At 44.9% G+C, this 144,179-nt stretch overlaps 3 protein-coding genes across 32 annotated transcripts in view; 1 reads left to right on the top strand and 2 right to left on the bottom strand.

Annotated features, from left to right (window-relative positions):
* The window catches only part of Ak5 (adenylate kinase 5), a 201,232-nt gene extending 195,114 nt beyond the window's left edge, over nucleotides 1-6,118 (bottom strand). For both annotated transcript variants that reach the window (XM_052178928.1, XM_052178929.1), the window contains exon 1: nucleotides 5,794-6,118. In XM_052178928.1, the coding sequence (XP_052034888.1) occupies nucleotides 5,794-5,853 (60 nt within the window). In that variant the 5' untranslated portion in view covers nucleotides 5,854-6,118. The remainder of the gene's footprint in view (nucleotides 1-5,793) is intronic.
* Nucleotides 6,119-55,898: 49,780 nt separating this feature from the next.
* Nucleotides 55,899-138,315, top strand: Pigk (phosphatidylinositol glycan anchor biosynthesis class K). Of its 3 annotated transcripts, XR_007977382.1 has the most exons (12): nucleotides 55,899-56,003; nucleotides 59,977-60,030; nucleotides 64,885-64,976; nucleotides 80,632-80,767; nucleotides 82,606-82,717; nucleotides 84,565-84,661; nucleotides 86,495-86,612; nucleotides 86,715-86,825; nucleotides 89,634-89,806; nucleotides 93,094-93,148; nucleotides 93,565-93,671; nucleotides 111,376-111,460. XR_007977382.1 is itself a non-coding variant. In XM_052178872.1 (11 exons), exons 1-11 carry the CDS (start codon nucleotides 55,926-55,928, stop codon nucleotides 137,980-137,982), a joined length of 1,173 nt encoding a protein of 390 aa, XP_052034832.1. In that variant the 5' UTR covers nucleotides 55,899-55,925; the 3' UTR covers nucleotides 137,983-138,315. The 3 variants fall into 3 exon arrangements, 2 of the variants coding, with proteins under 2 accessions (XP_052034832.1, XP_052034833.1); XM_052178872.1 differs by lacking the exons at nucleotides 93,094-93,148; nucleotides 93,565-93,671 and adding an exon at nucleotides 137,866-138,315; XM_052178873.1 differs by lacking the exons at nucleotides 93,094-93,148; nucleotides 93,565-93,671 and adding an exon at nucleotides 137,866-137,950 and having other exon boundaries at nucleotides 111,376-111,511.
* LOC127682543 (shematrin-like protein 1) lies at nucleotides 99,112-101,525 on the bottom strand. 27 transcript variants are annotated; one of them, XM_052178877.1, is made up of 6 exons: nucleotides 101,238-101,525; nucleotides 101,148-101,201; nucleotides 100,968-101,003; nucleotides 100,698-100,751; nucleotides 100,590-100,661; nucleotides 99,112-100,517 (listed from the first exon to the last, which is right to left on the bottom strand). In XM_052178877.1, exons 1-6 carry the CDS (start codon nucleotides 101,396-101,398, stop codon nucleotides 100,325-100,327), a joined length of 570 nt encoding a protein of 189 aa, XP_052034837.1. In that variant the 5' UTR covers nucleotides 101,399-101,525; the 3' UTR covers nucleotides 99,112-100,324. The 27 variants fall into 27 exon arrangements, 22 of the variants coding, with proteins under 22 accessions (XP_052034837.1, XP_052034835.1, XP_052034834.1 ...); XM_052178875.1 differs by lacking the exon at nucleotides 100,968-101,003 and adding an exon at nucleotides 100,896-100,931; XM_052178874.1 differs by lacking the exon at nucleotides 100,968-101,003 and adding an exon at nucleotides 100,824-100,877.
* Nucleotides 138,316-144,179: the final 5,864 nt, after the last annotated feature.

The following is a 144,179-nucleotide window of genomic DNA, read 5'->3' as shown; positions in this document are numbered from 1 at the left end:
AATGCCTGGGGAGGAAAGGGTTTCTTTGGCTTATAGTCCCACATCGCGTGGGGACGTGGGGCAGGATCTCAAGCAGGACCCCGGAGGCAGGCACCGGAGCAGGCGCCCGAGGCAGGCGCTGGAGCAGGCGCCCGGAGGCAGGCGCCGGAGCAGGCGCTGGAGCAAGGAGCCGGAAGCAGGCACTCGAGAAGCCATGAAAGAATGCCGTGCCGGCTTGCCCTCATGGCTACTTCATCTGGCTTTCTAATATAATCTGGGATCAACTGCTCAGAGGTAGCGCCAGCCACGGTGAGCTGAGCCCTCCCACATCGATTATTAATGAAGACAATGCCTTGTAGATTTCTCTTCCCAGATGGCCCTAGCTTGCACCAAGCTGACATGCCCGCCCACCAGCACCCAAGATCTTTGTTACAATGCTGTTATATCTTTTCTCTAAGTTCACCCCATTCAGTTGTTTTCTTCTTTTTATACAGAATAGACCTCATAATGGTGTTTGCATAGCTGCATGCTATTGTACTCTGTTCATGTTCACGCCCCGTGACCCGGTCTTGTTCGCCCTGCTACTGGTCCCTCCTACCCCCGAAATGGTCCCTACTCCACTTTCAGGCCATATATATTCTTTTGTATAGTTAGGTCTAGATTCCATCCACAAGACAAGATAAGCAATACTGGTCGCTTTCCCCACACCCTCTCTCCTGTAGCCACCTCCCTCCCCACAACTGGCACCCTTCTGTTTGATGTCATTTATTTTTCTAAATCTCAGTTTTCACATGAGAGAAAGCCTGTGATATTTGTCTTTTTTGGTCTGGCTCATTTCGCCTAACACGACTTCCAGTTCCAATTGCATCTTCTAATGTCCCTGAAAGTGGCAGAATTTTGTTCTTCTGAAATACTGGCTAAAGCTGCATTGTGTGTAAGCATCACATTTTTCAAATCCATCCATCTGTTGATTAATGTCAGTCCTAGATGCCGTTAGCTGTCAGTTTGACACAGTCCAGAGTCATCTGAGTGAGTCCCAGTTGGAGGATTAACTAGATCACATTGTCCTGAAGCTGCGTGAGCGGAATTGTTAGTGGGATTTCTTAAGAGATGATTGATATCGGAGACCATACCACTGTGGGCAGAACCATTCCTAGGCAGATAACTCTGGGATGGATAAGAAAGCTAGGTGAGTAGAAATCAGAGAGAGTGAGGCAGGAAGTGGCATTCACCTGTGGCGTTTGCTTTGTTCACCATCCAGGCTGAGGGTATCTTGGCATAGTGAATAGCGCCACAAAAATGTGGATCTGTGGGCATTTGTGTGATAGGCTTAGATTCCTCTGAGTGCCCAGGAGTGGCTTGGAGTAATATGGTAGCTAGATTTTAAATATTTTAAAGTATTAAAATATTTGAGACAGGATCCCACACAATCTAATGTGGATTTGAACTTGCTGCACAGTCGAGGATGATTTTGAACATCTAGTTTTCATGACTCAACCTCCTTTGTGATGGATTCCATGTGTGCATCACTACATCTGGTTTCTGCAGTGCCTGGGCTTTAACCTAGGGTCTCCTGCATTGGGGCAGGAGCTAGATCTTCAACCCACTTGGAGCCAACTCCACACTGATTTCATTAGTGTTTCTATCACCACAACAAGCACATAAGGAACTTCCCCCAGTCTCCCGGCATCTCCTCTAGCAGTTGCTCCATTTCTTACAACAGCTTTTCTGACCAGGGGAAGTGGAATCTCCGTGGTTAAGGTTTGCTCTGCCCTGGTGACTAACTGTGTTGATCATTTTTTTCTTTATGTTTTTTCCAAATGGATTTATTTTGTGAACTGTATACTCGATTTCTTCTGTCCATGTACTGATGGAATGATTTGCTTTGATGGTGCCTAATTTTAGGATCCTTCATATGTCATACATGTTATCCCTTTATCAGGTAGATAGCTGGTAAGTCTTTCTCACTTCTGCATGATGTGTTTTCCGTCTGTTATTTCCTTTGTCTTACAGACATTTCTGAAGTTCAGCTCTTGCCCATAGTGCTGGAACTACTGGAGTTTGTTTGTTTGGTTGGTTGGTTGGTTTTGGTTGCTGCTAGCTTTCTCAGAAAGTCTTTGCTTATGCCTAGATCCTGATGGATCTCACCTGCTCTCCTCTAGTTGTTCCAGAGTTTCAGGTCTCTATTATATAAGGGACTTTGATCCACTTTGAATCAATTTTTTATATTACAAGGTGAGAGATATAGATTTGGTTTCATTCGGTAAATACCCAGTGCCACTTTTAAAATTTTGATGTCAGATTTTAAAATGCTGATTGATATGCAATAAATGTCTATAGTATCTATAAGATTATAGAGGGGAAAGTATGGTCTGACATGGTTTTAATTCATGATGCCCCGTAGAGGTCAAGAATTTTACGTGTTCACAGATAATAAGCACTAGAGAAATTGGAACCACACAGGCTTTGCTCTTCAGGGGAAGAAACCGACAGCTGTTCACCAGAAGGTTGGAGCGGATGCTGTTGGGTAATCAGGTGATCTTGTCCTAGTCTTTGGTGCTAAACTGCACCAGAATCTCCTAGAATCCTGGGTATTGCTTCTCATTCAATAGAACCTATCCTTATGTGTGTCATAAGCCCTTCCTCCCTAGGTTCTGAGCACTGTTTATCAGTCACTAGAACGCATTCTATATGTAAAGGTTGCTGGCACTTCGCTAAGGAGATGTACTTTGTAAAGGAGTTTGGGTGTGGCCATGCCCAAAGGTTTGCTGTGATAGCTGTCATGAGGAAACTTTTCTCCAAGCTTTACCGTGTTTTAATGTGTACAAAATAAACCTCTTGGCATCGGGCGCCAGAAGTTTGAATCAGCACTGGCTAAGTCACACTGAGGAGTTTCCCTAATCGTATTTCTGTCTGCCCATGTCCCTGCCAGTCACTATTTGCAGGGACCCCTCAAGCCTGTGTGTGTGACTAATGCAACAAACACATGCTAGCTCCCACAAATAATACATCTTTGAAAATGTTCACTCCTGGAACCTGGTCTGAAGTGCAAAAATATTTTCCTTGAGAATGTTTCATGGAAAAAGCATCATTATTTTCACCTATCCACTACTAACCTATAAAGCACACACCCTTCAGAAGGTTGACAAACTCTAACACAGCTTTTAATTTTTAAATCAATATTGTTCCATTTTTCCCCTCAATGGTAGGCAGCTCCTGCCAGGTGCCTTTATTTTCTGAAATCCTGAGTAGAGTGGGTTTGGGAGTACAGCTCCACAGAGGAGTTCAGCTGCTGAGGGGGCAGAGAAAGTGTCACCGACTTCTGAAGGCAGGTTAGCTTCCCACACTCCTGCCATTCTGTGGGCCAGACCAACTGCATCGACACACGAGGTCTTGTGTCTCACATGAACTCTTTTGTGTGTGCTCATATGTACACTCAACCCTGTGGGCATCACTACCTCTTTGGTGTCAGTCAGCAAATCATGTTTCAGAGATGTCAGTGGATTTCTCAAGCGTACTTACTCAGATGATCTAAGGTTCAAGATTCTAAGCCAGATTCTCATATAATCTTCCTTGTACATTTTATAAAAACATGGAATGGGGTAAACGAAAATACCAGATTCTCTGAACCCCATATATAATCCAACCACACCATTAATACTTAAAATCCAGGTCTGTTAATTTTGTCCTTTCCTAAAGCTTAAGTGGGGTGGGTCTATGCAATTCAAGTTTTCTGACTGAGAGACAGACATTTCAAGTTTCCCTAAAAGAAACAAGTTCCTCAAAGGACATCGATCTTTAAATCAAAGATAATGAGCTTCACTCTTTCATTGATATTTTAAGTCCTTTTCCCTAAAAGCCAGCAGCACCCCAGGACTGAATATAAGTAGTAGATGTTATTTCTTAGTCTCTGAGTTAATCCTCTTAAAAGGATTATAACCTTTTAAGGTAAATAACCTAATTAGACTTTTGATAGCATTCAACTAATTCAACTAATTCAACTGTCTGGGGTTTTAGCAGGCACCTTGTTAAACTTTAAATACTTAAAACAGTATGGATGCTGGCCCAGAAAAGCCATTTTAGAAACCTGAGGTGTTAGATTTTTGTGGTCTCTACTCATGGACAATCAGGTCCTGCTTCCCTCTGAGCCTTACACAGCGGATTGTCTCACTTGTTCTAAGAGAACCCAGAAGTCTCTAGTCCTCTCAGGCTCTTTGCCGCCCTGAACTGAGTCTCACCAGGCAGCACTAGTGCCTGGCAGGTAAGCAAGCTGACTTCCTTTTGAGTGCTGCACTATTCTGAGATATCCCATTCATATGCAGAAACGCCAATGAAAAGCCTGAAGCCTACGCAGCTGCCTTCTGAGGCCCCTTAGCACACACCACCCAGAGTTCTGTGATCGGCCACCCTGGCTCTCTATAAGTTACCCAGCTCCAAGGAAGAGACACTGTTCCCACGTTTTGCTGTCAGGAGGCTCTGCCAGGGATGTATCTATCATTCTTTTAGAAGCATGGAAATAAAACTGGTTTCAGTCTTAACATTTATAATTTAAAAAAAAAATCTTTCAGTTCCCCATTTCCACATTCGCAAAAACAGCCAGAAGCTCTCGAAGCACTGTAATTACAGCATCCTGGGTTAAATAAACACAGTTTGGGGGTATTGTAAAAAAAAAAAATGATTGTCTTTAGTGCTGCACTTTCCTTTTAACAGAATGAATCCCCTAGCCAGGAAAAAGAGCAGTGCTGTGGCCTTCAGTTATCATATCAACCCACCATTTCCTTTAGAGCGGGAGGCCGAGGCCGGCTTCTTCAGGGCTCGTCCCGGGAAGCTTGGATTGGTGCGGTTCTGTTTTAAATCTTATTCTGTTTTATAACCTAAGCAAAAGCACTTCGGATCTAGGGTGTTTTAAGATGGAATGTGGGGCGAGTAATATGAAGCACGACTTCTTTCTGGGAAGGCGGTTGTGGCTTGAGCAAGGTGCCTTCCTTCGGCTCATTCCTCAAGCCTCTTTCTCACATTCTTTGAGAGTTACCGCATCTCCTGTCCCCTGTGCGGATGCTGCCGCTACGCCCAGCAGAGGCCAGCAACAGGAGTCACGCCTGTCTGGCCGCTCCCAGTCGAACCCAGTCTGGGAAGGTGGGCGGGGGAGCTGGGGCTGGAGGCTGTGGCCAGGAGGAGCCTGGAGAACCTTTCCAGCAACCAGCAAACACGCTCCCGAGTTCACTGACTGGCCTCGCAGAGCTTGAGCGACCTAGGAGATAGCACTGCACTTGATCAGCTGGTGTGTGTGTGTGTGTGTGTGTGTGTGTGTGTGTGTGTGTTTCTCCCTCTCCATCTTCATCCCTCTCCTCAAGCAGTCCCCAGGGAGTGTCGCTTCGTCCATGCTTTCCCTCCTCTGCAAGGGGTCCCAGTGCTTGGCGCCTGGAATCTGAACCTTCAGTTTCCTGTCCTGGCTCCGTGTGGGCGACACTGCCCTCACCTGGCTTGACCCTCAGCCCCAGAGAGTACTGCCAGGCCACGCTCTGCTGTCCACTCTGGGTGCCCATCTCGGAAGGATGTTCCGGGGGCAGCCTGCATCCAGAACCCAGCTTGAAGAGGGAAACTTGATCCCAAGATACTGGTTTCGAAGCCTGTATTTGAAAGGCACCCTAGCGATCTGCGCGAAAGGCTACTTGTCTGGGGCGAGGGTACAGCGAGCTTCTGCGAGCGCCTTCGTTAGGTACCCCGCACCGCACCGGAAGGTGCGGCCCGGAGCTGGCCCTCCGTGCCCTGGGGACGGTCGCTGGGGACCCTTCGGCCACCCCAGTCTCTTACCTCGAAAAGCTGAGGAATGTCCCTCCGGGCCAGGTACTCCTTGGCGTCGTTGGTGTTCATGGCTGTACCGGGCGCGTGCAGTGGGAAGCAGGAGAGGAGGCTCCCGAGGTTGGGCTGGCGGGGCGCAGCCCTCACTTGGATGCGCTCAGGCCGGGGTCCCCTCGGCGACTCCTGGGCAGCTGTGCCGTCCGCGCTCCCGTCGCCCCCGCGTCCGCGCTGGTCCCCACGCCAGCCAGCAGCGAGCAGCCGCGGCTTCCCGGGCGCAGGCAGCGCGAGCGCCAGGGGAGGGGCGCGGAGGAGGACCGCGCGGCCGACGCCACCAGCCGCCGCCTCCCGGCTCTGCGCGCTCGGCCCGCGCCGAGCTCGCTGCGGCGGGCGGCCGCCAGTCACGCTGCGCGGGCGGGTGCCGGGCGCGGGGGTGGGGACGAGCGGGCTGCAGTCACTCCCCAGCCCGCAACGCGGCCAGGGCACCCGGGAGCCAAGGACCAGGCGATTGGAACTGGACACATTTCACTTCTACACACACACACACACACCACAGACAGACACTCCCCTCCACAAATATACCACAGACTCTCCCCCAAAACACACCACAGACCAACAGACCGACAGACACACAAACACACACATGCATGTACTACACAGACACACCATACAACCACACACACACACTACAGACACTCCCCTCCACAAATATACCACAGACAGACCTCTCCACATGCCTACCGATAGACAGACAGATGGACAGATGGACTGGATGGACAGACGGGGACACACACACACACACACATACACAGCTCTCCCAGGAGCTCTTCCAGGGGGTAAAACCCTAGTCAGAGAATTCATGTATTTTTAAAGTTAATGCCTTTCAGTGATAGGGAGCTGAGACTGGGGAAGGAAGAAGGATTCTATTGGGTCGGTTTACATTTGAGAAGCAAGTCCTTAAGGAAAGTTGGGCCAGCTGGTTTCGCACTTCCTTAAACGTTTGAGTAGAAGGCCTGAAATGGTTAGCACAAGATTTAGTGAGCAGTCAAAGAATCATTTCTGCTGGGAGGAGCTGAAGGAGGAAGAGAGGATTGAGTGGTGGGGATCTAGGGTCTGCTTTAAAGTGGGAGGGGCTGGATGGGTGCAGTGTATGGACCTCAGATTAGAGGATCAGGTGGTCCCTGGCCCAAGGGCTATCAGAACCCCTAACAGGAGATGGCCAGTGAGGTGTACTGGTACCTACCCATTGCAGATCACTACCAAGGTGCACCCATCCTCCCCACAGCTACCAAGATGACTCATTTCCTACAGAAGATGTCTTTTCACTGACTCTCTTTGAGAGATGCTCTGGGCCTCCTGGGACTGTGATCTCTAACTGCTTGCAAGGGCCCACTCTGGAGAGGCTATGTGGCAGAAAGGAAGCAAAAGGTACAGACTCCTGGTGTCTGGTGTAGGGTGAAAAGCAACACTTTAGACCTCACCGTCTGAGTGTCATCCTGCGTGAGGTAACCCAGTCACAAAAGAACACACATGGTATGCACTCACTGATAAGTGGATGTTAGCCCAAAAGCTCAAAATAAACAAGTTACAATTCACAGATCACAGGAAGCTCAAGAAGGAGGACTGAAGTGGGGGTGCTTTGGTTCCTCTGAGAAAGGGAACAAAATATTCACAGGAGCAATGGTGGAGACAAAGTGTGGAGTAGAGACTGAAGGAAAGGCCACCCAGAGACTGCCCTACCTGGGGAATCATCCTACAAACAGTCACCAAATACTATTATGGACAAGAAGTCCATACTGAAAGGAGCCTGCTATGGTTGTCTCCAGAGGGGCCCTGCCAGAGCCTTACACATACAGAAGCAGATGCTAGCAGCCAAACTTTGGACTGGGCATGGGGTCCCCAGTGGAGGAGTTGGAGGGCAGACTGGAGGAGCTGAAGGCGTTTACAGCCCCATGGGAAGAACAACTATGCCAGCCACCCAGATGCCCAGGACTCCCAGGGACTAAATCATCAACCAAGGGGTAACACATGGTTCCAGCCAAAAATGTGGCAGAGGAAGGCCTTGTTGGGCATCAGTGGGAGGAGAGATCCTTGGTCCTGTGAAGGCTCAATAGATGCCCCAACAAAGGGAAATCAAGGTGGGGGGAGGTGGGAGTGGGTCAGGTGGAGGGGCATATACTTGGAGGCAGGGGTTGGGAGGAGGACTTGAGGGTTTTGGGGAAGGGGGAAAAGTGGGAAAGGTTTTAGCATTTGAAATGTAAATGAAGATTATATTCAATGAAAAAAATAATAAAAATAAAATAAAAACTCACCATTTGAATGTCTGTTTCAAGATCTTTTTTTTGGTCTTAGTTCTTGGTCCACATAAGTTCTTAGTTCTTGGTCACTCAAGCCTGAGGATGGCTACAGCTTTAGTTGACTGAGGGAGGGAGCTCAAATGTTAATTAGGTCAATTTTGAGAATTAAATAGGATTTGTGAACATTTGTGAAGCCACGTGCCGTAACAATGTATCCCTTGGTAATTTTGATGGAGGCGGTTTTGTTATGGTTTGGTTTTTTTTTTGAGGTGATCCATGATTCTTAGTGTCTTTAGTAAATCCAGTGAGAGGCCCACTGCAGCAACGAAGAGGGGTCAGAGAAACACTGTAGCCAGCCTGCAAAAAGATGTAGCAAGTTTTCATTAGCCTCAGAGAGTGACAGCTGGTGCTCTCTGGCATATCCCAGAGTAGAGAGATGCAGGAAGGGCAAGGCGCTCACCAGTTATTGCGGACTGCAGTCTCATAGGGACAGAACATACGCAGAAAGTACGGGCTTTAAAAGCTGGGCTGAAGACAGCGGGGCAGGAGCACAAGTCCATCCTTGCCAAATGTAGCTCTGTGATGCTCCTAAGGCTGGGTATAGAAAGAGCTTGAAGCCCCTCTTACTGCAGAGACACAGTCCTGCAAGCTCCAACAAACTGATGTTCTCCACATCTGCATATTTGGTAACAATTAACACATCATGACCAGATAAGTTTAACCAAACAAAGATTTCATATTTTTGGCTCTCTATATAATACAAATGAAATTGTCTCCATCTTCTTCCAAATCTTTTGATATGGCTTTAATTTTTTTTTTTTTTTACAATTTTTGAGAATGGTTAATGTTTTGAAGGTACAAGGAGTTGGGACATCTGAGGAAAATTAATAAAATTGTCTCTCATGGTCACATCTTGGGAGACTAGGGTAAGTTTCTGTGCTCTGGCAGTAACTAAGACATACACCTTCTCTTGCTGTCAAGGAGCCTGGTTTCTATTGGAGAATATGTGTAATAAGTGTATGTAATAAGTGTGTGTAATAAGTGTGATGGGGCCAGTAAGACAGCTCAGTGTGGGCAAGTCTGATCCCTGACTTGTTCCCCAGAACCCACATGCTTGGGAAGAGAGAACTGACTCCCCAAATCTGTCCTCTGACTTTCTACACATGTGCTTTGGTGCTGTGGCACAGATGTCAGAACCCATCACCTACACAAGCACAGGCAGACAGACTGATAGACAAACAGACATGCGCGCGTGCGCACATACACACACACACACACAAACACACACACCAAACGAATAAAATGTGGTAAGTAGTTTTAAACAGTACAGTGAGGGAAAGGGAAAGAAAATGTTCAAACAACATTAGACTGATAAGCAAAAATCAGATAAAGTACAGAGATAGCAGAAAATCAGACACAAGCAATAACATATCAGATAGTGGCCAGCGTGGTGGGAAAAATCAAAGCTGACTCTATTGTTTTGAAGCAAGGGGACCAGTTCAGACCTCTCCTGAGGAAGGGGCAGAGGAAGTGGAACTGTGGATAATCACAAGATGATGACTTTGAAAGGGCCAGGGATGTTGGAGGAGGAAGGAGCTTTGGAGGGGATTGCTCTCTGAGTCATCCATCCATAAGGAGCCAGTTCCTGCTGACACACGGACATTGCCTCAGCAAAGGGCTAAGCTTGTTCTGCAGCGGCTAAGATGGAGGACCACTTGCCCATCCACACAAAGAAGGCTTGAGGACTTTGCACTCTGCTAGACTCTAGACCAATGGGTCTCAACCTTCCTGATGCTGCCATCCTTTAATACAGTTCCTCACATTGTGGTGACCTCCAACAATAACATTATTTTTGTTCCTATTTCACAACTGTAATTTTGCTATTGTTACACATTATGATGTAAATATATGTGTTTTCTGATGATCTTAGGCAACCCCTGTGAAAAGGTTTTTCAACTTCAAAGAGGTCATGACCCATAGGTTGAGAACACCAGCCTAGAGAGCTACTACACGCCTACACTCAGCCCCTCAGTGACCCCTGACAGGCATGCCTGTCATCCATTATCTAAGTATAGGCAGTTTAGCATGGAAGACTTTAGTAATTATGCAGAAAATATCATCACAGAAGAAAAGGTTTGCTGGAGGAGGGAGAAGAGGGAGAGGGAAGTATTAGAGGGCAATGGAGGTTATGATCATTGTAAAAGAATAGAAAATCTCTATTGATAACACTTAAAGGAATAAAAAGGAAACATTTCTCATGTGGAAGTTGCCTCCTCTCCTAGTTGATGGTACTTATATAATGACAACTTTGACCATATGTGCAACAATGTATCATTTGTTATGTGTCCACATATACTAAGAACCTCACAAAGTATACAGTGTTACATATGTGTCTATATGTCATAGTAATTTTAAAACAACCAGTAAGGTATACATTATTTCTGTCATGTTAATGAACTCACCAAAAATCAGAGCGCCTAATTGGCAAGCATCAGTTTGGTTACAGACTGGTGTCATACAACCCTTCCCTTACACACCAGCAGCACAATGTTTTGCAAGTTGACAAAGATCTACAATAATTTCCTTTTTCTCTATCACTGCCTTCCTCTTACCTCCCCACCACCCACGTGTGTGTGTATGTGTGTCTGTACTTGGGTACACACACATTTAGGTGGAGGCTAGAAGTTGACTTTGGCTCTCTTCCTTGCTCATTACTTACCTTATTTTCCGAGACAGCATCACTCACCAAACCTAGAGCTCATCGTCTGGTTAGACAGGTAGGCCATACAGCCCTGGGATCCTCCTGTCTCTGCCCCTCCAGCCTTAGAATTGCACTCTTTATGGCCAATATTTCCCCCTCCCCACCCCCTGTAGGCACTGGGGATAGAACTCAGAGCCTCAGGCTTGCATGGTGAGCATTTCCCCCTAAGCTCTCTTCTTCCCCAAGCTCTCTCCCTACCCCCACTATGACTGTTCTCTAAGGGACTTTCCATCGCACACTTCTGCTTTTCAGCAGGTATTATTTTGCATTGGGAGTAATGTATCATTTAAATCACAAGCACTACAGTAGCAAACTTTCACCATGGGTTTTCCAATTATTGAACACTCTTTTCTGCTTGAAAAATGTGTGGTTCCAGAGGTTGTGTAGGAAGGATACCATTTATAATTATTAAATATATTAGTGCTGAATTTCTCATGTATAGCGCAGAAAATATCTGTCTTGTAATTATTCTGTTTCCTTCTCTGACTTATAACCCATTGGACCATTTAAGTCTGTGAGAAGTTTGGGAGCTTTTATCCCCTTGAAAAAGTACTAAACATGTAAGAACTACTTCCACGTGTTTGCATACACCGTTTTGATAAGTAAACCTCTGGTTTACAGGCAGTCTCTCTTTAGTTTTTTTTTACTTTTGTGATCATTGAGATGTATGTATCCATCTCTTAAATCTGGGATGAACGAAGGACTATGTAATAGTGTGTGACACAAATCTTCAGCCAAAGAGAAATTTTGCTATATTTCCTTTCTTCCCTACACAGGCTGGACACTTACATTCTAGATCTCAAAGATCAACAAGGAATTCTCCTGTTAGGATTTAAAAGACTGAAACTTCTCATGGAGTCTGAAAGAACTAAGAAAATTCCAAGTTGATTAATTTTAATCTGGCACCAAAAGAAGCTATGGTTCTGGGGTCCTTACCTAACAACTTTATCAACAGACTGTTGAAGTGCAGCACGTTCCTTGATCTAACGTTTATGGATAACTGTTTCCAACCCATATTTGGAGACAGAAATACAAAGGTCAAGAGCCAAGAAGCTCAGTGTCTAGTGGGAGGAGAGAGATGTGTCAGTTAGGTTTAGACAAATGATAGATTTCACTGATGGGTGTACAGGTGGGGGACTTTACAGTAGGGGCAAAAGGTTAAGCATCACATAAGCTTACATGAAAAGCAGGGAACCGAACCCCCAATAGACTGTGCTTCCACCTCTTACCATCCTAAAAAACCACTCTGTTTTATCTGCTGTCCACTCCAGCTTCCCGGCCAGGACAGGCAGCTCTTCACAGACATCATCATGGCCATTCCCACATGTTCACGCTGTCACATCCTTTCCGACAGCTTTGCAGTCACTGAGAGGCTTGAAGCAACATCCCCAACTTTTCTCAAGGATGCACACTTTGGTTGCTTCTACTACTGTGCTACGCTAAGCAATTCTGGTACAAACTCTGTGCATATTTTTCACATTTTAAATTATTCCTTAGTATAAACTTCCCAAAGTGGGATTGCTAGATGAAATGGAAAAATCATTTTGTGGCTTAACCTCCTGAAGTTTCCAGAAGGGTCTGATCTATTTATAGCACTATAAGTCATGTTTGGAGTAGATGAGAGATCTAGTTTTATTGCGCTTTCTCTAATAAGGACTTCTGTTTTCATCATTCATTTTAACCAAAATGGATAAAGATTGCACATTAAGGCAGTTGCGCCAGAGCTTTGTTCCCTTCTACTTTGCTGGGCCCTGTCTTCTGGTGTTAGAATGTTTTCGTCTCTCCTTTTCTTCCACTGTCTGCTTTGCACTGCTTTCTTGAGATGAAACCCCCATTTATGACTCGATTATTATATTCTGCATTATAGGACAATTAATTCCTAAATTGTGTTTTTAATTGGCTACATCATTTGGAAGGAAATTATCTTCATGTGGGCCACAACACAGTGTAGCATCTTCCACATAAACCAAGCAGTACCCCCAGAGCTCCCAGGACTAAACCACGAACCAAAGAGTACACATGGAGGGACCCATGGATCCAGAGGCATATGTAGCAGAGGGTGGCCTTGTTGGATATCAGTGAGAGGAGAGGCCATTGGTCCTGTGAAAGCTCGATGCCCCAGTGTAGGGGATGCCAGGTCAGGGAAGTGGGAATGGTGGGATAGTGAGCAGGGGGAGGGGGTGGGATAGGGGGCTTCCAAAGGGGAAATAAAAAAAGGAGATAACATTTGAAATAAAGAAAATATGTAATAAAAAAGGCATTGGTGAGTGAAGCGCTGAGCACATTGTCTCTTTTATTGGCATATAACTTAAACAGCACTGTTTCTCCTTTTGGGACAAGAAGAAAATGAATCTGAGTCTCAGATTGCATGAGTATAGAGAGATTAAACACTACACAAATGTGCTTCAGATCTAACTGTAAACACACAGCACACAGCTTCTAGAAGAACTTGGAGGAGAAAAGGTCTCTTCCTGAGATGTAGATTAAAGGTTTTAGTCAGGTTGTTGACATTGTTAGAAATAGAAAGAAAAAATGGGAGTAACAGGGGCAAGAACTTCTGTTCATCAAAAGATACAATGAAGAAATTGAAGTCACACAGTCTGAGAGGGAGGTGCCCTGTCAACAAGTGAGACGATGAAGAGAGTGAAGACAGGTCGGACGAGAGGGAGGTGCACTGTCAATACAGACAGCCAATAAAGAAGTCAAGTGCATAAATGACTTCTACAAATCAATAAAGAAAGAGACCATCCATTGTAAAACTGGTCAAAAAACTTAAGGAGACACATAGGACACCAAAGATCACTTTATTAATATAGAAAAATATGATGGCTAGCAAAGTCTCAGGGAAGGATTGTCCTCATTGGTCAGCCTCTGGGCGTGTCTATGAGAGGACTGAGTTAATTAAGAGAGCCTTATTGAGGTGCCAAGCCACCTGGCAGGAACTTGACATCGACCAATGTGAAGTTCCTCATCCAGCCTTTGAGTGGGAACTCCTGTGTTAGCCATAATCCCCTCCACCTAGGGTGGAATGCTCAGACAAAGGTAAAGTCTATTGTTCTTCAAGGACCTGCAGTTTCCTGAGAAACACTAGCCACCTGTGGAGCAACTGAACTGATTCTCCTGAGAAGCTTCCAGCCTTTTCCCCCTGCCTATATATATTGGGAGTTCTTCATTAAACTTTGAGACCTTGAATAGCAGGTGTTATCTTGGTCTCTATCTCTTTTTTGCCGCCTTCCCATACATCCACAGCTTCCCTTCCAGGTAACCCATTCAATGTAACTGTGGGCAGTTACAGATTGGAGCCCGTGGCTGGACACGGGATGGTCTCCTGAAGTGACTCTGTCTTGGCGAAGCTTCGCAGAAAACAGAAAAAGATGGTACCCTGCACAGTGAGCAACTACAGGAGTTAAATACTAGCACTAGTCTAAAATGTCATCCTTTTAAGCTGTTGTTGTAGGTGCAGAAGGATACAGGCTAAGTGGGACAGTGTTGACCCAGCGCAGAACTCGCTTAGGGGTTGACAGTGGAAAATGGGATAGGAACTTTATAGGCGTTTGTCCGCAGCTTTCAAGAGCTGCTTCAGGCAAAAGGAGAAGGGTTTGAAGAACAATGGTTAGAAGGTTTTTAGATCAGATAGATTCTTGTTGCCCATGGTTCACTTATAAAAGATGTTATTGAAGAGAACGTGCAGGCATCAGATAGCACATAGGGAGAATTTGAGGAATCTCAAGAAGGAAGCCTGCCAGAGAGGACTTTCTCAGAAAAGGGTCCTCTCAACCCTAAATTAGAAAGATCTAGAGATACTACTGATGAGCTAACATTAGAGGAGAAAGCTCATTCAGATGAAGGAGCTGGCAAATATTATGGTGAGGATTGGCATCCTAGTGCACCTTCTGCTCCACCTGTGGTCTTTACTGTACAAGATGATACTCAGATGGAGATGCAACTACATAAGTTGGAGTTTGAAATTAAGTTGCAGAAATTGACTAATGAGTTACAGGAGCTAAAAAGGGAATCAAGTGGAGGAAGGAACAGTGATCCTGAGATGCACCAATCTCCACTAGAAAGAGCTGTGAGGCTTGCAGGGAAGGACAGAATACATCTGACCCGCTGGCTTTCCCTGTCATTGAGATCATAGACCAGCAGAATAGAGTTAGACAATGCAAGACCTTGGAGTTCAAAGTGATAAAAGAATTAAAAACATCTGTGGCACAGTTGAAAGTTGCTAATTTACAACTGAATTGTATACCTTGGAACATCTGCAGATAAGTTAATCCTGTTTTGCTTCTAACTATTGACCTTATACTTTAAGCAGATTGGTTGTCTACACTCAGGCTCTCCTGGACTGAAAACTGGCAGGTCTGTTAGAGACACTTGCATGGTGTTTGGCAATAAATCGACTCCCTGACATCAAAACCTATACAAGTGGACTTCTTATGAGAGTTACATAGAACTCAGATCTATGTGTGTTTGCTTATGAGCAGACATGGCTACCAGTGGGAGGTGTGAGGTAAAGCACTGCAAGGGGAGGGCCAGGTTTCTGCCTCCGAGTCCCCTGAGAAGCAAACCTGGTTGCAGAGAGGTTGGTGGTTAAAGGCGTTCCTTAGACTAACAAATGACAAGGAAGCCTAAGCCCTGTCCTCCATAAAAAGACACCATAAAGTATTTAGGAGGACCAGGTCAATACCTCCCCCACCATGGTTAATGCCCACTGTCCTTTGACGGATGATCGTCATCTTGGTTATCTTCTCATCTTAAAACTAATAAAATGGGAGGAAATGTAGAGAGCCTTATTGAGGTGCCATGTCACCTGGCAGGAACTTGGCATCGACCAATGTGAAGTTCCTCTCCCAGACTTTGAGCAGGAATCCTGTGTTAGCCATAATCCCCTCCATCTAGGCTTGATTGCTCAGACAAAGGTGAAGCCTATTGTTCATCAAGGACCTACAGTTTCCTGAGAAACACTAGCCAATTGTGGAGCAATTGAACCAGTTCTGCTGAAACGCTTCCAGTCTTTTTCCCCTGCCTATATATTTGGAGTTCTTCATTAAACTTTGAGACCTTGAACAGCAATGTTGTCTTGGTCTTTGTCTCTTTTTTACCGGCTTCCCATACATCCCTAGCTTCCCTTCCAGGTAACCTGTTAGATGTAACTGCGGGCAGTTACATACTGTAAATACAGACAGCCAATAAAGGAGTCAAGTGCATAAATGACTTCTACAAATCAATAAAGAAAAAGACCATCCATTGTAAAACTGGTCAAAACACTTAAGGAGACACATAAGACACCGAAGATCACTTTATTAATATAGAAAAAATATGATGGCTAGCTTTAATTGCTAAATTGATATAACCAAGAAACACCTTTGCAAAGTCTCAGGGAAGGATTGTCCTCATTGGTCAGCCTCTGGGTGTGTCTGTGAGAGGACTGAGTTAATTAAGGTAATCACTGTGGGGGGATCCAGTTCGCTGTGAGTGGCACCATTACAAGCCACTGTTTATCAGAGAGAGATTGAGACAAGCACAAGCAAGCGAGTGTGTCTTCATTCGCTGCCCTCTGCTCTTAATTACGGCTGTGAGGTGACTACTCTTTCAAGCTCCTGCCTTGGCTCCCCCACAATGATGGACTGCAGGCTGGAATTGGGACTTGACATAAACAGCTTCCTTCCCTGAGTTACTTTTTTGTCGGGGTGTTTTATCACAGCCACCGAAAGTGGGACAAAATGCAAACTAATATCACAAGATGACACCAGTGTATACCCACTGGAGCACTTACATTGGAACAAAATAAAAGATGGCAATTATCAGCTAGTGGGCCTGTGGAGCTGTGAGAATCTACTGTGCTTTGGGGAGAAGGTAAATTCGTGCAACCACTCATTATATAGTAGGTCCTTTATAGAAGCATTGTCTGAAACAGCCCCAAGCTGCAAACTACAGCAGTGGTCCCCAATAGCAGACACCATGGTGCGTCACTCACAAAATGCAGTCCCCCAAGCACTGAGAATCACTACTCTCTGAGTACTTGTCGAGATGGATGAAGCTCACAAATACACTGAGCAAGTGCCAGACAAAAAACAGTCATTCTGTAATTCTATTTATATGAAGTACAAAACTAATCGCAAGAAAACCAGTCACCTTAGAAACTGCAACAGTGTTTGTCTGCAGGAGACTGAAGTGGCCGGGAGCTTGAACAGTCTTGGCATTCTGTTCCCAGATTTGGGAGCAGGCTCGCAAGGGCATGCTCCTTGTGTGGACGCCCATTCGGCTGCACGAGAGGACAAGTGTTTCTATGTGTGTGAGCCACACTTCTACAGAGACTTATTCAGTAAAAGCCAAAGGTGATAGAGCATGAGATTCAAACCCAACACTCTACTGTTCCTAAATCCCAGCCTTTAAAACCGCACCACGGGATTTTGTCATTGAAGAATAAGATCTCAAGAGAAATCTGGACCCACAGACATTTGCTCTGGTCTTCATTGCGTCATTTGGAGTCAACATCGTATTGAACATACATTATATTGTAGGCCATAACCTGTTTCCAGTTTCTTCTCTCACTGGTTCTGGGCTCTTCACATGCAGGGACTATGTCCTAGAATTCTTTATATTTCTGTGGTTTGGACAATGACTATCCCCAAATAGGCGCACATGGGTGGAGGAATGAAATGCCTATATCTGTAGCTATTATATCTGTAGCTATACTATAATAAGATGCAGAAGAGTCAGTCAAAGGAATTTATAAGGGAAAATGTAAACATTCTCATATCCTTTAAATGAAACATTTTGACGCTGCCATTTCAAATCACAGCATGACAGCTTGAATTGATCCCTTATATGAATTTTAAATTTACCTCACAGGACTATCTTTAGGTGCTAAGAAAATTTAGCTATAACGGTGGGTTTATAATATCCAGATGTGCAACAGTTTATAAGTACACAACTGAGCTACACACACCACAGTAAAAATAACACAGGATAATTCCTTCAGTCAACAGCTGTTTCATAAGGACCTACTGCATACCAGACACCAATGGCAGGAGCCAAGGGCGTAGGATGCACATCTGGAACATCTGGATGGCTCAACCTGACCCAAGTGCTGTCTGGCCTGCATGATGCGCCCCCTACAGTCTAAAGAAAGTTGTACAGAATGCAAATGACACATTAAGTTTGTGTTCTTTTTATCATTATTGGTAAGTTTCTTGGGGGCCTGAAGTGCTTAACCACACAACTGCATCGGAAACAGTATGCCCTTCTAAGTGTTGACACTGCCTTATTTTTGTGCCTTTACCTTGTGGCCCGTGAACAATGCATTAGTAATACATACGTTAATCACCAGGGATGAGTAAGACAGATCCTTAGCAGCCAAGGAATAGAATTCGATGTTTCTCAGCAGTCACAAGTCAGTCACGTTGGTGTGCTAGAATTTTTTTAAAAATTACCAGAAATCTACCATCTGCTCCTGTTTTTATCTAATCTTCCCAGCCATGTTTCTTCTGTTAATTGTCATTCTGCAGTATAATTAATTAATTTCCCTGCTGCTTCTAAGTGGGTGAAATTTCAAGACTAAGGGTGGACCGCATCTCTGCAAGCAGCGCCATATTGCTTAAGGATCTCTGTGCTTTAGGAGAACTCTTCTCAGGTAAGTCAGCTCTGCTGCAGAGGGCAGAAGACGGTGTTGGGTCCCCTGGAGTTGGAACTGTGGGTGACCTGTGAGCTGCCTCTGACTCATGTGGGTCTTGGGGTCTGAACTCTGGTCCTCTAGGAGAGCAGCAGGAGCTGTTAAGTCCCTTGTGTAAAAGTCTGAGTACCATCATGTTCATGTCCCCACGGCACCCATTGTCTACCTGCATTTAGATTTAATATAGTTAAATGCAGCTACATTTAAATCCAATCAGAATTCTAATTTCCTTATTGAATGGGCCACACTGCAAATACTCCATAGCCACATGTGCCCAGTGACTGCCACGTTGCACAGGTATGGAGCACGCCGTTACCTTACTAAGACCTAGTGGGTCCATCTAGAGAGTGAATGAGCAATATCATAGCATAGCGCTCAGGCAGCCCACGCTTGCCGCCCGGCTTACTCTGTACACATATCTTCCACTGTTGCCCACACGTGAGCTAGCGGTGTGCCCTGGAGCTCTGTGTGTGTTTCTGAGACTCAAGTTGATTCTCTCAGTTAAAATTCAATCCCCTTCGTTTTCCATTCAATGAAATATTGCTGAACCGTGGAGGCCCCATTTAAAGAAAGCGTCTGTAAAACCAGTGAGCCCTACTGGGCCTTCGGTCCCTCTTCTGCCTTGGACCTTTTGACCATCTACCTGGGTCTTCAAATGTGTCTCCATGGTTGTATCCCTTTGTAGCATGTCACAGTGCTGTGTGTATAAGAAATACTCTAAAATGACTTTAGGGTACCTTCAGATATGAGGTATCTTATGAGATATCTTATTAATATCTATAGACCTATTGCTTGTATGCACTAAATATTAAAATTTACTTGACCCGTTGCCTTCTAGGATTATTATTGTTGCTTTGAAACAAGGTCTCACTGTGTAGCCCTGGATAGCCCAGACCTTGCTATGAGGACCAAGCTGGCCTTGAAATCACAGAGATCAACCTGTTTCTGCCTCCTGAGTGCTAGGATTGAGGTGTGTGCCACACTGCCTTACTTCTAGTATTATAACTGTCAAATCTCATCAGCACTGACTGGGGGCAGTTGGGTTAACTAATTATATCGTGCTCCAGGAACAAGTTTCTCTTTGGCTGACTGGAGTTGAGGCTGGAACATTGGAGTTATCTTTACCATGCTCTCTCACACCAGTAAATGAGACGCCATTTATATTTTTGTTGTGAGCCTAGCCTTTAATCGCTGAGCCGTCTCTCCAGCCCACGAGAGGCAATTTAAACCAACCAAGTACATGAAAAATGTCTATAATCTCTGACAACTGGTAATAGGTGTAGTGCTAGGTACTACATACTAGGTGCTAGATATCCTTCCCTTCCAGCTGTGTCTGCTCACTGGTTTTATAGAATACAACCATCAAGGCAGGGAAGGGTTATTAAACACATGTGTATGCTCTCCTAAGACACTTACCCATCACAACAATTCTATTATCTAGAACCAAAGGAAGTTTGATATGAATTAATCTGATTTCAAATACTAAGTTGCAAATAGATGAACAGAGATCCTCCACTCTCTCATCCTGGGAGACGTGACACAGGATGCTGTGACACAGGATGCTGTGACACAGGATGCTGTGTGTTCCTACTAAGGGTATTTGGAATTGCGTTCCTCTTCTACAACATTCTTATTTATAACTTTCAGTAACTGGCATGACTATTTGTGAAAATCATTTCATACTAACTGTCTTAGTCAGGGTTTCTATTCCTGCGCAAACATCATGACCAAGAAGCAACTTGGGGAGGAAAGGGTTTATTGAGCTTACACTTCCATGTTGCAGTTCATCACTAAAGGAAGTCAGGACTGGAACTCAAGCAGGTCAGGAAGCAGGAGCTGATGCAGAGGCCATGGAGGGATGTTTCTTACTGGCTTGCTTCCCCTGGCTTGCTCAGCCTGTTCTCTTATAGAACCCAAGGACACCAGCCCAAAGGTGGAACCACCCACCAGGGGCCCTCCCCACTTGATCACTAATTGAGAAAATGCCCCACAGCTGGATCTCATGGAGGCACTTCCCCAACTGAAGCTCCTTTCTCTGTGATAACTCCAGCCTGTGTCAAGTTGACACACAAAACTAGCCAGTACACTAACATAACGTTGGATGTCCTAATGATGGCATTACCATCATGAAGATGAAATATTTGTGCATTTCTGCTTCCCTGAACAAATACTTTCAAGAAAAGATGTTCCCTAATACGGCCCTGGTGGCTTCTTGTCAACCATCCTGACGCTCTGGTCACTGTCATTTGATGAGAATAAGCAATGAAACCACCCAGGGCTCATACCGGAGATCTAGCATCCAATCCCCTTAAAATCCATTCTGAATACCTTCCCACCCATCTGTCTGCTAACCACACCCCTGACCCTTCTGCTTATGGTTTGACTGGATATCTTCATCTGTGGCTGTCTCCTGTCCCCAGTTATCTCAGGACAAAGGAGTGGCCAATTCATTCACGCACTCACCTCACACTTATTGATTATTGGTTGTATGCGAAGGATGTGCTATGCTTTGAGGAAATAAGGTCACACTCATGTGGCAAATTTTTCAGGGTCTTCACAGAAGAAAAAGAGTCCCAGACCAAGACATCCCTACACCACAGCTCGATGTAGTGGAATAGAAGGAACAGAGCTATGGAGTTGTCCAACCTGCTTGCTTCTCTTACTCAGATATTGATGTGTACAAATTATTAGCTAAACTTTGACCTTCTTATTTCTCCTGCAGTTACAGTCCTTGAGCTATAGAGGAAGGAAGAACAAAAGCTAAGATCACCCTTGGTTTCGTACTGAGTCTGGTTACATGAGACCCTGCCTGAAAAACTCAAACCAAACCAATAAAAAATAAGATGATAAGGACATAGTCACCTCTGCCTCACTGAGTTCTTGTGAGGGAGTGAGCAGATGCATGCAGAGTTGACATTGGTTTTTTTTTTATTATTATTATTATTTGTAAAATTTTAACTTAATTTAATTTTTTCTGGTTTTATCAAGACAGAGTCTCAGAGCTGTCCTGGAATTCACTATATTATATAGACCAGGCTGGCCTCAAACTCAAACCTGCCTCTGCTTCTCAAGTGCTGGGATTAAAGGCCTGTGCTGCCACGCCCGGCTGTAGAGTTAAAATTTAATACAGCTCTTTCCCTCTAAATTACAGTTCATTGCTTCTAAACATTGATAAGATCCTGATTCTAACAGTCACTGCTCCCTCCCCCACATGATAAGTTCAAATTAGGTAGATTTGTTTCCATGGACACGGGGACCTGATGCTTCCTTGTCTCTGCGGAGTGGTTCCTTCCTGCCTAGATCACATCCTCCACCATGCACAGCTAAATCCTTCCTGCATCAACAACCTTGATGAGCACAGTCTCCACTCTAATATTTCCTTGTTTTCTGCACCATGAAATAACTGTCTTCCATGAAGTCCCCAGCATCTCATCCAAAGTTGTAAAAATCATGGTGGTTTTTCTGTGAGGCATGACACGTTGAGTCCAGAATGAAAATAATTAAAATCCGTGCATTGAGAATTTGAACTGTGGCAAAAGTTTGCACCTTGAACTTGGGGGAAATGTGGTGGGTGGTTTTAACACTAAGAGGAGAAGAAACTTGTGGCGTATGAAGAAGGGATGGTTAGCTTTCATGTCACAGTGACAAAAAGCCCAAGAGGAACAACTTCTGGAAGAAAAGATTCAACATGTCTCAAGAGTTGCAGAGGGTTGTCTGGCCCTCGGTGGGAAGGCAGAACATCATGGCAGCCTGAGGAAGAGGCTGTCCACTTCCTGACAGGTGGGAAGGAGAGAGAGGAGGGATGACCAGGGTGTGGCCTAGCTTCAAGACACAACATAAGTATTTCTAGGGGCTGGAGAGATGTCTCAGTGGTTAAGAGCACTGGCTGCTCTTCCAAAGGCCATGAGTTCAATTCCCAGCAACCACATGGTGACTCACAACCATCTGCAATTGAATTTGATGCCCTCTTCTGATGTGTCAGCAACAGGATGCCCATATACATTAAATAAATAAATCTTTAAAAAAAAGTATTCCTAGTGCTCACCCTTTCTTCTCTCTCAGGAAGCCGTGTGCATGTTTTAAAAGCCAATTCAAACATTAACAATTTACAAGTCATGAAAACCTTATGCTCTAAGACCTTGTGAATAATTTGAAGGTGGCCATTTTCAATCTGTAGTTGTTATCCTGGTTCTTGGTAAGCACGGCTTTTATTCCTCTTTAAACCAGCGTTCAGCAGGACTGAGCGCTTGCACAGAAGGGTACCTTCAGGGCTGCAGAATGGTTTGATTATTGAAGAAAGAATGGGCTTCGTGATAACAGCGTGTGATTCCTATGCCATTAGGCCTTTAAAGCAGTGAAGAGGTTAAGGATTCATAAATGAGGGATACTTTCTGAGTCAGCAGTTCAGTCCCATTGTAAGGTTTGCTGCTGGGGAGTCTGATGCATAATGAATTAAATTATACATTACTAAACAGTAGAACTTCATGTTTCTGTTTGTGTAAATTTGGTGCAGTGTTCTGAGCTCTGAAAATGTCCACCTTCTCCTAGTGTCAGGTATGGCGTGGTGGCAAACCCTTCCCACTTTCGTGGTCAAGCAGGGCTTAGAAGGTGCTGAGACAAAGCAGAGGACAACTATTTATAGTCTTACATTTTGCTCATACCACCAGCTTAAATCCTTTCGCTGAAGTGGCCTTTGTCTCTGTGTCCCCGCTAATGTGCACAAGAAATGAAATAAAATGAGTGTATGTCTCCCAGCCTCCTGACAAGCCTGCCCTTTGCCCCACTGCCCTTTGCTCTTTGAACCTGATTCACTTCACGATGTGCTTTAATGCCCCGCGGTGGCGGACTGGGGCGGGAATACACTCTGTTTGTGTTTATATAATGTTTGTGTTTATATAATGTTCCTGCGACCGGGCGCTTGCTTTCTAACCAGTTCACCACTGCTGCCTCATCTGCCTCGCAGAGTCAGTGAGGTGGGAGCACAGGCAGCCTCGAGGTGAAAGGAGTCCAATCCGAAGACCACAGTGTATCACTGAGCATGCGCCTCCACCTGGGCACACCCAGTCCCGCAAGGTACCAGCAGGGATGGCGAGGAGGTTTGAGCGGTGAGTACTTGCTTCATCACAGGGGTCCCTGACACATACCATTCCGAGATGAATGTCGCTTTCCTGAGATGAAACCCGGTTACAGGAAACACCTGACCTCGGCAGTTACAGTGAGCTCCTGTGCATGAGTTTCCCGCACAGCAGAACCCAAAGTCCAGAGGAAGCAGCCAAGGAAGGGACAGGGGAAGCGGAGGATGACGGAGGACCTCAGCTCTCCCTGCTGCCTCCCCAAGGCATACGCTGCCTTCAGCACATGAAGACCATCTAGCGAGAGAGGAGCAAGCAGGGCTTTCTGAGATGCCCTGTGTTTATATAAGACAAAGCTAATAAAATATTTTCTATATGTTCAAGAAGTTTTTTTTACACAACTCCAGATGTATAGGTAAATAAAATAGGTTAACAAATCAAACACTTGCTGATAATAAAGTACAAACAAATGTATTTTAAAACTCTTCTAAGGTAAATGTATATTTTCACCATTAAAATTGAAAGCAAATTCACATACTAATGAGATGGGCATGTTTATTTATTTTAAATAAATAATTTAATCGTGGCTGAATATTTGATTCAAGAGGACATAGATCCTCTATAATGTTTTTCTGAGTTGATTAATAATTTTGATTTATAATCAATGCTAGGAATTCTGCTGTGCACAAGTATGTAATATAAAATGGCAGAAGTGTTTGGACAGTCTTCTCAGAACCTTCAGAGCTTCTGTACTAATCCCAAGCCAATATTCGTTGATTTTTTTTTAATATCACCCAAATCAGCCATCCAATTACCAATATAAAACCAGACATTTAAAGATAATAATACCCTAAACATGTTTATTTGGCACTTAGACACTGAGGAATGATGTGGGACAATATTATCATTTTCCACAATAAACTGATTAGGCTGCTGTAAGGGCAGAAAACTTGGCACACACAGTAAAAGGCCTGAGGTTCATGTGTTGGTATCTGTAGGATGCCAGCATGTGTGTGTGTGCCCACTCACACTCACACATACATGCACACACACATTCCCAAACACACTCTCACACACACAAACACACTCACACACACTCACACAAGTGCACACACACATCACACAATCATACACACACACATACATGCACACACATAAACACACACATGCACACATACTCGCACATGTGCATACACACACACATACACACACACACACACACGCATCACATACTCACTCACACTCACACTCGCACACCCACAATGTTTATTTGGAACCAAGACAGTGGTAAAGTCATTGGATGCAACCCAGATGGACAGTTGCTGCCAGCAACACCTTAGGCTCACTACGCGTTTGATTTCCATCCATTTTGCTGATGTTATTGTGTGTTTGGAAACCTTTCATCACTGTCCAGATTTTCATGACCCCACATGCAGCTGCATGGAGTCATGACCCAGGCTTTAAGCACCTAGGGTCTAAGGGATTTAAATGATTGTGTGATCCTGAAGTTTAGGACATATGTGCTGAACTATTTCTGTTCCTCCTCACCTGTGAATGAGAGGCTCATTTCCTTTGTGTTTCTAGGTTTTCTGACTTCTAAATACAAGTTATGGGGATGAACAAGTTACTGCATAACAACCTCATAGGCCTGCTCAGCAATCCTGGCACACCGACGGTACTAAACACTGGCAGACACCATTAGCGTGACTACTACGTGCCTTGGGCTTATTTCAAGTGGCTTAGCATGGTACCCAAAGGACTAGTATAGTGATACTGGCATTTGGATGTGCCAAAGAGAAGCTGTGATGGGATTTTTCTTAATGAGGAAAGAAAGACACTGCATGCTGGGGTCACTGAAAGTGAGAGTAGATTATCACTTTTAGCCTGGTGTTTCTAACGTATACCCTGAGCTTTATCCCAGGAAGGCACATGCTGAGGTCCTGACATACATCTCACTGGAAAATGTAATATTATTAACTTATTGTTATCTTATTGTTTGAAACACATGTTTGTGGGGTTTTACTTCTTCATAGTTCATCTCATCATGGTTAATTATGCTTCACAACTGTGACTTCAGTGTTACCCAGTGCTTCTGTTCTTTGTGGCTGCAGTGACCCTTAGTTTCATGTTTCCTGAGACTCCTCCAAATTCAAATGCTCCGTCATTGCTTCATCCCTACACACTAATAAGTACCAAATGGTTTTTTCTTGCAGGCTGTGTTTCATCCTGTCTTTTGGATGAAGAATTTATGAATCCTTAAAAGAAGATGAGGTAGTAAAATCAAAGGGAACACAACATCAATTTCTGGTTCACATTATCAATATACAAATCATAAAGAAAACTAGTATCCGCCAGATGGTATTGGCACATGCCTCTAATCCTAGCACTCAGGAGGCATAGGGGATCCCTGAGTTGAGGCCAGTCTGGTCTACAGAGCAAGTTCAAAAACAACCAGGACTAAACAGAGAAATCTTGTTTTGAAGGGGAAAAAAATCCAATATTTAATTTAGCTACAAACTGACCAACTGGGAGAAGGCAAGCCACACCTCTCAGCAAGCCACGCCTCTCAGCAAGCCACGCCTCTCAGCAAGCCACGCCTCTCAGCAAGCCACGCCTCTCAGCTCTCCTTTGGTCTACTGACTGTGCTTTGTCACCTTTGTTGGTTCCTTCTCTAGTAGTAATTATGGTGATAACTATGTAAGGTACTTGCTTTGCGACCCTATCCAGGCTCCTGGTTTTATAAACCATTTGTATATTCTCAGTCTTTCCAAATACAAGCTCTTGGCCTATACGTTGATTCTCATAAACTCTTGTATACAATATTTACTTGATAATTCCACTTTAAAGTATACTAACACTTTAATTTTAGTACTCTGAAACCAAGCTTCTGATCGTGCCCTGCGCCCCTACCCTTGTGAAGTCTTCCCTATTGCTGTGGTTAGAACGTGGGTTTCCCTCCAAACCACACAGCAGTGCTTAATCCCCATTGGGTGGGTTGGACCTTCCACCCAGCTGTGGGGTTCAGACTTGGGACCTCTGGGTGGTGGCTAAGTCAGGACAGAACACTTGTGGTTGACCACCGGTGGTTTTGTGGGAATAGGGATCAAAGACTATGAATACACTCGTAGGTTTCTGCACCCTCCCCGGACTCCCTGCCCTTTGGTATGTGGTCTCTTGCTTAACATAGGAAACCAAAAAAGAAATGGTTCCCTGACCTCTCCCTGACCTTGCCAAAAAGGATACTGTCTGTGCACAATCCATATGACAAGCCATCTCCCCGAGTGCTGGAAAGATTTGAAACGAAACAGTTGGGGACAAAAGTCAGGCCATACCCTCTGCCGCATGGGAGTTTGTTTCTTCTAATATTTCTTTCACCTCTGTGATTATTAATATTATAAATATAGATATAAAGGATAAGAAGTTCTAATCTACTTGCTTCGAAAGATATTTTTTAAGGGTAGGTAATTTATCATCTGGAGGAAAAACAATAAATGCTTAATTTGATAGGACTTAATTCCTGGAAAATATTCCAAGCCTTGACTAAGACTATGGGCAAGATAATCCAATTACAAAACTCGGTTGGATTTCTTGCTTAACATAGGAAACAAAAAAGACGATTCTTAAAGATTTTGCTTTATTTTTATATGTATATGTGAGTGTATGCCACGTTTGTGCAGGAGCCTGCAGAGACCAGAAGAGGACCTGGGATCCTGGAAGCTGAGGTCCAGGTGGCTGTGAGTCGCTCGCTCATCGTGGGTAATGAGAACTGAACGCAGGTCCTCTTCCAAGCAGCAAGGGCTCTTAACTTCTGGGCCGTCTCTCCAGTCTCTCAATAGCTTGCTTTTCGAAATGCTGTCAAGAAATTTGTAGTTGAGTTTAGGAATTTCCTTAAGATAAATTTTTGTATTGAAAATGTATTTTTTCCCACAATATTTTCTGATTACAGTCTCTCTGCCCCCAGGTCCTCTCAGATCCACCTCATTACCCCACCACCTAAATTCACACCTTTTGTTTCTCTCATTGGAATACAATCATCTTTAAAAATGAAATACATTTTGTCTCTCCACATTTTGCCACTAACTGAAAATTGTCAGTGTTCTGTCCAAAACCAAAAAATAGCGTTAGAGCCAATTAAATTATTAGCTCTCTATATCATGCTTGTTATTCCGGGAAGGTGTTTTTATGTCACATTAGGAAAAAGACCAAGGATTTCCAATGTCAGCTTCACATTTTCTCGCCCCTTGTCTCCCGCCCTCGCCTCCCTGTTCGAGCCTCCGGCCCCTGCCTGGCTCCAGCCCCTGGCACTGCATCGCACAGTGTGTTTTGAGATTGTTCCCTCTGAGATCCGTGTAAAGAATCAGTGAATTTATGGCTTGTTTGCTTTGCTTTATTGTCATAGAAACTATTCTAGGCTTGAGCTCTGCACCCAAAGGCAGGAGCGTGAATGGATACAAAGGAAGGAAACAAATCTGAGCCTTAAAGCTGGGATACTTAGTAAAGTTCGCACAGGGTTCTGAACATTGTGGGGGCTTCAGATGGCATTGGGTTACCACCGGCTAACTGTAAGCTTCCGAAGAGAACGTATCTACTAAAAGGACAGTTGGTTTACAGGCAATTCTGCTAGGCTCTGCCCAACAGCTACCTAGCAACAGCTTACATCATCACCTGCTGCCAGGTGGGAACAAGGCCCCACTGCTGTGATCTCCCTCTCTCCATCTTCTTCATCTTCTTTCTCTCTGCTCCTGGCTTGCCTCCTCCGCCCTCCTGTCCTCTAAGCCCCCCTTTCTCTACCTCTTTTCCAGGTCCCCTTCTTTCCCTTCCCGCAATAAACTTCCTTTATACTAGGCCTGAAGCAGGTGTGGTTGTTCAGGGGGTATCTCAGCATGGGCCCTGCCCCCCAACCCCTGCCGCAATTATAATACTTCGTTACGGAACATAACAAAGGCGTGCTGAAGGAGTCTTTTGAATTCCTGTTTAAGCCAACAGCCCCAATATTAGTGTACTTTCTAGATATAACCAATGTACAGCTCTCCCCCAAAAAACAAACAAACAAACAAAAACAACAAAAAACCAAAACCACTAGTAATAAAAGCGGAAAGGTTAAAAAGCATAATAAAGTAGCGTGCACTTCCATACGCTAAAGCTCCTGATAAAATTTTCTGGGGGGCATTGAGGAAAGAACAGATGGTCCTCTCTTGGCAAATTTACCCTGGCTAAGGCTATGTCAGCGTGGCAAGTGCGTTGTGGTGTTGCCTCTGAGGCCTGTGGGATGGAGCGCTGGGAGCTGAGGGCCTGAGACCTGGGGAGGCGCTCTTCCCCCCTTCAAGTACTTGCTCCCTGCATCTTGCCTTTGCTGCAGGCCTGGAGTTTTGGAATCGACAGCCCAGAGTTAAGCGCAGGCCATGTTTTTGTTTGTTTTATCTACCGTGGGGGCCTTCTGAGGGTTTGTTTGTCTCATGTTATATGCCAGTCACGTGCAAACAGCAAGAACTTATCGTCTTTTGTTAAAATTATCATCTTATGTCTAAAGTTCCTCTACGGAGCGGGGCTCTTGTTCAGCAGACGGACGCTTTCCACGATGGCCTTCGGGACGCGCCCATCACTGACCGCAGACACCGATGTGGTGATGTGGCTCGTTTCCTGTTCGCCTCTGCTCCTCAGCTTGCCCCCAGCTCACCCCCAGGTACTGCTTTCCAGGCGGCTGCTATACTTATAACGTCTATTGGCACGGTGAGATCTATTTTTACTAACAAATTTCTGACAATTCATGCATCGCTGTACACATTGCTTGTAACCAGTACGTAAAAACAAAACCAAACCAAACAAAAAAACCCACCAGGCTAAAATCTTACTTTCAGAAACTCACAATGAACTAGATTAAAATTTACTTCATTTTTTTATTCTTATAATTTTTTTTTTCATGTTTTGATGAAAAGAGACAGCGTAGCTTAGCAGCTAAGAGGGCAAAAAGTCACCGCGACTCCCAGCGCCTTGATTTCCCTGTCTGAAGGACAGGGCTGAACCTCAGAGGGCTGAGTGCTGACTTACTCTGTGTGAAGCACTTCCCACGGCTCATGGAAGCCAGTGTTCCGTGGCCCATCGGATGCCATATGACAGAAACAAAGACACAGCTTCTTCCTTAAACTCTTTTCAAAAAACTATGAATGAATAGACGCTTATTTCCTACATGAAAGAAAACGGCAGGCTCAGGCAAGGACAAGGCTAGTACAACTCCAGCTGTGGGCCGGACATTTGCAGGGTGTGGACACTCCCAGTCAGCTTGAAGAGGGCGCTGTCTCAGTAGAAGGTGTACTACCTCCGTGGAACAGCAAATGACCTTTAAACTCTAGTTCTGGTCCAAAGAAGATGCCAGTATGCAATATGGCATCGGAAAGAACTGGGCATCCCCTCCCCCCAGTCAGGACACTGGAATGACGAGGAAATTCAGATCCCACATGCAGTAGCATGGGACCACGGCTAACTAATGCCATTGTTCATTAAGAATGCAGTTAAACACTGAGAATGTCCCTCTCTTTCTCCGGGACTGAACCTCCTCCCAAGAGCTCTTGCTTTTCTCTCATCCGTTCGATAGGCTTGTCCACGAAACGTTGGTTGTTGATACACTTGGAATCTCCTTCCTACTGGATGCCGGCTGTGGTTTGGTTGAGCCCAGTGATTACTTACATTAGCTGTTGTGTTAAGTTTTTAAAAGAAATACTGACAAATAGGAACAGTAAATTCAAAGGTTAAAACTCTTGAAAGGTGCAAGATTAAAAGGACAATTAAATTTTTTCTCCCTCCATTATCCAGTTGCCCAAGATGACTTATTAAGTTTGGACTTTTCCTTCCTAGAAGTGATTATTTGTAGATACCGATACATATTTACTTTGTAATTACTGACATTTTTGTTTTCAGTTCTGAGGACAGAACCCAGGACTGTGGGCTTTCAAGGCAAACACTCTATAGCTAAGCTAAATCTCCAGACACAAGTCTTATTTTGTGCAAATAAAAATGAAGTTGTATTTGCCAACTTTGTTTCTGTGTCATACAAGGCCACCTCAGTGAACAGTGTCCATTTAGGATGGTTTGACCCAAAGTATGGGCTACACAGTGGAGATGAAATTCACTTTACTGTAGAGTCCCAGTAAATAGTTGAGAGGATCAGGATGCTATTGTCTAAAGCAGTGGTTCTCAACCTTCCTAATGCTGTGGCCCTTTAATTCAGTTCTTCATGTTGTGGTGACCCACAGTCATAAAATTATTTTATTGCCACAAAAATGTAATTTTGCTACTGTTATGAATTGCAATGTGATATCTGATATGCAGGATATCTAATATGTGAACCCCAAATGGGTTGCAACTGACAGGTTGAGAATCACTGTTCTGAAGCAATCGGCAACAAAGTGTGGGAAGCTTGAGTTTCACTGCCTTCCAGAAAAAAATTGGCCTAGGATTTCAGAGGTGGCTCCCAACTGGACATCCCTGGGGTTGGTACTATACATTACAGGAGCTGATTTCTGGCGAACGTCTGTTTTAGGGGGAGAATTTTTCCAGTTTCCTTTGAGATAAGTATTGGTGGGGTTTGCTTTTCCAGTGTACGTTAATGTCAAATCAGCCTGGGAAGTTGATAATTGCACATAGATTCTTCCTCCCATTCCACTCTACAAGACTGTATGACTGTTTCTTCCGATGAAGCCACTGTGCTAAGTGATTAGTTTATAAAAGTAAACAACGCATGCTCTTGAATTCACAGAAACCAGTTCAAACTAAGATAAGTCAAACTCCCCAAGTGGCTCAGAGAGGCTATTAGATGTCAACTTTGAGCCTAAAATTCTTCACTTTGCAGGGAGGAGAACATAAAATAAAGCATCCTTTGTTGTTACAGACCCATTATTTAATTTCCCCTTTATTCATCACAAACATTCATCCAATTAACAAACACAAACATCTTTCCTATGAATAAGAGGTGCAGCAGCTGAGTCTACCAACTGCTATGGAAAATTTTTTGGAAAAAATGTCTTTATTGACATGTGTGGCCTTTTACCCTACATAATGCATAGCAATAACTCTTTGAGGCTCTTACATTGGTCCAAGAACTATATGTAATCTGAATCCTGAGGGAGGATGTCATACTGGCTGGTTTTGTGTCAGCTTGACACAAACTGGTGTCATCACAGAGAAATGAGCCTCTCTTGAGGAAACACCTTCATGAGATCCAACCGTAAGGCATTTTCTCAATTAGGGATCAAGGGTGACAGCACCCATTGTGGGTGGTGCCATCCCTGGGCTGTATTCTTGGGTTCTATAAGAAAGCAAGTTGAGCAAGCCAGGGGAAGCAAGCCAGTAAGAAACATCCCTCCATGGCCTCTGCATCAGCTCCTGCTTCCTGACCTGCTTGCGTCCCAGTCCTGACTTCCTTTGGTGATGAACTGCAGTGTGGAAGTGTAAGCTGAATAAACCCTTTCCTCCCCAACTTGCTTCTTGGTCATGATGTTTGTTACAGGAATAGAAACCCTGACTAAGACAGATGTATGTAGGCTATATGCAAATATCACAGCTTTTTATATAAGACACTTGAACATCTGCAGATTTTTGTATCCTCAAAAGATTTTAACAATTCCCCCATGCATACCCAAGGACCATAATATGATTTGAGCCAAATAATTGTTGGTAGGCTCTTGCTAGTCACTGTGAGGACTTGACCTTTTATCCAGGGGCAGTAGAAGTGACTTCCATGTTTGAACAAAAAGTTTTGTATGCTGTCTTACTGTTAACAAGTTTACAATGACTACAACATTGTAGTATGGAGAATGGAGATAGTATTAATCAGTTCTATCCAGGCTATATTCTGAGACAGGTTTGCTGATGAATCTGATGCAAGAAGCATCATAGATTCAATGGGGACTGTGTTTTAGTCAAACATGTGTACTACCTCTCAGAACATGAGCCAATAAAGCAGCAGACAAGAATCTAAGATGGTGTGAGGGAAAGAGAAGGCAGTGGAAGAAATGGACGGGCTGGATATTTGCTGGGGAGCTTGTGTTGGGAGATAGTGTTATAATAAAAATAGGCGATGGGGAAGTTTGAATGCTAGAAACTTAGATTGCAAAAAGATTTGCAATTTTTGGTCACCACAAGATCTAAGACGTTACAAATAAATGAGTGGCTGGCATAAGGCAACGGCCACATTCATGGAGGAAAGCAGGCACAGGACTTAGAAGTTAGAGGACAGGGTAGGTCATCTGCAGAGATAGGAGAGAACCGAGAGTTAAGTTAGCAGTAGTGTTAAAGAGAACGGGTCTGAGTCAGACTGAAACCTGTGGATAACTGTAAGAAGAAAAGGAAATGGCTTATGCTAGTCAGAAGAATTCATATTCCAAGTTAGTCTCAGGGAGGAGAGGAAAATACCCTGGTCTGAAGGAAGGGGATAACCCTGATATTCTGTTCCACTTACAGGTCCAGCAGTTCAGGGAGTAGAAGAACAGTGTACTGGCTGGTTTTGTGCATCAACTTGACACAGGCTGGAGTTATCACAGAAAAGAACTTCAGTTGAGGAAATGCCTTTGTGAGATCCAGCTGTAAGGCCTTTTCTCAATTAATAATCAAGAGGGGAGGGCCCATTGTGGGTGGTGACATCTCTGGGCTGGAAGTCTTAGGTTCTAAAAGAGCAAGCTAAAGGAAGCAAGTCAGTAAGTAACATCCCTCCATGGCCTCTGCATCAGCTCCTGCTTCCTGACCTGCTTGAGTTCCAGTCCTGGCTTCCTTTAGTGATGAACAGCAATGTGGAAAGTGTAAGCTCAATAAACCCTTTCCTTCCCAACTTGTTTCTTGGTCATGATGTTTGTGTAGGAATAGAAACCCTGACTGAGAAAACAGGCACCATACAGAGGACCATAAAGGAGAGCTAGGCTTGTAGGAGAGCAAGAAGAGAGGAGAGGAGACTATGGAAATAAGAGTTCACTGACCACAGAGACCAAGATGGCCCTCCACCTCTAGGGAGCAGCACCTCCTTCTTCATCCCTGCCTTTGGCTGAGTAGAGGCCATCATAGTTAGGGTTACGATTATTCTGATGAAACACCATGACCATAGTTACTCTTATTAAAAACAAAACAAAACAAACAAACAAACAAACACATGAACAAACAAAAACTTAATTGGAGTGGCTTTAAGGTTTCGGAGGCTGAGTCCATTGTCATCATGTCGGGGAGCATTGCCATGTGCAGGCAGACATGGTGCTGGAGGAGTAGCCGAGAGTTCCACATCTGGATCTGCAGGCAGCTCAGAGAGACTGGGACTGGCACAGGCTTTTGAAACCTCTAAGCTCTCCTCCAATGACATACGTCCTGGACAACAAGGCCATATCTCCTAATCCTTTCCAAGTAGCTCCACTTCCTGATTACTAAGTATTCAAATATATAAGCCTATGAGGGCCATTCCTGTTCAAACCAGCACACAGGCTGAGGGCAAGACAATCTTATTCCACAATCCCTCTCAGTGGGCTAACATGTGCCAAGCTTCATGGCCCCGGGCTAGCAGATTTTTCTAAAATGCCTCTGAATATCTAATTGTCTACTATAGGAAGACAAATGCCTACTATACTAATTCCCATATGTGTGATAGGCTCTTGTTAATGACGGGGAGGGCCTAATCAAAAACAGAGATGAGACTCATTTAGATGGACGAGGACACTCTTTGATTAGCACTATTTAGCAAAGAGTTGGAGACAGAGCTCTGTCCCCAGCCTCTCACCATAAACCCCAGTTTGGAAAGGAATTAATGCTGAGTTACATGGATGGGTGTGTAGGTTCTTGGAACATTATGTGCTGCAATGTTGGTTAGTTTCAGAGTGGGGTATAAATTTCTGGTTTCTTTGGAAACTCAGTTGTGTCATGTGATGTTTTTCTGGGAACTGTTTTACAAGAGGATGCTTTTCCTCAACAGACATGTGGTGTTTTTCTGGAAGCTGCCTGGAAAAAGAGCATGTGATGTTTTGCTAGAGCAGATGCTTGGGAGGAATGATGTTTGGAAAGGATATAATATAGCCCAGTGGACAGTGGACCATGCTGGATGGTATTGGTTCACCTTGCCAATCTTTGCTGGTCATCATTTGTTGTGACTTCATGGAAAGAAACCAAAAAACTTCCGGTGGTATACTGCAGATTTGGGCCATTTGGCAGAGTCTCACGGTTTCTTCTTGATTGACCTGCTGTTGCTGATTCATGAGTGGTGTTTGCTAGTGGATCAAGCTGCTGCTGTTGATTCCCGTAATTGAATTGCTAATATCCTGACAACGCAGACTGGATTCGCCCCATAGAACTATTTCTAAACAGGTGCACATCATCCTTTGCTCTGTTAACCTTTCCTTCCCACTGCCTCTGGTGAGTGTTGGGCTGGAAGGGAGGTTAAAGCATTTAAGAATCCTTATTAGAAAGTAGGTTTTGAAAAAAAATTTTTGCACCTAGTTTCTGTTATTCTCACCTCCAAGTACCTGTTTTCTGGCCAGGGTGAAGAGAAAACCAGGGTTGATACATCTCCATTGATTAAGTTTACAGTTCTTGGTTCACAAGGACCACATCAGTCTCAGTCTCTCTCTCTCTCTCTCTCTCTCTCTCTCTCTCTTGCTCTGAATGGCTAGTCTATGGCACTAATTCAGAAAGGCAAATGGAGTTAGACTTCTTCCTAATGATTTTTAAAATATTAAACTAAATCATCACTGTGCTTCACTTAACCTTTCTCAGCTGGAATAATGTAATGGATTTTTAAGATCATTTTCTTCCTTGATGTTATATTTTGGGGGGGGGGGGGGGTAAAACTGATCTCCTGTCCAAGCAATTTCAAAAGCCTTTTATTGACTCGTTTCAGGAAGATTTCATTTTTATGTTCTTAGAATAGAAATAAATGATATCAGACTCACTTAAGCAGTATACATTATATTTAGTATCTTTCGTAGCCATTACCAGGGAAGCAATAATGAAAACCAATTATGTGCATCTGTTCTTTTCTTCTGGCATCTATAACCTGTGAGGCCATTGCATGTTACTTAGGGACAATTTTATCTTCAGTTTTTAAAGTGCTTTTGGTGCTTTTATTGGTCTGTTTCAAAAAGAAAAACATAATGATAGTTGGAGAATCAAAACTCTTGTGGGCAGGGTCAGGGTCAGGTCAGAGGGAGGGGAGGGGCAGGAGCTGCAGTAGGCTAGGGCTGAGCACAGTTTGCATAGCCCTGGATTCCATCCCCAGAACACAGAACGTGGTGTGGTGGCACACACCTGTAATCAGCACTTCGGAGGTAGGATCAGGAGGGTGAGAAATTCAAGGTCATCCTTAAATACATAATGAATTTGAAACTGCAAACAAAAATGCATACACACAAACAATGACAACCCTCCTTTTCCCCACAATTAATTGTATCTCTAGCTCGCCTTTGGCAGAAAGCTCTGCCTTTTTGATTGAGGTCAAGGCAGGCAAATGCAGTCACATCTCTGTGACAGGAGACACCCTGAGTTCAAGGGCTCTCCTTCCTCCCCTCTCCCCAGAACAGAATGTCATGTTGGGCTGGAGGAGCCACCCAAGGCAAGGTGGCACTGGATGGACAGAGAGCTGGGTGCTGACATTCCTTGAGGAGGCTGAAAGCCACGCATGCTCAGACCCACCAAGTCCACACTGGCATTAGGATTGGAGGCTGAAGCTGTTGACTCCAGAGATGGTCTCCCTGAGGAGCCAGCAGACCTGGGACTGCAGGTGCTTTCTTTGTGTAAATTAATCACTAAAGCAAGTGTGGGGGAGGGGTCAGCCTTTGTCCCTTATCCTCCCAGTCTTTAAGTAACTTGAAGTTTCTACAGGACTCTGTGCCATGTCTTTCTGGCAGAGAGGCACAGGGAACTTCTTTGAGGCTACAGGTGCTTCATTATCAGATCTCCAGAGTGGAACTCTTCTCTACAGGGCCCACTACAGTTTGCATGCTAGCTGCCTGCCACCCCCGGGGGACCAGCTCGGAAACAGCAAAGTCTCTCTTAAGGTCCCACTTCATCTTTAAAGTCTCAGAAGGCAGCAAGTAGGTACTACTCTGGTAGTTTTGGGAAGGGGACTCAGGTCTCCACTCACCTAAAGCTCAACCTTTTAAAATTCAAAAACCTATTGGTTTCAAGACTCTACCACAGAATATAAAATATGAGCATTGTGACTACTCCTCTTTTTTTCTTTTATTTTTTTTATTAGATATATTCTTTATTTACATTTCAAATGATTTCCCATTTCCTGGTTCCCCCACCCCCAGCCCAAAAGTCCCATAAGCCTTCTCACCTCCTCCTGTTCCCCAATCAACCCCCTCCCGCTTCCCTCCTGGTATTCCCCTACACTGCTGCACTGAGCCTTTCCAGGAACAGGACCCTCTCCTTCCTTATTCTTGGGCATCATTTGATATGTGAATTGTGTCTTGGGTATTCCAAGCTTCTGGGCTAATATCCACTTATCAGTGAGTGCATTCCATGTGTGTTCTTTTGTGATTGGGTTACCTCGCTTAGGATGATATTTTCCAGTTCCACCCATTTGCCTAAGAATTTCATGAATTCATTGTTTTTAATAGCTGAGTAGTATTCCATTGTGTAAATATACCACATTTTCTGTATCCATTCCTCCTCAACTACTCCTCTTTTTAACTTTTATTTATGTGTACATATGAATACCTCCCAGTCTGCAAGTGTACCACTTGTGTATGATACTCATGGACACTTGAAGAATATATCAGGTCCCCTGGAGCTGGAGTTACAGGTAGGCATGACCTGCCAGTTCAGGAATTGAACTTGGGTCTTCTGCAAGTGTTTAGGCTTCATTTAACTATGTCTTTTTATAGCATGCTACCCGTGGAGTCAAGAGATGCCTGGACCAAGCAGAGGAGCCCGGAATGAGGGAATGAGGGGGTGTGAAGGAATGGGCCAGGGAGGAGTCAGAAGAGAGGCCTGGAAGGAACCTGGTCGTGCCTGAGCCTTTATCCACAGCCTCTGCTCTGAGCACTCTTTATTCCTGGGAGCTCGGTGATAGAGCCTGTTGTGATTTTCTTCTGACTCCTTCCTCCATCTGCCTCCACTCTTCTCTTTCCTCTCCTTCCACCCACTTCCCTCACTGGCCTCTGCTCCTCTGAAATTCCAAGTCATTCTGTGTTTGCTTGGCGTATCTATAGACAATGACTGCTCTGATTCTCCCTTCTGCCATCTTACAATGCTGGAGACATTTCTGCTCAGGCCAAGCACCGCTTCAGTGTAAGACACCCATAAAGACTTCATCTTTTATCCACATTTTAAAACTGGCCTCACTTCTTTCTCTCTGTGGAAGGTAACCCACCATTTCCTCATTACTGTGCTCAGTGACCTTCACTGTTTTGACTTCTTGCTGTCTGAACCCTGTCCTTTATCACCTTGGAAATAGGTCATATTCAATCCTATCTGTACCGGATGCCTACTGCGGACAGCATAGCCTGTTTTCAGAGTGTGGTTGCTACCTTTGATGTGAGCATTTCCTTTGCTTCCTCTCCCCCTGCTCTGTCCATCCCCTTTGATCTCTAGCTTACATCTCTCCTGATTGAGCTTCATGCTCTCCCTCTCAGATTCCATCCTGTTTCCCAGGTGAATAGACTCTGGACGATACGGTCTCCCTCTGACTCTGAGCGTCCTTTGGAATTCTGTTGTTTATCCTGTGATCTGGTCATGAGAATTCTGCTTGCCCAGGTTCCCATCTAACTTTGTGGAATGGGGGAAGGGACCCGATCGACTTGCTTTGCAGCTTGCGAGTTTGTGCACACTATCTTGATGTTAATGATAATTTTATTCTGCTTATTTCTCACTTTCTGGTCTGCAGAGATTTCTCAGTGTCTACAAGAGAAGATTTAAATACTTTGGTCTTATTTAAACCTAACTGCATTCTGCGATCCCAGCAGTCTGGCTGTATGGCTAATGACAGCCCTAAGAGAATTATGGAGTAAGGAAGTGGCTTGGTTGGGAACATGCTTGCTCTGGGATTGTATGTGGTAGCAGCATCTCAGTGCTGGGGAAGCAGGGGGTGGGGACACTAGGGCTTCCTGTCCACTTAGTCTAATTACATCAGTGAATTCCAGGTTCAGTGAGAGGACTTTATTCAAAGTTAAGGTGGACAGAGATAGAAGACACCTGATGTCTACCTCTAGCCTGCCCCATGAACACATGTGAACACACACACACACACACACACACACACACACACACACACTGAGGAATGCTCAGTCACTCCACTAAACTGTTCTGATTATTGCCTCTCCAGCATTTCTTGCTTTTGGATAAACCTTCAGAGACATATGAAATAGCCTCCACCTGCTTGCACATCCACTCTTGGAAAACATCCCTTGTTCCAATTTGAGCTTAAATTACTTTCTGAAGATTTCTCATGGGCAGATCAATTCTCTCTCACTGGAAACAAACAAGCAATGATCAAAAGTAAAGTAATGTCTTATCATAATCATATAAACAGGAGCATGAAGGATTATGACATCCATATATATGGTTGCACATAAGTCACTTTATTATTTGGCATAGCAATCAGTTTGCCAAGGTTCTGAGAGGTTCCCACGGAGGAATAAACGATGGTTTTTAATTGTATGACAAAGGTGCTAATGATCTCTGAATCCTGGACCTGTTCTCTTGCCCTGGGTTTCCCTTTTCTCAGGTCTGTTGCTGGTCTGCTTTACCCTGACATTCTATGAACCTTACAATTCTTTGCTTAGTGACGTCAGCAGCTCTCCCTTGCGTCTTTCTTCACTGCACGCTCCCCTAAGCCTGGCTTTCTAGTTTTCTCATCCTAAACCTAGAGTACAGATGCTCCCCAAGTGATTTTAAGTGACTTCAAAAATCTGCTTTTGATTCGCAACATTGCTTTCTACTAATAATTCTTCTGCTAGCTAGCACATTTGCTTGTATGTCCAAATCAAGGCCTGCGGGCTTCATGCAGCCAAGGATATTATGAATGAAACCCAGCAGCAACTTAAAACATTATGATGGCTTTAGACATTTTAACTGGATTTTCCTGTTCTTTAGAACGCTTAACAGATAAGGATACTGTTTCGTAACGTTCATTGGTTGACCATGCCTGATTGACATAGGTTTACAGCTTAGAGACTCTGTAGGTAACTAACTTAAGACTTCAAATGTCCCAAAGTGAATTCACCATGAGTCCTCCTGGGCCAGTATTTCCCTCTCCTGTGTTCAGCACTTGCAATGGAAGCCTCGTCTCTGGAGCCATCCATTCTGAGATAATCCTCAGCTCCTCCTCAGCCCCTCCATTCTCACAACACCCACTCTCTCCCCCACCCCACCCCACACACTTGCACATCTCACTACTCAGAGAGATCTCAAAAAATGTTGCCATACTGTTAAACGTGCTGCAAACTGACCTCTACTTGATCTCCAGCCTTGATAATGCCTCCCAGTCTCCTCTGCATTTCTCACTCTCATAACTAAATCTTTCAGACCATAAATTGTTAGATTTATTGAAATTATTCACAGGAGGGCTTAAAGATGACTCATCAAAGTCACAATTTACTCAATTATGTTAGCTTCCCCTGGGTTATTTTCTAATGTTTGCCACAGACTCAGTCTTTCTTGCTTTATTCTTATGCAGAGTGATAGAATGTGCTACTTTGGAATGAGTGTGACTTTGAACCAACAGCGCTGGGAAAAGTAGTGTACTTATAAAGAGTCTCTGACTTACCCTTGTCTCTTCTGGAAGGCCAGAGATAATTTCCCCTGTGAATGATAGTTTTCCTATACTGGAAGGGAAGTGACGATCTTAACTTTTTAAAAATTTAACTCATTACTTAGTTTAGTGTGTATGTGTCTGGGCATGTGTTTAGTCCAGCACATGTATGGAGGCCAGAGAACAACTTGGAGATGTCAGTTTTCTCTTTCTATACTTGGGTCCTGAAAGGCAAACTTAGGTGGTCAGGTTGGCAGAAAGTACCCTGACCACTGAGCTATCTCCCATCTGGAAAATAACATTTTTGTAATCAAGGATGGACAGTTTGGTAGTTAATTTTGACCTTCAGCTGATGGGGTTTAGAATTTCCCAGGTGACAAATGCAGCCCAAGAGGATGTTTCCAGAGCAGTTTAACTGAAGTGGGAAGGCCCACCCAGGATAGAGCTGGATCCCTGGACTCAACAGAAAGTGTTAGGGATTGGTTCCAATGCTTTGAATTAGTCTGGCCCCCAAAATCAGGAATCTGTGTACCCAAATGCTGAAGGTCCTTGTCTCCAATTGGCTTCTGACTGATCAATAAAGAGCCAATGGCCAACGACTGGTCAGGTAGACTGAGGCAAGACCTTTAGATTTGCGTGGGCTAGGAATTGAGAGAAAGGAAGGCAGAGAATCACCATGACTCACAGGAGAAGGATGGGATGTAAGAGCTGCAGGAGAGAAAGCCAACCAGCCATATAAGAACTCCAGTAAATGGCTGCTGGCTCCGCGCCCCTCCCCCACCCCTACCCCCCACCCCCGTGCCGATTGGGCCTGGGGTAGCAGGGGAAGGTTTAGGAGTCTTAGAAGTACAGGGGTGGGGGCAGGTTTAGAAGTGCCTGACCTTTGAATTAGTCATGGAATGTCAAAAATTAACTCTCTCTCTCTCTCTCTCTCTCTCTCTCTCTCTCTCTCTCTCTCTCTCTCTCTCTCTCTCTGTGTGTGTGTGTGTGTGTGTGTGTGTGTGTGTTTCATTTGAGGATCCGGATAGCTCCATGAGCAGGTGCATGGATGTAACCCCCTGGGAGCCATAGCAGTTTAGCTAAACTTTACCACTACAAAGAAAGACAACTGAAGATGAGCAGCAGCTCCTTCTCTGCTTTTGCTAACTGCGGGTAATGTGACAGGTAACGTGACATCATCTCACGCACGCTCTGCGGCAGTTGTGTCTCTCTCATGCTCTGTGGCCAGAACAAACTCCTTCTTGCTTAAGTTGCTTTTGTCACCAATGCCACTGGCAAGTAGTAGAGTAATTACCTCAGGATTTGTTCTGAGAAGTGGGGCTGTGTGTCCTAGTTAGGGTTTCATTGCTGTGAAGACACACCATGACCAACACAACTCCTATAAAGGAAAACATTTACTTTTCCTGGCTGGCTTACAGGTTCAGAGGTTCAGTCCATTATCACCATGGTGAGAAGCACGGCAGCATCCGGGCAGGCGTGGTGCTGGAGGAGCCAAGAGTTCCACATCTTTTTCCAAAGGCAGCAGAAAGAGAACATAATGGTTCCATGGTTAGACTCTTCTTTATTCAAACCAGCTTGCCCCTCACCCCCATTGGCATAAATACATGAAAAAATAGCCTTTTTTATTATCAACACTGACAGATAAATTTAGATATTCTATTAAAAAAATTTAGCATTGTGAAAAATTTTAGTTTGTTTTCTTGCCAGACTATGCCTCTAAAGAGAAAGATGTCAGGCAGGGGAAATTATAACAACTCCATTTTACTATTTCCACAGATAGAAATATTACAATATTAATTTGAATTTTAGATTTTCTTAGTTATTGGGGGAAATAAGAACAAAGAAAATAGATCCTCTGTGAGTTAAATAAAGCCCAGAAAAGCAGGGAAGTGGATTTGATGGTACAGTAGTTATTTCTAGATCACTGAGGTGAGTTTTGTGCCTGTCAGCTTCCAGTGTGGTCTCTACGTGGCAGTGACCACACGAGGCTGCGTGAGAGGGAGGAATACTGAGACAACTGAGAAGACCTTGTCCACAATCAACACCAACTGAACATTTGTCTATCAGGTCTCCAATGCTAGCACGTACATTTACATAATTTCCTTTAAACTCACAACAACTCCAAGGAATCAGCATTTCTGGTTTCTCCATTTCCTGCCAAGAAAATCAGAGCTTGAAAGGATTTGCCCATGGCCTATCAGGTAGAAATGCCCACACTGAGAATGAAACCCATGCTAGCTTGCCCACAGGCTTGCAGATCTCAGTACCACGCCATAAACAACTGGACACCTATAAGGCTCTGGTAGATCTATATTTAACATTAATTACAAATAATGAGAAACTTATGGTGGTCCAAAGATAGAAACTTATGATGACAGCATACAGCTGTTAGGTTTAACTTAACACATTCAACAAAGTGGAAATCCAGGAACACATTTCTGGCCGGGGTTGATCACTGTTGGTCTCTGAAGGGCTGTACATCTTAGCTATGCTTTTTAGACAAATAAAGCATAATTGTGGCTTCATAGAACGAGTTGGGTAGTGTTCCTTCTGTTTCTATTTTGTGGAATAGTTTGAAGAGTATTGGTGTTAGGTCTTCTATGAAGGTCTGATAGAATTCTGCACTGAAACCATCTGGTCCTGTGCTTTCTTTTGTTGGAAGACTTTCAATGACCACTTCTATTTCTTTAGGGGTTATGGGACTGTTAAGATGGTCTACTTGATCCTGATTTAATTTAGGTATTTAGTATCTGTCTAGGAAATTGTTCATTTCCTCCAGATTCTCCAGTTGTGTTGAGTACAGGCTTTTGTAGTAGGATCTGATGATTTATTGGATTTCCCCAGTTTCTGTTGTTATATTTCCCTTTTCATTTCTAATTTTGTTAATTTGGATACTATCTCTGTGCCCTCTGGTTAGTCTGGCTAAGGGTTTATATATCTTGTTGATTTTTTTCAAAGAACCAGCTCCTGGTTTTGTTGATTCTTTGTATGGTTCTCTTAGTTTCTACTTGATTGATTTCAGCCCTGAGTTTGATGATTTCCTGTCTTCTACTCCTCTTGGGTGTATTAGCTTCTTTCTGTTCCAGGGCTTTCAGGTGTGCTGTTAAGCTGCTAGTGTATGCTTTCTCCAGTTTATTTTTGGAGGCACTCAGAGCTATGAGTTTTCCTCTTAGCATTGCTTTCATTGTGTTCCATAAGTTTGGGTATGTTGTGCCTTCGTTTTCACTAAATTCTAAAAAGTCTTTGATTTCTTTCCTTATTTCTTCGTTGACCAAGGTACCATTGAGTAGAGAATTGTTCAGCTTTCATGTGTATGTGGGAACCAGGGAGACCCTGTTATACCACTCCTGGGCATATACCCAGAGGATTCTCCAGCATGTAATAAGGACACATGCTCCACTATGTTCATAGCCCCTATTTATAACAGCCAGAAGCTGGAAAGAACCCAGATGTCCCTCAGTGGAGGAATGGATACAGAAAAGGTGGTATATATACACAATGGAGTACTATTAAGCCATTAAAAACAATGAATTCATAAAATTCTTAGACAAATGGATGGAACTGGAGAATATTCAGTGAGGTAACCCAATCGCAAAGAACACTCATGATATGCACTCACTCACTGATAAGTGGATATTAGCCTAGAAGCTTGGAATACCCACAATTCACATATCAAATGATGCCCAAGAAGGAGGAAGAACAAAGTATGGATCCTTGTGTACTTTGTAGAAAGGGGGAAAAATACCCACAGAAAGAGGTACAAAGACAAAAGGTTGAGCAGAGTCTGAGGGAAAGATCATCCAGAGACTACCCCACCCAGGAATGTATCCTATATACAGCTACAAAATCCAGGCACTATTGTGGGTGCTCACAAGTGCTGGCTGACTGGAGCTGGATATAGCTGTCACCCTGGAGGCTCTGCTAGTGCATGACAAATACTAAGGGGGGCACTCTCAGCCAGCCATTGAACTGAGCACAGAGTTCCCAATAGAGGAGCTAGAGAAAGGACCCAAGGAGCTGAAGGCGTTTGCAGCGCTACAGGAGGAAGAACAACAATATGAATCACCCAGTACTCTCAGAGCTCCCAGGGACAAAACCAGCAGCCAAGGAGTACACATGGAGTTACCCATGGCCCCAGACACATCAGCAGCAGATTCTAATCTGGTTGGACACCAAATGGGGGGTGAGGCCCTTGGTCCTGGAAAGACTTGATACCATAGTGTAGAGGAATACCAGGACAGGGAAGCAGGGTTGGGTTGATTGGAGTAGGGGAGATGGCTTGTGGGATTTTCAGGGGGAGGGGGAGAACCAGGAAAGGGGACAACATTTGAAGTGTAAATAAAGAATATACTTAATAATAAAAAAAAGACAAATAAAGGTAAGAGCACAAACGTGCCAAGGTCAAGATGTAAATGAAAAGCCATGAAGTATTTGACCCAACACAGCAAGCTTTAATGCTAAGATCTTAAGAGAAGGTAGAATCTTTGCAGTTGTGTCAAGATCATCAGAAAGGGTAGTTTCCAGTTTCCATGACAACATGGTCATGAAAGTTTCCAATGTTTAGCCTAAACCTATCCATTTTCCCTAATTATAAATGACTCGTACATGATCGAGACAATGTTCAGTGTAACGCTCACTGCAGGGAAATGGTGACATTTGGGTAATTAATTAATTAGAGTAATTAGTGGCAAAGTCTATAGGTTATAGCAGCAGTTCATGAATCTTCCAAGTGTTAAGGAAAAGCCAACGCCAAAGGTCTGGCCTAGATTTTGCATTTGGGATTCTCTATGCCTTTAACTCTCACCTCCACGCAACTGTTTTGCTTCTTTGCAACTATTTGCTAATCAATGAGATCACAGATATTTGGCATTAAAGTGGAATTTTGTTGTTGTGTCACCATGCTCCAACATAGTGCTTGCTATATTTGTTCTAATTGACAAACATACAAACCCAAATCATGACATTATACTTCCTGTCAGGATTCTGTATTCATAACTTCCTGTTCCTGTGACAAAAATAAAGTACCATGGGCAAAGTCAACTTAAGGGAAAGAGAGTCTATTCTGGCTTACAGTTCTAGAGGGCTACAGTCATCTAAAACACCAAGTTCTTCCCCTTGGCCACATCCTGATGCAAAATGCATTTAGTTCAACCTCAAAAGTCCCCACAGTCTTTAATAATCTCACTACTGTTTCTAAGTCCAAAGTCTCTGGCAATCTCTTAACTGTGACTCCCTGTGAAATTAAAAACAAAATCAAAAAACAAATTACGTATTTTCAATGTGCAGATAGCCATTACCACTCCAAAAAGGAGAGACACAGATGTAGTAATAAAACCCAGGACCAAAGTAAGACCAAAACCGCATAGAACAATCGTCAAGACTGTGGCGCCCTGTGCACTCTCTCTGGTGCTTCAGTCTGGAAGGCCTGGGTGGCCCTGCCCCCTTTGGCTTAGCTGCCTGTAACAGGGCTCTTCTTGGGGTTCTTCGCATTGTGTGGGCTTTGACAAGTGTGTATTGAACCATAGTCACCACTGTAGTTTTATCCCAAATCGCCTCATTCCCTAAGTTCTCTCTCCCCTCTCATTCCTGCTCCCCGCTAACCTGTTAACTGTCCCTAGAGTTCGGCTTTCCCCAGAATTTCACACAGTTGGAATCACACAGTATGGAACCCTCCAGTTGGACTCCCATTATGTAGCAATATGTGTTAAGACTATGGACGTTGTTATAGGCGTGAAAAGGGTTTTTTCAACCTCTGCAACGACAGATGACGACACGGAACCACGGACCGTCTTTCTACAGGCTCGCTCGCTGTCAGTCATCGCTGGCTTCTGAATCAGTGCCACTGTAGGGAGGCCCGTCCTTTGTTTCCATAGCTGGGGAGCCTGTGGAACCTGCAGGAGGCAGAGCCCAACTGGTATGGGTTAGTAGGGGACAGGCCTTAGAAGGTTGTACCCACTGCTGTTTCTGTTTCCTTGTCTCTGCTGTGCAGGAGTTGAGGCTTCATGCCTTAGCAACAGGGAGCTGCTCTGCCATGTTTGTCCCGCCAAGATGAATAGGGACCCTCTGAACCGATGAGCTAAAACCAACCCACCATCCCAACAACCCACCAACTAACCTACCAACCCTTCCTGCCTTTAGCTGTTTCTGTTGGGTATTTTAATCACAAAGATGCAAAGATGTTTCCATTACTGTTTTTCCTGTTTAACTCTCTTGGATTATTTGTCTATTAACATATATTTTAGTTTGTATTTATGAGTGTTTTGACTGCATGAATTTCTGTGTGCGGCATGCATGCAATGAATATAAGGACCAGAAGAGGGAAGTGGATTCCTGGGACAGGAATCACAGATGTTTTTGAGCCACTATGCGGGTGCTGGGAATCGAACCTGGGTTCTCTAAGAGTGCTCCTCTTGACCACTGTGTCAGCTCTCCAACAAAGTTTGTTTGTTTGTTTGTTTGTTTATTTATGGCAGTGTTGGGATTTAAACCCATTTTTGTGTCTGCTAGCCTTGTGTCCAAACAGTGTGGTAATTTGATTATAAATGATCTCCATAGGCTCATAATATTTGAATGCTTAGTTACTGGGAAGAGGCATTATTTGAAAAATTGAATGGATTATACGGATTAGGAAATATGGCTTTGTTGGAGAAAGTGTGTCACTGCAGTGGGTTTTGAGGCTTCAAAAGTCCACGGTCTCTCTCTCTCTCTCTCTCTCTCTCTCTCTCTCTCTCTCTCTCAGGATATAGCTTTCAGCTACCACCCTAGCACAATGCATTGCCATGCTCTCTGCTATGATGATGGTGTACCAAGCGTCAGAAAGTATAATCCAGCCCCAGTGAAGTTCTTTCCCAAGAGTTGCTTTGATCATGGTGCCTTTTCATAGCAATAGAACAGGGACTAGACTACCAGCCCTTCTTGACTAAAAAGAAGGGCTGGTGAGATGTTTCCATGGTTAAATTGCTTGGCAACCTGTGTTCAATTCCCAGAATGTGCATGGTGGAAACAGAGAACCGACTCCTGCCAGTTGCCCTCTGACCTCCACAAGCAGGCCACGGCACCCTCCACATAAATAAATGCAACAAATGATAAAAGACGTTTAAAAATAAAATAACTGAAATACTCTAGATACTATTAAGAGAGAAAAACACAGAATAATGTCTTTAAAATTAGAAATCAGCTTTGTAAATGTGTTCTTTTCTGTTTGCACAGAGAGTGGAGGCATTCTAGTCTCCCATTCACCCAGGTTATTCATTAACCATCCCCTCTGGGCAGAGAATGTTTGGGAGCCGAGAACACAGGGAGAACTAGACCCCCTGCCCTCACGGAACTTCTATGTATAGCAGAGAAGACAGCTATTAAACAGACAATTGCACAAGTTATTAATTAATTATGTGATGACAGATTGAGTAAAGGATGGATCAAGGTGACATCGCCATGCGCTAGGGCAGGCTAACCTAGCTCAGAGCTGGAGGCCAAGGCAGGACGTTAAGCCTCTATAGAGAGCATAGATCGTTTTCATCAGAAAATGGCATTTTGAACTTTTAAAACAGAAATAACTGATCTCTCTCTCTCTCTCTCTCTTTCTCTCTCTCTCCCTCCCTCCCTCCCTCCCTCTCTCCCTTTGTTCCTGAAACCCACAGGTGCACAGCGCCAGACATTTCTACTCGCTGCTTGATTCCGGAAAATCTAGTTCGATGATGAGACGCTTTCTCTCACGTTTTAGTACATCAACTGAAGGAGATGGAGATAATACATTCAGACTGAAGGACAAAAAGAAAAAAGACCTGTAAAATAAAATGATGGTTAAAGAGCCTCCTTGCCCGGGGCTTACATTAGGGAACAGGTTTGTGACCTTTGATAATCCATTTGCCAAAAAGCTTCTGAAACAGTCTTGCCGGTGACCTTGAGAGAGTAAGAGCCGGTGTCTATGTTTTTATAGGTTCAAAATTAAGGACCATGAGAAATGAACGAAGGACAAGAACCACTTTGAAATCCGCACAACATGGATCAATAATGGAATTTTCTTCAAATTTCATGAACAAAACAGCTGTTGCTGGATGCTAAAGACTGATGCTCTCAGTACCTTCCCCTTAGACGCCTCTGTATAATTCTCAGGAGATCAGCATTTTGCCTCTTTGAAGCACATTCTCGATTAAGTTATCCAACACGTGTTCACATTCAGCATTTTTCTGGGTGTTAGCAATACAAGGTGAAGAAGGTGCTTGATGCCCTTGGCCTCAAAGCCTTCAGCCTTACCACCATAAGCCTTATGATAGAAATACGTGTAGGATGTGATGGGTGTGAAAGAGTGTGCAACCTCGCTGGGACCGCACCTTCGGTGAGGATAGAAAAGAAACCACTCCACATTAAATGTGCAGCAATGATTTGTTTTTAAAAAATTACATTTATTAATATTGTTGTTGATGATGGTGGTGGTGGCTTGGGTGGCATGCATGTGTGTGTACATATGTGAGAGTGTGTGTGGATGTGCCTGTGTGTGTGTATGTTTGTTTGTGTGCATGTGTGCGTGTGTCTGTGTGTGTGTCTGTATGTGTGTGTGTATGTGCACATGTGAGAGCATATATGTGTGCATGTGTGTTCTGGTGCACGCCTGCCGTGATGCACATGTGGAAGGTAGATGACAGCTTTCAGGACTCAGTTCTCTCCTTTCACCGTGAGTTCCATGGAGCAATGTCGTCAGGTTTGCTTGACAAACACTTTTATCCACAATTCACTTCTGCAACCACATTCATGATTCTTTTACTATTACTATTCTGACTATCATCTCTAGGCACACAAAAACAAAAACAAAACATAAAGATAGCTGGGCTATTAACACCCATTAACCATGCCATGAAAAACACATCACCAAGCAGTCAGGGTGTGATGCCAGGTGGCCTGTTTTGCAGCTCTCGGGTAAAGGTCCAAATCAGAGAGGCAGCTGCCCTCCTTCTGGAGGCTTTGGGAGACTCCACTTCCTTCTTCCAGGACCGTCTCCCAACCCTTGGCTCTTGGCCCTTGATTCTGGCCACTGCCTCTGTCTTTGCATCTCTTCTGTAGCCCAGTGCCTCATCTTTAAGGACTCCTACGATCTGAATTCTCTCAATAATTCAGTAGAATCTCTTTCTCAATATGCCAAATTTAATATCTTAAATTCTTTCCTGCAAAGTAACACATTTTCAGGTTTATAGGGTCAGTCCATACATCTCTTCATGGGGCATTGTTCTGCTTGCTATGACATCCTTGCGGTGTCTCTTCTCCCAGTGCCCTCCTGTGGCTGGGCTGTCACTGTTCACTGCTGTTATAAAAACACTATTACCAAGGTGACTTATAGAACGAGGATGGCTCATGTTTCCAGAGCAGATTCTGTAATGTCAGAAAGGCCTGGCTGTAGACATCTAGAACTACACACAAAAGCAGAGAGAAACTACAAGTGGGGCAAGACCATAAGCTCCCAGAGATCCCATCAAGGAACATGATTCCTCCGAGGCTGAACCTCCCCAAACACCACCACCAAGTGGAGACCAAGCATTCAAATACCTGAGCCTTTTTGGGCCATTTCTCATTTGAACCCCCCCAGAAGAGTCATTCAGGATATCTTACAGTTTACAGGACATGGTGTAATTAAAATAACTATTGAATGTTCCCAATATCTCCAAGACTTGCAAAGGACATTTAATAAATAAAAATTGTACAATTAAATAAAAAAACAATTAAGAAAAATACATTGTACTTGTAGGGAATTCTTAATTCATGGAGAACTGAATTTTCCATCAATCAGCTTTGTGTAAAGAAAACTAAAGGCTTTTTGATTGACATGGGAGGATTTTAACAACCTTCCAATTGCTAAAGAGTTTGACATGACTTTATATCCAGGTCATGTTGGCATTTTAATAGCAGCACAAGGTTTTCAAAGAGGAGACAGTGAAGGGCAGTCGCTCTCCTTTGGCACTAGAGGTCAGTCTGCAGCTAATTAGAAGGTCATAGGTGGAAGTAGACTGTGGTGGAATAACAAAACATTGCTATCAGTTCATTGAAAAGATGGGAGATAAGCATTTCAAGTCAAGCCAAAATGGAACTGAAGGTGATTCAGTATCAAAATTAGACTGAAACTGGTGCAGATACACTGGAAGCCAGGTCTGCTTTAATTGTCTTTTTCTGTTCGCATCTTATTCTATACATACAATTTCCTTTTATTAAATTTAACCCTGTTCAAAGAAATATTTTAGCTGTTAAATATGACTCCGTTTAGTCAAATTCTGATTGTTACAGCAAATAGATTTTCCTGTGGTACTTAAACTATAGGGTTCAAAGCACATTGGGGGAATCTCAGAGATTGTGATTGGTCCTGATTAAACTCATACTTTCCACACACATTATTTTGTAACGTTTATGTAGTAGTCACAAAAGTATTTTTAATAGATATATGTGCATTTGTCTTCTGAACTGCTTTACCTACTCTACTTCATGTCATCTCAGTGCTGGAAAGAATGATAGTATGATGCATTCATTTGGGTAGACCAGATATCCAAATGATATTTGGTCTTCTCTTGATCTGAGTTTAGTTCCCAGAACCTACATAAAAAAGCCAGGTGTGGTGGCATGCTTGCAAACCCAGTGTGTGGGTGTGACAGGTTGCCGGGGCTCACCAGTCAGCCTCATGGATTCATTGAGCTTCAAGCCAACGAGAGCCCCTGTCTCACAAAGCAAGGTGGCTCCTAAGGAATGACGCCTGAGGCTGTCTTCTGGTCTCCACACACATGTGCATACATGTGCACATGTACTTCTTACACACACATGTACAACTGCATACATACAAATGGTTGTATGAGTGTGTATCCTTCTAGAAGTGGTCTGTCTCTTGTTCCAAGATCTAAGTCATCACTATGTTCTTTTGGTTGCTACTTACTTGCAGGTGCCTCTTGATTCTTGTCATTTTTCATTACCTAAACTCTTTTAATACTCTGCTCTAAGCTATGATTATCTGAACTGTAGTAGCAGTTTTCCCTAAAGGCTCTATTCAACCTTTTCTCCTGAATGGGACTTTGAAGCATTTTAGGCTCATAAAATACACATCAAAACTCATCCTCGAACCCTCAAAGCTCCAAGGACAGGGTCCACGTTCTTACCAAGGCAGCCTCCTTAGTAACAGCCTGTATTCTGTTCTCTGAAATGCCAGTCCAATGTAACTCTCACCATTCCTCTGTTGACCTAAACTTCTTTCTGCTCAGGAGTGTGCACACAGGTTACTTACTGTGCTTGTCCTGACAGCTTTTCCGTTTGTCCTCGGCTTCATTGTAGCTTTCGCATCCCCTTGGAGGCTGTTGGCCACTGGCCCTTGAGGACAAAGGGATCAGAAGTGGGAGGGCCAGGGTTCAGGAGGCCAAGAATACTGACAGGTTAACTTCTGGGATCAGCTTCTGTGAGACAGCTCAACGTTATTCTGGATGAACAAGGGCTATATAGATCTTGGGGAGTGGGTGGGGATTTCCAAGGTGGGTGAACATTATTGGTGGGGGTTGAGGCCTGGGAATGATTCATTTACATGAAGAGGAATTTCAAGAACCTGCTGTGCAGGTTTTATGTGACTTTTCCTCAGAGATATTTTGGGGTGGGGAGGTTACAGGCAGGAAGAGCTAATTGGCCATAATATAGCACCTAATTATCATATAGTGCAAGGGCTGAGAGGGGCTTATGGGCGGAATCATGCCTCTCTTGCAGGAAGCTCTAGTGCAGGGTCATCCTTCAGATAAGGTCAGGCACCTGTGGTTAGAGACATTCTCCAGAGAAGGTCAGTGGAGAAGGGGAAACCCCGCTCAGAAAGGGAATCCCCCATTTTGTGCCGAGTTTGGAGTTTGGAGAGCTGTCTAGATATGGTGGACTGTGACCTGAACAGCAGGGACTTCCAGCACTTAATTAACATATTAATTTCAGCCTAATACTTTCCCACTGGGAAACCTACTTTGGCTTTTCTTAAATGATAAGACCTTCCTCTAGAAACTCTCCTGTTAGTCTTTGACACGTGGCTACAAGCCTCTGTTATCAGTGTCTCACCCCTCTAAGTTGTGAGGTCAGAAACTTGCTCAATTTATGTTGTTTCTTATGTTTCCCATGTCTGGCACAATGTCTAGTAACTAGCTGATGTCAACTAAATATCTGTTGACTGAAAGAATATTTTAGCCATTTTCATTATATACATATATATCTACCCATCATCATCCATCTATCCATCCATCATCCATCCATCCATCCATCCATCCATCCATCCATCCATCCATCCATCCATCCATCACTCTATCACTCTATCTATCTATCTATCTATCTATCTATCTATCTCCCTCTATGTATCCATCCACCACTCTATCTACCTGTCTGTCTATGTTTCAATCCATCCATCTATCCTTTCATCCACCTACCCACCCACCTACCTATCTGGTGTATGTATGTATGTATGTATGTATGTATGTATGTATGTATATATGTCCATGTGTATTGTACATGCATTGTACATGCATGTGTATATGTGTGCACACTGGGTAGGCAGGAGGAGGACATCACTCTACCACTCTCCACTTTATTCCCTTGAGACAGGGGCTTTCACTGAATTTGAAACTCACATTTTTGAGTTAGGCCAATGAATCCCTGAGACCCTCTTTCCCCACCTCTTCCCCAGTGCTGGGGTGGCAGTTGCACAGGGCCATGCCTAGCTTTCTACCAGATGTGTGTGTGGGGGTCCCCATCCAGGTCCTTGTGCTTGCTTACACAGTAAGTGCTCTTACCCTGAGCCTTCTTCCCAATCCTACAGTCATGGTCTTGATGCCTAAAGAGAAGAAACAGAACCAGAGAAGAAAACAGGATATGGAATGAGGGTTGGTGAGAAGGGAGGCAGGATGCACTGATCGAGTCAAGTCACTTCTGAGTCTGTGAGGTCAGTCTTTATTGTCATTGAACTGAAGGACAGCAAAAAAGCATAGACTGTGCTATAACTTACCGTGTGTGTGTGTGTGTGTGTGTGTGTGTGTGTGTGTGTATGTGTGTCTAATTTTGATCAGTCAAATGTTTGTTTTCTCTTTTCATTGCTAGTTTAAGCCTCAATGAATTGATTTACTGAATAACCAAGCAAGTTAATGAAATGAATGATAAATTATAAACCATGCTCTCTCACATGTTCATAGATAAAATGAAAGATTTTCAATACTGCATGGTGTTTAAAACTGCTCCTATGTCCTTTGAATATGAAACTGGCTATAATGTAGCCTGTACTTGGAAAGTAGAGCTTTTTTTTTGATGAAAACAACAACAAAAAATATGGAGACTTACTTCTTTAACACGATAATGGATATTATAATCCAAGAACTACTGATGGAAGGCATGAAAACCATTTATTTTCAAATAAATACAAAATAGGAATTGCTACTTCCTGTTGATGTTAGTAATTAATATCTAGTCATAGCATAAAGCATGGAAGAGAAATGGAAAAGCATACCATAGAATCAGAAAGGCAATTCGCAGGTTTTTATTAGGAGTAAAGAAGTGAGAACAAGCCAGGCAGTGGTGGCGTGCCTTTAATCCCAGCACTCAGGAGGCAGATATTTGGGCTTGGGCCAGCCTGGACTACAGAGTGAGTTCCAGGACAGCCAGGGCTACACGGACTGTATAACAAGACAAAAAAGTAAATGGTTTAATAACTTTTACTGTCAGGATAATGAGGCAATCTTTATTATTAAAATAATGAAATAATATTGGACACAAAAATAACCTGCATTTTTGCATCCTATTGCAAAATGAATATTCTAGGTGACGTGCATATGTATTTTTTACATAATGAAAACTAATATCTAATAAGGATTTTAACAGATGTTGAAAACACCTTTAGATAATTACATATCTGTATCTTTCTGATAGTTTTGAAATTTTTATTAAAATATTGACAACTGATTAGAAAATACAAATAATAAGAGTTTCATATGGAAGAATATGTTAAGCCTTCTGGCTGCTCTTGGAAAGGACCTGTGTTTAGTTTCCAGAATCCATGCGGTGGCTCACAACCATTTCTGGTTCCAGGGTATCTGATGTCTACTTCTGACCTCTGCAGGCAATGCACACACATTATGCTCATGCATATATGTAGGGAAGCCATTCATACATGTAAAATAAATTAAATCTAAAAACTAAAAGTTTTTTTTTGTGGAAAAAAAAAGAAAAAAAGGACACAAAATATTTTCAAGCAAAACTGGCCATGGTGGCACATGCCTTTAATGTCAGCATGTGGGGGACAGAGGTAGGCTGGTCTCTGGGAGTTCAAGGTAGATTTAGGTTAGGCAGGGCTTCATAATGAGACCTTGGAGAGAGAGAGAGAGAGAGAGAGAGAGAGAGAGAGAGAGAGAGAGAGAGAGAGAAAACAAAGAATAAAAAATGGAATAAAATGAAAGAGTAGTAGTGTTACAGCAAGCATGCATTTTTTTAATAGAGAACAGAATGACCAGAAATACTGTAAGATTTTTCCCATCTGTATGGTGTCTGTGTGTACGTGTGTGCGTGTGTGTGTGTGTGTATACCGTGGTGTGTGCATGTATTTGTGTGTTTATACGATGGTGTGTACATGTACATGTGTGTATACCATGGTGTGTGTATGTGTGAGGATACGTGTGTGTGTGTGTGTGTGTGTATACCATGGTGTGTGCGTGTACATGTGTGTATACTGTGGTATGTGCATGTACATGTGTGAGGACACGTGCGTGTGTGTGTGTGTGTGTGTGTGTGTGTACTTGTGTGTGTATGTGGTGTGTGTACCGTGGTGTGTGCGTGTATGTGTGAGGACACGTGCATGTGTGTGCGTGTATGTGTGTGTACACGTGCATGTGTGTGTGTATGTGGTGTGTGTGTGTATGTGTGTGTACACGTGCGTGTGTGTGTACTTGTGTATGTGGTGTGTGCGTGTATGTGTGAAGACACGTGCGTGTGTGTGCGTGTATGTGTGTGTACATGTGCGTGTGTGTGTACTTGTGTGTGTATGAGGTGTGTGTGTTGTATTTTACTTACAGGCCCACCTAAGGAAGCCAGAGGCGGGCTGGCGTTGGGAGCCATGTACCTCTTTCCGTCTCCATCTCTTGCATCCCTCACTGAACCCATTTTTCTCTTGTGAGCTGGCTGTCAACAAACCCAGCGATCACGATCACATTTCCACTTTAATAGAAAGCTTGGTCCACATAGTCAACGAAGTGACAGCACCACACAAAAGGCAAATAGCGAATATTGCGGATCCCAAATCATCTTTTTAAAACTTTCTCCTTAAATATTGTGTCTATTTTACAAAACAAACCTAGAAACACAGCTGAGTAAATAATTCTCCAGTGAGGCTGCCCCAGCCACTCCAGAACCGAAATGGAGGAAGGTGTATGCGATGGCAAACAAAACAAAACAACAAAACAAAACAAAACAAAACAAAACAAAACAAAACAAAACAAAACAAAACAAAACTAAACTAAACTAAAACAACTCGAGGCCACCACCCGGAGAAAAACAGACCACGCAAGGAAACCCGTGCGCGACAGCGGCAGCGCGCTGCTTTACGGCACTCGCCCCGCCCCTTTGCTCTTCGGGGCGTGCGAAGCCGGCAAACATGGCGGCCCCCAGCATCCTCACTCTGGCCTCCTTGGCCTTCTTTGCTCGCCACAGCTCCGCTGCTAGTCACATCGAGGTAGGCATCGGTGTCGGTTGAGGACTGACCCCGGGAGGACCGTGTGTCGTAGCTGTGAGCTCCGGAGACGTGGGACGCACGGCCCCCGAGGGAAGCCGCCGGCAGCGAAGCCATCGGTGCCGGAGGAGGACCCGGTCCTCTGCTCCTGGGGCGGACAGGCAGGGCGTGCGTAAGGACTGTCATGGCTTTGGTGTTTTGCCCCTCGGCCCCGACCTACCTCTTCTTGAGGCTGCAGGACGTCTGGTTTCTTTCCGAAGCGATTTGGATTTTTAGCATTAGTTTGAGATCTGCTTGTCCTGCCGGCTCAGGAACCCGGAACCCGGGGCGTTAGCAGACATTTTAAAAACACCGTGCCAAACTTTCATCTCTCACTCGGACTGCAGTAGTTTCCTAACTATGTCTGGAATAGTTCTGGTTCTTAGTCTGTTCTCTAATCTGTGGCAGGAGTAATCTTTAAAAAGCTGATCCGATTGTGCCACTCAACTGCCTTCTTGAAATCTCTTGATCCCCTCTTTAAATGTCTAGGTTTGTTAAACTCTCAGTTTCTCAAACTACTGGGACCCCTTCTGCCATTGGCCCAAATTTTCTTCGTCTGAAATTGTGTTTTCATCTTTTGGCTATTCGCCCAAAATGTCACTTCTGTAGGGAAACCTTCCCTGACAAAGTCACATTCCCCTGTTGCAATTACAGGCTACATTTGGTGCTTTTATGTATTGTGTGGTGAGTTCTTTGCTAATAATGTGTGTCTATTTAACTGGACAGTAATCTATAATGGAGGCAAGCACTGAGATCTGTTATCATACCCCAGGATAGAGGTCTATTCATACAGTGAATTAATAAATGCAGAGCATTTACATGTCCACCTGTATTAAACGCTGATGTTCTTGAGAGAAAATTGCATGCCTTTTGGTGATTTTCCTATCACTGTATACCCCTTGGTGCTTGGTGTGTAGAAGGTGCTCAGCTGATTAAATGCTGAGTGAGTTACTTTGCATCGCCTGCCTCAGAGTTTTCAGTAAAGTTTCAATGGAGTGACAATTTTGAGCCTGGAAAGGACGCTAGAAATTATGTAGATCAAATCTCATTTTCTTTTGGAGAAATTCGAGTCTAAAGTGTAAACTGCCCCAGTGTCAATCTTACAGGTCAGTTTTAGCTCAGGCCTTCCCATCCTTAAACCATTGTGTTATCCACAGTAGCACCCTGCTTGTTGCTTTCCTTCCCGGCTAAGCAGCTGTTAGGAATGGTTTTTTGGGGGCGGGGTGGTGTGGTGGTGGTTGTAGTGGTGGGCCTTTTCTCACACTTGAGTGGAACTTTTTGACTCTGAAAGTTTCCTGCTAGTCAGATAGCTGAAATCCCATTTATTAGGCAATCACTTTGTTGCAGTCTCTGTTCCTACATTGTGAGTCTGCTACCAGCTCTTTAGATGGAAGATGAAGGGTGGGGGTTGGGGGTGGGGGTTGGTTGTGGGGAAGGTAAGCCGCTTCTCTAAAGTATGCTCAAGTCAGTGAGTGGTAGATCCAGGTTTGAATTCAGACGTGCCGGTTGCTCTAGTAATGTGCTGTTTGGAAGCAGAGCTGGGTTTGGTGCTGTGCACATCTGCCCTTATTTTAATGTGTCTGCTGTTTGATTTTTTTCCCCTTTGGTCCATTTGACACATGTTAGAGTCATCTGGAAAGAGAGAATCCCAGTTGAGAAAACTCTTCTATAAGATTGCCCTGTAGGCAAGTCTCTGGAGGCATGTTCTTGATTAATGATTGCTGAGGGAGGCCCAGCTCTGTGGGCAGCACCTACCCTCCACCTGGGCAGGTGACAAGCTAGTAATAAGCATTCCCAGCGGCCTCTGCTTTAGTTCTGCCTCCGGCTTTCTGCCGGAGTCCTGGTCCTGGCTTCCCTTTGTGACATACAAGCCAAATAAACCCTGTCCTGCCCAAGTTGCTTTTGGTCAGTGTTTCATCAGAGAAGCAACCAGAACAGAGTCATGAAAATTGTGTTTGTTAGTTGGGAAGATGGGTGTCTGTGCTGAAGCTCTTAATGTGTAGAAATAGCAAATATCACTCATGCATGGCAGTGGTGCAGAATGGTGCATGGCACTAGGCTGAAGGATACGCTGAAAGGTGCTATGAATTTGTATATCTATAATTCTGATATTTATAATCTAGACATAAGTTATTTGCAGTGTAAAGACTGAGTGGAAACACTTATTAGGAACACAAGGAAAAATGGTATATGTGTGTGAAATAAAGTGTTAAAAAAAACAAACAAAAAAACAGCCTTTCAGGAACTGAGAAACTGAAAACCTGAAACAAAAACTCGGTGGTTCTTATAGATGCTTCAGTATGTTTTACTATTCAAGTATTTTCATTATTTGATAGCTGATGTTTAGTGCCGTGATTAATGTTAAAGAGTGGTCATAGTTACAGAGATTTCAGAGAATCAACGGCAGTGTTTGTCACGTGACTTGAGCTTGAGGACAGTGTCAGAAGCACAAAGGCTTACGTGACCTCACACTTGGGAGCAAAGCTTTCTTCAGGATACTGTTACACTCGGAGTGGAATTAAATGTTGAAAAGTCCTTGGCATAACTGTTTCCACCGTATATTCTCATTGCAGAGTGTGTTTTAATAGAAGGGCTATCAGTATAACCTGAAAAGGATTTTGAAGTTTAATGACTTATGTTTCAGTTTTTGTATATTATTATTAATAGTAGTAGTATTATGAACTCATCACGAAGCTTAAGTTTCCTGTGAGATACTCTAGTTTTGGTCATTGGCATAAAGTCACATGGACCATATATTCATGTGTTCAAAAATATCTAATCAAATGCGTGCTAAAATTGGACTGCATTGGTGCATCTACTTGATGAAGGGGCCGGCTTGTTAAGAGTTTAGAGCCTGTGGGAAGAGGGGATTGTACAGTAAGCAGCTGGTGCCTGAGAAGACAGGAGCAGTGGTGAGCATAAGTCATGGTAACAAAGATGGCGGGTTTACATGATAGCTTAGTCAAGTGTTTTAAAGGCTAACTCCATACAGCGTGACTTGGCTTACATTTGTTCAATGCTTCCTAGTTCTAAAGCAAGGACGTTATGTGCGTCCATGGTAGGACTTTTTGCACTGAAACAGTGTGTTTTAGAAGTTACATTAATTGACATTAGTTAATTAACATTAATTATTTGATTATGTACCCTGGATGCTTGTGGGTGTCAGAGGACAACATTGGAGTCAGTCTTCTCCACCGTGGCATTGAGCCCTGCTGAGCCTAAAGGAGCTCCTAGTTTATGTTTGATTATTCTGCTCATAAGGTCAAGCTCACCATCTTCATAAATGAACTTGATTGCTATTGCAGACAAGGCCGTGAGGGGCTAGAGATGGCTCTGTGGTTGAGAGCCGGCAAGCTTTGCCAGACGACCCCGGCTTGGTTCCTGGCACCCACTCCAAGGTTTGCAGCTGTGTAGTCCACCAGTCCCAGAGGGTCCCGTGCCTTCTGACCTGTGTGGACACTAGGCGTGCCCTTGGTGCACACATATACATACATCCAGGCAAAGCTCTCATACACATACACAAAGGTAAAAATTCAAATACAGAGGTCTGTGAGTCCTGACTATGGTTTACCCTTCTTTAGTTCAGGGAAGTTGCATGTTTCCATGCAGTGAGATGTGTGGATGACTTTGTTTCCATGCAGTGAGATGTGTGGATGACTTTGTTTCCATGCAGTGAGATGTGTGGATGACTTTGTTTCCGTGCAGTGAGATGTGTGGATGACTTTGTTTCCATGCAGTGAGAAGTGTGGATGACTTTGTTTCCATGCAGTGAGATGTGTGGATGACTTTGTTTCCGTGCAGTGAGATGTGTGGATGACTTTGTTTCCATGCAGTGCTGGTGTGTGGATGACTTTGTTTCCGTGCAGTGAGATGTGTGGATGACTTTGTTTCCATGCAGTGCGATGTGTGGATGACCCTGCCTTTCTCTGCCCCGCAGGATCAAGCAGAGCAGCTCTTCAGAAGCGGACATACAAATAACTGGGCCGTTTTGGTGAGTGTGCTCTGTGAACATTTATCTTGGAGCTCACATTAGATCTGTGTCTAAAGAGGTTTGTGAATTACATTTTTAAAAGTAATATTTATCCCTTAAGATAAAAATTTCGATAGAAAAAGAGAACCTTCCCCTCTGTCTATCTCCTCTCCCTTTCAGCCTCCCTCTTCCTCTCCCACCCTAGTTTGTCTCTCTTTGAAAAGGGTCTTATGTAGCCCAGGCTAGTTTCAGACCCACTACATAGCTGAGGCTGGCCTTGAACTGCTGGTGCCCTTGCCTCCACCTCCGACCTGCTGGGTTTGCAGGTGCGGCCACTGTAGCAAAGTCAGCAACCCTTTTTTTTTTTAAACTTTATTTTAAATTGTTAACAGCTACTAATAATATTTCTTACTTTACAATTTTCTGCGTGACAAGTGAAAAGTGGTGATTTTTAAATAAATACAAGAATATATTTGAGGTGCTGTCATTACAAGAAACACAAATGTAGAATTATTTTAATGCTCGGAATGAATAATTACATTTCTCTGTAGTACTAGTTTATAGATAACTTTACTTTTGCAGTCTTAGTGATTTTCACGTTTGCAAGAAATGGTAATTGTAGAAAATTCAAATCGTACAGAAAGGGGTAAGAGAAGAAAAGACAAGTTGCCGGTGTGATTTTTACCTCAGTGAACTTCACTCTCCACACTCCAGCATCCGTGTTTGGGGAACCCGTCTCTTCACGGAGCACGGAGCTGCTTCCTGTGTGTGTGCCATGTGTCTCTCACACGGGGCTGCCCTTCGTCTGTTCACTTACACTGCCTTACCATGGCTTTGGCTCTCTCCTTGTTGACGGATATGTGGGCTTCTTCCTTTCCAAAGGCCGTGAGGTTTCCTGTGTTGGATTCGTTGTGTCTTTTAGTTCCTGGAAATCGAGATGCTAAGTTTTTATTATTTTGTTCAGAGTTACGATGAACATTCTGTCTGAAATTGAGGATCTCCCTCTGTAGCCCAGGCTGACCCCCAGTGCACAGCAGTTGGGTTCCAGCATCCCCAAAGCCGGGATTACAGCATGCACCACCGCACCTGCCTGCTGGTCTTCAATGTGCGTGTTTGTGGGCTTGACTTTCCCCCGGGATGGGGATTCCTGGAGAGTGGAGTTGCGGTGCATGCTGCCCCTGGAAGGCTGCTCTCTGGTTCTCAACTCAACTCTTATTCCACCAGCTTTTTCCTGTTTGTCCGCTGCATTCGAAATTAGTGTTTGACTTCACATTATTTCATTTCTGAGCACAGTTTGCTTACTGGCCTAGTTTTCTCTCTACCTCCCATTTCCCTGTATGGTGTGAATTTATATCTTTAATATAATCTGGATCATGAGTTTGTGTTTGTCATTCCCCAAATAGAATACACATAAGTTCACTCTTCCTATACCTTGATCATTTTTACTGCCAGAGTTTCATATACGGCATCTGATTAGGAGAAAGACTAAATCTGCTTCAGTAAAAGACAGAGGTTGTAGACTGTTATGAGAAAATCTGTGATTGGGTGCTATAAAGAACTCAGTTCTGTGTCTCTCCCATCCCTGGAGGCTGCAAAGTCTGTGAACCTGGCACCAGCCTCTGTGTTATGGGGGCGAGGGGGTGGGGTGGCACTCCTCACTGTACCATCATCTAGCCAAGGGCACCGCATGGTGAGACAGAGAGTCTGCCAGGCCAGATCTCGTTCTTATGAAACCACGAATGCTGTCACAGGCCCAACCTGATGACCTTAGCCAGTCTTCATTACTGCCCAAAGACCCTCACCTCTAGATCTCATCAACACGTGAGGTGGGAGTTAAATTTTGGACTATGAACTTTGGGGATCCTTTTTAAACAATAGCAAGGGACAACTAGGAGAAAGGTGAGGGGTGAAGGAGAGGGGAGGAAGGACACGAAAGGAGCAGAGACTGCGTCAGCACCGTCAACTCGCAGTGAGAAAGGAGGGATGTTTGGCACCCGGCCTTGTAAGAATATAGTGGGACCACAATAGAGTAGGAGAAATGTACCCAAAGTCTGACATAAACATGAGACTAATGACTGTCTCAAGGCCTTACAAGGGGCTTGTTCAGGGCTGATCCCTGAAAGGATGGGGTTATCTACAGTCACTAGAACTAAAGTGCAGTGAACGTTTTTATAATTGCATCATATTTCAATCAAGTAGAGTAGGATAGCATGGGATAACCCTGGGTATGCTTCCCACCACAGGAGACTTTATGGAGGATTGGAAGACAGGAGAGAAGTGACTCTATCAGTGACAGTCATAGAGGCCCAGGCTGTGACACCTGCTAGGAGGAAAGGGAGGGAGGGCTCTTCCATGGTTAGAACTGAGAGCAGTTCTTAGGTGAGGACTAGACAGCGGCTGGTGTTCAGATCCTGACTGTTCCACAGTAAAGCTGTTAGCTTAGGTTAGACATTTGTCCAAGTCTCAGTGGCTTGAGTTCCAGATGACAGTAAGGGCAAGAAACAGATTCCGATGATGCATGAGACTTCCATCAGTTGTGCTTTTTTAAACAGAAAATCAGGAAGGTTGTCCAGGCCCAATTGAGAGCACCAGCTCAGTCCTTAGAGTGGTCAGATCCCCTGGGGCACATCCAAGCTGAGGAGGCAGAAATCCTGTGCCTGCCCTGGGGCTGGGGCTGGGGCTGGGGCTGGGGCTGGGGCTGGGGCTGGGGCTGGGGCTGGGGCTGGGGCTGGGGCTGGGGCTGGGGGGGCGGTCTTTGAAGCCAGTTTAGCCAAGTTCAGATTCAGTGAGAGGCCCTGCCTCAAACTGTAAGGTGGACAATTGAATGTGACAGCTAAAATTGATGACATGTGACAGCTACACACCATGTCCACCTGTTGCACACCCACTCCCCTCTCTACCCCATCTCCCCTCCCCACCTCCCACCTAAAAAGGTGCCAGCCCCTCATCCTGTTTGCTAGATTTTCAGAATTCCAGGTTTGTTTTCCAGTTTGAGTTAATTTGCTTTTAGTCTTGAGCAGAGGGTGAGAGAATTGTGAAGCCTGCTGCCAGGTGGGCAGAAGGAAAGAAAGCTGGGCTCTGTTTTGACCTTACCTGTCTGGTATGAGCATTTCCATGCCCTCTAATAAAGCAGGCGAAGAAACTGTGCTGCCAGTCGTCCCCTCACGGAGGAGGCAGTGCTGAAGGGGGGCGGAGGCTGCTCCCCGCCGTCCTCATCACTTCCATCCCATAGCGTCAGCATTACTTCCTTGTGGGGGCACAGGCATGCTTGTAGCCCACTTCCTCTGGTGAGAGCACACGGCTTAGCCACACCCCAGTCTGTCCCCATGCACTCCGTCCTCTGGGCATTTGATTGTTTATGTGATGTTGATATTTCCTGCTATCTCTCCTTCTTTCTGAGTACTCCTTCTGTTCCTTGTTAGTTGTCTGGCTAATAATTTGCAGTTGAAGGTGACAGCATTTCTTATGCTTATTGAATAGCAGGCTGACACGAGACCTTTACTTCACATAGGTGCAGTAGAAATCCCGGCCTTCATTGTGGCTAATTTCTTCTAAATTGTATACATCTTCAAACTTTCAGTTAGAGGAACTGCAGGCTTTGGCAGCGACTTGTATCCATTTTATCTTGTTTTCAGTTTTTCTTTACTTTCTTTTTTCCAGTGCTCAGTTGGAAGGGGCAGGAGTTTTTGTATGTATGTAAACATGCCTATTTCCACACATATTGACTTACTTGTCTTAATATGGGTAGAAGCTAGTTGTGGTGGAGCACTCCTGTGATCCCAGCACTTGGGAGGCAGAGGCAGGTGGATTTCTGAGTTCAAGGCCAGCCTGGTCTACAGAGTGAGTTCCAGGATAGCCAGGGCTACACAGAGAAACCCTGACTCAAAAAAAAAAATACAGTTAGAAATCTCAGTCTGTCCCATGGCATTCTCAGATGATAATGCACTCTCAATATTAAAGAAACCACAACAGTTATGCCTCAGATTTGTCACTTCTGCTGTGGCCACAGGCCTATGGCAGGAGGCAGGAGTGTCTGTGCTCAGTCTCTCCTCATATCTCATTGGGGGTAGATTTAAAAAAAAGTTTCTGTGCTAAAGTTAGATTTCCTTAGTAACTTAAAAGAGATTTTTCTTTTCTCCTCAATTTTGTCTATATATGTGTATTTGAGTGTAGGGTTGTGCTTGTGAGTACAGTACCCATGGAGGCCAGAAGAGGGCGCTGGTTCTCCAGAATCTAGACTTGATTGTGAACTTACCTTTCCTGGGTCCTGGGGACTGAACTTGGGTCCTCTGCAAGAGCAGTGGGTGCTCTTAACAGCTGGGTCCTCTCTCTAGCCCCCGCTAAATCCCTTGATATTTTTAGTGAACTTTATTTTAAGTCTAAAATGTGGTTGATGTCCTATAGTGTTCAGTAACTTTATAACAGCTCTTCCCATGTATGTATGTACAAACCCATTTTGTAAGTTGTAATTTTAGTGTCTGTCTCTCTTCCCACAACGGATGAAACAATTAAATTAAGAAACCGATATTGTATACCACAGGGTATCGAGTGTGTGAGGAGATTACATGTTTTCTCTGAGTCTAAAGAAGGGGCACCGCAGATGCCCAGAACGGAGGCAAGCTGGGTTGGGATGGCACTTGGTTAAATGCTGTGGAGACTGTTTTCTTTTTAGGTGGATAATCTTATTTATCAGTTGTAAGAGCCTTTCTTTAGGGAGATTGGTTTTATTGAAAGTTTTTTTTTTTTTTTTTTAATGTTCTTTGATGTTTCTAAGCCTGCAATGCTTTCTTCAGGCATTTCCATATAGACTTCAACTACAATAATTCTGAAGTCCATGGTTTGACTCATAAAATCATGTCTTTGTTTTAACTCTAGGTGTGCACCTCCCGGTTCTGGTTTAATTACCGCCATGTTGCAAATACTCTTTCTGTTTATAGAAGCGTCAAGAGGCTAGGGATTCCAGACAGGTAAGCCATCTCCGCTAAGTATAGTTAAAACCCTGTGAAGACAACTCTTAGCTGAGTTGATTTTGAAAGAGGGAGAGGACCCTGTCTCTCAGTTTTTGTTGTTGGACATAGCATCATGTGTGGCGTAGATGTTAACTTAGGACCACAGTACACATAGAGCAATGAACCACTAAGGTAAGAGGATTTGGTAAACTGGTTATTTCATGTTGTTTATCAGGTGTTTGCCTTTGAGTTTTTTAATAGGTTACTATTTTAAGGAGAAGAAGGACTGATTCAAAACATGTTGACTTATTTATTCATCAGATTCTGGGGAGAGCTGTAGCCTTAGCTACTCAGGAGCAGAAAAAGCAGATAGTAGAATGGGAAACTAAAAATCATGACATGAGCCCAGCCTGGTGACAGATGCCACGCTGCAGATCGCTGAAGCTGGGCTCTGCTGCCCAGTGGCCGGCATGTCTGAGGTACCTCAGGTTGCTGCTGTCTCCTGCTGCCCAGAGCCAACCCTGGCCCCCGCAGCTTCTTACTGTGTGTTCTAGTGCCTGTTGGGAATGTCGTGCTGCCCTGTCAGACATTAGAACTTAGGTTTGCTGTCTGTAGGACATTTCCTATTGTAGGGAGTCAGGGACCTTTACCCAGAGCCTGGACTTTGATTATTATGGAGTTGGTTCTGCTGCCCAAGACAGTAACCACAGAGGGCTCAGTTGTCTCTGTTCAGGGTTAACTCATTCAGTGCCCTGGAGGGAGGGGAGTGTTGGTGAGCTTGCTGGTGAGACGTGAGTTTGAAAGCTGGCTTCTGTGCTGATTTTGGCAGTACCATCAAAGGCTCAGCTATGACATCGTGCTCATGCAGTGGGACCATTGCAGGATCCGAGCAAAAGAGCAGAGCTAGAATACGGTGCTGCAGAGGCGTGGCGTGGGCTCCCAGACGCTGTGTTCTACTAACATGGTTTTAGTCTGTGAGAAGCACAGGCGCACAGCTCAGAATCTGTACTCCATCTCGCCTAGGAACCAAGGCAAGCGCATGCACACTACTGCTGCCTTTAGCAGTGTCCTCTCCGTCTGAGGAGGAGGGTGGCCCGTGCGGTGTGCAGGTGGCGTCTCTCTTGCTGTCAGCGGCCGTCTCGCAGGCAGCACTTTGGTGTATGACTTTGCCCTCTCGCTCCATCCAGAGGCTTCACCGTACTTTTACTTTGGAAGCGGAATGGAATCACGCTGTTGGGCGCCATTAGGACACCTCGCTCTGGCCTGAGGAGATCCGGAGGGTCCCTGAGCAGCAGAAGGGAGGGACAGCGGATACTGTCCTGTGTGCCGAGCCCGTCAAGGTTGCCCTGGAGTTTCTGAAGGATTTCTTTTGAGGTTATTTGTTTCAGATGGTTGTTTGTAGCTCTGTTTATAAAGCCTTCGATCCAGACATGAATTGCGGGATTCAGACAATGAGAATTCCATACTGCTTATTTATTTATTTTTTTTAACAAAGAGAAATTAACAAAAAAGAGATGGTTTTGCTGTGAGTTTAGTATGGGAAACATTCCTTTACTATTGCAGCATTTACAGTTAGAGGTTTCTCTTAATATACACTATCTTACAATACTCTTTAGAGATTGGCATAATTATGCATATGATTTAAATACCTAATTAAATCCTAAAAGGCATATTTCCATATTGCCAGCAGTAACTAGGAGGTCTTGGAAACAGTGTGGAGTAACCCTGAGGAACGGCCCTTGGATTCCTCACTTTCCTTTCACTAAGTACGTGGGTGGCTGCTGTCCAGTTGTCTCTCCCTCAGGCTTAAGCCTTGCTGCTGCAGGGTCTCAGCAGGCTCTGTGCGCGCAGCCCCTGTTGCTCTGACCCCTCAAACCCCGAGTCTCCCATAATTCCAAAGGAGATGTCTGCCCTTGACCTGGAGCGATAGACTGCGGCGGCGCATAGGTGTGGTAGTGCGAGCGTCTGAGGCAGCTATCTGCAGCTGTCCTGTGCAGAACTGTGTCCCTTCCGCACGGTGCCTCAGTGTGCCGCCTGCAGTCTGCACCCTCCTCCCCTCCCAGCCCGTCCTACACGCAGCTGTTACACCGAGCTGCCTCAGACACTGTGTGCGTCATCCCCCCCCACGAGCACTGTGGTGACTCTGTCTAACAGACCTGAGCATTTCTAGCTGTAACTGGTGTTTGTTAGTTTTTGACTCAACTGTGTTCAATTTGTTAGCTTGTTTTGGTTTCTCTGGCCTAACATTTGGTTATTCCTGTCTAATTCTGACCATTCATCCTGCCTAGACACCTGGAGTGTCTCTGGTACATTTTAGACTCACATGTGTTACTGTTTTCATTGTGTAGGAAGGTCACCCTGATCTCTGGTAACTGACTGCTAAGTTAAAGCCATTCTAATTAGCTTGTAAAAAATTAAAGTCAATATGTTAATAGCATTACATTTTTGTTCCATGACTAGTTTAAATTTTGTTTTATTGTACAGAATGCCATCTCTATAATTTGTAATGGACAGAAGTAGTGGTACTATATAAATGTGTTTTGTAAACAGTTTCTGATATGCTGCCATCGTTACAATTAAGATAATTAGCTCATGTCTTTGAATGTTCTTTCTCCTGTCTCCTGTCACTTTCTAACAGGTTTTTCTCATGTAGTCCTTAACCGTGTAAATAATGATATTTGAATATAGATCCTTACACAGTCTGAACAATCTGTCCTAGTCACTTTGGCAGCTGATGTGTCTCACACTTTATATGATGTTCCTGGTGGAAGAGTGTGTGAGATCTTGTGTGTGTGTGTGTGTGTGTGTTTGTGCGCACGTGCGTGTCTCAGGTGGGCATTTAATGTGGTTAGGAAATGACATGTGCTTTAAGAATAGTGACCCAGGTAACAGGGACATTTTAGCCACTCCCTTCATGCTGTGGTGTTTAGAAAACAGAAAAGATGAGTTTGCAAGCCTCAGAAGCCCTTCAAGGGTGTTTGCCAGGCATGAGGGAACATTCTGTTTGGTGCGTAGCTGGATTGGGAGGTCTGTGGATGCTGTTCCTTCCCCAATTCCAGTGTGCTCGCTACTCTCACTGTCCTGTCTGCTAACAGGATTTGCTTGTTCCTGCTCTTTAGAATCAGCTATTCATGGATCTTTACTGTCACATGACCTTCCGTGTGTGGTAGTGGGGATGATGGTGCCCATGCCTCCTAGTCACATGAACTTCCGTGTGTGGTAGTGGGCCTGCGCCCATGTCTCCTAATCACATGACCTTCTGTGTGTGGTAGTGGGGCTGCGCCCATGCCTCCAAGTCAAATGACCTTCCGTGTGTGTGTGTGTGTGTGTGTGTGTGTGTGTGTGTGTATGTGGTAATGGGGTTGACCCATGCCTCCTAGGCAGATGCTTCATCTCTGAGGTACATTCCCAGTCCTACATTTACTTATTTCTAAGGGAAGCTAATTATCCAGATTTTTTTTTTTTTTTGGATGTTGGCCTGAATAGTGGACAGCTTTCTCTCTTCCTCCTTCCGTCTCTTGTTCTCTCTCTGCACACACACACACACACACACACAGTGTATTTCGATCCTGTCCAACCCTATGTCATCTTCTATTTGTCTTCTCCTCCCACTGAGCACTTTCTTCATAAGTATTCCCCTTTTACTTTCCTTTTTGTGACACATTGAGCTTGGTCAGAGTTAGTCGCATAAGCAGAGGTGAGTTCTTTACCAGACGATGGCTTGTGGCCATACCACTTAGTAAGTCTCTTCCTCCTTCATCAAACATTAATAAAGTGGGCCTCACGGAGTCCTCCCCCAGCCTTGGCAGAATGTTGACACACTCTATCTTGTGCGTGTAAGCACAACTCTATAACTTCATGACTGCAGTGGTCATGCTGTGTCCAGAAAATGGTGCTTCTCCCACAGAAGACAGTGCTCCATGATGCCCCTCCTGTCTCCTTCCTCTGTGCATTTTGTTCCCTTCCTGTGATGTTCTTCCCTGAGTCTTGGAAGGGTGTCTGGATAGTTTTCTTTTGTCAGTTTGACGCTAGAGAACTTCAGTTGAGAAAATGTCTTAATCAGCTTGCCTGTGGGCATGTGTGTAGAACATTTCTTTATTAATAATGGATGTGGGAGGGCCCAGCTCACGGTGAGTGTCCGCTCTCCCCCGTGGGAGGTTCTGGGTTGTATGAAAAAGCAGGCGGAACAAGCTAGAGTGGAGGGAGCCAGCCAGTAAGTACTCCAGAGCCAGCTCTGCCCCAGGCTGCACCCTGGGCCCCAGCCTCCCTCCGGAGGACTGTGAGCTGTCAGCCAGATCAACCTTCTCCCCTGCTTGGTTTTGATCAGTGTTGTATCACAGCAGTAGAAGGAAATTAAGACAAAGGAGGTGATAAAGATGTCCTGCTAGGGCAAGCACCTGTACTCGCTAACTCGAGTCTGCACTCTGACCAGTTAGGAGCCGGACTGTGGTGCCTCGATAAGGAGGAAACTTCCTCAGAGTAATTTAAAGCAAGATTGCTCTTTCCTGACCTTGTCCTGTCATCTCTGTCTCCTCAGCACCGTGCTTGGCCTTGTAGTGAGCTGGGAGACTAGTCCAGAGGGCCTTCTGAGGCCAGACTTTCTGTGTGTGAGCAGGCTTAGCTCCACTTAATGATGAGGAGCATCATTGAATTAAGTCTTACTATTTTTAGTTATTTTTCTCTTAAACATCGTTGGTAGAATGCTTTTTTTTTCTCTTAAACATCTTTAGTAGATTGCTTTAGTTATCTTTTTTGTTCATATTATAAATAGTACCTTTCTCCAAACACACTTTTCCTAACTTTGATCGCCACATGTGTAGTTTAGCTTTTGTGACTTCCAGCGACTTGTTGAACTCTAATGATTTGATGATAAAATTATCTTCTCAGAATTACACAAACAGCTTCTGTCTTAAACATCTTTGTACCTAGAAAAAAAGGTTGACAGTTTCCAAAACTGAAGTTTTAAGGTAGAAATTGTTTCTGGAGCCCTCAGAATTAATAGTCCAGTGAATCACTTTTATTCTGAGAAAATGTGTTCTAGAGAGAAAAGTGACTTTTCAGGTCAGCAAAGGGCTTGTGCAGTTCTTGCGCGCGCAGCCTCATAGACTTGATTACTGTCATAAGCAATGGCTTAATAACCACTGAACCTATGACAGCCAGTCTTCAGAACTGCCAAGGAGAACAACTCAACTACTTGTTATTTGCAGTCTGGTACTCTCCTACAGTAATCTATTGGTGCTTTAGTCAGTGTTCTGTCTTGGGTTTTCTGAGCATTGTAACAGTCCTATTAATATAATGCTTATTTAATGATCGATTTAGCAATACATTTAAGTCCAGTGTTTCCAACTGTGTAAAGCTAAGGGCAATGTAGCTCAGCAGAAAGACAGCTAGCAGTGCTTGGGGTGTAGAACCTGGCATCAGGTGACTCGTTTCGGTTGTTGCTCTGTTGGTGAGTTAGGCCAGACTGCAGTGATGGGCAACAGTGATGACGTGGTGCCTTTTATTTTAGGTTGTTACCAAACCAACAAAGAAACAGTGCAGAGGATGTGAGCCCAGGATGTGAGTGGGCTCCCAGGGCCTCGCCCCTGCTCCTCACTGAGATGCACTCCTAGGTGCAGTTAGCACACGGAGAAACTGGAATGGTCAGAGGAGTCCTGAACTGTCAGCAGGGAGGACGCACCTGCCACTCGAGAGTTCCTCACTCTGCCTGCTGTCACCACGTGGTTCTGGTGTTTCACTCGCCTGCAGCATCCTCAGGCTTCTGTGACCTTGGACATGGCCTGGGGCCAGGGATGGAGATGGGTGCATGCTTGTGGTTGCTCTCCTTCTTTAGAGTGTCTTTAATCAGCCTGTCACCTTTTCAAATGTGATTGTGTTACCCTAACATTAACTGACTTGGCCTTGAATAATTTTGTAGTATGCCAGGGTGTGACTGAAGCACATTTTCTTTATCTATTCTTTGGTTGAGGGGCATCTTGGTTGTTTCCAGTTTCTGGGTATTATGAGTAAGGCTGCTGTGAACATAGTTGAACAAGTCTCCTTGTGGGATGGTAGAGTATTTTTTTGGGTATATGCCCAGGAATAATATTAGCTTGGTCTTAAAGTAGAACTATTTCTAATTTTCTGAGAAACTGCCAATTTGATTTCCAGAGTAGTTGTACAAGTTTCCATTCCCACCATTAATGGAGGAGTGTTCCTCTTGCTCCACATCCTCGGCAGCGTCTGCTGCTACTATTCACAGATAGTATAATACTATACATTAGTGTCCCCCCAAATTCTACCAGAGAGCTTCTACAGCTGATAAACACCTTCAGCAAAGTGGCTGGACACAAAATTAACTAAAAAAGAAAAATCAGTAGCCTTCCTTTATACAAATGATAAATGGGACAAGAAAGAAATTAGGGAAACACCCCTCACAATAGCCATAAATAGTATAAAATACCATTGTGTGACTCTAACCAAGAAAGTGCAAGATGGTCTCTATGGCAAGAACTTCAAGTGTCTAAAGAAAGAAATTAAAGAGGGTATCAGAAGATGGAAAGGTCTTGGATGGGTGAGATTAACATATTAAAAGTGGCCATCTTACCAAAAATGGCCATCTTACCAAAAGCAGTCCACAGATTCAGTGGAGTTCCCATCGAAAGCCCAACACAGTTCTTCACAGACCTTGACACTTACTTGGAAAGATAATCCAGAATAGCAAAAGCAATCCTGAACAATAAAAACTTCTAGAGGTATCACCAGCCCCGATTTCAAGCCGTACTATAGAGTAATAGGAGTAAAAGCTGTATGGTATTGGCATAAAAATAGACGGGTTGATTAGTAGAATAGATTCAAAGACCTAGAAATAAAACTACACACTTATGAATACTTAATTTTTGACAAAGAAACCAAAACCATACAGTGGAAAAAAGGAAGCATCTTCAACAAATGGTGCTAGTCTAACTGGATATCTGCATGTAGAAGATTGCAAATCGATATATATCTATCACCCTGAACAAACGTCAAGTCCATGTGGATCAAGGACCTCAACATAAAACCGAATACACTATACCTGATAGAAGAGAAAGTGTGGAATAGCCTTGAACACATTGAAACAGGAGACAACTTCCTGAACAGAATACCAACAGACACAATTAGTTAATTAAGACCAACAATTAGTAAATGGGACCTTGTGAAACTAAAAAGCTTCTGTAAGGCAAAGGACACCATCAATAGAACAAAACAGAAATTATGACCCTGCATTTTCATACCCATCCTTCTCCCAGGAACGCATTCCTGATTCTTTGGTTATGAGAGCCGTCTGGAGTGCTGTGTGAGGATTAACAGGAGAGCTTGGCTTGTGCTTCCTTTCTGGTTATTGCTGTAACTCTGCTGAAGGCACTGAGCGTTCTTTATGGTAAGATTTTATTTATGTGACTAATTAGAGTGGGCTGTAGAAAGGATAACCATTGAGAAGAAAGAGTGGTTTTAGGCTTCTCAGGGTCATAATTTCTATGTTTGTTTCTTCCTTTTTAAGAGCCCTGAAAGCTTAGAGGTCAGCTCCTGTGGGCCATTAGTCATTAGTGAGAGTGAGTGTTCTGGCCTTGCAGCCTGAGCCTTATTCCCTCATGCCTGAGTGTCTCCTGCAGGAGCAAAAAGATAGTTCTGGAAGATGCTTTCATCTCCTCCTCTTCCTGCTTTTCCCACTCCTTCCCTTCTTCCTTCTCTCCCTCCTCCACATACCTGGTGTCTCTTTCACAGACACACACACACACACACACACACACACACACACACACGCACGCACACACGCACTCAGAAGTACGCTCCTTGCTCACTCACACAGGCACACACACGCCATGCTGTCAGCTACAAGATGGCTGTGTGTGTTCAGAGCCTTTGCTGTTTACTAGTCTGATTTCAGCAGAGGCGGGCAGAGGTAGAAGGGAGGAGATGGGGGTAAGTTATGGTCCTTTCAAAGGATTTGAGCCTTGGATAGGAGGTATGGGAGTGAGCTCACAGTAAGTCAGTACACCTTGGCGTGTCTCCATAGAAAGTACTCCTAATTATTTCTGAGGAATTTCTGATTTTTTTTCTTGGAGAATTGATGGAATGTTCTTTCTCTAGAATGTTATGTCTGACCCTTTGGAGCACTGAGAGGTTAGTAGAACTGACATGTGTGACTAAAATTTGATCTCCTCAGAGCGAAGATCTTTTACAAAAAATTTTTGTTTCTGAGAATTTGTCTAAATATGAATGAGAGATTATCATATCATTTAGGTACCCTGTGTTAAATTCTTACACTCGTTCCTTAACTCACATTTAAAATTATCTTGATGACTAAGGCATGGTTAGGGAATTCAGATATATTATTTTGGAAAACTCCACATTAATTAAACTTAATTCACTTAAACTGTCTTGTCTTCCTTCCTCCTTCCTCCTTCCTTCCTTCCTTCCTTCCTTCCTTCCTTCCTTCCTTCCTTCCTTCCTTCTTTCAGAGATAGGATCTCACTTTGCAGACTTGAAATTCTCCTGCCCCTGCCTTCCTTGGTCTGGGCTTCCTAAGTGTGCTCTGCATAGGCAGATAACCGCAGTGAGCTTCGGGAAGGTGGAAGCAAAAGACAATGTGATCTTTAAGGGACAGTTCACTAATGTAATTCTGAAGTGTCTTTTCAGGAGAAAGTCGTCTAACCTCATCTCTCTCTCTCTCTCTCTCTCTCTCTCTCTCTCTCTCTCTCTCTCTCTCTCTCTCTCTTTCTCTCTGTCACACACACACACACACACACACACACACACACACACACACACACAACCCTACCTCAGCTAATTTTGTCTATGTTCCTCTACTCTCTTATTACGCTAAGTAAAGATATTCAGATGTTGCTTAAATCTGTTGATCACGACTTACGTGTAGTGTATTGTGCACATGTAGGAAAGCCCTTTAAACCTCAGTGTATGAAAGGACTGCTGTGGTGACTGTCACTGGTTAAACTTATCTCTGTGCTCCCGGCATCCTCTGCCAGCGCCTCTGCTTTCCTGTGGCCACGCTGTGAGTGGGTCTCAGTGTGAGGCTAGTTGGTGTGTCCTGAGTGTGCAGTCAGGGGCTTGTCCAGTTCCTCACCCACAGCTCTTTTCTCTTTTATGTTTATATGGTTATTACATTCATCAGGATCCTATTAGAGGAGCCAAGGAACTATTCATTTCTCGACCCAAATCAGTTTTCTCTTTTACTATCTGGAAATATAGTAGTTATTTGTATAATCTTATTTTATGCCACAGCAATCCAATCTTTCTGTGATCTTTTTAAAAAGGGGAATCCAGAAATTCATAATTAGGGTAAATTTTTATATCAGTGCTGGAACAAATATTATGGAGTGTTTATGTCAGATTCAGGTCTGTGAACACAGCCATGCCACGTCTAAACGCTTTGTTGAATTACATTTAATTGGGATTGGTCTGTGATGGCTCCTATTTTGTCTTATTCTTGCTTAATTTTTTCCTACTTAATACATTGTTGCATTAAAGAGCAAGTCAGTGGCTCAGTGCACTTCATCCCCGGGTTTGATGTATTCTCTGTTATTTAAAACTTAGTAAGGGAAGCCTGGGAGGATAATTCAGTGGTTAGAGCACTTCCCATGGGCCTGGCATTCAGAATCCCCAGAGCCCACATAAATGTGGGGTGGATATGGGAGCCCACCCATAATTCCACATGCTTACACACACATACATGCTTATGTACTACACACAGGTACTCCTGTACATGTTAACATGGGTACATGCAAATACACACAGCATACACAAATACACACAACAAGGAGAAAAAGAAGAAAAATAATACAGTATGAGAAGCACCTGTTCAGACACTTAGCCATCATTAGCCCTAGAGAAAGCCTGGAGGAAGTTGGGTTTTCTTGCTGTGAGAATAAAAACAGTGACAACAGCGTCCCCCCCCCCCCAACTCCACCCTCCTGACCCTCCTGAACTCCACCTTCCTGAACTCCACCCTCCTGACTCTCCTGACCCTCCTGAACTCCACCCTCCTCCTGAACTCCACCCTCCTGAACTCCACACTCCTGACCTTCCTGACCCTCCTGAATTCCACCCTCCTGACCCTCCTGAACTCCTGACCCCCAGACCTCCTGACCCTCTGAACTGATTCCCTCTGAGCTCTTGACTCCCCTGACCTCTGACCTCCTGAACTCCTGACCCGCCTGACCCTCCTGCTGCCATCTCCCAAGTGCTAGAATTGTAGGTGTGTGCTGTATGTAGTGCCTGGCTTTAGTCTTAGATTTGAGAATTTTTGTTTTAAAGACCTATGGATAGTTTCATTTAGACTTTCAAGGGCCTACTTTATTTTCATTATGGGTCATGAATATTAACAGTCACAACGTGTTCCTGCTTCTAACTTAATCACCTCGGTCAATTAGGTTATCAATATAAGATGATGCCTGTATTAAATCTTTCTAACTTAAGTTAGTAGAGTTTCAGGATATCAGAGTTGTTCACCTTAACAGGATCGGTGATTACAGTCAAGCTCCACCGTTCTCCAGCCGCGCGGCCCAGGGCGCGACACCTAATGCTTAGTGCTGTGGCCTCATTGCCTTTAGTGCAGAGGACTGCAGATTTCACAGGCTTTGTAGACACTGATTTGTGTGATGAGCTCACACACTTAGTGAAGGGCCCAGGCCATGCCCAGAAGAGTGCAGTGCCCTGGCCACACCCAGCACTTCCTGAGTGCTTGCTGTTGTGACTTGGTCCTGCATGAGCCTGTAGCAAGGCCACTCTACCCTAGTGATGACGTTTGTTGTCCTTGTGCTACCTATGACTTCCTGTCCGCTGTGTTGTGAGGCGCCCCCTTCTGTCCCCCCCTCGTTCTGTGTTTCCCTCCCTGAACTGGATCTGTCTCTGTCACAGGTCTCTGCAGTTCAGATAGTCCACTAACGAGATGAAGCCGAGGCTGATGCTGGTCTCTGATCCTCTGCCACGTCCTCCCATGTGCTGGTGTTTCCACTGCTGCCATGCCTGGCTTTGCATGTTTACCTCTAACACTCTAAGTACAGAGTGACTAGCACTGTGCAGTCTGGGACGGCAAGTAGCTCAGAATGCCCTCTGTTGGCAGCAGGTCTGCTAGGGTCACTGCTGTGCTACTTTGGTGGTAAGAGTTAAGAGTGTGGAGATAGGATAGAAGAGGAAGAAATAGCAAAGAAGACCTTGACTTCAGGCTATCAGGGCCTGACCTTTATTGGTCCAGCGGACATTACCTAGAGCTGCAGCAGAGTGCCTGTCTGATTGCCTGTAGGGAAAAGACAGCACCTCAAAGGCAGAAAAGAGGGGTCTAGGGACCCATGAGCTCACTTCAGCTGCCATTCCAGCTTTGTGTGGTAGTTACAGATTGTCCTCAAGGAAGTATTATTTGATTGTATCATGCCAATAGAATATACCAATTTTAAGGGAAAAATTTAAAATATTTTGAATAATATCAATTATTTTATTCAATGAAAACATTTTAATCAGGCAATGCCAGTCTATTATAAGTATATATATATATATATATATATATATATATATATATATATATATTTAAGTATCTTTTTTTTATTCGATATATATTTTATTTACATTTCAAATGATTTCCCCTTTTCTGGTCCCCCACTCCCCGAAAGTCACATAAGCCCCCTTCCCTCCCCCTGTTCTCCCATCCACCCCTTCCCACTTCCCTGTTCTGGTTTTGCCCTATACTGCTACACTGAATCTTTCCAGAACCAGGGGCCACTCCTCCGTTCTTCTTGTACCTCATTTGATGTGAGGATTATGTTTTGGGTATTCCAGTTTTCTAGGTTAATATCCACTTATTAGTGAGTGCATACCATGATTCACCTTTTGAGTCTGGGTTACCTCACTTAGTATGATGTTCTCCAGCTCCATCCATTTGTCTAAGAATTTCATGAATTCATTGTTTCTAATGGCTGAATAGTACTCCATTGTGTAGATATACCACATTTTTTGCATCCATTCTTCCGTTGAGGGATACCTGGGTTCTTTCCAGCTTCTGGCTATTATAAATAGAGCTGCTATGAACATAGTGGAGCACATATCCTTATTACATGCTGGGAAATTCTCTGGGTATATGCCCAGGAGTGGTATAGCAGGATCCTCTGGAAGTGATGTGCCCAGTTTTCTGAGGAACCGCCAGACTGATTTCCAGAGTGGTTGCACCAATTTGCAACCCCACCAGCAGTGGAGGAGTGTTCCTCTTTCTCCACACCCTCTCCAACACCTGCTGTCTCCTGAATTTTTAATCTTAGCCATTCTGACTGGTGTAAGGTGAAATCTCAGGGTTGTTTTGATTTGCATTTCCCTAATGACTAATGAAGTCGAGCATTTTTTAAGATGCTTCTCAGCCATCCGAAGTTCTTCAGGTGAAAATTCTTTAACTCTGTACCCCATTTTTTAATAGATTTTCTGGTGTCTAACTTATTGAGTTCTTTGTATATATTGGATTCAACAAATGGTGCTGGTTCAACTGCAGGTCAGCATGCCGAAGAATGCAAATTGATCCATCCTTATCTCCTTGTACTAAGCTCAACTCCAAATGGATCAAGGACCTCCACATAAAGCCAGACACTCTGAAGCTAATAGAAAAGAAACTGGGGAAGACCCTTGAGCACATGGGCACAGGGGGAAAGTTACTGAACAGAACACCAATAGCGTATGCCCTAAGATCAAGAATTGACAAATGGGACCTCATAAAATTACAAAGTCTCTGTAAGGCAAAGGACACCATCAAAAGGACAAACTGGCAACCAACAAATTGGGAAAAGATCTTCACCAACCTTACATCAGATAGAGGGCTAATATCCAATAAGTATAATTTTATGTCTTTTGAAATTTCAAATTCTTATTCCAGACTTTGAGAGATCCATCTATTTAAAGTGCCATTTGCATCCCTTGGTTCCTGGCTTCATTGGGCTGAGGAACACTTACTTTAGTAAGGAACAGACACTTGCCCGCAGATGTGCTGGGTGCCAGGTTTGGCCAGAACAAGAGTTGGGAAAGCACTTACTTGATCATCATCACACCACACACATTTGTATAAAGTTGGATCTCTTCTTTCTTAAAGCAGACGTTTTAAAGTTCATTTGTGTGGTGATCATGGTCATGAAGAAGTCTATACAGCTTCAGTCAGCGTATGCACTGATAGATGTGCTGAGGTCAGAAGTCTCAGCAGTTTGCTGTGTCCTCACTTCCATCCGAGCCAATAAAAGTCCTGTTGTGGCGTGGGAGCTCCATGAAGCAGTGGGTGCACGAGTGGCTGGGTCAGCAGGTGCTGCGTGCTCCCTCCTCAGGAGCATGGCTGTGGAAGCAGGACCGCCTCTCGGACCTGCCGCTGCAGTGCTCACCGATGGCTGTGGAAGCCTCTCGGACCTGCCGCTGCAGTGCTCACCGATGGCTGTGGAAGCCTCTTGGACTTGCCGCTGCAGTGCTCACCGTTGCTTTACTTTTGCCACATTACATATGCTTTGTTTTGTTAGCTGTGTCTTGGGCAGAGTCAGGTGTGAGAGCTGCATCATCAGGTGAGACAGCCGAGGCTCCCCAACTGCAAGGCACATCCCCCTGCAGCGTGTGTGTGTGTGTGTGTGTGTGTGTGTGTGTGTGTGATGAGTTCTGTATCCTTGATGCTTACAGAAGCGGGCCTTCAGTGTCGGTATCTCTGTGTGTCATGGGCCCGCTGTGATGCTGAACTGGCCCTAAGGGAAGACCCTGAAAGCCATCAGCTAGAGCTGTCCCTCAGGGATTTCTGATGGGCAGACGTTTCCTAAATATACAACTTGATTGTTTTGAACAGCAGGCACTGAGGACTATCGGTTATGTATTATACAATATAATTGTGTGGCGAGACATTGTCTATATCACCAAGTTATGGTTGTACAGTAGTTGTCAAAGTCAACATTAAATGTGGACCCTGACTGACACCCCTCTGCAGCCCAGGCATGCAGTCCTTTTGCTTTAGCAAAGTCGTGTCACCCTCATCCTCCAAGCAGGAGTAAGGTTTTCAAAGCAGTGTGAGCTTGCTAATTTGTTGGAATTTAATTTACAGTTTGCATCTTTAGTTTGTCATTAGAGTTGTAAGCCCAAGTAGTCTATTTGCGTCTGTGTATTTATGTGTTGTTATACAAAAGTTTAACTATCTGGACCAAAGAGAAATTTGCATTTCATCAGAAAGTCAGTTTTGAACATTTTCTAAGCTCTGAATAGTGACTTAGAATGTGTCATTATACTTTGAAATCTTTGTAATCTATTGTCTTTCAACTCATTACTCATTTACATTATCACTAGTAAGGTTGTTTTTTATGATATATTGGTGATATTTAATCAAGGGTCAAGTACTTACACTGAGGCTCAAAATCATCTCAGAAATACATGGATTACATGTGCTGTGATTGATATGGTAATCATTTCATTTCACAGAAATTAGCTCTAAACAAAGTTTGACCCAAAGGAAGATTTACTTTTATACATGTGTTTATTAGTCTGTCTTGTTTAATGAAACTTATAACTTAATGTAAACTAATGACCTTGCTAAGCTGTAAAGAGAAACCACGTTTCCATTTTAGAGATGGAACAGCTGCAGGCTGATATAGAGCGGGCAGGCTTGGACTGCTTCCAGAGTAGAAATCTTCCCAGACAAATCAGTGTTTCAGGCTTGAACTTCAATGTATTTGGAACATATGCTGCAGAACATTCTCTCCTTGCCATCTCTGCTAAATTAATTATATATGCCACCATGTGGGTCTCCCCTGTGCTGGGGTGCTCAAGTGTATGTCAAATAGAGAATTCTTCTGACTCACAGGTACCAAGTTTCAGTGGTAGGATCAATTTCCTCTTCAGGTTTTCAAAAATGAAGATACTTGAGTCACTTAAATTATTAAGCATCAACTCTTCCAGGCCTGAATGTGGTGGTAATTAGAACAGGTACCTGAGTTCTCCTTCGGCTTGTATCCTCATGGGATGGTGACAGGGTGTGATGCTTATTTCTGATGCATTCTTGTCTTGGAGTCAGCAAGACAGACCATGAGAAACAGTGCCTTATCAGAAACTGGAATCATTGGAAGTCTGGCTAGTCAGTGGATTGGGAAGAGCAGAAAGAATAGAAAGGCCAAGACAAGCATTCTGAATAGGAGTGGTAGGATGGAACCAGTAGACTTTACAAACAGCTAGAAGAAGGGTGGTGGCTAGCATTCAGGGTATGGCCTGAGGTGTGACCTGGTGTGGTACAGGCTTCCTGTCTGGCTGCACTGCCTGCACAGGCTTGTGAACTGCAGATTTCATGATTGCATGTCTGAAAGTTAAATCCTCTAGAAGATCATAGTTTAGTGTGGAGTTTTCCACTCTTGAGGATGTTAGATATTAAGGTGTTTGTCTGGTATAGCTCCTTTAGCTTCCTTTTGTTACATGGAAGATGTTAATTTACACTAAAAGTTCTAACATTCTGTGTTAGAATGCCTGTTCTCTGCTTTGAGTTATTCTCCTAATATCTTTTATAACAGGAGAGGTAGTTAAGGCTCTTTGACTGCCTCAATAAAATTCAGTTATTTTTAATGAGGAGAAGGTTGAATGGAATTTCTCCTTCTACATGAACCCTGCCTGTTGAGCTCTGGGCCTTATGTAAAGACTGCTTTCCCTTTGCCAGTCACATCGTCCTGATGCTTGCTGACGACATGGCATGCAACGCTCGGAACCCCAAGCCCGCCACCGTGTTCAGCCACAAGAACATGGAGCTCAACGTGTACGGAGACGACGTGGAAGTAGACTACAGAAGCTATGAGGTCTGTGGTCCCCACAATTGCGCAGCCATCTTTAAACTCCAGTTAGTTGTTGTTGTGCTCTGGTGGGATCCAGTCAGCTTCTGGAGTTCGCAGCTCTTAATGCATGAGGCTGACTGGGACAGTCCTGTTGACTGTGTTAACAGGAAAGGCTGGGTTTTCATACTTGATCATATTAGTTGTGGACAAACCCATGACTAACAAGGACTCCTCCTCTTCTCAAGTGGTGGATCTTGTCCAGTCTGTGTCTGTGGGCCTTATGTGCCCAGGACAGTTGTGAACATAGCCGGCCACCGACTGTAAATGGACTGAGACTCTTAACTCAGTTGCATGGTCTCAGGTGTTACTTTGTAGATGACAGGTTGTGCTGCGCGGGTGAAGGGTAGGCTCACCTGTTTGACAGGAGACCACCTTAAATAAGCTCCCACTGTGTTCTAGTCACCCAGTTAAAAGTAACATGCACTCCAAGAGTGGTATTATGCCATATCTTCTTCCTTAGAAACTTAGGTTTTAAGTTCAAGCCTGTTTGGGATTTGAAGCCATCTTAGATCCTGCTTCCTTCTCACCAAGGCCCTGAGGGTAGGAGGCCCCGTCTGTCTGCAAAGCTCTCATGTCAGCTGTCAGAGCAGCCTGCCCCAGGCTGTGAGCCCCTTTAAGGACTTGTCCTGATTCTGTGTGTCTTACAGTTAGCAAGTACTCGAGTTACAGCTGCTCAGAACAATTCTGCAGATTGGTGTGAATGAATGTTCAATTTCTTAGTTGATCATTTGAAAATGTGAGACTATTCCTTACCTTGTTAGCCAGTAAGAGATCCTGTTAAAACCCTCAGCATTTTGTTGTGTTCTGAACAGCTTATGCACATATGTTCATGCATGTAAACAGCATATGCACGTATGTTCATGCATGTAAGCAGCTTATGCACGTATGTTCATGCGTATCTTCCACTCATGGTCTAGGAAAAACAATCTGTTGAAAAAGCTGAATGGATTTCCTGCTTTTTAAATTAAATTTTAAATAATGATTGATATATGACTCAACCGTTAACTTTAAATTAGTATTTTTTTCTCTACAACATTAAAAATGCCTTCAAAGAATCCCAGATGCCTAGAAATTTCACATTGAAATATAGAAATATAGAAATTTCACATAGAAAGATCTGTTTAAAATGTGTTTTATAAGTTGAAGATATTTTGATGGAAATCAAATAGTGACACAATGCATCTAAATTTAAAGATAGATAATTTGGCGTGTGTTGGTGTTGTTGGTGCAGGTGCAGGTGCAGGTGTTGGTGGTGGCATGCCATGTCCTCTTGAGTGACCACCCTGTCATTGACTGAGTAGTGGCACAATTAGCTGAATGACATAACTAGTTATTTACAAGTGTTTGTATTATCTTTCCTCCCAAAGAATTGCTTCTATAAATAAGTCAGTAAACTTTGGGATCAATTTTTAACATATAGTATTTAAAATTGTAAATAGAGAATTAAATTATTTCGCTCCAGCGTAGCCTTTCCTTGTTAGTATTTAGCTCTAAGGCGTTTCTTTCCATTGTGTCTTGCTGTATAGCGCAGTCTGGCCTTGGGGTTCCCTTCTCTTGCCTCAGTCCCCTGTATACCTCCCCCCCCCATGCTAGGTCACAGGAGCACACCCATGCCAGGCTGAGATATATAGAGGTGTGTGCCTAGCTTTAGTAATTTAGTGTTTGCTTACACTATAATTTGCTTTCTGTTTTATTTTCAATTTACACTGAGTAATATATAGATAGGAGGAATGTTTTGAATATCTTTAGGTTTGATTTCATCTGATTGCTCTTTAAAAAAAAAAACAACTAAATTTTTTTAGGTAACCGTGGAGAACTTTCTACGAGTATTAACCGGGAGGGTTCCACCCAGCACCCCTCGTTCAAAGCGTCTTCTTTCCGATGACAGAAGCAATATCCTCATTTATATGACAGGTATTTCAGAGTTTAAAGAGTTCATAGTAGATTATATTGAAACATGATCAAATGGAGCCCTGCGAACAAATGCTAAAGTAACAGAGTGACCTTTGGTTAAAATCGTGTGTGTGCAGTGCTTTAGTCTCATGATACAGAACTACCTGAGGTGATAGTTGAAAGGAACATAGGTTGAGGATCCTTATTCCAGAATCTAAAATTGTTGCCAACCCGTGCAAACATCCCAGGTGGGTAAATCCCCACCTGACTTCACGTGACAGGTGGCGGTCCACATGCAGACACTGAGAAGGGACAAAGTTACCTTCAGAATCTGTGCATAAGAAACACACGTTAATTTCACACTCAGGCCTGGGTCCTAGTCTCAAAATGTCTGACTGTGGAAACAGACGGCCTCCATCCGCAGCCCTCCTGTCCCCATTCGGATGAAGGCCATGCGTGACTGTCACCTGTTGTTGGCCTGCTCTTCAAGGAGCTCCTCTGGCTGCTGCCTTCCCCGAGTCCTCTCCTGTCACTCCCGGTCTGGCTTCTGCTTCCCTTCAAAATCCTACTCAGCACTAATGCAACTGCAGGCCTGCCCTTCTCTGCCACACCCCCCTAAATTCTACTGTTGAAGGATTTATTTGCTCAGGACAGAGCTGAGGCTTAGCCTTGATTTCTTTGTTGTGGTCTGGGGTGGGATTTGTGAAACTGTATGGTGAACATATTTCCTGGATGTTATAATTTGTAGGTTAGTTTCAGTTAAAGTACTAAACTGCAGGATTTACATATTTTACATTTTTTTCTTGGTTTGTCGCTATTTTTTGAAAATAACTCCAGACATGAAGGAAATTCTAGCAGTTCTGATACAGTCTGTGTTGGAGAGTCTGCAACACAGTGGAATAGCTGATAATCATGATAATAAAATAGGAGCTGATCCTTTTGAGACTTTCTGTACACCGCGAACCGTCTTAAATCACTGCCTCTGCTAACGCATTCATCCTTCGGCAGCCTGGTGTCCTCAGTGTTGATAGCCAGAGCCGCCACGCAGGCCACGCAGGTCTACCGTGTGTGCGCACAGCACTTGGCCTGGCGTTAAGTGGGAGCTGACATCTAGTGTGTTTTGACTAACTTGTGTGCCTTGCTGCGGGGTGTCTCATGGGAAGGAGAAATACACTTTTCTCCACAAAGGCTTGCTCACCGGGCACTCATCTGTCACTACAAATAGGCTTTCCCTCCTTCATTGTTCAGAGGGAGCTGCTTGTCAAATGTGCACATGGGCTGTGAGGCTGCCAATGCTCTCACTCTGTAGCTGAGGAGAATAAGGCAGAGATGAAGTTATTTACCTACAATAGCACAGCCCGCAAGTGGCACAGCTAGGGTCCGCATCCAGACACAGTGGCTGTTTCCTATCGCCACCCCCTGGCCGGCTAATGGACTGTGTTTAGTTGTTCAGGGATAAAAACACTGCTGTTAGTGACAGCCACACTTCCGAGTAATAACAGCAGTGTGCAGGGAACGAGAGTGCACCGGGTCTACTCGGTGTGTCAGCTTCGTACTCACCAAAGTCAAGTCAGTGTCAGACAGACTGCCGGGGCCTAGGCAGTTGAGTGATAGTGAGAAATTATATGTACTGTTCTTATGCACTCTGTTTTAAGTTGGTATGGAAAAGTAAATTTGCTTTCTAGCCCATATTTTCTTAAGGAAGTCATTAAAGCATCCCAGCAAATAATCTAAGTGTGTTTATCTGGATGTGTTTGTACTGTGTATGTTTCTGTGTGCATCAGGGAATATGTCAGTGTTTGCACTGTGTATGTGTTTCTATATGCATTAGGGAATATGTCAGTGTTGTCTTTTTGGCTTTCTATAAGGTCATGGAGGAAACGGTTTCTTGAAGTTCCAAGATTCAGAAGAAATCACCAACATAGAGCTTGCAGATGCTTTTGAACAGATGTGGCAGAAGAGACGGTAACTAGCAAGTAACTCTTCATTTTATCTTTTAACTGCTCCCTTTTTTCTCCTGCAGTGTCAGGGCTGAACCAGGGCTCATACACACCAGGCAGGTGCTCTGCCCGGGGCTACACACCCAGCCCCTAACAAATGACCTCTTCTTCCAAGATAAACTAATATCAACATTTCTTGTGGGAGATGTGTAGTTATTTTATAGGATTTTAACTGGTCCTAATCACTTCTCTCACCATCTGAAATTTATATTTGTTATTTCATTGAAGAGAGTTTTGTGAAAGAAAACGTCAGTTATTATTTAGCATGAATGATGACTTGAAATATCTTTTCATGTATTTAGTGCTGTGTGCATGTGTGTACTTGCATGCCTGTGTGTGTGTGTGTGTGTGCGCGCGCGCGCCATGTTGTGCATGTGGAGGTCAGAGGAGACCTTGTGCAGTTGGCTCCGTCCTTCTACCCTGTGGTGATGGCGCTGAACTCAGGCTGTAGGTCTGGGTCCCAAGAGCCCTCCCACGGGCTGTCTTTGGCTTTTAAGATCTACCGTAATGTCATGCAGCTGCCACCCTCACTTCCCAGTGCGTTTGAGAGAGGCTCACTGTGTAGCGTAGGCTGCCCTTAAACCCAGGGTACCCCTGCCTCAGCTTCCTGAGCAGCTGAGGGTACAGCCATGTGCCACTAAATTGGTTCATTTATGTGTGACTTCAGCGTCACTCAGAGAGTTTCAGAGCATAGGCAGAATAGAGATGGAACATCTCCAGTCCTGTTCCTGGTGAGCGCTGAGACCTGTAAGTCCTGGCTTTCCTGCCCACGCTTCTGTCGGCTGATGGCCCACTAAGGCCTGCCTGCAGCACGGTGGGCTTCCTCTAGTCCACAGCTCCAGACTCGCTCACTGTCACACGCAGGAGCAGCACAGCAAGGATCCTGTCTCTCAGGGAGTTTCCTCCGTGCAAGGCTACAGCTACATGACACGCATCTCCAAGGGACTGCAGCTCTGGAAGGGACATCCATCTTTGTAAGGAAGGCACAGTGACTGGAACGATTCTCTTTTCAAGGCAGCAGCTTGTGGTTGGCTTGTTCCCATCGTGGAGGGTGAAGAAGCTGAGACAGGAAGCCACGCCGTCCTGAGGCTCAGATGTTAGGACTCGTGCCTCCCAGCCGTGTGAGAGGCCGTGGAGCCCTTGGGATGGTGGCCGAGCTATCAGAAGCAGCACTGGGGTGCACTGAGAGTAACGGCGGGATCTCAATCTTGCCAGAGCGTTCAGGTTCTGAGCCACAGAGGTGTGAAAATGTCACAAGCTCCTGCCACCAGGGATGGAGCTGGTCAGCCATTGTCCCTTCCCCTCCGGTGGACTGTGGGACTGTGAGTCAAAGCAGACACCCTAAGGTGTTCTCATGGCAGCCGTGGCTCGGACGTCCCAGTGTGTCACTCCAGCCCAAGATTGTGGGCTCTTTCATACCTTACACTGCGTGAGGACAGTACACGCTTATACGTGGAATATGCACATCAACAGGATGTACACACACATACATGCTCACAAGTTACACCTCTGCATGTGTGCATGTAATTTCCAGAAAACCTGTGTGCCAGGTGGCTGCTGGCTGCCTGAGTTCTGAAGCCTGTGGCCAAGAGCAGAAGGAAAACAAATGGCGGCCGCCTCCTCAGGAGGCTACCGCTGTGACCTCTGCCTCCTTTTTGAATATTGCCATGTCTAGGATTTTTCTTTCAACTTTTGGCTGATAAGATGGCTCAGAGTTAGATTTTTGAATTATTGGAGAAATGTTAATGTACAGTTATCAGCTGGATCCAACTCAGAGCCTCTGTCTCTTCTCTTTCAGCTACAACGAGCTGCTGTTCATTATTGACACCTGCCAGGGCGCGTCCATGTATGAACGGTTTTACTCGCCGAACATCATGGCCTTGGCTAGCAGCCAGGTGGGAGAGGACTCGCTGTCGGTACGTGTTCTCGATTCCCTCACGGACGTGTGTGCTGATCTGAGATGTTTCAAGCAGGACACTTGTGCTCGTATTGACACTGACTCTCTCCCATGTTCACAGCATCAGCCAGACCCTGCGATCGGAGTCCATCTTATGGATAGGTACACGTTTTATGTCTTGGAATTTCTGGAAGAGATTAACCCAGCTAGCCAAACGAATATGAATGACCTTGTAAGTATCTGTTGGATTATAGCATGTGGTTGTGCTGGCCATAACGGATGTGTGAGGTCTGTTCTTTCTGGGATCCCATGGGTGCTGTCTTAGCATCATGGTTGTGACCTTTTAAACTGTTTTGAATTTACCTTTTTTTTTTTTTAAATTAATAATCGTCTTTGGAAAAAAAACCTTCAAAATCATGCTTATCTGTGTTCACGTGCACATGTGCAGAGGAAACCTCAGGAGTCAGTCGGCGGTGTCCAGACAGGTGGACTGTGGGGCTTATCTGTGTGCACGTGCACATGTGCAGAGGCCAGAGGAAACCACAGGAGATAGTCGGCGGTGTCCAGACAGGTGGACTGTGGCGCTGGAACTCACTCGGGTTGTCATGGTGGCGAGTGCCTGTGTCTGCTGGGCCATCTTGTCTTCCAGTGTGTCCTTTAGCACGCAGGCCCCGCAGCTTCAGCCAGTCACCTTCTGTTCGGAGGCACTTGACTGTCATCTCATATGTTTATTTTCTTGCCTACTAGGTATGTTTTTAAATTGTTTCCTTCATGTTTGGAGGTTCTGCCCGTTCTGAGTGGGTTTAATCAGGTGATACTCTTCCAGGAAAGCCTCCCGAGTTTTTCCTTGGGATGTGTTTTACCTTTTCGGAGCTTCCATAGAACTTAATTTCTCCTTTGTAACATTTACCACAGCCTGTCTTTTGTTGATCACGGGCATTGAGTGAAGCCTTTCTCATCTAATATGAAGCTCTTGGAAGAAAGAGTCTACATTACGTAGTTTTTGTGGCCTATAATTTCTTGGTATAACTTGAATTTAATTAAAATGTCTGGTCTTTCCTGTGTTGATTGTACCATTCCAATCACAGCAGTGTGAGGTTGCGTGAGTTGGCCCAGTGAGGAGCTGCAGCCGGTGGTTATGTGATGGCGACACTCCTCGCGGCTGCGTACACGGGGTCAGTCTTCTGCACACACTGGTCCGGTCCTCCTGCTCTACCCTCGGTGCCAGTGTGCTGCTTGCACTGTGACTGCCTCAGTGTTGGTCCGTGCAGTCACGGGCTGCCTGACACATGCGGCAGACACTGTGTGTGCTTTCCTGGATTTTAGAACCCAGTGACCAGGCAGATGGCTCTGCCCTCACTCTTCACCTCAGCAGCTCTGCACCGGGATCTCACTGCAGAGCGATTTTGAGTGGGTTTTCAGTACTGAAGGAGTCCTGCAGGTTCTGAGCCAAGGACTGCTGTTGGTTGCCACGAGCGGTAGGACTCGCTGGCGCCAACTTGAAGATTATGTGTTTTGATGCCTGTTAACTCCTCATAAGGACCTGAATATTAAACCTTTTATAATGCTAATTTCATTTTTTAAATAGAAAAAGGCACCATCTCATTTTTCTCCCTCATGAAAGCAAGCTTTTCCCTCAGACCTTCGGCTGTCACATCCCACAGGAGAGGGATGCAAAGGGTGCTGGGCCCTTCATCTCACAGGAATGTGACACACTTACTCTGAGCCTAAATAACTTGCATCCCCGGGTTTGCAGTGCTTTATAAGTTTTACAAGTTGATGCACAGTGTTTGGAATACATGGCATGCCACCTCAAAAGTTTAAAAAATGTATTGTTCTTTGATATCTAATGAATTTAAAAATACTTTTCCCATTGAAACTCCATGAGATGTAATTATCTTAATTGAGTACAGTATGTATTATATACATATAACCTGTCAATCATCTATCTAATCTATCATCTATCTATCTGTCCGTCTGTCTGTCCGCCCGCCTGCCCACCCTCCCACCCACCCACTATCCATCCACATGCCTTACTAATATCTTACCTTGGTTTTTTTGCTTGAATTTGAAAATTCAGTGATGATTATTTTAATGTCTTTCAATAAGAATCATCTATAAGTGCCAGGCATGGTGGCACATGCCCTTAATCCCAAGACTAATGAGACAGAGGCAGATGGATCTCAGTTTGAGATCACCTTGGTCTACAGAGTGTAGAGAGATCCTGTTTAAAGAACAACCCCTCCCTCCAAAAAGGAACAAAAAGACCAATCTATAACATGATCAATAACTATTTATAGGTAAAGCTAAGTTGTAGTCATTCTTGCCTTCTATCAGCTAGAGAAGCAGAGTAAAGTCTGACTGCAGTCATAGGACTGTGTCACGCTCTGCAGGAACAAAGTTAGAAGACCTGGTCGTCAGAAGTATACTGTGCCACTGGTGACAGTTGTTTCCTGTTCTAGTCTGCACCTCAGGTCCTCCTTAGGCTGGGACCATGCGAACCTTACTAAACACTCCTGCTTTTCACACTGAGAATATTCTGTCCTTGGTAATTCACTAGTGTCCAGTGTCACAGGACAATTAACTCAGAATTTACTGTGACATCTGTGAGTGCAGAAGTCATGTTTTCATCTGCATGTCTTGGAGGTAACTGGCTCATTTCCACCATGGTTAAAGTGGTTAACTAAGTTAGTTGGCATATAATGTGTGGCACATAGTTTCACAGAAACAGCAAGAAGCACGCTGTAGGCAGCACGCTTGACCTTCCCAGAGTCCCGCTGGGCTTTTTACATGGCGGACTCCTGTGGCACAGTCTACTTGTCCATCAAGTTAGAGTCAAACCTAGGATGGGTGTCGGCCAGGTTCTCTTATCACACTTATCTTCTGTGGCTTCCCTAGACTGTCAGGCACATAGTAGGACCGAATTCTAGTCTTCAGAGCCAGCACTGTATCTTTAGGTTGGCAGACTTTAAAATACACTATAGTCTAATGCATTGCTTTACATGTACTTGTCACTATTAACTGCTGCTGTTACTTTCAGTTTCAAGTATGTCCCAAAAGTCTCTGTGTGTCTACCCCTGGACATCGTACTGACCTCTTCCAGCGAGATCCTAAAAATGTCCTGATAACTGATTTCTTTGGAAGTGTGCGGAAGGTGGAAATCACGACAGAGAAGATCAGTTTGCAGTGGGATTCACCAGCCGTGGACAGCAGGTATCATCGTAGTCATTATTTGGATAGGATTTCAGAGAACGCTCTCAGGGGTGAGGGTGGTGTTTGTGAGTAGTTGTGCCTCTCGGCAGTCTGTACATGGCACACTCATCTCCAGAAGCTGGGACTGGCTGGGAACCGTGGGCACACTTGCACTTTGACGTTTTCTGCAGTTCCGTATTGGTCATGGTGCCATCTGAGAAGTACTAAGGAGGAGCTCTCCTCAATACTCTAGTCAACCCCATTCTGCTGCTGGGGCTTGGTAATTGGTTGGGGATGGCGGGAGAGGGAGGGCACAAGTAGGCCACTGTGGGGAATTGTGTACATGTGTATTGGTGAGAGAGACTGAGGGAAATTGGCTGGAGTTGGGGTTTGAAATATTCATAATGCTCAGGGTTTTTTTTTTTTTTTCAGTAATTATTTTTGAAATGAAAAGAGCCTGGTTGAGATAAATGATGGCTTGGTCGCCGGGGGCTCTTGTGGGAGCCATAGCAGTGCATTTCTAGCACTGCCTGGAATCTGGGCGGCTCCATCTCCAGGGGACTTTTCTAGGTCACCTGTGGCAGCATAAACTGTTTCAAGGGTTCATAGTTGCAGGACTGAATTAGAAATAAATTGAAATACCAGGAAAGACTTTTCCTATGAAGAGTTAGGCAGGATCTCATTTCTTGTTTTAGAATTCAAGGCCTTATTTTATTTCATTTCATTTCATTTCATTTTTTCTTTTCCAATTTCTTATGGCTGTTGGCCTATAAAACTGTGAAGGCAACAGATAAGAGCAATAGAAATAGCAATTTCCTTTCTTTTTTAAAACAATAGCTTTATATCCCAAGCTCTTGCCTGACTCTGGGATATGTTCTTCTAGCTGGGGCTGCCTTGTCTGGCCTCAGTGGGAGACGATGTGCCTCACAGAGACTTGAGAGATTTGGGGGATACCCAGGGAGGTCCCCACCCACTCACAGGAGAAGGGGAAGGAGAGGGGAGGATTGTGGGAGGGGGTGACTAGGAGGGGGGCAGTGAGCAGGATGTAAAGTGAATATGTAAAACAATAAAAAATAGAAACGAAAAAAGAGGAAAAACTCAATAGCTTTAAAATTACCTTTGTAAAAATTGCTAACCTACACTGTAGTACTTTAATAAACTGCTATAATTCAGTATGTTTAGCCTTAAATTTCCTCCCAGATTATTTTTATAATTTCCCTTGACTTCAGGCCTTAGCGGCCGCTTACTCCACTTTAGCCACCTGAGCGGGATGTGGATGTGGATGTGATGTTTCTTAGGGATGAGGGCAGTAAGATTCCGAGCGGTGTCCTGAGGAGGCAGGCGAGGCTGCAGAGGCTTTGGAGCTGCGCTCGCTGGGGGAATGGGGTTTTGACTCTTCAGTTTTCTTTATGGATTTGTTTGAAAGCAAAATTCTTAGTGCTGACATTTGTCTCAGTTTATATTTGAGAATAAAATTAAGTTTTACAGCTGCATACTAAGGTCTGCTGTCCTAGAGCGCCCCCTAGTGCTTGCAAATAAATTTTATTTAGGATAGTCATTTACCTAGTGATATTATTATAATTACTGGTATAAACAGCGTACATAGTGTGCACTGGTGCCCCTCTAACTGTTTTAAAGGTTCATCTAGGAAGACTGTCCCCAAGGGTTAGATATCCTGTGCAACATGGTGAGGTCACTCTCAGACACGTTGCTTGCTCTTTCATTCAGTTATCATGAGAATTTTGTTTCTACCTTGCTCTAGGAGCTGTTACATCCATGAACAAGTATTATCTTATGTATGCAGGTGCTGTTTACATGCAGATATGAATGACAGTTTATGCAGAGAAAAGTTGATCCACCAAAAAGCAGATATCACAAAAACACATTTCATGAAGGTAGTTTTGGGTTACACTGTTATTTATTGTTTCAGATCCTAGATCAGCAGTATTAACACAGTGTTACTAAAAATGCTAGTTATATTTTTAAAGAAAAACATTCTCACACAATGGAAACAATGCAATATATTGGTTCAGATTGGCTGTTTTATGTTTTTGTGCAGTAACTTAGCACTTAATATCTTAATCAAATAGTTATTGATTTGATAGATGAAATCGTTAGTATGTAGCACTAACTGAAGCAGCTGTAAGAAACAGAATTCCTCTGTATTTTCTGGCGCTCAGGCATGCTAAGGGGCATCATGGAGCCAGGGTGAGCACAAGAGCTCAGATTGCTCCTTGACTCTGTCAATTCCTCTAGACAATTAATTGTGTTTTGCCTTTAGTACTATTATTTTATTAGTGAAATTCATGTATGTTGACCCTAGCTATAGTTTTTCATTAAAAAGGTTCATTGAAGTTGAACAGTGGTAGCGCAGTCCATTAATCTTAACATGCAGGAGGCAGGGGCAGGGGCCGAAGCAGAGGCAGAGGCAGGTGGATTTCTGAGTTTAAGGCCAATTTGGTCTGAAGATTGGTTTCCTGAATGGCCAGAGCTCTACAGAGAAACCTTGTCTTGAAAAAACAAAAAAGAAAAAGAAAAACAACAAAAGATACATTGTATGAAACTTTCAAAGAATAAAATTATTTTAAAATAAAGGATAATTTCTTAAATAGAATGCCTTTTAATGTACATTTCAGAATTCTGACAAATACATAGTTGAGTAACCGTGTCAGTCTGTCCTGCTAAAGACTCCATCGCTTCTCTCAGCAGTGTGCTTCGACGCCCTGCCTGTTTCCTGTGGGCCAGCATGGACCTGGAGCAGGGGTAGCACTCTCTGACTGGCTCTGTGCCTCGTGTGTCTGCACTGGTGTCCCCAGCACCTCATGCCTCAGAAGTAGACTTGGCTGCTTATCCTACAGATTGTCCATTTACTACGCGGGGCCTTTGCCCCCATTGCAGACTTTGGAAATTATTTAGAAAAAAATGCCCTGAGTATTTGTATACAAACGTTAAAATTTCTTTTAAAGTGAGTAAATATTGGAGTGAGGAAGTACAGGCTTAGAACCTCGTGAGCTGTTTCCAGAGTAACCCTCCCTCTGAAGTGCCACAGAGGCTCACTCGCTCCTCATCCGCGCTCACGCCTCAGAGCGTCTCTAGGGATTCTGGGGAGTAAGAGTTCCTGGCAGCTTAATAACTGAAGATGCTGCAGTCGTTTTATTTACTGGTCACCTAACATGTAAAGGAGCTTTTGGAGTCTTTTGCTCATTTCCAAAATATTGATTTGTTTCCCCATTAAATGGTGGCAGGTCTCTGTGTGTTATGGATACAAGTTCTTTTCAGATACATGAATGCCAAATTGTTTTCTTCAGCCTTAGGTTAACGTTCATGTTAGAGGCTCACTGTTGGTGGTCGACGCACTTCATGGTGAGTGTCCTCTGGGAGTCATTCGTCGCCTAACCCGAAGTCTCAGAGGCTTTTACAGATTCATAGTTTTAGATTTTATGATTGAACCGCTGATCTATTTTCAGTTAAGTTTTGAGTATGGTGTTAGGCCATGGTTGAAGTTTATTTTGCCCAAGACAGCTTGTTAGTTTTCTGCAGAAAGCCCACTGGGACTTTGATTGGGCTCGGCTTTACTCCATTAGTTTGGGGACAGTGGCTGGTGACACTGGGTTGTACAGTCTGTACACACATCCCAACAGTTCTTTGAATAGCTATCTTCTGTGTGTAGGTTTACAGTTAATTTTTCTAATGATCCCTTTTGGGATCATACTGACCCTGCCAGCGCTATGCTGAACCAAATCCCATCGGAAACCCCAGCGGATGTCTCTTTTGACCAGGTACTGACAGCTTGATGTCACTGCTAATGAAAGGACTACAGTGCATGACGGTCTCCACAAGCATTCCAGTGCATGTGTATTTACTAGGAACTGAATCAGGAGTTAGGGTATGTATTTCATGGGGACATCTGAGCATTGGCTAAAATTCATGCTGAGTATTATGAAATCTGTGACTACACTGTTCCCCGAGTACTGCTTGTAGTGAGTGCCCAGCCTGGGCAGCCTGGGGCACTGGAGGGGTGAAGTGCTGTAGTCACGGGGAGCTCTGTCCCCGACTCCTGCATGCTGTTGTATTTCAGAGTGGTTAATGTACTTGCAATCACCACAGTCCTGTTACCCTCAGCATCTCACTTGGCCATCTGATTGTTATCTTATTACGGTTTGCCGTGCTATTCATCTCAGATGCTATTAAAATAGAACTTGAGAAATTGGGTGATTGTTTGATTTATAAAGGCACACAACTAATAAGGAAGTTATCCATTTTATCATTTTGTCAACATAAAATTCTTACCGTAGATTTAGGATGCACTGATCATCTTGTGAACGCATCAGTAATTTCTTTTGCCCCCTCTGGAGAGCTGAAGCACAGGAGGGGTTGCTTCGGGGCCTCGGGGATGGCTGTGTGTGAGGAGTGCAGCCCATGTCTTCCTGTGCCTCTTCAGAGGCATTCAGCATACTTAAGAGAAGTGGCCAGTACCAGGCAGGCGGAGTTACAGACTCCACTTAGTGTTTGTTAACATTGCAGAATACATCACAGCAAACTTGTTTTTCTTAAAACAATAACTGTCAGGATCTAGAATTTGAAATCATGTTCAATCAAGATGGCACGACTGTTTACATATCACTGGCCTTCTGTCTGTGGGCGCTCAGAGGGTAAATGTCTGATTTCATCACAGATGGCTAAGGTTCCTTTCGGACCTTTGTCCTGCCCCTCACACTCTGGATGGCCTGTTAATCATGCCACTGGGTCATTCCAGTCAGTTAAGCCTGGGTTAAAGTTGTTCCGCATGATGTGGGGCACATTACAGTATAACAGCCACCTGGCTTCAAACCCCGTTCCTCCACCTGCTGCGTAACCTGGGAGGAGAGCCTCTTCCCAGTCTCTGGCCCTGTCTCATGGCCTCTAAGGGATTAAACCTGCCTGTGCTTATAAAGAAAGCGCAAGGGTCTGTGCTTCCCACGCAGCTCAGTGCTTGTCTGTGTTGCAGGTCACAGCACCATCCGATGCCTCCTCTTACTTAACCGCCCTGCCGTTGTTAGTGTCAGCTAATCCTTTCAGGTCTGGAGGGCTCCTCTGGTGGGACTGGGATCTTTGCCAGGAGATGGCAGCATGATCTCATGTTTGTACATGTGTAACAGACCTTTCTGAATCTCAGGAAGCCCTGGTAGGCTGTAGCTTTAAATAAACTGTGATGCTACTTGCAGAAGACAGAAAGACTTTTGATACTGAGTTGTCAGTTAAGAAAAGAATGGTAAGACTGTCTCTGTGTGTGAGTTTTTTTGCCGTAAGAAACCTAACAATATATAATTTTACTTGTAAGAAAGCAAAATCTATATCATACCTTAGAATCACCATACTTTATCATGTTTTAATACATTAGTTTGCATATTAGTTTGTTAATTACTTAAATAAGAAATTATAGGTCAAAAATCATAAGATCTTTGTTTGAAGACTTATTACTTAATAATAAACTAAATTAATGGGGGGAAGGTAGATTGGATTTTTAAAGGATTCACTTTATAAAATAAACACTAGGAATGCATCTTTAGGTGATGCAAGAGGAAGATCTAATTAATAATAGTCTCCCCACTTTAGACACTGAGATCCCAGTGAGCCTTTCTCCCCGCCCTCAGGTGACCTGTAGGCTGGCTGCTGATTGCCAGATCTCCTGCCCTGGCGCCAACAGCCACCTGAGGCAGCATGGTGGGAACCGACTTGACACATGTTAATCTGGCCATTTGCTTTCCGTCTTCAGACGTGTTCTTTCGTCTTCCATCTGTGAAACACTGCTTTCCCCTGCCCTCAGAAGGAGCATGAGCGTTGAAGAGAGTGCACACAGCAGCATACTTACAGTCTGACACCCCTGTGTCTGCTCTCATACAGTGACATACTTACAGTCTGACACCCCTGTGTCTGCTCTCATACAGTGATATACTTACAGTCTGACACCCCTGTGTCTGCTCTCTCATACAGTGACATACTTACAGTCTGACACCCCTGTGTCTGCTCTCATACAGTGACATACTTACAGTCTGACACCCCTGTGTCTGCTCTCATACAGTGATATACTTACAGTCCGACACCCCTGTGTCTGCTCTCATACAGTGATATACTTACAGTCTGACACCCCTGTGTCTGCTCTCATACAGTGATATACTTACAGTCTGACACCCCTGTGTCTGCTCTCTCATACAGTGACATACTTACAGTCTGACAACCCTGTGTCTGCTCTCATACAGTGACATACTTACAGTCTGACACCCCTGTGTCTGCTCTCTCATACAGTGACATACTTACAGTCTGACACCCCTGTGTCTGCTCTCATACAGTGACATACTTACAGTCTGACACCCCTGTGTCTGCTCTCATACAGTGACATACTTACAGTCTGACACCCCTGTGTCTGCTCTCTCATACAGTGACATGCTTACAGTCTGACACCCCTGTGTCTGCTCTCATACAGTAACATACTTACAGTCCAACACCCCTGTGTCCTGCTCTCTCATACAGTGACAAACTTACAGTCTAACACCCCTGTGTCCCGCTCTCATACAGTGACAAACTTACAGTCTAACACCCCTGTGTCCCGCTCTCTCATACAGTGACATATTACAGTCCAATACTCCCATATCCTACTCTATCTTCCTTCAGTGTGAGGGGCAGTGTGTGCCACCCTCTTATCTCTGTAGCTTCACGTGTGTTTTTATCAGCCATGCCACATGCTTTCCAAGCCGACAGGACTCATTGTTGATGTGGTCTTATACATGCCTCTGTAGACGATGATGGGCAATTGTTTTAGGAGCTGGAGAGGGCTCTGTGGGCGAGCGCTCACTGCAAGCATGAGGGCTTGAGTTTACATGCCCAGCACTCAAGCAAAGCCAGTCATGGCTGCACATAGCTCTTCCCCAGCACTTGGGGGGTGTGGAGGATGGAGACAGGAGGATTGTTGGCTCTTGTTGGTCACCCACCCTAACAGAAAAAACAAAAAAGCAACAAAACAAAACAAAACAAAAAACCCCCACATGTTCCAGTTTAATGAGATACTATCTCAAGAGGATATGCAGAGAGTTACATAGCAGGAGACCCCAGGTTTTTTTCTGTCCTCTGCCTGTGTGCAAAGGGATGCACACACATATACAACACACACATGTACACACATATACAGCCCCATGCATGCACACATGTGTACACAAACATGTATACATGTATGTGTATATACATGCACACAACATATATACACACAATAAAAACTATGTTAGTCTGGGGTTGTAGTCAGTGGCTGAACTTGTCCAGTGTACACAGTGCCTGAGTTCTATCCAGAGCTCACAAGAAACAGAAGCAGAACAACTCGTCAGGACTTCATACTTTGATCTTACCTTACTTTTACCCAAGTTACGGCTTAGAGCTTTTAGGTCCTTATTGTAGCCCATCAGCTGCTCAGACAAGGGTTTTAATATAAGCTGCATTGTTGAAGAGGAAAGGGACCGGGCTACACTCAGGTCCCAAGGTCTGTTTGGCAGCATTCTTCTGTCTGTTGCAGTACCCCCTCCCCTTGGCGTTTCTTGGCCTTGACAGACTCTTGTCCTTGTGCCCTTTAAACCCTCCCTTGGTTACGGTGCTCTATCATAGCCACTAATTCTGTACTTCGTTCAGCTTGAGGGAAAGAGAGCTAGCCCACCGACACGTCCTCTCAGTCAGCATTGTTTGGAAAGCTTTAAAATGGGACTGGTTGACCAGCTTCTAACTCCTTAAATCCAAAGGCCTCAGCTTCTGATGTTTTAAATAATCTACTACAGTTTCCCAAGAATTAACAAACAAAACTAATAGATTCTAGGAGTCCATGGGCTGTGACCCAAGCTGGCTGGCTTGTCCCGTGAACCCAAGTAGGAATGAGGCTGATTATGTTTCTGCACCATGGGTGGGATGGCCCTCTGGGACGGCCCTCATTTACTTGATTAAACAGTGTTGCAAACCAGAGGCTCACAGTGAGTCGGTGGGCCCTTAGACTGCATTTTATTAAATTAGTATATCAAGCTTTTGGGGGTGGGGGCACTTTTATTTTAAGGCCAGCAAAGTAATGGGTTTGGCTCCGGCACCGTTTCCTGTGCTAGTTGGAACTGTTCTCACAGTGCTGTCTCTGCCTGTGTCTTGGTAAGTTTTCCTTGTATTTCTTCTCTGTTGGTTTCAGAGTCTCAGATAGTACATTAAGGTCTTTGGTCCATCTTGAGTAAAGACTCATGCAAGGTTGAGGAGGGCGGCTCCCTTCCGTTTTCCCACGTGTGGGTATCTGTTTCCCCACGACTGTTTGCTGGCACTGCCCTGCTTCCAGTGGTTTTGGCACTTTTGTTATAGGTTAGATGGCTCTGCCTGTGCGCATTTATTCCTGGACCCTCTATGTGTTTTTGGGCCGTGCCAGGCCTTGTCCCTGTGGTACTGGAGTGCGATCTGAGGTCAGGTGTTGTGACTGCTAACGTTGCTCGTTCTCACCAGGGCTGCTTAGGCTATCCAGGGGCTTGTGGCTTCCAGGAGATGGTTCCTGCACACAGTGCAGCCGTCCCAGGACAGCTGCAGACACCGTCCTGCTGTGGACACCATCCTGCTGCAGAAGGACAGTGGGGGTTCTGACACTGCCCTCATGCAGAGTGACAGCTGTGTGTGGACTGCCCTCACACAGAGTAACAGTAGCTTACCAAGGTAAGCCGCTGGCTTTCAGGCTCGGAGGCTGTGCACCTGTCCTGCTGAAGGGGGCTCTCCCATTCTTATTACGCGGGCCGCTGACACGCCTTTGCATGGCTGCTGTGTCTGCAGCCTGATTTCTTCACATCTGTTCTCTCACCAGCTTCCTCAGCTTCCTCAGGTCTCTGTCTCCGGAGTACAGTTTGTTCTTACCTGGACTCTCCTTAACTTTATCACGGATAGGCAGTTTTTAATCTGCCGTCTTGCCTGGAAGTCTTGCAAAGCTTAAAAATTTTGTTTCTTCATACCAAATATATGTGCATTCAGAGTGTGAACATTCAGGATGGCGCAGGACTGGAGCAGGCAGGGGTGCCTCACGTCCCGCCCGTCTTTCAGCAGCTTCCTGCACAAGTGCTTTCAGCCCGTGAGGGGCGTGTGAGACATGAGCTGTAACTGCTGTAGCTACTCTGCATAAACATGATGTGTAGATTTAAATCACACCTAACTGAAGGGAAAGCTCTAACTTATGCTAAAGAGTAAGTGGAGCTGTTTGTGAGTTTCTGTTTAGTGTGCACACTATAATTCACATTATCTATATTACAGAAAATGACTGGAATTCATCTTGTATAGCTTTGCTATGAAAGGTTTTTTTTTCTTTTTATTTCCTTGAAAATTACCCATAGTCAAACCTTGACACTCCAGAATTTAGGTAAATTTGGGGTCATAATGACTACATGAAAGTCACCAGTGAGTTACCTCAGATAAGAAAACCCAGCCGGCTTCATCATTGAGCTTCCAGTCCATCAGAAGGAACCTTCCCAGTGAGAGGGCTCTGTGGTGCTGTGAAGGAGCCCACTACCTCCCTGTCTCCAGAGCAGGCCGTTCCTACTGAGGTGGAAAGACAGCTTGAATCGCTGAGAAGGGGTCAGCTGACTTGACACTGGGTTGTCACTGGCTGACCACATTCTTCTGAGCACTCTTGTAAGACACCGGGAGATGCAGCCAGTAAAAATTTGTTTTCTACATAGTTGAACTGACAAGAAAGTGGGTCTGTAGAGACAGACACATGCTCCATGGAAACACAGCAGGCATTTCTGCCCCGTCCCCCATTCAGTGGAAGGGCTTGGCTCCCTCCAGCACTTGGTCATGGTGGCAGCTGGTATAATTATCAGTTGACATGAAGCTCAGCCTCTGTCTGTAAGAGAGGATCAGTGAGGGCTTCACCCCATCAAACATGCCTCCCAGGGGTTCGGTGTCCCTCATGCTGCTGTTCTGTCGGCATGCTTGTGAGCAGGAAACGTTTTCTGGGACCTGCCGCCTGTGCCATGGACTGCCCGCTGCCCCACCCTGCCTGCCCTCGGGGATGGAGGTGATGTGGTGCGGGATCAACGGCACACAGCTGCCATGTCCTCTCCCTTAGCTCTGTGTACAGTCTGCCATGCCCCCTCGAAAGCTCCTTCCTAGTTCCTGGGTTCCATTTGTGCTCAAAGCCAGGCTCACAAAGGCAGACTTGAAGCTGCAGTCAGCACTTAGAGGGGTCACACAGACGTTGTCTTTCTAGACCTGAGTGGCCTCACACCATTTGCCAGAACCAGGTTCAAGATTTCTTTCTTCCTTACAGAAGTAATAACCTATTGCATGTATGCATCACATGTTCCTCTTTTTACGATTTATTTCTAAGTGAGTATATGTGTGTGTGTCTGTGTGTTTGCTTGTGATCATGTATTTATCCACAGAGTCCACAGAAGGGTGTCAGGTCTCCTGGAGCTGGAGTTCCAGGTCCTTGTGAGCTGCTTGGCTAGGTGCTAGGACTGGACTCAGTCCCTCTGCAAGAGCACTCAGTGCTCTCACCGCCGCCCCCCCTCACTCCAGCCCGTTAGTTACTCCCTTTACCTGTGGGCAGGGCAGCGGGGGGACATGGAGGCCTTTGACTGTGTGTCCATGAGCTGGACAGCCAGCAGCTGGTCCTGTCCTGCAGCTCCCACACCCACCCGCAGCATACCTCGTCCCCACAGCATACCTCGTCCCCGCAGCATACCTCGTCCCCACAGCATACCTCGTCCCCGCAGCATACCTCGTCCTTACAGCATCCCTCATCCCCACAGCATACCTCATCTCCACAGCATACCTCGTCTTCACAGCATACCTCGTCCCCACAGCATACCTCGTCCCCACAGCATACCTCGTCCTCACAGCATACCTCGTCTTCACAGCATACCTCATCCCCACAACATACCTCGTCCCCACAGCATACCTCGTCCCCACAGCATACCTCGTCCCCACAGCATACCTCATCCCCACAGCATACCTCGTCTTCACAGCATACCTCATCCCCACAGCATACCTCGTCCCCGCAGCATACCTCGTCCCCACAGCATACCTCGTCCCCACAGCATACCTCGTCCCCACAGCATACCTCATCCCCACAGCATACCTCGTCCCCACAGCATACCTCGTCCCCACAGCATACCTCATCCCCACAGCATACCTCGTCCCCACAGCATACCTCGTCCCCACAGCATACCTCGTCCCCACAGCATACCTTGTCCCCACAGCATACTTCATCCCCACAGCATACCTCGTCCCCACAGCATACCTCGTCTTCACAGCATACCTCGTCCCCACAGCATACCTCATCCCCACAGCATACCTCATCCCCACAGCATACCTCATCCCCACAGCATACCTCATCCTCACAGCATACCTCATCCCCACAGCATACCTCATCCCCACAGCATACCTCATCCTCACAGCATACCTCGTCTTCACAGCATACCTCATCCCCACAGCATACCTCATCCCCACAGCATACCTCGTCTTCACAGCATACCTCGTCCCCACAGCATACCTCATCCCCACAGCATACCTTGTCCCCACAGCATACCTCGTCCCCACAGCATACCTCGTCCCCACAGCATACCTCGTCCCCACATTCATCGCTGCATTTTGTCAGTTGATCCTCTGATACCTAATGGCCATTCTTACTGTTGTGAGGTGGATTCTGAAAGTATCCTTAGTCTACCTTCCCTCATGGCTGAGGGTGTCGTGTCCCTTTAAAGGTGTTTCCTAGTCGCTTGGAACTACTTGAACATGTTAAAATATAGCTAAGGGATGGAAGGTTTTCTGCATCTTTAAAATATATTATATATAATTTAATTTACTATATATAAATAAACTAATTTGCCTTCTCTGGTATATATTTTCAATTGTTTCAAGCTGTCTCGTTGAAGGAGTTATACCAAATTGTGGGTTTCGATCTGTTTCTGGAATTTCTTCCTAATGTCTTGGATTATTCTAGATAATGTGTTTTGAATTATTTATTGATTTTATTTTTAGTATCAACCATAGCACAACATTTCTTCTTACAGTTGTTTTCAATTCTTAGAAGAAAGAATACCTTGGCCTTTAGTCCTCAATAAGCTTTGTCATTTTATACATGAATAATCTGATTTCAGCATGGCATTGTGGGAAGAAATATTCTTTCTGAGTCAGAGATGGCTTTATGTCTGGGCACTGTAAATGGTTTTAGAGAGTTGTTTTCAGGAGTGCTTCAGTGGCACAGTAAAAAAGCGTCTGAGGTCCACAGGCAGCTAAGATGGAGATGCAGAGACACGAAGGGCGGTTATAAACGGAGTTTGTGAGCCTCTCACAGCCTGCTGGTTTCTTCAACTGCACTGAGGGCTTGGACAGTATTTTAATCCATCTCAGCACAGATCGTAGCATGGCTGTGTTAGATTCAAACCCTGTCACAGTCAAGGGGCTCAGCTTGTGTCTGTGGACTGCTGTTGTCTGAGGCACAGTGACATAAGGAAGAACGGTGTGGCCTCCTGTGCAGAAATCACTCCTACATGAAACGCTGTCAGTAGAGCTTCTTAGCCAAGGAAAGAGAAAACAGAAGAGATAACTTCTGGAGCCAATGAGTGTCTTAGAGCTCTCAAAATGTTAAATAAAAGGAACAGCCTTAAGAGAGAGAACATAAATTATTTGAGAGAGAGAGAGAGAGAGAGAGAGAGAGAGAGAGAGAGAGAGAGAGAAGTGCTTTGAGGCTCCAGCCGTGGATAACTTGGAATGAGCACCTGTAGTTTCCTTAGAGTTACAAATACTGACTAGAGAGTTTGGTCACCTTATGTACCACGCTTAGGAAAGTGACAATTCTGTGAGAACAGAAGACATTGTGAGGAGGGTGGGGACATGGCGCCCAGAAGTGTTAGATATGGAAGAAAAGAAAAAGGAAGGGCATTAGGACAGCAGGGGTGCATTGGAGACTTTATTAGTAAGCTGCAGTTGGTTGCAGTTACAGAGGAGGGCGCTCTTGAACTGAAAATCCTCCCTGGTAAGTTAGCTCATCTCCATGATCCAGCTCCTGATAAATGGCCATCACTTATCCCAGGAAAGCCAATATAAATAATCCTTGAGAGAAAAAGAATCCAGCAAGTGTATAAACTTAATACAAGAATAAAATAGAAAATTAAGATAGAGCCTTCTTAAATTACATATAATTTATATAAATTTTGTTATGTGTAGACACCTTAAGCGAGTAAAAGCAAAATTAGAAAGAAGGATTGAGGGGACGGCTTAGGCCCTGAAATGCTTGTTATGCAAGCATAGGGTCCTGAGATCAAGCCCAGAGCCTTCATAAAGGAGCTGGGGTGGTGGCCTGTGGCTGCAGTCCAGTACTGGTGAGGCAGACATGGGTGGACCTCTGGGGTTCCCTGGCAAGCCAGCCTGATCACCAGCTAGGCCCCAGTCAGCAGAGGCTGTCTCCAAAACCAAGGTGACAGGTCGGAGGAATGAGGTCTTTAGACATGCACAAGGGGAGGGGGAGGAAGAGGAGGAGGAGGAAGAGGAGGAGAACCCCCCCCCCACACACACACACAGAGGAAGGCCAGCTGCAGCCCCAGAGTGTGAACAAGGCATTTTATAGATGAACTCACTTATAGAGTCATGACTGAAGGAGACAGACAACAGGAATTCCGAAAGAACCAGACTGGACTCTAGAAAGAAATGGACAAAATAGACAAAAGCACCTTGGAAGTGAAAACTAAATTACAAGATACCCGGGGGAGGTATGTGTTTCCAGAAGTTCAGTGAAAGGAATAAAGACTAGAAATAGAAGAGCCAGGAAAATAACACTGAACTGTGAGGAAAAATAAGAACAGAGAGAGCGTGGGGAGATCCTTATATTTACTTACTGTTAAACTAGAAAACCAAATGGAAAATAAACAGCAATAACATTAAAAACTATAATGGAAATCTCTTCAGAGCTAAAACAGAATTTCTGCATTGAAAGGCCATATGTCATGGGTACCTGAGAGAATCGTCTAGACTGCCAAACCCTCAAAGTACGTTCTAGGGCGTCACCTCAATATGAGCAGGGAGGAGAGGCCTTCTGAGCCTCTGAGTAAGAAATGGAGATGCAGAGATACTAAAAGGTAAAAGCTCATTAGGATGAGAGCCATCCACCCGGAAAGAGCGTCCAGCCAGATTCCTGCAAGCAGTGTGTAACCTGTGGGAGAAAGCCAGGATCTCCCGGAAATTTAAGAGTGGCTGTATTAACCGACCGCAAGATGGTGAGCTAATGGAAAGTCCCACCAGGCGCTACCTGAGGCTTAGTGTGAATTACACACTGTGTCTGAGGAATTGTTGACATTGTGAAGGAATAGTGCAATATATAATTGATGTATAAATACTGGGATATTTAAATGCGAACTGTTATGATGTCTCAACTTCCAAATAGTTCAACAAGAAAAATTTAACCATTAGAAAATTACTCAGTTATTTTTCACAAGTTCCTTTTTCTTTTAAACAATTTCCCTGTTGAACTACTTCTCGTGTGTTAGAGACTGGCCAGAAACTCGCCGTGTCCCTGAGCTTGCTCTGGAACCCTGAGCCACCTGATGTACCTCCAAGGGTTGGGACTAAGTGTTTGAATTAGCGTTGTTAGTATACTACATTACGCCCAGCAATGGGTTTCATTGTGTTAGTTTATGCAAGTGCATGGTGTCCATCACGTACTCACCGCAGTTCTGATAATCCTCTTCCCAACTGCCTCTCTTCTGCTTTCTTGCCTTAACTGCCTGAGTCCTAGAGAGGGCGTGGCTCCACGGATCCCTGGCTTTTCTCTGCAATGGTCCTAACAGACCCAGCCTGGCAGTCCTGTCCCGATGTTGCTGCTGCTGTGGGTCTGCGATTGCTGTCGCCCTGTCGTGGCCAGGAGTCAGCTTTCCTCAGTCACCTCACTTCAGCTGCTCTTCAGTCTCTCCGCTCCATCTTCCACAGTGCTCCCCAAGCTGTGTGGAGTGTTCTGTGTGTCCCAGGCGTGGCTAGGAATCCAAACTGTCATTTATTCCCCCTACTTTGGGTAGTTATGAGTCTGCAGTCACTGCTGACCACTGGAGAGCAGAGCTTCTCTGACCAGATGTGCAGGCATGTCAGCTCTGGAGAAGGCCATTTGATAGCACATGGCTTCCAGTTAGCAGCAACTGTAGCTTCTGCACGAGAGCCTGAGGCCTTCCGAGTGACAGGCTAGACCAGTCCACAGCATCAGAAGCGAGTTCCTTCCTGTGGTAGTGAGTTCAATCCCGAGGAGGGCCTGGCACCACCTGGCAGCGTCAGGCTAGCCGGCAGGGAGGAAGCTCCCAGCCCAGCTCCAGCCTGCTTTCTCAGTGTCTTGTGATCTTGAGCAGCAGTCTTACCAACTACTTCTGGTAACTAAGGGCAGTGGCCTGTGTTGTTTTGGGTCTTGTTTGGCACCTGTGGTCCCCCCTGAGAAGTGCCGTGCCCTGGTCCTGGGACTTTTGTTTCCTAACCTGTAACTTGTGGAGGCAGCTTTATTCGTCCCCACAGGGTAAGTACCCCATTCAGAATATTTTTGAAAATTGTTTTTTTTTAATTAGCTTACCAAAATATCAGTTTCCACGCATCATTGCTTCTGGTGGACATTCCCTCCCACTGTCTGCCTTCTGTCTGCGGCTGCTCTCACTCAGTAAGACTGGCAGTGTCCCCTCCCTTCTATGTCACATGGGTTCTGCTGTTCCTGACTTAAAGATGGTATTTTTCCTCTTTGGGCCCCTTTTATACATTGTGATACAGATATGTATGTGTGTGTGTGTGTGTGTGTGTGTGTGTGTGTGTGTATAAAACATACATATGAGCGATAAAGTAATAGATTTCTCAGAATATTTTTCAGTTTCTTCTATTTCTTGGAAAATCAATAAATTTCAAATTTATTGGATGAATTGAATTCTATTGTGTGTGCACCACATTTTCATTGATCATGCTCGAGTTAATAGTGTCTAGGCCAACTGTATTCCCTGGCCACTGAGAACAGAGCAGCAGTGAACATGGATGTGCAGGTCCCTGTGGTAGGATGCAGAATTCTTCGGGCGGATGCCCAGGAGTGGGATAGGCAGGTCACATGGCAGTTCTAGTTTTTGCTTTTTGAGAAATCTCACATTGAGTTTCCTGGTAGCTGCAGAAGTTTATATGCCCACCAACACCATTCCAATATCCGTGTCTTCCTGGTGTAGATGGAATCTCATGGTGGTTTTAACTGGTGCTTCTCTAATGGCTAATGACACTGAATGCTTCACAATAGTTACTGGTCACCTGGGCTTCTTTGGAGAACTCTTTGATCAGTTCTATAGCTGACTTTTGATTGAGTTGTCTTCCTGACATCTGTGTTTTTTAGCTTTTCTTTTAAAAAATAATTAATGATATTTAAAAGTGAGGAACAATGAAGGAAGGGTTCACATTGTCCAATAAAGAATTAAAACCAAGGGAAGGGCTGGGGATTGCTCAGTAGGCATGATCACTGTCTGGATAAGCGTGAGAGCCCGAGTCCTGTCTCTAGCATCTACGTAAATACCCTGTGCGACCAAGAACACACACAGCACTAGTACTGTGGGTGCTAGACATAGAATTTCTGGGGCTCGCTGGCTACCAGAATAGCCAAATCGCCATCCCTACGGTTCAGAGAGAAATCTTGTCATAGAGGAGGAAAAGGGAGTATAAAAGATCAGATTAGAGTATCTCATGTTATCCTCTGGCCACCACATGCTTGAATACCTGTTCTTTCAAACACACATGTAAATATAACATACACACATGTTGCCACCAGCGGCCACATACGAACCGGAATACCTGGAAGAGAATTCTGAGGTTAACGGGAAGGGGGAGAAAGAGAAATGAGTCAAGAGGACAGTTGCCCATAGAGACCGACTTTACTATCAATTAGCCAATATTTATAATCTTTGGAAAAACCACCCTGCCCCCCAAATGGCCTAGAGTTCTTTGGATCTTCTTCTCGGGCGGGTTGTCTGCTTTCAGTCACGCAGTTTTCTGCTGGTCTCTGGGTGGAGCTGCGCTGAGGTGAAATCGGCTGTATTGTTTCCCAACGGAACTAGGGCAGGAGATAACGCCTGGGAAGGATGGAGGCTGTAGGCCAAGAAGGCCGCAGCTAGAATGGGCGGGAGATAACGCCTGGGGAAGGGTGGGGGTTGCCAGCCAGGAGGGTCACAGCTAAATGCTGTGGGGAAGGGACACACACACACAAAGCACACACACACATAGACACACACACACAGAGACACACAGACAGACAGATACACGCAGAGACAGAGAGGCAGAGACGGGCAGAGAGACAGAGGCAGAGAGACAGAGAGACAGAGGGACAGAGAGAGAGCACAAAACTTTAGTAAGATACCAACCACTACTTGGGACAAGATAAATTTTGATCGTATAGTGTTTTCTAACTCAGCACTTACTATCTAGACTTAGTCAGTCATTGTATTAACCTTGTAGCTTGGTTTTTCACTCAAGTTTTTGTTTCCATTCAACAAGATAGAGCAAGGTTTCTTGCTTTCTCTAGTAAAAAACAGAAATTCCAGAAAATGTATGCATTTCAGGAACAATGGCTGACCAATCTCAATAGGAAGATATGGAGCAGACCTCACTGTGTCTGGAAAACAGGAAGCCGTGCTGGGAAAATAAGGCTGGGCTTTCCCAAGAGTTGTGGAGAGGCGAGAAAGCTCAGCAGATGGCAGTGGCCTTTGGGATCTTGTGCAGGATAGAACAAGGAAAGACTGAAGTCGGTCAGAAGCAAGACAGTTTGTGTAGTGGTCTTTTTCTTCACTGTGAAGGGAGATAACTGTAGATTCTCTTCAGTCTAATCCCACCCGACCTACCCATACTTTGAGCCCTATCTCCTTTTTCCATGCACACGTGTGCCCTTTTCACAAGTTTCAGTGTCAGTGCCATTGCACTCTTAGGACTCTTACACTATACGATCCAGCTATTCTGGATGTCTGGGGACCCCTACTCTGTGCTGCATGGCCATCCAGGCACCCTTCCTTTCTGCACAGTTTCAATGATAGCATTCATTAGAGATTTATTACTTCCAATCTGTCTCTTTTTAGTTTGTGTTTCCATGACCTGTCCATTGATGAGAGTGGGGTGTTGAGGTCTCCCACAGTTATTGTGTGGGGTGCAGTGTGTGCTTTGAGCTTTAGTAACATTTCCTTTATGGATGTGGGTGCCCTTGCTTTTGGAGTATAGACGCTCAGAACTGAGAGTCCTTCTTGGTCGATTTTAACTTTGATCAGTATGAAGTATTCTTCCTTTTCCTTTTTGATGACTTTTGGTTGAAAGTCACTTTTATCCAGTATTAGGATGGCTACCCCAGCTTGTTTCTTGGAACCATTTGCTTGGACAATTGTTTTCCAGCCCTTTACTCTGACGTAGTGTCTGTCTTTGACACTGAGGTACATTTCTTATATGCAGCAAAACTCTGGGTCCTGTTTATGTATCCAGTCCGTTAGTCTATATCTTTTTATTGGGGAATTGATTCCACTGATGTTAAGAGATATTAAGGAATAGTGATTGTTGCTTCCTGTTTTTTTTTATGTTATTTTTATGTTTATGTGGCTATCTTCTTTTGGGTTTGTTGAAAGAAGATTACTTTCGTGCTTTTTCTAGGGTGTAGTTTCCTTCCTTTTGTTGGCATTTTCCATCTGTTATCCTTTGTAGGGCTGGATTTGTGGACAGATATTGTGTAAATTTGTTTTGTCATGGAATATCTTGGTTTCTTCATCTATGGTGATTGATAGTTTTGCTGAGTATAGTAGCCTGGGCTGGCACTTGTGTTTTCTTAGGGTCTGTATGATGTCTGCCCAGGATCTTCTATCTTCCATATTCTCTGGGGAGAAGTCTGGTGTAATTCTGATAGGTCTGCCATTATATGTTACTTGACCTTTTTTTTTTTTTTACTGCTTTTAATATTCTTTCTTTTTTAATATTTCTTGCTTTTAATATTCTTTTAATATGCTTTGAATTTCTTTCTTTCTTTTCTTTTTCTTTTTCTTTTTTTTTTTTTTTTGCATTTGTTGTTTTGACTATTAATGTGATGGGAAGAATTTCTTTTCTGGTCCAATCTATTTGGAGTTCTGTAGGCTTCTTGTATGTTTATGGGCATCTCTTTCTTTAGGTTGGGGGAGTTTTCTTCTATAACTTTGTTGATGATATTTACTGTCCCTTTAAATTGGGAATCTTTACTCTCTTCTATACCTATTATCCTTAGGTTTGGTCTTCTCATTGTGTCCTGAATTTCCTGGATGTTTTGGATTAGGAGCTTTTTGTACTTTGCATTTTCTATGACTATTGTGTCAATGTTTTCTATGGTATCTTATGTACCTAAGATTCTCTCTTCTATCTCTTGTATTATGTTGGTGATGCTTGCATCTATGACTCCTGATCTCTTTCCTAGGTTTTCTAACTCCAGGGTTGTCTCCCTTTGTGATTTTTTTTTAATTGTTTCTATTTCCATTTTCAGATCCTGGATGCTTTTGTTCAATTCCTTCACCTGTTTGGTTGTGTTTTCCTATAATTCTTTAAGGGATTTGTGTGTTTCCTCTTTAAGGGCTTCTACCTGTGTACCTGTGTTCTCTTGTATTTCTTTAAGGGAGCTATTTATATCTTTCTTAAAGTCCTCTATCATCATCATGAGATGTGATTTTAAATCAGAGTCTTACTTTTCTGGTGTGTTGGAGTATCCAGGGCTCACTGTGGTGGGAGAACTGGGTTCTGATGACGCCAAGTAACCTTGGTTTCTTTTGTTTATGTTCTTGCCTTTGCCTCTCGCCATCTGGTTATCTCTGGTGTTAGCTGGGCTTGCTGTCTCTGACTGGCTTGTTCCTCCTGTGCTCACAGGTGTTTCAGCACTCCTGGGAGACCGGTTCTCTCCTAACAGTATTTGGGTATGTAGCTCTGTGGCTAAGATCAGCGCTGGGTGCAGAGGGAAATCAGAAGGCTCCTGTCCCAGGCTGCTCCTCGGTTCCAGTGTCCTGAGGGTTTGGGTTGGGTCCCTTGGAGCAGCAGTGGTGGTCTTACCTGTGCTCACAGGCTTGTCTGCACTCCTGGGAGTCTCACTCTCTGCGTGTTTGGGTATGGAACACTGTGGTACAGGAGGATCAGCTCTGGGTGCTGTGGCACAGAGTTTTTGAGCTTTGGTATATCATGGATATTAATCTTCTGTTAGATGTGGAGTTGGCAAAGATTATCTCCTATCTCATGGGCTCTCTCTTCACCCAGCTCTTTCTTTTGCTGAACAGAAGGGTTTTTTTTGTTTTTGTTTTTGAACTTCATGAGATTTCATTTCTCTCCCATTGGTCTGTGTACTCTGCAGCAGGAATCCATTTAGGAAGTACTTACCTATACCTCTATCTTGAGTGTTTCTCTTGCTTTTTCCTCTGGCAGTGTTAGAGTTTCCGGAAACTTTACCCATGAACCAGTAGGCCCCTCTCCCCCTTCCCCATATTTCCTCCCAACCAAATTCCACCCACCAGTGACCCACACACTCATTTATCAGTGACCAGAATCTCTGGTATCCTTGTGGACTGAGTTAACTATCTTTCATGCTGCTCCTGTGAGAGAATTGCTCATACCACCCAGAGCTCCTGTGTTCTGTCATCTTGGGCAGGGGGTGGAACTGATTTGCATATCAGCCTTCTTTTGGGCAGAGCCTCATAATCCTCACACTGCAGGGTTCTAGTCTTAGGCCAAGCTCATTCCATATGATTTTCAGGAAAACTTGAAGTTTAAGTTTTTAAAATTTAATTTTGACACACTCTGGAATTCACAGGAAAAAGGGTAAAAGAACATTTACTGCATGCATTCAGATCTTACTAATATCCAGTGATTATTTTTAAGATGGTCAGTAGTTTAAAAAAATACATTTTATCAGACCACTTGAGTTTTTTGTTTGTTTGTTTTTAATTCCTGCTTTCCAGGGATCAGGGAGTGACGAGAGAGTGGTGGGATATCTAAACTGAAAGTGAAGCTGAGGACTGCATAGGAGAAAGGGGCCAGCAAGGAGAGGGTGTGGGTGAGTGTAGTAAGGAGACCCATGATGATGTGCTATGAGGCTGTCACAGTGAGGCCCCATACTGTGTATACTAACTAAAGAGCGAGCAGACTGCAGGGTTGGAGGGCGGGCGGTCCAGGCAGACAGGAGCAATCACAGACCAGAACACATCCTGGAGGAGCAGGGCCTTGGGGCTGCAGGGATCTGGGCGTTCCCAGAAGTGGCCTTCACACAGAAGGTTGACAGTCAGCCCTCATGAGCAGAGGGCTCCTTAGTGTTAAGTCCCAAGTGAACGCGGGAACCAGGATGGTAACCAGTATGGAAAATGATGTCGGCTAATCTCATCACACCATCGCATGTAGTCTGAATACTTTTCTGCCAGAGTCATTTACATCCTGGTCATTTCATTGGGTAGTTTTTCCAAAATTATCACTAAATATTATTTCCAAAAGGTCCTTTAGGTATTTGGTAAGTACATCTTGGAGTTGTGCTCTTAGGCAAATAATATTTACCTGTGGTGGCACTGGCCTGAGTGTGTCTTCTGATTGCTTTCTAGTTGTAAAGAAGACGGGGCGGCTGAGGAGCTCCTGGAACCTCTCAAGTACGCCGAGCAGCTCCCGGTGGCTCAGATCATACACCAGGTTGGCTCTTTGTTTGATTCTTTGAAAGAAACACATCTTTAATCTGAGAAGGTAATTGCGTTTGTTAGGTCTTTCCGAGTCCGTGTGCTCTGTCTGTGGATGCCGTGGGCGCACTCTTCTTACGGCGCTATTCCCTTAAGAGGCTCAGTGCTGAAGGGACGGTGCCGTGTGTGCAATGCTTGAGCTCTGTGTCCAGTGTGGGGAAATCTAAATGACCTCTTACAAATTAGACAGTGTCAGAACACTTAATTGTGAACCACTGTATGTGGCTCATGATGAGAAAGCTGAAGATGAATCATGACCGTCGTGTTTTGGAGTAGCCCCGGAGAGGAAGCCATCATGCCTGCTCTTGTCCACCGTCCCATCAGCTGTGGTGAATTGTGACTGTAACTGTCGTGGGTAGTTTGCTCATTTCCAGCTATGGCGACTCTGTCGTCCTTGTGTGTGGGGCTCAGCTGGGGACGGGCAGCGTTAGAATCACCAAGCTTGGATTCTGTGCTGTGGTTGCGACAGCCCAGACAGTCATTCTGCCCTGCTGGGCCAGAAGCAAGTCACTTCAGATAGCTTGTTGCTCCGCCCATGGGCCTGTAAGATGGTTTAGCTGCTCAGGTGCCACTGGAGTCACTAAGCACCCTCACATGTCAGGATGCTTCACAGTTGGTGTGGATATTAATACTAGGAGTTTTTCTTATATATTTTTTTTCAATCAGAAGAATTTTAGTGGCTGTGGGTTGTTAGTAGTGCCAGTTTGAATTTATTAAAAGAAAGAGAATTTTAATTTGAAAAAATTCATTATATAAATAAAACTCAGTTTTAAAATTCTGTATGAATCTTAAAAGTGGTTAAAAGTCTGCTCCTCTGGGCGCTCGTCTGTGTATGGTAATCAAGTCCAGTTTATATGTCAGGGATTCCTAGCTTGTCGGAGCTCAAATGACCTAACAGACTGCAAATGTCACATTTAAAATTCTGTCTTCATGCCTGACTCTCAGCATAAATGAGTTAAACCGCCGAGCAGGCAGCAAGCCGGCGCGCTCCCAGCAGTGCGAGTGCAAGCTGCACAGAGCGCTTTGCTCAGGCTAGGGAAGTAGGGTGTGCCATTGCCGGTCCCCAGAGGGACCCTGGGCACACAGCCCGAATCAACCTTTAAGACAGCCGACCACAGGAAATGTCAGAAGGGTTTTTATAACGTACAGGAACCAGTAAACTGCCCTTTTTTTTTTTATAACCACTGTTTTGTAGTTAAACACTGTTTGTATTCAAGGTAAAAACACTTGACCCTGGTGAAAATTTTAGATTATAGGCTTTTTTTCCAGTATGAGATAGTAGTGATTTAACACTAAATTGTAAGCAGCATAATTAAACATCTGAATGATCTGTCATATAATCTCACTATGAAATTTTACATGATAGAAGTCTATTTTTATTAATCAAAATTAGGGTGTAGGCAGGAAACAGTGCCTTACAGCACATGTGTCCACTCCTCTGTCCGTCTCCTTGTGGAAGCTTTGTAACAGAGACAGCCGTCGCTGCAGTCTCCAGGCAGGGACACTTAGGACGGCACTGCTTGTCTTACAGTTTTTAAAATCTGACTATCTATCCGTATCTGTCTGTTCATGTCTGTATCCATCTCTATGTCTGTATCTGCATCTTTATCTGCATCTGTATCTGCATCCGTATCCGTGTCTCTGTTTGTCTGGCGAGCATGTGCACTCCAGGACAGGTCCCCAGAGTCCAGAAGAGGGTGTCAGACCCCTTGGAGCTCTTCTAGATACAAAAGTGGCAGAAATGCAGGGATGCCAACAAGGACTCTTATGAGCAGAACACGTGTGGCTGGATTGGGTCAGTTACCTGGTGACCTACATGACCTTATAAACTTAGAGGTCGCATGCCCTGAAGAACCCGCACCTCCACGGATGTTCTGCAAAAGCTGCAAGACCGACCAGACCTGAAGTTACTGTGGGGGGGTTGGAATGGTGCAGGTCTAGCCCAGATCATCTCGGGCTCTTTGCTCCCCTCCCAGACATCCATGGCTTGTCTGTGTCACATCTGGCACGCTGTGACATTCTGGAAACTCTTTGGGGTGTAACAAACTCCTTGTTTCCAGCCACCCTGCAGCTGTAAGGATATATTTTTCATGGCGTAAGGAGCCACAGCTTAGAGGACAGCTGCTTCTAAGATGTCAGGGAGTTGTGGGGGCTGAGACTCAGCAGTGCCCAGCACCCCGCCCCAGCTAGGAAGAAGGGAGGGTCAGTCAACAGCAGCACGTAAGAACATAAGATGCCATCTCAGTACTGGGGCGTGAGTAAGAGCCGCAGCTGTCACTGTCAGGCTGTGCACTTGGTGACATTAGTTAGCGCCTGCCAAGCCGGCAAACAGAGATCCTGTTTGGGGAGGGTAGGGAGTTGGTTGGTGCGGTGCAGAAGAATGCTCGCTGCATCAGTGTGAGGATCAGAGATCAAATCCCACCCAGCCCTTTAGGTGAGGGAGGAGCAGAGACCACAGGGATTTGCTGGACGCCATCATGGCTGCAGGGCCAGGGAGACAGGCAGACAGTGATAGAGCAGGAACCCCAGTGTCCTGTGAGTGTGCCATGAACACACACACACACACACACACACACACACACACACACACACCAGGGAGACAGTGATAGAACAGGAGCCCCAGTGTCCCTGTCAGTGTGCCATGAACACACACACACACACCAGGGAGACAGGGAGACAGTGATAGAACAGGAACCCCAGTGTCCCTGTGAGTGTGCCTGTTACACCCCCTGCACACACACACACCAGGGAGACAGGCAGACAGTGATAGAGCAGGACACACAGTGTCCTGTGAGTGTGCCTGTGAACACACACACACACACACACACACACACAAATAAAATAACATCAGATGAGTTTCAGAGAAGGTTAAACAGAGTTATCATCTGACCCAGTGATCTCAACATAGACATATGCCCAAGAGATTGAAAGACAGGGATGTGCACGGACAGGGGTCCACTGCAGCAGCCTGTGAGTAAGTGGAGGTGGAAACCGCCCAGACACTGAACAGCTGGGGAGCAGGTAGGCAGGGTGCAGCACACGCATGGCAGAATAGTGCTGAGCCATGGAGAGGGCTAAGGGGCGTTGTCACCTGCCCTGTGTGAACACGGTACTGTGCGAGGCCACACACAGTGCTCGTCATTGCCGCACCTGTAGACGAAGTCACCAGACAGGAGGCAGGATGTGATGTCCCTGCCAAGGACGCGGAGTTTCTCTATCGAGTAATGAAATATTATAAATGTATCAGTGATTACTGCTCAGCACTGTCGTCACTGAATTGAAATAGGCGGATGCTGTGGGATGCCAGTGTAGCTAATGAAGATAAAGCACCTGCTTCCAGTGGAGAGCCAGGAAACAAGGCTCCTGAGTACCACAGGGTAGCCCGGGAGTGACGCATAGTGCGCAGTGCTTCTGCGTGGAGGACTGTAGCTAAGAGTGAAACTGCTGGCCTCTGACACAGTGCAGTGACGGGCATCAGGCTCACCATGCCCACAGCACGCTGAGGACACACAGTACAACACTCACCATGCCCATGACATGCTGATAACATGCAGTACGATACTCACCATGTCCATGGCACAGAGAACACGCAGTGCAACACTCAGTGTGTCTCTAGCACACTGAGAACACGCAGTACAACACTCACCATTGTCCATGGAGCACAGAACATATAGTACGACACTCAGTGTGCCCATGGAACACAGAACACACAGTACAACACTCACCATGTCCATGGAACACAGAACACACAGTATGACACTCACCGTGTCCACAGAGCACAGAACACACAGTATGACATTCAGTGTGTCCATGGAACACAGAACACACAGTACGACACTCACTGTGTTCATGGCACACTGAGAACACGCAGTGCAACACCCAGTGTGTCTCTAGCACACTGAGAACATGCAGTGCAACACTCAAATGTGTCTCCAGCACACTGAGAACACGCAGTTCAACACTCACCGTGTCCACGGAGCACAGAACATATAGTATGACACTCAGTGTGCCCATGGAACACAGAACACACAGTGCAACACTCAATGTGTCCATGGAACACAGAACACACAGTGCAACACTCAGTGTGTCCATGGAGCACAGAACACACAGTGCAACACTCAGTGTGTCCATGGAGCACAGAATATGCAGTGCAACACTCACCATGTCCATGGAACACAGGACACACAGTATGATACTCACCATGTCCATGGAACACAGAACACACAGTACGACACTCAGTGTGTCCATGGATCACAGGACACACAGTACGGCACTCAGTGTGTCCATGGAACACAACACACAGTACGACACTCACCGTGTCCATGGAGCACAGAACACGCAGTGCAACACTCAGTGTGTCCATGGAGCACAGAATACACAGTATGACACTCACCATGTCCATGGAACACAGAACACACAGTACGACACTCACTATGTCCATGGAGCACAGAACACACAGTATGACACTCACCATGTCCATGGAGCACAGAACACACAGTACGACACTCACCATGTCCATGGAACACAGAACACACAGTACGACACTCACCATGTCCATGGAACACAGAACACACAGTACGACACTCACCATGTCCATGGAACACAGAACACACAGTATGACACTCACCATGTCCATGGAGCACAGAACACACAGTACGACACTCACCATGTCCATGGAGCACAGAATACACAGTATGACACTCACCATGTCCATGGAACACAGAACACACAGTACGACACTCACCATGTCCATGGAGCACAGAACACACAGTATGACACTCACCATGTCCATGGAACACAGAACACACAGTATGACACTCACCATGTCCATGGAGCACAGAACACGCAGTACGACACTCACCATGTCCATGGAACGCAGAACACACAGTACGACACTCACCATGTCCATGGAGCACAGAACACACAGTATGACACTCACCATGTCCATGGAGCACAGAACACACAGTATGACACTCACCATGTCCATGGAACACAGAACACACAGTATGACACTCACCATGTCCATGGAACACAGAACACACAGTACGACACTCACCATGTCCATGGAGCACAGAACACACAGTATGACACTCACCATGTCCATGGAACACAGAACACACAGTATGACACTCACCATGTCCATGGAGCACAGAACACGCAGTACCCAGGCACTGTGCCCGAAGCATATTGGGGACAAGCACTACAACACACATAGCTGACGTGGGAGGCAGAACTTTCAGATCTAGAACTCAGCAGAACAAGTGTATATGTGATTTTTTCTTCTTTCCTTTCTTAAAAAATATATATATTTAAAAATAATTGAATTTTATTTTCTTATTAACTAAATGTTCTTTTTTGTTTGTTTTTGTTTAATGGCAGAAAATTTAATCCCAACACTTGTAGCTAAAGTCACTGGAACCCAGGGTCTTCTCCGTTCCTTTTCTGGTCTCTAGGATTACAGACAGGTCACAGTGCAGGTGATAAGGTGTGGCTGACATGGCTTCTTAGCATGTGAGACCCAGTGCCATTCCTGCTGAAATGCTGTTAGACTGTCGGGCTTGCCTGGTCTGCCCGAGGCACAGCACATCAGGAACTCCTGTCTTTTCTCTGTCTGTGCTTGCTTAGCTGGTGCGATTAGGGAGCGGGCAGGACACCAGAGTGTCATGGTGGGGTCAAGAATCACGCGGGAGATGGGCTGCTGGCTTGCCTGGGGGTCATCTTGTCTGGCATTCTCTGGGGCAGCCCAGGCTCTGTAGCAGAGAAATGGAAGCGAGCTGGAGCCCAGACTTGGCCACCATGTGGCCAGCCGCCCTGCTGTGGCTTCTCCCTAGTGCTTGCTACCCAGAACTCTTGAGGGAGACTAGACAAGCCCCTCCTTCCTGCACTTGCTTTTGAGGGTTTTGTCACAGTTACAGGAAAAGCAGCAGCCAGGAGAGCAGAGCCTTGCTGTTGTGGCTCTGTGGCCTCCCGCTGCCATGTTTTCTCACTTCTCTTTGTTCCCTCTCCTAGTTTCCTTCCACTTGAGCGTTTAAACTTGCTACCCCTTCTGTGGTGTGAGTTAGTTGAAGTGAGTGAGTTCTGTTGAAGAGTTAGTTACCTTGTATCTAATGTGTGTAGTAACGCTGTGTATACCTGATGTCCACTGCTTATTGGATTCAGACTTCTTTCCCACTGACTGGGGAGCACAGGGGTCTCAAGGCCACCCCGGGCCTTATTGCAAGACTTGCATGTGGTACTCTGGTTTCTTTCCTAGTTAGCAGTGGTGGTATTTACCAACATTTGTAAGGGGGCTAGGAAACTATAGCGTCCATATGCTAACAGTTACGCAGCAATTTGGGAAATAGAGATTGGAGTTGCTGGTGAGGGGCATTTCTCTGCGAAGCACAAGTCCTTTAGGAATTTATTAGTTCATAGTACTCGGACATTGTAGAGAAATAGGGGAAGTTCATACAGACAAAGTAGTCCTTGACCCTGCGTTCCAGTGTCTGTAATCTCTGTACATAGACTTTAACTTGTTCTCTTTAGAAGAAGTACAGTCTATCGCTGGGACATTGGAGGGAGAGAAGTGGGTGATTTTTATATATAAGTAAACTTCATAGTTACCTCACAAATGCTGGTTTGAAAAGTCAAACTACTTTTTACAAGGTAGTATGGATTTTGAGGTTAGATGTAAAATTTATAATATAATATGGTATTTTTATTGAAACTTAATGCAATTTTCTTTGTAAATGCAATCACTTATAAATGAGTTAGGTAATATTTTGGGCAATTAATAGGTTCGTTTCACTTTAATTTGTGAGCATAAAAAGTTGATTAGCACCATGTAGAGCTTATTAATTATAAAATAATGATGATTAGTGATTTGAAAATTAATCAGACACAAAAGTCTTTCAAAGAGAGAACTATCTTTGTAATTAGGAATTTCTATTTATCTCAAATGCAGTCTTTTCTTAAGCTTCATTTGAAGTAAAGTATTCCAGAAATGACAAGTCCATTTTGAGAGGATATGTGGACCTCCTGTTCTGAGAATTGTTCTTTGGTTTCATCCAGTGAAGGATGCCCATTCATTTTGTATTAAGGATCCATGGTAATTACTCCTCATACATACTAAGGTATTTGGCCCCGTGTTGTCTAGATATAAAAAGTAGCACAAAAACAAGAATAATGATGGCTTTTGTGAGCGGAAGACATGGCTGGATTGGGTCAGTTCCCTGGTGACCTGCATGACCTTATAAACTAGAGGTCACATGCCCTGAAGAACCCGCACCTCCACGGATGTTCTGCAAAGGCTGCAAGACCGACCAGACCTGAAGTTACTGTGGGAGGGTTGGAATGGTGCAGGTCTAGCCCAGATCATCTCGGGCTCTTTGCTCCCCTCCCAGACATCCATGGCTTGTCTGTGTCACATCTGGCACGCTGTGACGTTCTGGAAACTCTTTGGGGTCTAATAGCCTAACAGCCCTAATGTCTAGCAGCCCCAAAGCTAGGACCATTATCAGACAGTCTCAGAAGCCTGTAACGGAGCGTGCCTGTAACCCGCCTGCCTGATGCGTCCACTAGTAGATTCGAAGTGTTCTGCTTGATGAGTTTCTGTTCTGTTGGTAAGGAAACCTTGTGGAATGGCTATCACGGTAGAACATGGAGTGTGGGGTGACCCAGGACATGATCATTTATATTTGACTCCATAATAAACTGCCCCTCAGACAGTGAATCTCTGTTTGAGATTTGTGGAATGATGATTAATTATCCAAGGACCTTGACAATACTAAGGCACCTTTTGAACTTAAATTGTCTTCTGTCTGCATAGAAGTTAAGCTAATAGTATAGTGAAGTAATGATTTCAGGAGTAAAGCTATATCCAGGCCTATGTTGCAGTTTAGTTCATGTAGTAGTTACATCGCTGTAACAACGTGTCAGCTGCTTGTTTATGATCTAAGTCCATAGCAGTGACTTGATGCGCAGTGCTGAATGCCGAAGCGTCAGAGACCGGTAACTACTGAGTACTGAATGGAAACTTTGGTCATGATGATTAGTCACTGCACTTGAGAACTGTAGCTGCCCTTCTCTACCCCAGCACACCCTGTGTTAACCACGGCTGTGCCTGCATGCTTGAAACAATTTGATTAAAAGTTCCATGCTTTGGTGGTGGCCGGGTTGGGATGTGCAAGGGCTGGAGTTAAGACTCAGGGGCCGAGGTGCCTTCTCCCTTAGATCCCTTATGACACCACAGGATGTTTACTGCCAGCTGCAAGCACTGCTCAATCTGGACACACAGATGCCTTCCCTCCCTCCCTCCCTCCCTCCCTCCCTCCCTCCCTCCCTCCCTCCCTCCCTCCCTCCTCCCAGTCTCTCCTAATTGCTCCCATGCACAGAGGGCAGAACCACCGCAGATCCTTGCTGTATCTGACCGTTTCATAATCCAGCTTCTCAATCTTACAGGGCTAAAATATGGGCCAGGCAGATGCTCAGAAGACAAAAGCACTGCCACCAAAGCCAGGTGATGTGTTTGATTCTCAGACCCACAGTGGAAAGAGAGCTGGCTTCCAGAAGTTACTCTGACTGTGTGTGTGCGTGTGTTGTGTATGAATGTGTATGTGTATGAATGTGTGTGTGTATGAATGTGTGTGTGTATGTATGTGTATGTGGGGGGGGGGTGATGTGTGTGCTTGCTAGGCATGCACATGTACCTGCACATGCATATATATATATATATGCATACACACACAGATAATAGAATTAAAACTTTGATGCATATTTTAAAGTGTCTTCTTTGACTGTGTCGCGCAGCACAGTGGGCCCTGCAGGTCTCGCTCCTGCAGTGTGTGCCGTGAAGAGTGGCACATGCTCAGACCTTCTGCTCATGTTTGCTTTCTATCTTATTCTGCTACATCTGCTTTTGGCATTTTAATGTTTTCTTCTATTCCAGTGAAGCCTCCCACACTGTAGCTAAATTCTGCTAAAGGTTGACTGAAATGCCTCTAGTCGCAAACCTCTCGCACCTTCTTTTTAAAGTGTGTCTATTGAATTATTGACATCTGGAAACTTGTCAAATGGAACTGAATCCACATCACTGACACTGTCTGGGATGGGCTTGAATCTTTCAGATTCTTCCAACCCAAAACACTGAAGTGGAGTGAAAAATAGCACACTGCTCATTTCTTTTTGTTGAAATTTTAAGGAAAGATTTGATGGCGATGTGCTGGCCTTAGACGCCAGCAGGGGTTGACCCCAGCTTTCTGTTAGAGCTTGGCGGACCCTTGTTAGGGCAGCTATGCTGCTTCCCGAGGAGGAATAGACCACAGACTGTCTGTGGTGATAATAATTCCAATTTCAGTAATGGTGTCTCATCAACCGAGTACAGTTTTGAATTTTATTTTTTAGTTCATCCATAAATTTGTTAATCATATCTATTTGATGTGTTGCTTTTATTAAATATTAAAATTTGGCACCTCACCTACTCATAAGTTTTCTAGAACAAAGATATTCCTGTTTTCACTACATTTTTTAAAGATTTAAAAAGTAAAAATAGATATTAATGAAGAAAGTAGAATTCTTTTCTTCTCTTTCCCTATCTTCCTTCCTTTCTTCGTTTTACAACATTCATCTACAGTGGCTTTTAATTCCCCCTTACTCTACCTGGAAATGTCTCCTTTATACACCCTCTACCTTTTGTACAGTAGATGAATATGACCACCATCACCACCACCACCACCACCACCACCTACTCCTCCTCCTGCTCCTCTTGATTCTCTTCCTCCTGCTCTTTCTCCTCCTGTTTCTCCTCCTGTTTTTCCTCCTGTTCCTCCTCCTCTTGTTCCTCCTCTTCCTCTTGCTCCTCCCCTCCTGCTGCCCCTTCTCCTTGTCCTCCTCCTCATCACTATTATAAAATAAATAGTACTACAGAAGCTGGAGAAGTTTCATTTACATATAAATGAACTGGGGCTCAGTCACTTTAGTAATCTGCAAAGTCTTACAAATGTCAAAGTGAGAATTTGGGTCTGGGTCAGGTGGCTCTGGAGTCAATATTCTTGACTACTAATCAATGTTCTCTCCTTATCAACACTTAAAATTGTTTTCACAGAACCTTTTCCCTCAGAAAATTTGGCTATTGTGAATTATTAGCAGATGTAAATCCTTTCTGGTGAATTGAAGGCTTATTTTGGAAGGCCCAACTCTCAACAGAGTTAGCTCCTTTTGGATTCCTACAGCAGTTGAGGATGCGTTCCTTGGAAGGCTTGGCTAAGCAGAGTCTCTGTAGAAGACCCATGGCTGACCCTTCTCTACCTTAACTGCACTGTTCTCCCCAGTGGGCCGGAGATGCACAGAATCTGAAGGGTTATGGGTGGAAACAGTCATGGGGGAGGAATCCGAGAACTGCTGTGGACTGCACTGAGAAGAGCCCTCCTGTGGCTCTCTGGAGTCATTGCTCAGTTACCATAGTCTCATGGACATTTATGAGCTATACAGGCAACACCCACTATTTATGTCATGTTTTCCGAGAATGTCAAGCCTCTTTCCATAAAACTGTCCATAAAGAGAATGTCTATGGTGTGACTCTATGGCCCATTGCAGAGTGCCTGTCCCCACTGCTGTGTGCTTTCTCATGGTAAGTGGGATATCCAAGTTGTCAGAAAAATGAATGGCAAAGATGTTGGATCATTAACGTGCATGAGTGGACCTTGGATATTTTAAAATTAGCAATACACAGCTAAAACATTAACATAAAACAGCAATGCACAGTTTCTCCACTAATCTCGTAGAGTTTGTCACATTTGGAAGGCAAACATCCCTGATGAGTATCAGCCATTTGACCTGTGCATTGCTTTGAATATCAGCTACTGGAAAGTAATCACCCCTTTCTGTTACGGCTCTGTCATCTTAGGCACAAGACAAAAGGCTTTCGCAGCAGCTCTTTGCCACTTAGACAATATAATTTTAAATGCCTATAGACATAGTAAAGGCTTATTAAAATGTCCCATAATACATTTTCATTTACTAATAGAAACCATGGTGCAATCATGATGGCGGTTGTAAATTGACTTTTGATTTTTTTAAACAGTCATTATAATCTTATAAATATGGCAAATAGAAGGAATGTTTTCTTTTTCTGTATTTTATTTTACAAAAATGCATCACTTAGCAGAGAAATCCAGTGCTGTCACTCTCTGAGGTACATGTGCGCTGTGGCGGAGGGTCCAGCTTGTGAGCAGTTTGCTTTCTGTGTCGAAGTGAACAGCACTGAAGCGAAGAGAGGCCAGTGTTCTGCCTCCAGCAAATACAGAGGTGATACTCTCTGGAACTTCTCCAGATGAAGAATGTCTAAAGGAAAGCCCAGGAAAGGAAATGGACCCAAACCAGGTTCCCATCTTGTGCTTCCAGGGCGAGATTTACTCTTCAGTGTAATATGGCAGGTTACCATGGTTACCCAAAGGAACATAGAGCAGCTGCCTTCATTGTCACTAGCCCATCTCAAGGTCTTGACAGCCACCAAATTCACCAAACTTTGTTCTTGCGGTATTAGTAAAGAGAACACTGAGTCACAGGACGCCCCTGTGTGTGCAGTACCCGAGTCCTTAGGTACAGGAAGTGCAGTGCCCTTCAGCTTCCTGCCCTGCTCAGCGGTGCTGCAGCCGCCACACACTGGATCCCTGTAGCTGGGCCATTTCTCCGTCACCTGATGGCCTGAGATAAGACTGCTCAGAGCTCATGGTCTCGTTTATGGGGACACTGGCATGTGCCCGCCAGCGTCACGGTCTCGTTTATGGGGACACTGGCATGTGCCCGCCAGCGTCACGGTCTCGTTTATGGGGACACTGGCATGTGCCCGCCAGCGTCCCGTCTTACCCGTCTCTAGTTGCGGATCGGGGACTTACAGCCAGGGTTACTTGCATGTCATCATGCCAGTCACAGTTTGGGTTACTATGTCACTATTTTTTTCAGTTGCCTCTGATTATAATTTCTGGTAAATTTTAGAGGAGCCCTGCTTGCCTGTCTGTCTGTCTATTTATGTACGTATTTGAGGGTCATTTTGCTTTATATTCAAGGTGCTTTATCTGATCAGTTTTTAATCTTCTCATTTTGTATGTGTGCTTTTTTAAATTTTCCAGTGCTTTAAATTTATTAGAATAAAATGAAGCCCTTGTTGTTGTTGTTTAACTGCATGTACCTGGCAGGTATGTGGTTAGGTTGCAGTCATAGATGTCTTAATCATATGGAATGCACACATCTATGGTTAGGCAGTTCCGCAGTCTATTGCATTGCTAGAGATATGTGGTGACGATAAGTGAAGAGCTTAGGTACTGATCACGTTCCCTGCTTTCTGCTGAGTAGCACCACCTACTGTAATGGAAGCTTCCAAAGCCTCTGGTGGAGCAGGAGGTGTCAGCAGCTGAGATCCGAGACTGGCAGAGTTTGTAGTCTACATCCTTCAGTAGCAGTTGTGCTCTAAGGTGGATGCTGCCCTGTGTGCGCAGCTGCTGCTGAGGTTGGAAGAAGGGCTGCCTGCGTAAGAGCACAGTCACAGATTAGCACCCACGGAGAAGAGCTTGGTCTGCAGAAGAACCATTATGACTACGGTTAAAATAATTACAATATTTGTTTTTATTGTAAAGATACGCTAAGCACTTTCATAATGGCTGCTGTGACTAACAGTTACTACTTTTATTAAAAATGCTTTGTTGAACTTTATTTGAAAAAATTCATTCTGTGATTGGTTTTTGATGCAAGCAAATAGAGTTCCAAAAAATTAATTTGACTGAAATTAAATTGTTCCTCCCATGAATGGCTTCATTTAAGCACCGAGGCTGGTTTCATGATTTGTTCTTCAGCTGGTGTATCTCAAAAGAGAATGCGCCAGGATCCAGACATTAAAACTGGAAAGCATTGTGAGGATTCTCCCGGGAGACCCTGCAGTGAAGAACTTAGAAAAAATGTTACCTAAAATCAAGAAGTGGGAGTTTAACTGTGTTTAAACAAGAGAGTAAGAGAAGCGGGGACAGCAGCTTCTATGTAGAATAACTCCTGAGCCAGTCGCTGCTTCAGAAGCGCGCTCTAGCTCGCAGCAGGCTCTGCTTAATTGTGATGTGTGCTCGGGTTTCTTTTGATATACATAAAGTTTTCTTTTTTTTTTTAATTTCTGGGGAATGAGTTGTGGTATTTTAGGTAATTGACTTTTACCAATGTGAGAAAACTTTTTCATGCTCTGAAATCCTAAGGCGATCTTGTAGTCCATGCCAGGCTGATTTTCACCTCTTGCCCTGGAGCCGCCCAGGTCTGTTCTCTTAGGCCGCCTCCCACACTTGTTTGCTCTTGATGGAGTGAGATGTCTCCACCTAGCAAAGCCTCTTCTTCCCTCAAAGAGCCTGCTCTTCATCCCCCTTCTCTCCTGGCTTTGTTGGAGAATCCTTCCATTTCATCAGAAACTGCCTCTGTGCTTTCTGTCCTTCACGTTAGCTGTAGCACCCGAGTCCAAACCTGGCTCTGTCCCATACGCAGCTATCTGAAGGGTTCCCTGCCCTCAGCTCCCGGACAGTCTATTCTAGAGAGAAGCATTACTGTTGTGGTCAGAAAGAAGGCCTTGGGAGAGCCAGGGTAAATGAAAGTGTACTAATTGATCATTTTCTCATGTTGGGTGATTTCTATGTCTCTAGTCTTTTTTATCTATAAAATGACATTAATATGAATTGAGAATTATTGCGAGACGATATAGAGAGAGCACCTGGCACATTCGTGACACTCATCAATGCTGGTCTGGATTAGCGCTGACCCTTTTTTCCCCTCTTTTAACAAAGACTTTACTCTTGGGCTATAGGGTGAATCACAGTGAGGGGCTCTAAGAATCACCTAGGAGCTGGCCAGGTACTGGAAGAGACTGTAAAGTAAAGGAAGCAGCGCCTCGCCTTCTCTCCAGGCTTTAAGTCCGTTACTTCTGCCTGAAGGTGTGTTTGCACATCACTGTCCACTGTTGGTCTGTCCCACTGCACTGCCAGCTTCAGGGTTGCTGTGTGTCCTTCTGGGGCTGGACTTGGCACCTGAGCAGTGCCTGGTGTGGTGCTCAGACCACACGTATGGGATCAGAGCTGTGCATATGATTGCTAAACTGGGCGTGACCACATTCATCTCCCAGAATGCTTGAAGAGAATGTACTGTCACATGCACTCTCTTGTCAGCTCCTCAGTGTCTCCGAGCCTGCCTCTTAGAGAACACTTTCGTGTTTCGTGCTTTGATTAACCGTGGCAGTCTCTGCCCTACGGTCCAGGTGGTTAGATAGAGCCTTCAGTCAGGCACTCTCTGGACGCCCTGCCTTACCTGTTGTGTGTTCTCCATTTGCCCCTTTGCCGATCTCGGTTCTCGTCTCTTGCTTCTGTATATTGTTTTAGAATAATATGCAGAATTCCACTGCCTCTGCATTAGTACTTTGTCAGTGAATCACCTCATTGCCCTGGGATTTCATCACAATCTACTTATTATTTTCTTGTGTGTGTGGGTATGAGGCGGGTGACAACCTCAGCCTGAGTCATCTTCAGGTAAGCTGTCTGCCTCTTCCAAGACAGGCTTTCACATTTGCCTAAACCTCTGGCAGTGGGCTGGGCTGGCTGACCAGTGGGCCCGTGGCTCCTCCGTCTCTGCCTCCCAAGTGCTGAGGTCGCTAGTCCAGGCTTTGTGGCCTGGGACCTGGAGCTTGGACTCAGGTCTGTGCACTGCAAGGCCAGCAGGCCAGCAGCTCTCTGCCTCTCTGCCTCTTGGCCCCGCAGTCTGCTTTAACTAATACTCTGCTTCCGTGTGCCATAGGAAGACTCCTCCCAGCTCCTCGGCCGCTGCCGTTCTGAGCTCCACAGCATTTGATGACTTTTAAATAGGCAACTGTATATTTAGATATTTAAAACAAGGGAAATATTTTATTTGGCCACCCATTTCTCTTCTCCCTTCACCCAATTGTGTGAGCCCACTTACCCAGATGTCCCTTCCTTGCCTGGAGAGCTAGCTCCTTCACCACTGTCCCGCAGGGTGGGTCTGTGGGTGCTGTGCTCCCACAGCTTGGTCCTGGTGCTCTCTCAGACCTTTTCTACTAGAAAGGTCCTTTCCTGTGGTCCGTCTCCCTAGAATTCCAAGCTAATAACTTTACTTTATTTTCTGCACTCTTGCAATGTTTTTCTTGGCTGGGATCCGATGGGACTTTGTTCACAGACAGGTTCTTCGTGGTTGGAGTTTGCCGACCCTGCTTCTTCTTGGCGTCCGTCCCTGGTTTCCATCATTTTGATTCTGATGTTCCTTCAAGTGGCTCTCTGTCTGCGAGCTGCCGTGGACACAGCTTTGCCGTTTGGAAGATGTGACGTCAGGCATTGTTTGAGATCTTTTCCTCTGCACTTGGGGTGAGGTGTGCAGATGTGATGGTGCCTGTCCCTGGGCTAGGCCAGCCACAGGCCCCTCCTCACCTCTGGGCTGTGCCTTTGGGGGCGCTCTGTGCTCCCCTCTTCCTCTGAGGTCGCCTCTCCCTGTGCAGTGTGGTGATTACCCACTGCCTTCTCATTCCATAGGTCTTCTTGAAATGGTTATTGTATAAACATGCTTTGAAGCACTTGTACTTTGTGAATTCTATCTATATGTAGTCTTTTCATCAAGAAAGTATAAATTCTTGTGAAAGTAAGCTACAGGCAACAACCAACCAAAATGTAAACACAAGTATAAACTCCATCCACTCTACTAAGAGAATAAGTTCTTTTTTCCTTTTCTTGAAAATTAAAGCCTATCAGGTACTTCTCCATAGACAAAAGACTAGCTTTAGCATCTTGAGTAGCAGGCTATTTTTCTTTATTGAACACAGGTTTTTGTCCTCACACAGCCTATCCTGATTTCAGTCCCCCCACTCCCTCCAGTTTCTTCCCCTGCTCCCATCCTAGTCTACCCCCTCCTGCCACTCATTTGCAAGCAAACAGGTTCTGTGGAATAATAGTAGTAGTAGCAGCAGCAGCAGCAGTAGTAATATATATATATATATATACACACACACATATATAATACAAGATAAACAAAAACTAACACATCTGAGCTGGACAAGACCAATAAACAAAAAGGAGAAGGAAAGGAACCTAAGAGAAGGCCTGAGAAATGAAGACTCAGTCGTTTGCACACTCAGGGACTCCATTGAACACTAAACTGTAGTCACGGTCTGTATGCAGAGGACTTGTAAGCTGAAAAGGGGGAAGAAAGGGTACATAAAATAAAAATAAAAAGTAAGATTGAAAACGACACCAAGCAGGGAGAGCCCTGGCCGACATGAGACAAGGCACCTCGAGATGTGTTCATTTTCTGCTGGCCGTCTACTGCCAGCACACAGCCACCCTGAGGAGTGGTCTCTCCCTCCAGGGAAACAGCCTTGGAGAAAACTACATTTTCATTTGCAGGTGGTTGCCAACTGGAGATAGTTTCTGGGGCAGGGATGGGGCACACTTCTAATTTAAGCTCCAGAGTCCCTCGTGGTGCAGACCCATGCAGGCCTGCGCGTGCTGCCTCAGTCTGTAGGTTCATCCACCCGTCACGGGGACCCCAAGGCTTGTTCTGAGGTGCCCCAGGTGTAAGAGCCTCTCGCACTTACGCTCTTTCCACCTCCTCTTGTATGGGTTCCTGATCCCTGAGGGGAGGGATCCGATGGAGACGCCTCAGTTAGGGCTGAGTGGTCTAGGGTCCCTCTCTGCGTGGTGTCTCCCATCTGCTGCAAGAGGAAGACGACTGAGCAGGGCACTGACCTGCTCCCTGTATGGTGTGGCCTGTGGGTCCCCAGGGAGCGCTGTCTGGAACTAGGTGCTGCCTCCCTCCCCACAAGGCCCCAGGTCTTGTTTTTAACTTTAGAAACTCTTTCATGGGTTATATTTGTGTATCTGTTTCTCTCCTCAGATGTTCTCCTTTACACTCAGTTTAAAGTATGTGCTTTTAAGTTTCCTGTTTGCTAAATCCCTCCTCTCTTCCTGGATAGCTTTGCTTCACTTGGTTGGTAGTTTGAATGAGAGTGGCCCCACAGACTCGCGCGTGTTTGAAGGCCTAGTCACTAGGAATGGGCAGGATTTGGGAGGAATTAGGAGGCATGGCCTTGGAGTGGGTGTGAGTCTGGATGTAGAACTCTGCCGCCATGCTCCCCTCCATGAGGACAATGGGATAACCCTCTGAACCTGTTAGCCAGCCCTAGCTAAGTGCTTTCCTGTATAAGAGTTGGCGTGGTCATGAGGTCTCTTCTCATAGAAGACTTAGACACTTGGATCTGGTGTTTAAGCAAAGTCTTGTAGAATACATAGGTATGGAATATACAAAGAGTCACAGTGGAGTACATACATACATACATACATATATATATTATTTTGTATATATGTATTTTTTAAAACAAAGGGTAATCACTGAATTGTCTCAGAGAACAAATATCAAATTTGATAATTTTTTTCCTATCAATACATTTTTCTCCAAATGTGTTCATTAGTTTTGTATTACTTTGTAACAGTGATTTAAAAATCATTATTACTTCACATTGTCCCTGAGTCTGGCCCTAGCTCAACTGAGTCTTCTGCTCAGGTCTCAGAAGCTTCAGTCAGGCGAGCAGCCAGCGATGTGCCCTCTTCCTGAGCCATCTTCCATGCTCACAGGATAGTTCTCCACAGTGTAGAAGTCAGGCCTTGCCTGGGGTCTCGAGGTTGTCTGCACTTCTGCTGCTCCTTGTTCTCTGTCCGTCCTGAAATGTGGCTTCGATTCTCCAGCCCAGGAAGCAGTTAAGGTGCTTCTGGCATCTCTGCCTTTGATGTCTCCCATGTCTAGTCCTTCTTCTTACTGGCTCTGCTCCATTCCAGCCTTCCTTTTGTTGAGACCCTCAGTGTATCTCAGAGTCCCCCTCCTGTGTTGTATACAGCTGCTCACAGGGCCCTGTCATAGGCCCCCATCCCTGCCCTAGAAGCCATTGTTGATCTTGGAGTGGGAATTGTGGGATTGTCTTACAAGTCTGCCTACCGTGGTTTCCCTTACAGTAGTAATATAATTTGAAGCTTTAAGTCATGCGGGCTGGAGAGATGGCTCGGAAATTAAGAGTACAGGCTGTTCTTCCAGAGGACCCCTGCCGGATTCCTAGGACCTGCATGGTGACTCACAGAAGCCTGCACGTTCAGTCCCAAGGGAATGCAACAGCCTCTGCTGGCCTCGTGGGCACCGCTTGTACAGAGATACAGGCAGGCAAAACAGTCATATAGATTAAAAATGCAAGTTAGGTTTTATGTAAAGGGTATAGATACATTAAAATTACTAATAAACTATATTAAATAGATAGTGGAAACCAATTATTTTCTGAAGTATTATAACTGTAACCTTGGTAGATTGTTTTATAATTTTGTTTCTCTAGAGTATAGTATAATTAACTCTCATTATTCTTAGAAAAGAATCTTGGTGAAATTTTGGTAATTTTCTCTTTGCTTAGCAATAAATATGTATATAATTTCAAAAATCCTGTTTCGTCTTTACATAAATTTAATACTTAGTTCTGTACTCTAAGTGTTTTGAAGTTATATGGTAATTTTCTCACAACATGAAAGGGGGAGTGAACTGTTCACAACTCTGAGTGTTGTGTTGCTTAGCTACATGTGACCTTTCATTCGAAATATTAGACATTTTGATAATTGGTAGCCCTTGAGCTTCTGAGTGTTGGTTTCTGACACACTGTGGTTTTATATAAACCATTCACCTTTGTATTGTAGATGTTTCTGTGAGGTAAAATAAAAGACGAGTGTATTTAACAGCAGTCTGTAGAGTGCCTTAACTATATAAAATCAGTCATTTTAGGAAACGCTCTAATGGACATAAATGAAATTATAAAAATACTTAAATATGAGCTTGCTTCAAATGTAGCTATACTACAAAATGCAATAAGGTACTGACCTGCCACATGGCTATAAGGAAAAGGTCAGTGAGGATGTCCCAAATGTACATGGAGTTGTATTAAATAGCAATCCTGTGAGGGCAGGAGCAGCAGTGGACACATGGAAAATGCGCTTGAATCACACTGCCCGCCTACCTGCCTTCCCGCCTGCCCTCCTGCCCGCCTGCCCGCCTGCCCGCCTGCCCTCCCGCCCGCCCGCCCGCCCACCCGCCCTCCTGCCCTCCTGCCCGCCCGCCCGCCCGCCTGCCCTCCTGCCCTCCTGCCCTCCTGCCCGCCTGCCCTCCTGCCCTCCTGCCCGCCTGCCCTCCTGCCCGCCCGCCCGCCCACCCGCCCTCCTGCCCTCCTGCCCTCCTGCCCGCCCGCCCGCCCGCCTTCCCGCCTGCCCTCCTGCCCGCCTGCCCGCCTGCCTGCTGCAGTACCCATGTCACTCACTTAGCATTCCGTGTGCCTCTCCTCCAATGGGAGAAGAGTGTGAGGCTGTGCCTAGGTAGCTCCTTTCATTTTCGTGTTCTTTTTACTTCTCATGTATGTGCTTGTGTGTGTGTGGGGGGGGGGTGTGCATGCACATGTGCTTTCATGCATGTGGAAATTCAAGGCTCATGTCCATTGCTTTTCTACCTCATGTATTAAGGCAGGTGTCTGTGAAAGTCAGAACTCGCATTTATGGCTGTCTGGCTAACCAGCTTGCTCTGAGGAGGCCTGTCTGTGATCACAGCTTGGAGTTATAGGGGACACACCCAGCACATGTAGGTTTCTGCGGCTCCAAACTCCAGGCCTCACATTTGTATGACAAGGGTTTTAGTGCTGAGCTCTTTCCCCAGCCTGGAGACTTGTATTGCAGTTTTTCCTTTGCATATTCCCCTTACACAACCCCTCCTTAAAGTTCCTGTGCATTATACATACACTTTTTAAAAAGTACAGATAAATCTGAGATGAGCCGTGTCCACCTGTATTCCTGCTTCCTCCAGAGAAGGAGAACTAAAGAATTAGTATATTTCTCTCCCTTAAATATTTTGCTGTAGAACTCTACGCCATATTTCATATTCAATTTGCATATTGTTTTAACTTTCTTATCATGGGATAGGAATCTCTTAAATCATTAAAATGGTTTGCAGGCATGTTGGTGGCTGCGGTCCACATGGCAAGGTTGCTTCTGTTGTTACCTGATGTTTGCTGAGGAGGAGGTGAAACTGGAGATTGTGTGACCCTCTGCCTGCACTTCTGAGTTCCTTCCCTGTGGTTCCTAGAGGAAGGAGAGACATTTTAAAGCCCTAAGACTGAAGTTGACCTTGTTAATTAGCATTTACTAGTTAAATGTTAGAGAGCGAAAGATTTGCATGCTATTTATGACAGGCAGGGAAAGTGAGCTAGCCCTTTATAGATTAGTGGGTGCTCGGACCCCTTCTCCTTTATAGATTAGTGGGCGCTCAGACCCCCTCTCCTTTATCGATTAGCCCTGTGCCTTCTGACTTTGGGGGGAAAGCCCCCTGAGCCTAATCCTTTCTTGTGTTCCATTTTCCTATTGATTTTCCTTTTAAGTTTATTTATATACTTTATAAAGTGCAGGTATTCAGAATTGTATTTCCGTTCTATGCCTTTGCCTTCTTGTTTTCACTCATTGTATTTGGGGTTATAAATCTTTTTACTGTGTGCATTCCCTACATTTTATCCTTTTTGTCCTTTGTATTCGTATCTAGCTTTAAATAATATAAAGTGTATTTGGTGTTTCTAGGACTGAGTCAAACAAATCTGACTTTGACACTAATCCAGTGTTGAGAATGTGGAAACAGTCCTTCTTTGCTGTTGATTTCAGAGAGTTCTAGCATCTGTAAATTCTTTCATATAACATCTACTGTAGGAGGTTGTTTTAATAATTACATTTTATTAATATTAGTAATCTTTTACTGTACCACTTATAAATTAAAGTTTGTGATAAGAATGTTTGTATTGAAAACTGAGTTCTGTACTACCTGTGGCTCAGCTATTTCCTGGGGTCTCGGAACCTGTCTCTCGCAGAGAAGGGTGAGGGAACTGTGATAAACCTTTATTGTTGCTAGCTATTGACATTTGTAAACTTTAGAAATGGTAATTTCATGCATGAATACAGTATATCTAAGTTATAGCCACCTGCTCCATCCTCCTGACTCCTATCTTACCTGGTTGTCTTTTCTGTTCTCTATGTCCATCTTTCTGGTTTTGCACCAGTACCACCAGCTGTATCCTTTTTCCCCCTTCAGGCCTTATCCCTCTCAGTAAACTATCTTAATTGTTAACCTGACGTCTCATGCTATAGATATCCCTACCTGTCTTACGTTTTTAAATTGCTATTGTAAGTAAAAGAAAAAATCTATTCTTTTACTGACATGACTGATGGCTACTGATTTTAAAAAGAATGTTTCATGCATGAGCTCTTCTCAGTAGTTCTTAGAGATACATTTATATACTTTGTTATATGTATATTAGTTTCAAATGAAAGTTTACTCCCCCCTCCCCCGGGGAGGGGGTTGTATCTGGATTGGCCAGTGAGAACAGAGTGATATTAATAAAACCTTTAACAGTAGGTATTCTCATCTCATAAAAGTGAAATCCACAATAAGGAAAAGCTATAATTAGTGTTCTATCAAAATGGAAGTGCCAGTGGAGAACCGTCATCCATAATTATCTAATTTGATTAACTATACTGTCAGCTTAGCAAAGGTCAACAGCAGAGGTGCGAAGTGTTTCTTTGTCCAGCAGGGGGCAGCATCTGACTGTCTCTAATGGGTCCCCTTGCCTACTGATGGCAAGTGGAGAAGCATTGGGAAGGGTCCGCAAGGACCCAGAGCAGGTACTGTCTGGATAGGTCACGCTGGGGCTGGAGAGTGGAAGTAAACACTGCAGTGGTGGGACACACCGAGAGCTTGGCCTCGTGGCCTCGTCCGTCCTGCAGAGCTGGTGGAGCATGGTCGGTCAGTTCTCCCAGGCCTTTGTTATATACACATCGCTGCTGAAATCTGAGCCACACGTGGGTCTTTAGTATGCCTTTGAGAGTCAGTACTTTGCTTCCACCTCAGTGTTTATATCTCATGGCTTTGATGTATAAGTCACTCCACAAATTAGTGACTTAAAACCTCTCCCTGGTGTCTGGTGAGCGAGGCGGCCTGGCGGTGCAATGGCTGGAAAGATGTCGCTTCTCCACTTCTCTTCCAGAAGCTTGAGCTTTCTCAGGATGGGAGCCCAGGTCTGAGAGCAGACGAGCAAAGGCTCCCGAGGTTATACTTGTGTGACATTCCTTTACCCCAAAGCAGTTTCTGGATCAGCCATTCCAGAAGCAGGGATGTAGAAACGTCTCCCCTGCCCCCAGCGTGACACTCAGGTCTAAGGCCTGCCTTATGCACACTGGGCACGAGGTGTGCTGAGGGCCCGGCATCCCGCCTAGCCTGCCGGGATATCAGGAGACTGTGCCGCCGGAGCTGGGCTGCCCCGCCGGAGCTGGGCTGCCGACTTCCTTTTCGTCTCAGGCTGTTGCCTTTGGTTTTTGGTTTTTGTTTGTTTGCTGTTGTTTTTGCTTTTTCTTTTTAAGAACAGTGATTCTTAACTTTCTTAATGCTGTGACCATTTAATACAATTCCTCATGTTGTGGTGACCACTTAATGATAAAATGTTTTTGTTTCTACCTAATAACTGTAATTTTGCTAATGTTATTAATTGTAATGTAAGTATCTGTTTTTCTGATGGTCTTAGGCAACTCCTGTGAAAGGGTCATTAGACCCCAAAGGTCGTGGCCCACAAGTGAGAACCACTGTTGTAGATAATTCTTTTTTTTGTTTTTTTGTTTTTGTTTTTTTTAGTATAGAATAGCATTTATTTAGGGCATGGGGAGGGGAGTTAGGAGAGCCGTAGAGGCAGAGAAAGGCGGAGGAGAAGAGAGGCCGGCCATGACCACGTGGAAAGAGGGGGGAAGGGAATGGGGAGAGAAGAGAAGCGCGGGGGCAAGAGAGAGATGCAAGAGAGAGAAACAAGAGAGTGAGAGACTAAGCGATAATTCTCATATTTTCTATGATATTTTATTTTTATATAAAATGTATTAAATTTAACTTAGTACTTTCTCTGCATCCTCTGGGTGCATCTCTTTTTCAGTGGGTAGGAACATTTTTCTTCATAGTTTTATTTTGTTTATTATTATGGGGGCAGGTGATTCTGCACACACATTGAGCTCAAGGACAGTTTTTCCAGGTCCATTCTGACTTTTTTCCTTGTTTCCTGGTGTTTCTGCTGCTGCATGTGTAACACAAGTAAGTTATCTAGCCTACAAGCTTCCTGTTGGTTTTCTGTCTTCCCTCCACGTGACTGTCTGGGCCTCTGCAGTGTGGGTGTTTCTCTGCCCTGGTGTGTGAATGTCTTCTTAGATCTGTGTTATCTTCCACTGTCCCCAGGCAGCAGTGTCACTAAAGCAGGGCCACACGCCGCCTTGCTCTTTCTCCTGCTTGGCTCCGTAAAGCAGATGAGATGTATAAGGACACCGCGTTTCTTCATGACTTCTCACAGGGATGTGTGCTCCTCTGTCTAGACAGACTGTTCTTGTCTGGATATCCTAGGAGGTGGTGAACTGTTTTCAGTGCCTCTGCAGCATTCATGGGTTCTGGGGGATTGTGTGTGAATGGAAACATGACAAGGCTGGGCTGCCTCACAGACCCATCTTACCACTGTGAATAGCAGGCAGAAAGAGAGCAGACTTCTGCGCCCTTCTCAGCAGACGGGGAAAGTTTTCTCAGGGCCTAGCAGGCATTAGCATAGGCTGTAGTGATTTGCAAACTGGGCCCACTAACCCTTTATAGGCATTTAGCGTTTAAGACTCACAGTCAGTGAAGGTATCTGGGTTTCTTGGAGAAGTTAACTGGATTTAGGTAGGGTACGTGTTGTGTTTTGTGACTTTGTAGAGGTTTTTGTGAGGACACAAGAAAGCCTGCCTTTAGCTCAGTCCAAAGGATACTTAATGGATTTTCCACTTTTTATCAAACAGATGTACCAAATGCATTATAAATTAAAAAAAGAAGCTCACTGCAAATGTTGCTATTTGAAAGCTGAGGTTTACTGCTTTTGTCTCTTTGTGCTGTATTTTATGATTCTTGTGTGAGTGAGCACACACGCGTGTGTACACACATACTTCATCTTCTGTTATCACTTCCAAAACTTACTCTTGGGCACTGCAACTCTGGTCCCTGCTTTCTCTCTGGTCCCCTTGTCCAGAGGCTGAGGAGCAGGGCGGGTTAGTTGTTGGGTCTTTGGAGAAATGATACTTAACTGCCCGAAGATGCTGTTTTCTCGTAAAGTGGCTTAGCTTTGGCAGCTGTCTCTCGTCTCGATGCTTAAGATTTAATGGTAAATTAAGGCCAGCAAAGGCATATCATTGGAAAATAGCTTTTCCAGCTATAGAAATAGTTTGCTATTAACTACTTGTTACTTCTCTAATCTTATGGGGGAACTTGACCGTGTCCTAGAAGCACCCCCTGGACCCTTTCAGCACCAAAGCTGATTTATGGAATGATTTTCTGGGTTCTACTGGCCCCCATTGAGTTCTGTGCTGAGTTCTGACAATAATTGTTTAATTTTCCTAGGAAAGTAATGTGTACATGTGCCTGCGTATGGTTTCAAATGTCCTGAGAATCAGCGACTGACTAGTTAGGAAAAACCAGACTCTTGTCTTCCCAGTTAGCTCTGACCCCGGGCTCCAGGTGTGGGAAGGAGAATGCTGTTCCTGAACCTCCCTGGGGCTAACACGGGCCTTACCGCAGATGTGACTGGCGGCAGAGGAACCTGAGGCGCAGAGCAGCAGTCATGCTTGGTGACAAGTTAGGCTCTCTACTGCTTTATATGAATTATTCTAGACTTTTGACAAAAAATTAATTTTCCATAGTGTAAAGAGACCACGGTTTTAGAGAATTCTAAGTTTTGAATGGCCTGAGACCTGGTGTGCTTAAAGTTCTATATGACACTAGACCAGACGAGACCATGTGGCAGGGGCCTTTGTCACCACCATCATTATACAAAGGACCAAACCCATCCAAGAATCTGCCTGTGTCAGCACGTGCAGTACAGACATGTATACACAGGTGTGTGTGTGTGTGTGTGTGTGTGTGCGCGCGCGCGCGCGCGTGTGGTGTTTGGGATTGAGTCCAGGGTTTTGTCTATGTTAGGCAACTACAGGTCAGTACTCCATTGCATATTTTTAGTAGAACGTATGTAGGAAAATTGTCTTTTTTTAAAAATTTCATTTATTCTGTACATTTGTTCCTGGGGCAAAATCTTAATATGCAGCCCAGGCTACTCTGGAATTGGCTGTGTAGCCCAGGCCAGCCTCAGATTTCTGCCTTTGCTTCCCAAGTGCTAGGAACTATTTACCACTGTGTCAACTTTGGGTTAATGTGCTTGGGTCAGACTTTGAGGGCCTCTCTGGAGGAGAGTTAGAGCAGACAAGAATGAAGTTGGAGTGTGCCACTGAGTTATTATCAGTTTACTTCATATTAGACATTTGATTAAAATGCTTAAAGCTTATTATGATCCAGATTAATTACTAAGACTTTTGTCATTTTAGTCTGATAAATTAATTTTGAACTAATAGAAGTTGAATCTCATTTTGTAACTGTTACCATCCTGGTCAACATTGCAGCAAGTTGACACATAAAGACACAGTAGGCACACACCTCAGGTACAGAACTGTAATGCAACTATCGAAGACACAGCAAGGTGGGAGAATGGCCGTCCTAGACGAGGGCACCGTGACACTCTGCTGTGGACTGTGGGTGTGGTGGAGAAGAGGTGTAGTGCGGACTCTAGATGAAGGCACACACGACATCCGCTGGACTCAGCAGGCTGGTGTGGAGATGGGCGCTATAGGTAACTGACGTGGTAGACAACAGGAGCCATGGGAGGAGGAGCCAGCCTTTTGGGAATTCAGAGAAAAAGAGTTTTTCCGGCAGAAGCAGTCTCAGGGCTGGCATCGCCCTTGTCAGTGAGTTTTAAAGCAGTTCACCATGGTGGGGGCCGCCTCTGTGAAGGGAGACACAGCCACGGTTGACTGCATGCAGACAGGTGGTTCCTGCTGCGGGGTGAGCGGCCGTGGTTTCATATCGCGTCCTCACCGTCTCATCAGTGTGGTGTGGGAGTGCTTCCAGTCAGCAGCATGGCCCTCATGGGCTATCGCTTCATAGGAAAGGCGAGACATGTAAAACTGAAATCAGTGGAGCTGAAGGAGGGCGGTGGCCAGGCTGTGGCAGGGAGGCCCCTCTGGGCTGACCTTCTCTCAACAGGACAGTTAGCTCATTTGAAGTCTTTCCACTGCTGCGGTGCCAGTGTGGTCAGCCGGCCACGCCCTCCTAGAGCGCCAGCACTAAGGCTGTCTTTCCTAGCGGCACTCGTGTATCTACTACTGCATGCTTCAGCTCTAAGGTGGCCTTGCTGTCCTTGTTTTGCAGAAACCAAAGCTGAAAGACTGGCACCCTCCCGGAGGCTTCATCCTGGGGCTGTGGGCGCTCATCATCATGGTCTTCTTCAAGACCTACGGAATCAAGCACATGAAATTCATTTTCTAACACAAGGATGTGTGAAGAAGAAAGAACGGGAGACTGCAGTCTTGGGTCAAAACTTAGGTGTTTATATGGTTTTAAATACGTTGCTTTTGTGTATGTAAATTTGGGAAGAAAATTAGGAAAAATTAATTTTAATGGACTTTCGATTTTATAACTTAATATTGTTAATGTACTTGTTTATTGGCCACAGAATGTGTCTTTCATTGTGTTTGTGTGGGAGTTAAAGAAAACAGAGGACAGTGACATTGGAACCTACTGCTTAGTTCTTTCTACCCTTCTCTCATTGTAAAAGTAAGGCTTGTGAAGGTTAATTCTCACTAAAGGAAATTCCGTTAATAGTTGTGTGTTGTCTTGTTCTTGTATTTATGTAATATGTTCCCAGCCATGGAGAATACGCCATTTCTAATCTTTTGGTGTTTACAATGCATTGTTACCCTTTCTCCATCCTTGGGTATCCTTCAAGAATGTCCTGTGGCGCTGACTGGATGCACTTGCCTGCAGTCCAGGCTGCTGAGGAGGCCACGTGGATTCTGTGAGCCCTGGGGGTCGGAGGGCAGCCTGGGCAGCAAGCAACATCAAGGAGAAACACCATGGGATGCGGCACACAGGCTGTGGTGCTCCCGTGACGGCTTCCAATGGACCCTTACCGTGCTCTCAGTGTTCCCCGGGCGCACTCTGGAGTGTGCTGACGACTCTCAGTCATTCATGGAATTCTGCGGCTGTAATTGCACGGGAAGATGGAAACACGGCTTTGGTAGCTGTCTATCTAGGGAAGTCACACTCTGAGAAATCTTAGCTCAGAAAAACATGCCCTGTTATTTTTTTATTTTTAAGCATCCTGTGAACTTCCAGAATTGATTGTATCTCTTCAGCTTTTGTCCTGAAGGAGGCAGATGGCCGACAGCTGCATCCGTGCTGTCCCCGAGGACAGTCCCACAAACTGCATGACAGGCACGGAGCACACACACTGAGGGCCCCGCCTTCATGTCTGACATATCAGTAAGACACTCTGCATCCTTTGTGTCCCGTACGATGGAAGAGCTCCCATCCGGGACTGAGTCTTCAGGATGTCGACCACCTCTGCATCTCCTATGCTGGAAAGACGGCCCGGCTTGTGCTTGGAGACCAATCTCAGTGCTCTTTCTCTTTCAGACTTTGGCGTCAGAGAGGCGTCCATGTCTGAGGGGATACTTAGGTGATCTATATGTTCATCTGTTTTCTTTACAGATAATTGTTTTATAATTGTAGGTAACAATTAAGAAAATGCTTCTAACACCCACCCCCCCTGGTGATACTCAGAGACACCTTGGTGGTGATATTGCTCTTCTGTCAGTCAGGGGCAGGGCAGATGGCAGTCCTCTGCCCATCCTAGCTTGATGCCTGCCTTTGTGGCCAAAGCTGTGTTATGCCTAGGACTCATCAAATTCAAATCAACTTCAGGCAGCACAGCGTGGGAAGAGGACAGTAGACGGGCCTGTGGCCCCACATGCCACCTGCAGACCTGCCTGGGAAGCAAGACACCGGCGGGCTGTGTATACCTACGCGCCGTGCACAGGCGGTGACATCCAGGCTCCCACCAGCCGCATGGCCAGCCTGTGCAGGAGCCACCACAGTGTGAGTGTGAGGTGGTCACACGGGAGAGAGAAGTGGAGCAGCCTGAGCATCATGAAGAGAGACGGAACAGGAGGGTGGAGGGGGTAGTCTGTGGTGAGTGGCCAGCCCTGCCACCTGTGGCCCTGCTGCCAGTGAGGGCCATGTCTGAGTCCGTGGCTATGCAGAGGCACTATCTGAGGCCCATGACCACTAGAAAGCAGGGGATGATCCTGATGGGGCAGCCTCTGGGGAGCATGTGGGTGTCGAAGGCTGTGCAGAACGGGCCCCACCCTTTACTGGCTGCAGCCCTCTGGAGAGCTGGCCCTTTGCCTGGCCCAGGCAGCCCTGTGGAGCTGGTCCTGGAAGTAGGAGGGTGGGCGAGTGGGCCCCAAGTGAGGGAGAGCTGGCCCCCCACTCTTCTGCTGTGAGGTGCCCTCGGTGGAGGATGTGTGAGTGTGGGAGAGCTGACCCTCTGCTGGTCTGTTGTGGCGTGGCAAGGGCACAGAGATGCCTCCCTTGTGGCCTCCAGCAGTCAGGAGAGCTGCCCACAGGGTAGTGAGTACAGGGAAAGCTAGCCTCACCCCTTGCCAGCTGCAGCACTAGGGAGAGCGGGCCCACGCCTTCGCAGGGCAGCACAGTGCCCAGCACGGTGCCCCCCCCTCCCAACTCTGGAGTCAGGGTGCTGTCAGCTGACCCTGCCTCCTGCTGAGGACTGCTCTGGGTGGCTTAGCCAGAACCGTGCTGGAGAGCTCCCCCTGCTGGTGCAGACTAGGGAGAGCAGGCAGGCTGAGCAGCTCAGCTGCCACCCAGGCCCAGATGCAGGGCTCTGAATTCGTCCACCCCCAGAATCTGTATCATCTACAAATGGTTGTGATGCGTGAACGAGTCAGAGCTATTGTTCCACCACAGCTGCAGGATCTCCATGACACAGGGCAACAGCAGGATAAGAGGAATCCCTGTGCGGGTCCAATGTTGATAGTGTCACAGAAGCCAGAGACCTTATGCCAGACCAGGGACTCATTGCAGTGAACATTTACAAGTAAAGATGCGTGGGCAGAGGACTGTACTGTGGGACACACAGACACAACACTGACGCACCACAGCTTCCTCAATGAGATGTTGTCTGTGCTTTGATTTTTGTTTATTTGTTGTTTGTTTTTTATTTTCAGGGAGATTGCAAGGGCAGAGGGCAGATATGAGTGGGAGTGGGGTGCATGACGTGAAACAAAGAATCAATAAAAATTCAAAAAGGAAAAACCTTTTCTTCTGCAGTAAAGCCTTTAGAATAGTGGCTCTCAAGCCGTGGGTTGCAACCCCTTTAGGGTGTGGAATAACCACTTCACAATGTTCTCATGGTGGATATCCTGCATATCAGACAGCACAACTCACGGCAGCAGCAAAATTACAGTTACAAAGTAGCAATATGATAACTGTGCCTGGGATCACCACAACGTGAGACGCTGTTTTAAAGGGTCGCAGAGTTTGGAAGGTTGAGAACCACTCGCTCAGAGTTACTAATCCACCAGATCTCTATCACTCAGCACTTAGAACATTGTGCCCTGGCCACAAGCAGAGCAGACCCTCGCAGGCGACAGAGTGACCGTCATCCCTCCGACGACAGCCTGGTGCAGGAAAGGAAGGTTATGCCTGACTACATGAAGAAGTATCCCTGTGAGCACAGAAGGAGATCAGGCAGAAGTTCGAGTGGCCAACTCTTGTAGTAAGAGACGTTTGACCACGACACAAGGTTGTGGAGACACAACCTTGGCTGGGTGGAGCAGGAGGAACACAGGAATGAGGACTGCCCTTGAGCCAAGGCCTTTTCTCTGAATGCAGTGCGCATGCCCTGTTGTGAAGGCTGCTGGGAAGCAGAGCTCGCCCTCAGAGGCTGGGAAGGGTCCTTCCCTAAGCCCTGCTGAGGGCAGCACACAGGCTTCTCCCCAGCACGCTTCGAGGGGGGAAGGGCGTGTGTCATGGTAGTATTTGTTCTTGTTTGTGTCTCTTTCACTTTCTGACTTTCCAGAATACAGTTGAAGGAGAAAAACTTAAGACGTCTGCTTATAGCTATAACCTTCTTCTGTGAAACTGCTCTGTAAGTAAATTACGTGAGTATATACAGCAAATAACACATATCCTAAATGTATTCTGAGCATCCCAAAGAGCCGGAAGCTAGTGTCTGCCTCTCTCGGTGTAGCGAGGACGGATGAGATAATGCTGTGACTGGACATTTCGGACGTTGTAAAGACGTTGTGCCATCGTTGTCATTGGTGCTTAGGCGCACACACGGGGACGGTGATGGTGACTTAAGCTGCTCTGTGACTTTCCTGGTTCTACTGGTATTTTTTTTCTTTTCTGCCCCATGGTGCTCTTGAGGTTTGGGAACAGGGAAGTAGACAAATGGACCCCAAAGACACACCCTGACCTTTCAGAGAGTAAGGCATAGTGATGCTGTGCCTGGCAGGCAGCGAGTGTGAGGAAAAGGCACCCAGACTGAGTGTTGTGGGTTCCACCCTCGCCCTCATTTATTTACAGCTTATAAAAGGAAAATGTATTTTGGATGCAAAGGTGATAAAATTGAATCAAAAATTAGAAGTAAGCCTCAAAATAATGTATGCATTTATGGCTTCTATTTTTATATATTCTCTGCTGCTGTAAAGTGGGGAGTCCCACAGCAGGCATAACTCACCCCTTCCTGCTTACCCAGTGCTTTCCATCCGGGTCCATGCAGCTAACGGTTCTCTCAATATGTATGTTGTGTAGCAAAGTTACAGTTACTGTGGGAGTCGTCATTCAAGATCTGGATGGGTTTCTGGAATCTTGACAACAAATATGAATTAACATATTGTTCTCTCCTATTTCCTTGTACCAAAATTAGGCCCATCCATGGTAGATGCTGTTTTAACTTGTGAAAGATATTTTGTAAACACCGTGCAAGACATAGCCGTGGAGCCATGATCAGGATCCAGCTCTGCTCTCTGGCACTCGGAACCTCAGGGCCTTAGCTACCGTCTGCAGCCTACAGGGCCTCTGGCAACCACAACTTGGGGGAACCCTGGGCCTGCACACCAACTACTGGCCAGCACACCTCAGGGGTTGCCGGGCTCCCCCACCCCTTCCTTATATGCAGAGACCTTTACTGTCTTAGACCTGTGCTGTGAAATAGCATAACTTGGCTTTATTTAAGTGTGTGCGTGCTTACAGATCATAGTGTTCTGCTCCCCCAGCCCTCACTGCCTCAGCCCAGAGGGTCTTACTTCGGGGCCACACAGAAGCAGATGAGAAGGCTTCAAGGGTGACACCAAGACATGTGGTATGTATGTATGCATGTATGTATGTATAATTATGATTTTATATGTATGTATGTATTAGGAAAGAGATTAATGCCACAGATGGACAGGCAGCAGCACGGAGGAGCTCCCGGAGAGCTCAGGCCAGCATGGCGGAGTAAAAGCCCCCTCTTACATATTTTAGAGTAAGGGGAGGGGAACTGGATAGAAAGGTTTGCCATTTTGGCCCCAGGTGGCCTTAGCTAGGGTAAGCAGTGAGTAGTCATATAGTCACAGAACGTTAGGTCATGGTCTCTCCGGGCTGGCCGTTACTGGAGCTGGCGAGGAGAGGATATCTAGAGAAACAGGCCTCTGGTTCTAGAGACCAAACTACCTTGGCCAGATTACCTTGGATTCTGGACTCATTCAGAGTGCAACCAAAATGGAGGGGCTTTACAAAAAGTGGTGTGACCTTGGCTCACAAGATACGTGTGTGAAGGAGATATGTTTGCATAGCTAAATCTAATTCTGCAGGTGAGAGAAGTCGCTATTCTTGGTCTTTGCCTGCCCCCTTCTCCCAGGCCTCTTCTCCCCAAAGACATACCTTTCTGCTTAGATGTACTTAAGTATACAGTCTGCCCACGAGAGAGTGTAGTACTTGACTTTCTGAGTGGCTTATTTCACTTAGCACCAAGGTCTCCAACGCCATCTGTCTCCCTGCAGATGGCGTGGTTTGGCTCTTTACAGCCTCTTTCCGACCTCTTCTACAGCCTGTTCCCTTGTCCACTCATCAGCGGCGGACACTCACTGGCTCCATATCTTGGCTGTTATGGGTGGTGGTGCATTAAACACAGATGCAGTTTTATCGCCTATGGAGAGGTTGAACGAGACTGTGGCACTCACCGTAGCATAGCTGTGAGCCGCGTGCTTTATTGGTTAATGAAGTTGCATCACTTATTTCTGAGTTCTGTTTAGACTTTTCAGAACTGCACGCCACTCTGATTCCCTTTGCTTTTCAAAGTGCAGTAAGTGCTGGAAACAGACATCTATGTAGTGTTTACTATGGACGATTCTGCATATTCAATGATGTTTCTCATGTCAGGAGGGTGAGATCTATAATATAGTCTCACACTCTTTGGATCCCGGCTGGATAGACACTTAATTCTACTCAGTAGAACAGTACTGCCCATTTCGGAGTGAGGCCATTGAAGGTGACCATACATAGGCCCTGCTGTCTCTCAGGCCTCAGACCCAGCCACCATCCCCAAGGAACTGAACCCTGCAGAGAAGCTGGGCTCCAGTCCATGGCCCAGCCAATCCATAGCATCATATCCTGAGGCG

This window comes from Apodemus sylvaticus, chromosome 4 (assembly GCF_947179515.1).
Source record: "Apodemus sylvaticus chromosome 4, mApoSyl1.1, whole genome shotgun sequence".
NCBI classification, from domain to species: domain Eukaryota; kingdom Metazoa; phylum Chordata; class Mammalia; order Rodentia; family Muridae; genus Apodemus; species Apodemus sylvaticus.
The sequence above is the reverse complement of the archived record's forward strand: the minus strand, read 5'-3'. Positions and strand labels throughout refer to the sequence as shown.

Excerpts from the sequence above, each read along its gene's own strand:
- Pigk (XM_052178872.1), top strand. The coding sequence starts at position 55,926 with ATGGCGGCCCCCAGCATCCTCACTCTGGCCTCCTTGGCCTTCTTTGCT. Across the intron at positions 84,662-86,494 it reads CAGATGTGGCAGAAGAGACG|CTACAACGAGCTGCTGTTCA; the intron begins GTAACTAGCAAG and ends CTTCTCTTTCAG. Across the intron at positions 86,826-89,633 it reads AAACGAATATGAATGACCTT|TTTCAAGTATGTCCCAAAAG; the intron begins GTAAGTATCTGT and ends TGTTACTTTCAG.
- LOC127682543 (XM_052178874.1), bottom strand. The coding sequence starts at position 101,398 with ATGAATGTGGGGACGAGGTATGCTGTGGGGACGAGGTATGCTGTGGGG. Across the intron at positions 101,202-101,237 it reads AGGTATGCTGTGGGGATGAG|GTATGCTGTGGGGATGAGGT; the intron begins GTATGCTGTGAA and ends TGTGAGGATGAG. Across the intron at positions 100,752-100,823 it reads AGGTATGCTGTGGGGACGAG|GTATGCTGTGGGGACGAGGT; the intron begins GTATGCTGCGGG and ends TGTGGGGATGAG.